At 37.2% G+C, this 122,553-nt stretch overlaps 2 protein-coding genes and 2 non-coding genes across 5 annotated transcripts; 2 read left to right on the top strand and 2 right to left on the bottom strand.

Annotated features, from left to right (window-relative positions):
• Positions 1 to 17,778: 17,778 nt before the first annotated feature.
• On the bottom strand, positions 17,779 to 76,056 carry LRRC69 (leucine rich repeat containing 69). Its single transcript, XM_036264314.1, has 9 exons — positions 75,989 to 76,056; positions 70,816 to 71,001; positions 52,184 to 52,310; positions 48,750 to 48,822; positions 37,037 to 37,232; positions 34,637 to 34,708; positions 30,550 to 30,651; positions 25,506 to 25,685; positions 17,779 to 17,894 (listed from the first exon to the last, which is right to left on the bottom strand). The coding sequence occupies exons 2-9, from the start codon at positions 70,996 to 70,998 to the stop codon at positions 17,784 to 17,786; spliced, it is 1,044 nt and encodes a 347-aa protein (XP_036120207.1). The 5' UTR covers positions 70,999 to 71,001; positions 75,989 to 76,056; the 3' UTR covers positions 17,779 to 17,783.
• On the top strand, positions 38,394 to 38,500 carry LOC118631968. The gene has a single exon (XR_004959952.1). It is a non-coding gene; the product is annotated as a U6 spliceosomal RNA (small nuclear RNA).
• Positions 76,057 to 79,604: 3,548 nt separating the features above from the next.
• Positions 79,605 to 97,923, bottom strand: OTUD6B (OTU deubiquitinase 6B). Of its 2 annotated transcripts, XM_036264443.1 has the most exons (7): positions 97,795 to 97,923; positions 97,003 to 97,154; positions 94,679 to 94,759; positions 84,946 to 85,258; positions 84,120 to 84,181; positions 81,554 to 81,660; positions 79,605 to 80,790 (listed from the first exon to the last, which is right to left on the bottom strand). In XM_036264443.1, exons 1-7 carry the CDS (start codon positions 97,874 to 97,876, stop codon positions 80,706 to 80,708), a joined length of 882 nt encoding a protein of 293 aa, XP_036120336.1. In that variant the 5' UTR covers positions 97,877 to 97,923; the 3' UTR covers positions 79,605 to 80,705. The 2 variants fall into 2 exon arrangements, with proteins under 2 accessions (XP_036120336.1, XP_036120337.1); XM_036264444.1 differs by lacking the exon at positions 81,554 to 81,660 and having other exon boundaries at positions 97,795 to 97,898.
• Positions 97,924 to 108,666: 10,743 nt separating this feature from the next.
• Positions 108,667 to 108,807, top strand: LOC118631941. Its single transcript, XR_004959928.1, has one exon. It is a non-coding gene; the product is annotated as a U4 spliceosomal RNA (small nuclear RNA).
• The last annotated feature ends 13,746 nt before the right edge of the window (positions 108,808 to 122,553 follow it).

Raw genomic sequence — 122,553 nt, 5'->3', positions numbered from 1 at the left:
CTGACTGAAGTTGTTTTTGTTTTTTTTTTAACATTTCTTCTAGTGTAGGTCTGCTGGATGAATTCTTTCAGGTTTTATATATCTAAAAAAGGTTTGATTTTGCCTTTGTTTTTCAAAGATATTACCATATCTTTCAAATACCATTGAAAGATATTTACAATTACCATTGTAAAATTTGAGTGTGACAAGGAATTTTGTTATTGCCACTGTTGTTGGTGTGTTTTTTTATTGTTTTAGTACTTTAAATATGTTGCTCCACCACCCTGGCCATTTGGCTCAGTGGTTAGAGTGTTAGCCCATGGACCAATGAGTCACAGGTTCGATCTCAACCAAGGGCACGTACCTCGGTTGCAGTTTGTCCCTGGCTCTGGTCAAAGTTGTATGGGAGGCAGCCAGTCAGTATGTCTTTCTCACATTGATGTTTCTCCCTCTCTCTCCCACCCTCCCACTCTATCTGAAGATAAATAGAAAAGTATTCTCAGGTGAGAATTTTAAAATAATAATAATAACAATAATAATAATAATAATAAAGTGTTGCTCCACTGCCTTCTGATTTGTATTGTTAACAACAAGATATTTCATTATGATATACCTTGGTGCTGCTTCCTTCCAACATAATTTGTTCTTTTTTTTTTTTGTCTTAGTGTTTGTTGAGGTTCTTATATCTGTGAGTTTACAGTTTTCATCACATTCAAAATATATCCGACAATTATTTAAATGCTTTTCTATCCTACATCCTTTGGAAACTCCAAATAAATATATTTCTATTTGGTGTCTTGATGTTGTCCCAGTTTGCAGATGCTTTGCATATTTTTTTCTTGCTTTTTTTATGGTTTATTGCGGATAGTTTATATTGCTATGTCTCAAAGTTATTCTGCAATGTATAATCTACTGTTAGTTCAGTTCAGTTTGTTTTTCATCTCAATGATTAAAAGCAAGACCTAAAAGGATTATACTGACAAGTAGGATTACTCCTACTATTGAGGCAATATCCAAGTTGCTACCTCTGTGGATCATGAAATTTTCACTCTGGATAATGGAAACATAGTATTCCTGATGCTGTACGGACTCTATATGAGTCCCTAGGATTGTTCCTACTAATCATTTTCCCAGTGTCTGTAGATTCCTTACACTTAATTTGCTGATCTTTTCTTAGCTTGACATTCTGCACGTACAGATTTCTGGGGCTCTCTCTGTGCAGCTCTTCTCTCTCTGGTACTCTGCCATGTGAAATCTAGCTGCTTTGGCCTCTCCAGACTCCAAGCTCCTTCTCTGTACTCAGAAAGACTGCCAGAGTCCTCCTCCGTTCTCCTCCACCCATGTTCTGCTGCACCATGGCCTGGAAGCTCTCCTAGCAATAAGCCGGGACCATAACTGGGCTCATTGGATTTGTTTTCAGTCTCTCCGAGATTACTGAATTTTGCTGCCTGATGCTTTGGCAGTATTTCTTCAAGTTCTTATTTGTTTCAGGCAGAAAGGTAAATCTAGTCCCTGTTATTTCATTCTGGCTGAAAAGGAAAGTTATTTATTATATAATATGGCTTTCAAACATTCTATCATTATGATCTCCTCTTCAATATTTTCCACAGTTTGCCAATTTTCCTTTTAGAATGTGATACCAAAATTTAAGAGTGCTTAGCTGTGTTCTGATCTGAAAAGTATAAGCAATGCCATACAATTAAATTCTTACTTTGTCAAAACCCACTCTGGTAAGTGATAAGTTCTCCATCCTTTATTATATAGGAATATTTTATAAAATCTGAACACTAAGTTTTATATTAAGCTTTATTGGATATATTGAATTTGGTAAATTAATTCAATGTATCAAAATCTTCCTGAATTTGATCCAGTCATTTCTAATACTGAGAACTATGTACTTCCGTTCAACATATTAGCTATTTCAGCTATTCCTCCAAAATTATGTAACCTGTATTAGTCAATTTGATACCACTGTAATTAGCTAGTTATTTATCATAGAAAAGGAGCAAAGGGAAAGCCAGATGTTATAGGCATATCATCTGTGCAGCTTCACCAGGAAGCTGCAATTTCACACTCCCCAGGCAACTACTGACCTATTCTCCACAGATCACTGGGGACAGGGGTCCAATAAAGAGGAGATAGACACATGTGCAATGAAGTTGAGGTTACATAGGGAAGGTTGCCTGTCAGTCAAGCCTGGGTACAAAGATCATTAGTCAGAATGGGAGAGGCCACTGCCAGCCCACGAAAATTTGGGAATACATAATCCCCCAAACAAAATGAATTCTCTTTCTTGCCTCTCTTGTTGCTCTTGTGACTCTTGGCTTTATTGCCTTTGCTCATGTGGCCCACAGCCATGTGGACTTCACATGCAATGGGCTGGTGGTCTAAAGCTGGGAACACAAACTAAACTAGCCTGATGCTGACTTGGACTATGCCCTAACATGGAATAGAGACTCTGGACACTGTCTCTCTATTAAATTCTAACCCTATAAAAGCCACAACTACACTTTTTCTAGGGCAAGACAAAGGGAAATAATAGGACTTTAGAAACTCAGGGATTTAATTCCACATGAATAAAAATCATTTGTTCTCACATGAGAGTCTCAGAAAATTCCACTCCCACAAGCAACAGTTGGAGACAAGGACCTCTCCCCTCTAGCAAGCTCAGGCTACCATACTAAAGGTAGATTGGGCAACGTAAACTGCAGAAATTTATTTTTGTCACAGTTCTGGAGGTTGGGGAGTCCAAGATCAAGGTTCTGGCTATTTTGTTCCTGGTAAGGGCCTTGTTCCTGGTTTGCAGATGGCTGCCTTTTTGCTGTGTCCTCACATAGCAGAGAGGGAACAAGAGAAAGTAAACTCTCTAATATCTCCTCTAAAAAGGACACAAATCCCATTACAAGGGGCCCCAATCTCATGACCTGGTTTAACCTAATTATCTCCCAAAGGGCCCATCTCCGAATACCATTATATTGGGGGTTAGGGCTGTAACATATGAATTTTATGTGGATAGAACTCATTCTACAACATTACCCCAAAGTTAATTAAGCATACTATATGTCTTATTCAAATCAACAACAACAAAAACAGACACATCTTCCAGAATCTATTCGAATTGAAATTGATTCTTTAGTAGGAATTATTTGAGAACATTCAATTTTTTTTTATTTTGTCCAAAAATGTATCAAGAGTTAATGTCAAACTAATTACTGAAATAAAATATGCTATGTCTTCAGCAGTCATATAACTTCCAATCTAGGAAGATAATGGGAAATATCTAATAACTTTATTATACTCCACCCTCTGGGTATAGAGTCCTCATCTAGAGAGATTATAATAAGAGAAAAATATTGACTTGTTATGTTACCCAGAAAAAAATGGCTAAAATAATCCATGCAGCCTATATTGCTACATAGAAATTAGTCTAAAGAAATTTCCTCAATCAAAAAGTGGTTGATTTATAAAATTACTTTTAGTAGAAATTCAAATCAAATTACTTTTAGTGTAAATTCAATACTAGCATAGATTTTGTAGTGTTAGTCTTATTAAATCTTAAGCCTTAAAGTTGATGTAGGACCTAGAGCTGGCCCCTAATGTAATGGATTCAAGAAGTGTGCAAATCACTTTTATAGCATTCCTGAGAGATGGTCACTCAGGTTTTTGTGCACAAAATAGAGGGTGATTCTAAGAACAGAATTGGTAATTACTTTTAGGGTTCTCACTTGCAACAGGAAGTGCTGTTAACAAAAGAAATTATTTTGTATATTAAATATGAGTGAACTTACAAAACTGAAAATTCACCAAACCGTTCTCAGAAATACATATGCATTAAAATATCAAAAAATAAAACCCACCTTTCTACTCATTCTATGGTAAACCTTCATGGCTTTGCATACATTGTCTCAGGGATCCAAGGGGAAAATGCATTTGCACTTTGACAAGAATTCAGAAGCCATTTATTTTACTCAATATTTTTTCTGGTTATTAAATAATCAAATTACTGTTTATTCTAAAATAAAAAACATTTTGGAAATTATAGAAAAATAAAAATATGTTCTATAATCACACTGTTGATTAAAATTTGGGTATAGTTTATTCTAGTTTTTTTTGTCTATGAGATGCTAAGACATTACTGTACACTTTTGATTTTACTGATCACTATATCATAAGCCTTTGCCATATCATGAAAAACGTAAAGAACACTATTTTTTAAAATTATTGCATACTAGTCCTTGATAAAGATGTGCCATAATTTTTACACCCATTTTCTGAGGAATAAATAGTTTGGTTCTTCCAGGGTGTTTTGGTTTTGTTTTATTTTACAGATAACACTGGGATTCACATCTTTGGGCATAAATCTTCAACCAGATTTCTGACTTTCTCCTTAGAAGTAGACTGTTAAGACCTAACTAACTAGTAAAGAATCATCATTAATGATATTATTTGTATTAGTGAATATTTTTCCACGCTCCAACGAGGCATTGTTGGGTTAACTTCTTATATCAATTCAGATAAATAATAAATTCATCTTGTAAGTAATCTCATTAGGTCATTCTTCAACCTGTCATAATGAGGTTTAGTTTTCTGGATCAATTAGAGCAGTTATGCTTAGAATTTCCTGCGACCTTGAAGTCATGGAACATATTTTTCTTTTGAGCTAATTTTTTACTTGCTGGTTTACATTCCATATCTGACAACATAATTCAAAAATAGACTACCACCAAAGTCTGGTTACATAAAGAACATAGTAATAGTCAATAATTCTCAGTGCTCAAGCATATTTCCTTTTAGGAAGTCAAATTGAATATCTAAGTATAACTCAGATAGTGGACTCAAGTGGAAAAAAGTAAGAGTGAATAATTACAAATTTTTAATTTATTGAAAAGATAAACAAATATTCAAACTATTGTAGTTTATTATTTAAAAATCACAGTATTAAGGGACTTTTTAGGTCTTCCATAAGCATTCATTTTAAGAAGTAGCATACTGGAAATAGAAGAGAGTTCTCTTTCTCCCCATTAATTAATGGCGTAACTAAAGTTTATACCAGAAGTTGCAAGGTTTGCATTGCATATAGATTTTGATGATATTTTGCACCATATTTACTATATTATCAGCAGTAAAATATACCCACACTAGAGCAGATAACCAAGTCCCAAGGAACATTACTTTTTATTCATGTCAAAAGGAGAACAACAAAAAGAAATATTTGAAGTGCTGTACTATGGAGCCAGACAACTAACCAGAATATTGGCAAGCGAAGCTGAAATTCCATGCCAACTTCTCAAGGTCTATGAGGGGAGGGTTTAGATAAGTAAGGTAGCAAGGGCAAGGCTGGCAAATGGGAGAAGCACTGATAAATGCTAGTTGTTAGTGACTATAAATGGATTTCATTAGTTTTCAAGATGATTTGAATAATGTATATATTTCAATAATTTTAAATTGAGCTTTTAATATGCTTCGTTCATTAAACACATAAAGAAAGAACACAATATATTTCTTCCTTTCTATCGTTATTTAATTAGAATAGAAGGATTTCTGCTTCTCCTGGATGGACAATCCTATCCAGGTTACAATTTTTTGAAAACTTATACTCCACTTTGAGTAACAACCAGACCTATTTTCATCTCCCTTTTTTGAACCCGAAATTCTGGTTTGCACTACAGCATGATTCGCCTCAAAAATTGGTCATGTACTCCTGTCTAGTTTGGAGATCGGCGTACTAACTCCATTCTCTCTACTCAAACTCAAAAGTTTTCTGTGTCCTTAGGTAATCCTGAAATTTATAAACCCTTGACTTAACTTTATCTTCTGGTATTTCTCCTCTGTGTTTTGAATATGACTAATATAAAGGCCACCCACATCCTGAGCCAATACAGATCAATTAGTTCTTCAGTTGGGTTATTGAAACAAGAAGTTGAAAAGAATTCTGAAGCAGTGCATCCATACTCAGCAAGTTTGCACAGATTTGTTAGTGATATCTGCCATGGGCATTGGTGGTTCTCAACCTGTGGGTTGTGATCCACATGGGGGTCAAAAGACCCTTTCACAGGGGTTGCCTAAGGCCATCAGAAAATACATATTTCCAATGCTCTTAGGAACTGAGACCCCCTCTTCTATCCATCTCCAGGCAGGTCCTCCCACATGCAGATATGCCCACATACAGATATGCCCACATACAAGTACCCAGCATGGCCCTGGCCGGTTTGGCTCAGCGGTTAGAGCATCCGCCTGCGGTCCAGAGAGACCCGGGTTCGGTTCCCGCTAAGGGCACGTACCTCGGTTGCAGTTTGTCCCCGGCCCTGGTTGGTCGTGCGGGTGGCAGCCACTCGATGTGTCCCTTTCACATCGATGTTTCCCTCTCTCTCTCTTCCTCTCTCTCCCTCCTCTATCTGTATAAAACATGGAAAAATGTCCTCGGACGAGGATTAAAAAAAACAAAACAAATACCCAGCATGATGACATCATCACGCCAACCCCATCACATACACCCCATACAAATACAGGTGTATATGACAGGGTTGGCGCCATAATGTACTTATGCGTACCAGTCACACATGTGTAGAGATCAGCTACTGTGTAGAAAGCAGCTACTCTGTTAAAAGCAGCTACTGTGTTGAAAGCAGCAGTATTGGAGGTAAAACGACACTTCATGAATTATAATTATTGGGTAAATGTAAAATCATGAACTACTGTAAAAAATATATATATATCTGTACCATGGGAACTTAATCTGGATGCTGATCAGTCTTTTTATATTCAGCTGTGATTGATGTGAATACTGCCCCTTGTGATAGTAACAGGTATGTAAAAAAAACAACACAGAGAATGGTAAATCATAGGAAATTTTAATGAACTGTATTGACTAAACTATGCCATGTATCATCTTTTGTATTATTAAAGTTATTGTTATATATTATTTTCATTAGCAAACCATCCCATGACAATGGATTGTGTAGAGAACATTAGGAAAAGAAAATATAGTGAGGATTTTTTACAGTATAGTTTTACCTCAATAATTACAGTAGGAATTGAGAAACTGCAAGGTGTTATTTGTTGTGAAGTTCTATCAGCCATTTCTTTGAAGCTGAAGAAACTAAAACGCCATTTTGATAGCAAGCATCTGAGCTTTGCCAGCAAGGATATCAACTATTTTAGAAGCAAAGCTGATGAATTCAAGAAAGCCAGACTTGACACTGGTGGCAAGTACCACAAACAAAACATAGCAGCCGTTGAAGCTTCATATTTGGTGGCACTCAGAATTGCCAGAGCTAGGTAACCTCACACCATTGCTGAGGATTTACTGTTGCCAGTGGCTAAAGACATTGTTCGAGTTATGATCGGAGATGAATTTGTTATGAAATCGAGTGCAATTTCCTTATCTAATGACACTGTCCGCAGCAGGATAAATGACACGTCTGCTGATGTTCTCAATCAGGTAATCCAGGAAATTAAATCTGCTCCACTTCCAATATTTAGCATCCAGCTTAATGAATCTAAGAATGTTGCAAACTGTTCAGTTACTGGTTTACGTGAGGTATATTAATGATGGTAACTTTAAAGATGAGGTGTTTTTTTTTTTTTTTTTTTTGCAAACCTCTTGAAACGACAACTACTGCATGTGATGTATTTGACACAGTGGTTCATTTCTGAAAGAGCATAAGATCTCTTGGGAAAAGGTTTATAGTGTTTGCACAAATGGTGTTCCAGGTATGCTAGGATGCCGATCTGGATTTCAACATTTGATACTGAATGAGTCACCAAAAGTCATCAGAACTCACTGTATAATTCATCGGCAAATATTAGCAACAAAGATGCTGCCACAAGAGTTACAAGAAGTAATAAAATGCGTCATAACTTCTGTCAATTTTGTAAAGGTGAGCACTTTAAACAGTAGACTGTTCACAACTATGCAACGAATCAAATGTGCTAAACAATGCTCTGCTATTTCACACTGAAATGAGATGGCTGTTGACAGGAAAAGTTTTAAAACGTGTTTTTGAGTTTTGTGATGAACTCAAACCATTTTCTAATCAGAAAGCAAGACCATAGTTTGAAGCACTTTTCAGCGATAAAAGTGAACTGCAGAAAATAGCTTACTTGGTTGACATCTTCATCATCTTGAATGAATTAAATTTATCACTGCAAGGACCAATTGCAACATGTCTCAATTTGTCTGAAAAGATCCGATTATTCCAAATGAAACTTCAGCTTGGGCAAAAAAAAATTGTATAAAAATAAAATTTACGTGTTGCCTACCTTATCTGCTTTCTTTGAGGAACATGACATTGAACCAGACAAAAGGATTATGATGATAATTTATGTGGAAGAACACTTGCACACGCTTGCAGACGAAATTTCATCGTACTTTCCAAATCTACCTGACACCCCATTTAAACTTGCCAAAAGCCCATTCGCAGTCAAAGTTGAAGATGTTCCTGAGACAGCACAAGAGGAGTTCATTGAACTTATTAACAGCGATGCAGTGAGAACTGATTTATCTGCAATGCCAGTTACAAAATTCTGGATCAAGTGTTTGTAGTCATATCCTGTTCTGTCTGAGACTATGTTGCACCTTCTTCTTCCATTTGCAACAGCATATGTTTGCGAAACGGTTTTCCAGGTTGTTGGTTATCAAGTTTAAATACAGAAGTAGACTTGTTGTGGAAGATGATCTTTGTTGCACTCTTACAAAGACTGCCCTGAGAATTTCTGATCTAGTGAGAAAGAAGCAATCTCAGCCTTGGCACTGACATTGGCTTTTTACGCATACTGTCGCAAAATGTAGCCATGTAGTTTACTGTTGTTATATTAAGACTGTTACCCATGCTACACCATGCTTTAAGACAAAATTTTGTTTATTTGTAATTAGAAATAAATAATTCACAATATATAATTATTGTTTTTGTGATTAATCACTATGGTTTAATTCTGTTCAATTTGTAACAATGAAAATACATCCTGCATATCAGATATTTACATTACGATTCATAATAGTAGCAAAATTACAGTTATGAAGTAGCAAGGAAAATAATTTTATGGTTGGGGGGTCACATGAGTAACTATATTAAAGGGACGTGGCATTAGGAAGGTTGAGAACCACTGCTCTAGTTTTTAATCTAAGGCCATTATGAGAGCTAGCAGAAATATTTTCTCATATTTGCATCTATAAATTGCTTTTAACAAATTGATTTTTGGTCTCATTTCAATCTATAAAAACAAGGATTTATTGTACCTAGAAACTTAAAACTAGAGCAAAGTAAGAAATAATGAATATGCTTGGTAGCAAATATTATTGTGCCTATCAATTCTTTTAGCTGTCTAAAGAGAAGGAAGTCTACTTGATGGGAAGTCTACTATCCTAAAGAAAATGTCCATCTAATTAAATATTTACTCCACCAGTCTCCAATACAATGCACATTCTTATTAGTTGAAGCCACTGTTTTTAATGGGTTGCTTTCAAAAATATACAGGATCATCAGAATGTTTTGTAATGCATCTCCATGTGTTATCCATCCCCAAGGAAGTCCCAAGAATGAGGGAGCATTATATTTTAGAAGACAACATAATTAGTATTGTAAAACCAAGGACAAAAGATTTAAGAGTTCAAGGTCTCACCCTGGCCGGTTTTGCTCAGTGGTTAGAGCATCAGCCTGCAATCCAGAGTAACCTGGGTTCGGTTCCCGCTAAGGGCACATACCTTGGTTGCAGTTTGTCCCTGGCCCTGGTTGGGTCGTGTGGGTGGCAACCACTCGATGTGTTCCTTTCACGTCGATGTTTCTCTCTCTCTCCCTCTCCCTCCCACTCTATCTGAACAAAATATTGAAAAATGTCCTCGGGTGAGGATTAAAAAAAAAAAAGAGTTCAAGGTCTCACCTGTCCTTTTGTATTTGATTCCTGAGATTAGGAATAAGGCAAATTTTATATATGATCATTCCCATATTCCAGTCAACATCTTGAGCAGATAATGATCAAAACTGATTGTAATGAAAGTGCCTATATGACATTCATCAATCTAGCAATTTCTGAATCTGATGACCAATCTCAAGTATATGATAAGTATTTTTATGTCTTACCTCCATTCTCATGGCAAAATAGAGACCAGTTGAAAGCAGAGAGCCTCTTAACTTATTCATAAGTCCAGAAAAATCAAGAACCACAAGAACATGCCTTTCATTCCTGTCAATAAACCAACAAACAGCAAGTGCTATCCAGGATATGGAGAAAAGGGAACCCTAGTTCATTGTTGGTGAGAACGCACTGGTTCAGCCACTATGGAAAACAGTATGGAGTTTCCTCAAAAGATTAAAAATGGAACAGCCATTTGACCTGGGAATATATCCTAAGAATCTCAAAACACCAATCAGAAAGAATATATGCACCCCTACATTCACAGCAGCGTTATTTACAATAACTAAGAATTAGAAACAGCCCAAGAGCCCATCAATAGATGAATGGATAAAAATATGTGCTACATTTACACAATGGAATACTATGCAGCTGTAAAAAGGAAGGATCTCTTACCCTCTACAAAATCATAGATGAATATGGAGACTATTATGCTAAGCAAAATAAGCCAGTCTCTGAGAGACAAATATCACATGATCTTGCTTATATGTGAAATATGATGAAGAAAATAAACTGACGAACAAGATAGAACCAGACACTTGTAAACATGTCAGAGGCGAAGAGTTGGGGGGATTGGAAGAGATTAACCAAAGAACCTATATGCATAAATGCATAATCCATGGACCCAGAAAATAATGTGGCAAAGGCCTGGGGTGGGGGGGGGGGGCGGGGAAGGGGGGATATCTGTAATACTGTAAAAAAAATAAATCAATATATAAATGTTTTTCCTGAAACTCAAATTGAAATATAAATGTTCTATTACAAATTTTGTTTCTGTATTAATTGGGGACCAGTGTCTACTCCATATATATTATTTAGCTTCTGTCCTGAGGCCTCTCAGAAATAAAAGATTTATAGCTTACAGAGTTGTACTTGTAAGTAAAATTTTCTTAAAGTTGTGAATAGTGTAATTTTTCTTCATTTCTAGAATGTAAGCAGAAATTAGGAATTCCAAGTAGCCTCTGTGAGAGTCAAAGTCTTTACTCTGACTCTATTTAATCTATTTCTTACATGAGAATATTATAGATGTCCTGAACCAGAATCCCATGCCCTAGTGGCCAGCAAGATAGTTAAAATAGGTAAATTCAGCATTAAAATTGGTAAATGTTAGTGTAAAGATAATTTTTGCTTCGACCGGGTAGCTCAGTTGATTAGAGCATCGTCCATATGTATAGGGCAGATAATTTTTAACAAAGGAGCTAAAAACACACAATGAAGTAAAGAATGCCTCTTCAATAAATGGTGCTGGGAAAATTGGAAAGTCACGTGCAAAGAATGAAATTGATTAGTTTGCCCTCGTGTACAAAAATTAATTCAAAATGGATCAAAGACTTAAGTATAAGATCTGAAACAATAAATTACAAGCATAGGTACTAAACTTCTGGGCCTTTGTCGTAGAGAACATTTTATGAACCTGACTCCAAAGTCAAGAGAATTAAGGCAAAAATAAAGTAATGGACTATATCAAACTAAAAAGCTTCTGCAGAGCAAAAGAAACTGACAACAAAACAAATAGGTAGCCGACTGGATGGGAGATGACATTTGCAAACAATAGCTCCAACAAAGGTTTAATATTCAAAATACCCAACACCAAATAACCCAATTGAAAAATGGGCAGAGGACCTGAACAGATACCTCTCCCAAGAAGACATACAACCAACAGATGTATGAAAAAATGTTCAACCTCACTAGCAATTAAGGAAATGCAAACCAAAACTGCAATGAGATACCACCTCACGCTGTTACAATGGCTATTATCAATAAGACAAGTAATAACAAGTGTTGAAGAGGTTGTAAAGAAAAGGAAACCCTCACTCACTGCTGGTGGGAATGTAGACTGGCACAGCCACTATGGAAAACAGTCTGGCGATTCCTCAAAATAATTAAGAATAGAGCTACTCTATAACCCAGAAACCCCTCTCCTGGGTATATATACCAAAAAAAACCTCTAAAACATATATTCACAAAGATATATTCACCCCTATGTTCATTGCAGAATTATACACGGTGGCCAAGACATGGAGACGACCAAGGTGTCCTTCTATAGAGGATTGGTAAAGATGTAGTACATATACACAACAGAAAACTACTGGGCCATAAGAAAAGACAAAATGCTGCCATTTGTGACAACATGGATGGACCTTGAGAGTATTATGCTAAGTGAAATAAGGAAGAAAAAACTAAGAACCATATGATTTCACTCTTTTGTGGAATATAAAACTGAAATTCATGGACACAAACAGCAGCGTGGTGGTTGCCAGAAGGAAGGTGGTGGGGGTGTAGGGGGTGAAGGGGACATAACAGTTGGCTACAAAAGATTATCTGACTTTGGGTGGTGGGCATGCAGTGCAATATACAGATCTTCTAACATAGAAATACACACCTGAAACCTATATGATCCTATTAGTTAATGTCACCCCAATAAATTTTTTAAAAGAACATATATGCATACCCCATGGACACGGACAGTCGGTTGGTGAAGTTCAAGGGGTGGGGAGGGAATTGGGTGGTGGTGGGTAAAGGGCGGGGAAAAGAGAGACACATGAAATTATGCCACCATTAAAATTTTTTTAATTAAAGAAAGATTTATTTCCCCATATTTTTCTTTCTGAGTTTTACTGTCTGTAAGTGGAGGTTTCAGAGTGCTTTCCCTCTGCATTATTAATTTAGATCCTTTCTGAGTAGGATCCTTATGATGTAACAACATAAAAGCTTGGACATAAGAGATCATATACCTATTTACCAGACCTTTAGCAAAACAATCCTAATTAGTCATTGAATTAAATTGACCAATTAGCTAACATAACCTAATGGACTCTCTGATGGAACTGAGACCAAGCTGTTTGTTTCAAACAGAAACAAAAACAAAATCTACAGCAAATAAAAGGTTAAAACAAATGAGTTACAAAACAGCACTGATCAAAGAAAGTCCCCATAAGATAAAGGCACAAGCAGGAGCAGTTGTAAGGGAAGTTTCATTTCAGACAGACCAGAGCTCTCAGACAGAAGCTGATTCCTCCCATGGAGGAACTTGGATTAAAGTCAGAGAGTCTTATCCCCTGCCAAAACAGTACTGCAGATGACTCCTTTCTGAGTCCCAGGTGGCTAAAAAGTCCAGAGGACAGTGATAAAGGACCCCTGGCGTGCATACCCGGTTCACTTACCCAGTCAGACTTGTAGTCCACTGACTCCCCAGAGACCTGTTTTCTTTCACCAGCTAAGCATCAGGCATCTGACACCTGGAGAAGGAGAATCCCTGAGATAAAGACCTCTTGGCAGGTGCTGGGAAGTTCCTGCAATCCCTGCCATGGGGTCAGCCTGCCACAAGTAGCTGGGACCCTAGCTAAAGTGGGGTATGTTTGGCCCCATTTTATTAATTTCCCTTAGTAACCAACAAAACAGACAGAAAGAACTGTATTACTATACACATATATCTATAAGAAACGTTACAGAGTAGCAGAAATGTACAAGCTTGGAGAAATATCCCTGCATGCCCAGAGGTGGAGTCCCTGGCTTGTTTGCCCCTCATCTAAACCAACAAGGCAACCCTGGCCGGTTTGGCTCAGCGGTTAGAGCGTCGGCCTGCGGTCCAGAGAGACCCGGGTTCGGTTCCCGCTGAGGGCATATACCTCGGTTGCAGTTTGTCCCCAGCCCTGGTTGGGTCGTGAGGGTGGCAGCCACTCGATGTGTCCCTTTCACATCGATGTCTCTCTCTCTCTTCCTCTCTTTCCCTCCCGCTCTATCTGAATAAAAAATGGAAACATGTCCTCGGGTGAGGATAAAAAAAAAAATTATAAACCAACCAGGCAGAGGCATCTCACACCTTTGCAACCAGAAAAGTTCTTTTGATCTAGAGCCTATTAGGCTCAGCCCAGGACTTTCAGATTCAGAGAATAATACACACACACACACACACACACACACACACACACACACCTTAATGCACTGATTCTAGTCTGGCGGGGCCACCAGGAGCACTGTGGCTGGGAGCAGAGTTCCACAGGGAAAATCCTTGGCAGCCACTGCAAGAAAGATCTCCAATTCCGGCCCCGGGAACCCCCAGTCCAGGTAGCCAGTGGGATTCTTACCCTTACCTCACTTACCTGAGAGTCCCACTGCTGTCCTAGAGGAGTCACCAGAATTTGAAACCAGAACCAAGTTGGGCTGCCTGTTGCTACCAGAGTCAATAAGTAGAGACAAGATTTAATCTTTGAGATACTTTTATTCAGATGCTGGCGATCCAAGAGAGCAGCAGGTATAACCCCCCTCCCCGGGCCAAAAAAGAAACAAAACAAAACCAAAAAAGCGCTCTCCCATCTGTCTCTAGCCACTGTCATATAGAGTTAGAGAGTGGGAAAGAATCTAAAACTACGAGTTCCCTGGGTCTGTTTCCTGTCATTGCCCTTGTCAAGATTAGCCCCCAGAGTTCTCTCCCTTCAGTCCCCACATGTTTGTCTCCCTTCAGGCAGGTCCTGTCCTTGATTTCCTCTCTAAATGTATCTTCTTTTGAGTAACGGGCCATCTGGTCTTCAAGGCCACTTATCTTTAGCCTCTGTTTTTCTTCTTACATGTTCTCCACCGCTTCCCAGGGTCTGTGAGATAAATCTCTTATCGACAATTAGTACCGTGAATAGCTATTAATCAACTGTGATTCTTTTCTTACTGCATACCCTTCCCCAATCAGAATAATATTGAAGTTTGTATTTAATTAACCAATGCTTCAGAGCATGGAGTGTGGCCCCACAGGGCACAGGCAGATCTGGTTCCCATGGTGACGCTTGCTGCAGAACCATGCATCTCGCAACACTGAATTTCCCGATGGCAGAGTCGTGATATTTTTTTAGCACACATTCACTTATTTGGTGCTTTCTAGCATCGTGATGGGCTTTCAGCCTTCCAAACACTCAACTGGTTCTGTTCACTATAGCTTGAGAACTCATTCCCTCCTCACACGCTTTGGATTTCTGATCAAATATTCCCTTCTCAGACTGCCCTATATAAAGAGTATTCCGATCATTCCCTATCTCTCCAGTTGCATTTTACTTCTCTTCAGAGTACATATCGCCATATTATTGGTCTATTTTTTATTGTCTCCCCCATTAGACTGTAAGTTTTTGAAGAGCAAGGGCCATCTCAGTTTTGTTCATTGCTATATCCCAAGAACAGAGAATGGTGGCCAGCAGCGAGTAGTCCCTCAATAAATACTTGTTTAATACATGAATAAATGCAAACCAACATTTTGTGAAGAGGTAAAACAGTCACCCTTGCCAGGTTGGCTCTGCCGTAGAACATTGGTTCTTGAACCAATGAGTCTCAGGTTTGATTCCAGTTAAGAGCACGTACCCCAGTTGTGGTTCATCCCCAGGCCTGGTCAGGGTCGTGTGGGAGGCAACCAGTCAATGTTTCTCTATCTATCTATCTATCTATCTATCTATCTATCTCGCTCTCTCCCCCACTCTATCTGAAAACAAATAAAAAAGTGTGCTCAGGTGAGAATTTAAAAAATGATGTAAAACAGACATGTTAAAGTTGAGGAGCTTGGAAACATGGGTTAAAAATGAAGAAAGAGATAGGCGCTACCGACTCAGGTGTGAAAAATGAAGCTAAATGAAACTGGTGGGAGTAGACAGGTTCCTTCAGGTAAAGAAAAAGTGGTGAGAAAGAAGAAAATGGGACTGAGTAGAGAATCTCATAAACCCTTGTTTTGGGGGGAAAGGTATAGAAGATAGCTCAGTTAAAGTTATGGGAAATAGGCTGTCAGATAAATAAGAAATAAACCTAAAGCAAAAGATGCTCAGTTGAGCCCAAAATTGCAAGGAAGCAGGTGGATTGGTAAGCAGTCACTGATCACCTCTGAAGAGAATAGGATGAACAGGTATAGAGTCAACATTCTCTTTTTATGTCAGCTGAGCCCCAAGGATACCTGAAATATTTGTTAAATAAATAAGCACATAGATGAATAAATGGATGCAATTTTCTTCCTGGAATCAAGATGGCACATAAATTTTGGCTGAGTCATGGGGTTAAAAGGGTAAACAAAACACTCCTTCCAATAGCATCAGGAGTGTAAAGCTATTTCCCTAGTCAAAATGAACTTACTGAGCAGTTTTTCCTCTATTAACTACAGTTTACTTCTGTAACTCATTTTTAATGAGCTCCCATGACTTTCATTTTTACTTGTGTTTTGTGTTTTAGTTTTTAAAATGTATTCTTAGTTAATGGAACTTTTAGAAAGTTACCTTGAGGCCCCCATCTGTCTCCGTAGGAACTTGACTCTTGTGTTCTTTGGAATTGAGGGCCTCTCATATGCGCTCCATTGATTTGGCTTCCCGGGTATGCCTGAGGCACCTCTGATGCATGAATAACTATTTCCTAAAGTGAACTAATAAAAGGCCTATTTGGGAAGCTAACATGGTAATATGGTAATTTATGAAATATGAAAATCCACTCAGCTTTGCACCAGAAGAACCACCAAATAGTTTATGCACACACATACTTCTAGTGGAGTTTAAATGTAAAATTGTGATTAAACTTCTTGCTTTTCTGAACACACAGCAGATTGTATCAAAATTGCCTGGAGGAGTTCTTAAAACAGACTGCTGAGACACACACCGCCCCATTTCTGATTTAGAAGTCTGGGGTGGGGCCAGATGATTTGCATTTCTAACAATTTCTCAAGTGATCTGGATGCTGTTGGACACACTTGCAAAAACTACTTATCCGTGCAGTGTATATCATATGTTTTATAACTTCTTTCCCTACTTTTCTGCTGTCCTTTGTAGAAAAAGGGCCAAATTCTTATTTCAGCTCTACTGCCCTAGCTTCAGTCAGTTTCATTTGGCAGGAGTGGAGGGGGGCATAAATGAACAAGGTGATATTAGAAGTAACCAACCCTGGGTTTCCAGCCTTTTACTAATTTTTAAGTGGGATAAAGGTTTTACCTTTGTGGATAAGATATTACTGTCTCTTAAAAAAATAAGAGCTCAGCCCTGGTTTTTTGGCTCAGCGGTTAGAGCATCAGCCCTTGGACCAAAGAGTCATGGGTTAGAGTCATGGGTTCGATTCCAGTCAAGGGCACATGGTACCTCAATTGCATTTTCGTCCCCAGGCCTTGTTGGGGTTGTGCGGGAGGCAACCAGTCGATGTGTCTCTCTCACATCAATGTTTCTCTCTTTCTCTCTCTCTGTGTCCCCTCCCTAACTCCCACTCTATCTGAAGATAAATGGAAAAATATCCTCAGGTGAGGATTTAGAAAAATAAAAATAAAATAATAAGAACTCAACTGAGTTATACAAATGTGATACCATTGTCTAATACTAAAAAGTGATTCTCTTTCCATTGCAAACTGTGTTTCCATCAAAGTCCCTTAATACTAGAAAAGGAGAGCGGTGGTCATAAGATGACAGGAAAAAATAACACTCACATGCCACACAGATCTTAATTTTTCTATTTATTATTTTGTTTTTAAGACAAAGAAGAAACAGCACACCTAGAGTCTAAACAATCTAGGTTGTAATGCTTAAACTGAGATATTTACAAGTAATTATTTTTCTTTCTTTGCTTAACATATTGACAGAGATGAGACACCACCTGATTTCATAGTTAGGGCATAATCTGTGTGCCGAGCTGACAGGGCAAATCATGTGAAGCTCTAAATGAGTTTCTCACCTGCTCTACACTTGAGCAATTCCAAACCGGTTAGGGCCACGTTGATTAAAACATTTGTAAGAACAAATTAACATTTGAAGAGGTACTAGCTGTAGATTTCTGTTTATCTTCCAGCTCTAAAAAGTAAAGATTAGAAATAAAATTAAGGCATTGCTCAATAAATAGTTTTGAATAAAGTCAATATTAGTTTTCTCAGAGGTTTCATAACATTAATTTCTAAAGGACACTATTCTATTTATGCTTGATTTGCTATTTTCCCCACACAAACTTAACTGGCTAAGAAAACATATTCAACATTAAATAATATTCAAATGATAAAAGATTATTTATGCTTTTACCAAACATATTATATTGTGTAGCCATAATGTATTTGGGATGAAGGTAAATTACAGAACAGAACACACGAACTTTACTTCTGTCCTACGGGGAAGTTAAGTAAATCAATCAGCAGACATTCATTGAACTACCCAATGACACCTTGGTTTTGTCTGTCCAGCATCCATTTCCCATGGAAATTATTCTTCCTAATACTCTTTGTTCAGTGTCTGCAATGTTCATTAAGATCTTCACCAGTTGAGTTTTAGGCAAGTTATCCAATACATGGCTTAAGTTTTTGTACTTCAGATATTGCTAATCTTACTTCCTAATATACAAAATAGGTGGTCAAAAACTCTGTTCACCAATATGACCATTAATATTGGAAACAATGGCAAGCTCAAAATCTTACCATTCTTATGCTTTACAAACAAATTATAAAGTCAATACAGCTCTCAGAATTCCAAACAGACTCACACAACCAGTAGTTTAATTGAATGATAATGCTACTTAGTTTTTCATGAACTCATTGTGTCATCATCACCACAATCCACAGTGAGAAACTTTATTGTTGATCTGCTCACTCTTCTACAAAGAAGAACCCATTTAAAGGTTCAAACACCTAAGCAAAGTTATTAATGCATCCTTGAGAGAGTAACAGCCTTTCAACCCTTGTGATAAATCAGTGAGAAGCTGAAGTCATAAATCATATCACCTTCACATCCACCTCCAACAGTGATTACAAAGTGCTCAAAGGATACATGGCATTATTTTAATGATAAAATATTTTAGATAAAAGTGAAAAATGGACCCAGACGGTGTGGTTCAGTGGTTGTGCATTGACCCATACTCCAAGAGGTCGCTGGTTCAATTCCTGTTCAGGGCACATGCCCAGGTTGTGGGCCCAATACCCAGTGGGTAGTGTGTAGGAGGCAGCCAATCGATGTTCTCTCTCATCGATGTTTCTAACTCTATCTCCCTCTCCCTATCTCTGTCTCTAAAAATCAATGAAGAAAATAAAAGTGAAAAATGGTACAGAATCTCTACAAACCTGACTTCTTTCCTAGAAGAAAGTTTAGATTTTTAATCAGCCAACATTTACTGAAATCCCCAATAGGCATTTCTTGCCTGTCCAGCATGGATTTTCCCTTCTGCTGGAACAAAAGCTCACCTTTTCTTTGGAGTACCACCCCTTCTCCAATTTCAGTGCCCATGTTATGGGAGGGAAAAGGCAACTGATCCAACTCCATAGCTCAAGATAAAGCCACATAACTTAGGTCCAGCACATGAACCAAGACAGTCCCATAAAGCCAAAGAGTATCAGCCCCAGGGATTTCCCTGGATATATTAAGAAAGAAAGGACACAGTCTAGAGGACACAGTCTAGAGAGCTCGTACCTGACCAAAAAAAAAGCAAAGACAATACATAGAGAAGAACAGATTCCTGTTCATAAATTTGGGTTCCTGGTCCAGCATGACTAAATACCCAATCAGACTCATGCCTGGGTCTTCTTCACTACTTGAGTTAGTATATGAGCTGCATTTCTTTAACTTGCAACCAGGAGTTTTAACAAATTACAAGCAACCTAAATCCTGCACCACATCAGGCAAAGTGCCAAAGATACAGAGATACATAAAAAGCAATCCCTGCCTCTAAGAATCTTTTTAACATGTATTTAGAAAGATGAGACATAAACACACACAAAAATAACTAGAAACATAAGGCTCAACCCAATGATAAGTTCTATATTAGTGCTGAGAAGAGAGACATCAACACAGGCTTCATATTTTTAGTTTTGTTGTTAATTCTTACCTGAGGATACTTTTTTTCCCATTGAGTTTAGATAGAGTGGAAGGGAGAAAGAGACAGAGAGAGAAACATTGGCATGAGAGATGCATGACCCCAACCAGGGCTGGGGATTAAACCCATAACCCAGGTAAGTACCCTTGACTGGAAATTGAACCCACAACCCTTCAGTCCATGGGCTGACCCTCTAACTGCTGAGCCAAACCAGCCAGGACAGCAGAGGCTGCATATTAAGTGAGATTTCAAAGTGTAAGAGAATGGTGAGCTGTTGAAGGATGACTAGGATATGGCAGCCTAGAGAAGACAGAAAAGACATTTAGAAAGGGTGAACCACAAGAGCCGAAATTCAAGAAGGTACATATTGTATTAGGAAAACAATAGAGTTTAAACAATAGATAGACCATAAAATATTGAATCATGGAATATTACGTATAGTATTTTAAATCTACTTTGCATGAGATCATATTGATTAATTATGTTATATTTAACGGTTGAAGAAGAGTTTATTTGTTTTTAAAAGGATGGTGTTGAATATCAAATAGCTATGTCATTTCTTTTATTTAAAAATGTTTTATTCCCACCTACCCCTTTCCCTTCAGTAACAATGAGCTTGTTCTCTATATCTATAGGCCTGTTTTTATTTTGTTTTGTTTATTAAATTATTTTGTATTTTTAGACTCCACATATACGTGAAATCATATGGTATTCATCCTTCTCTGTTTGATGTATTTAACTCCTTCTAGGCTCCATTGTTTTTATTGCTGAATAATATTCCATTGTGTGCTATATATAGATATATATAGAGAGATATGTATATATCACATCTTCTTTATCCTTTCATCTACTGATGGACATCTAGGTTGCTTCCATATCTTGGCTATTATTAGTTATGCTACACTGAACATACGGGTACATATATCTTTTCAAATTAGTGTTTTTCCTTGGGTCGATACCCAAAAGTGGAATTGCTATATTGTATAATTGATCTATTTTTAATTTTTTGAGGAATCCTATACTGTTTTCCATGGTGGCTGCACTAATTTACAATCCCATCAACAGTTCCCTCTCCTCCACATTCTCACAAACACTTGCTGTTTGTTGATTATTGATGATCACCATTATGACAGGTGTGAGGTGATATCTCATTGTGGCTTCAATCTACATTTCCCTGATTAGTGATATTGAGCAACTTTTTATATGTCTGTATGTCTTCTTTGGAGAAATGTTAATTTAGGTCCTCTTAATTCCTTCTGATCATTCACTATTGGTGTACAGAAATGCAACAGATTTCTGTATATTGATTCTCTATCTTGTAACTTTACTGAATTCTACTAGTTTTAATAGTTTTGGTGATGTCTTTAGGGATTTTTACATGTAGTACTATGTCATCTATAAATAATGAGAGTTTTACTCCTTTCATTCAGATTTGGAAGCTTTTTATTTTAATTTTTTTTCTTGTCTTATTGCTGTTGTTAGGACTGTTAATACTATGTTGAATATAAGTGGTGATAGTGGGCATCCTTGTCTTGTTCCTGATCTTATAGAAAGGGCTTTTCGTGTTGTGTATGTTATCAGCTGTGGATTTATTATATAGAGCCTTTATTATGTTGCAATATGTTCTTTGTATACCCACTCTGTTGAGAGTTTTGTCATAAAACGGTGTTGAATTTTGTCAAGTGCTTTTTCTGCATCTATTGAGTGTTATTTTTATTCTTTATTTTGCTGATGTGATGTATCACATTGATTGATTTATGGATGTTAAATCATCTTTGCATCATTTGGATGAATCTCATTTGGTCTAAGTGTATAATCCTTTTAATGTATTGCTGGATCCAGTTTGCTTGTATTTTGTTGAGAACTTTTGAATCAGGAATATTGGCCTGTAATTTTATCTTTTTGTAATGTCTTAGGCTGATTTGTGTATCAGGGTAATGCTGGCTTCATTAAAAGAATTTGAAAGCATTCTTTCTTCTTCAATATTTTTGAAATAGTTTTAAGATGAATAGATATTAATTTCCTTTAAATGTGTGGTAGAATTCACTTGGGAATTAATCTGGTCCTGGACTTTTGTATGTTGAGAGATTTTTTTTTTCTTATTGCTTCAATTTTATTGCTAGTAATTGGCCTATTTAGATTTGGAATTTTTTCAATATTGGAAGATTGTATACTTCTAGAAATTTATCCAATTATCTTAGATTGAAACTAGCAGCTCATCAGATAATTTTGAAAGGGAATCTATGAGAGCAAGAAGATCTTTCCCAAGAAAGGTGTTTTTGTTGGGGGGTGGGGGAGGCAGGAAGTGAACATAACAACTGTCCAAGGTGTTCATGTCACGGAGAGAAAAACAGAATGTTTTGGCAACTTTTGCCAACTAATATGGCATGTGTTATACTCATCAAATGTTTCTTGAATATAACAATTCATTCCAGATGGTAATGTGAACAATTCAGAGATAGGTTATATAAGTGATCAAGATTGCAGACTTACTCTCATAATAAGAACCAACATACATTTCTATTTTCATTTTTCCACTGATGACCTCTCTTTTCTCTTGGTGTTTAATGCCCAGCTTGCTTTGACTTTTAAGTTTCTCCTCAACCATTATTTCACCATGACATTAGTCCTTATTGGCAGTGGCTCTGCCAGATTTGTCCCTATGATACATTTGATGTAATATATTACATATATTAATAATATAATGGAACAGAAAATCTTGTATTTAAATCCAGATCCTGTGATTCATCAGGCATTCTTAGAAATAAAATATGTACCAAGCACTGTGTTAAGCTCTCTCTCTCTATAATCAGTACTCATTCTCGCCACTCCTATTCAATACTGGAAATCTTAGCAAGAGTAACCAGGCTAGAAAATAAACTAAAAAGCATTCAAATGGAAAAAAAAAAGTAAAATTGTCTTTATTTTCAGATGATATGTTCTTATATATGTACAAAATCCTAAAATCTCCTGAAGAAAATTGCTAGAATTAATCAACAAAGTCAGCCAAGTTACAGGATACAAAGCTAACATACAGAAAACAGTTTTGTTTTTATGCACTAAAAAAAAAAACACATTTGAGAAAAAAAAATATTTTAAATCCCATTCACCAGCACATCAAAAACAATAAGTTTCTTTGGAATAAATCTAATCAAGGAAATAAAAGATTTGTACACTAAAAACAATAAGATTTTGATGAAAGATATAGAAGACACAAACAAATGGAAACAAATCCCATGTTCATGAATCAAAAGAATTAATAGTGTCAAAATATGCATATTACCCAAAGGCCATCTCTAGATTCATGAAATTTCTATTAAAATTCTAATGACATTTTTCACAGATATAGAAAAAAAATTCTAAAATTTATATAAAGCTATAAAAAACCCCAAATAGGCACAGCAATCCTAAGAAAGAAGAACAAAGCCAACGAATCACACTTTCTGATTTTAGACTATACTAGAAAACTATAGTAATGAAAACAGTATGGTACTGGAATAAAAAGTAGACATATAGACCAATGGAACAAAATCAAAAGCCCAGAAATAAACCTCCACATATATGGTCAACTAATATTTGACAAGGGAGCCAAGAATATTCAATGGGAAAAAGATAGTCCTTCAATAAATAATGTTAATAAACTGAATAACCAATGCAAAAGAATAAAATTGCACCTCTGTCCTACACCACTTACACACACAAAAATCAAAATAGATTAAATACTAAAATTTAAGAATTGAGATCATAAAGCTCCTAGGAGAAAACAGAGGGGAAAAAACTCTGTGACATTGGTCTCAGCAGTGATTTCCTGGATATGACAGCAAAAGTACAAGCAACAAAAGCACATATAAATAAGTGGAACTGCATCAAACTAAAAAATTCTGCACATCAAAAGAAACTGAACAAAATGATAAGGCAACCTAGAGTGGGAGAAAATAGTTATAAATTATGTATCTGATAACGGTCAATATCCAAAATATATAAAGAACTCATATAACTTGATAGCCGAAACCTAACAACTTAATTTAAAAATGGGCAGAAGAATGGAATAAAATTTTTTTTTCCTGAGAAGGCATACAAATGGACAACAGGTACATAAAAAAGTACTCATCATCACTAATTATCAGGAAAATGTAAATCAAAACTACAATGTGATATCGCCTCAAGTGAGTTAGATGGCTACATCAATAAGACAACAGATAAAGTGTTGGAGAGGATGTGGAGAGAAGGGAACCATAGTGTACTGGAATGCAAACTGGTATAGTCACTATGGAAAATAGTATGCAGTTTCCTCAAAAAATTAAAAGTAAAACTAAAAATATGATCCAGCAGTCCCACTTCTGAGTATATATCCAAAGAAATTAGAATCGGTATGTCATAGAAATATCTTCACTCTCATGTTCATTGCAGCATCACTTATAGTAGCCAAGATATGAAAACAACTTGAGTGTCAACAAATGAATGGATAAAGACAATTGAATATTTATAACAAGAAATATTATTCAGCCATGAGAAATAAGGAAATTCTCCCATTCACTACAACTTAGATAGATCTTGAGGGCATTACACTAACTGAAATAAGTCAGATAGTGAAAGACAATGCTGTACAATCACTTGCATGTAGAATCTAAAATAGAAAAACTCAGCCCTGGCAAGTTTGACTCAGCGGTTAGAGCATCAGTCCACAGACCAAAGGGTCGTGGGTTAGATTCCTGGTCAAGGATATGTACCTGGATTGTGAATTCAATCCTTGTTCAGGGTCGTGCGGGAGGCAACCAACTGATGTGTCTCTCTCACACCAATGTTTTTCTATCTCTCTCTCTCCCTCCCTACCTCCCTCCCTTCCATTCTACCTAAAAATAAATGGAAAAAAATATCCTCGGTGAGGACTAACCAAATAAATAAATAAATAAATAAATAAATAAAATATACGAACTCCGAGAAATAGTAAAGTGGTGTTCACCACGGGTTGGGGTGGGGAAATGTTCAAAGGTACAAACTTCTAGTTATAAGATTAACAAGCTTGAGTATCCAATGTATAGTATGATGATTATAACTTATAATACTATACCACATTTTTGTTTTTGTTTTTCAATTTTTAGAGAATTTACTGGTGTGACATTGCTTAATAAAATTATATAGGTTTTAGGTATAAATTCTATCATACATCATCTGTATATTATATTGTGTCTTCACCACCCCAAGTCGAGTCTCCTTCCATCATCATTTATCTCTCCTCTACCTCTTCTACCTCCACCCAGCCCCCTTTCCCTCTGGTATTCACCATATTTAATCATATATCTGAATGATGCTTAGATAGTGGACCTTAAGTGATCCCACCACAGAAATGAAATAACTATGTAATGGGATGGAGGTGGTAGCTAATACTATAGTGGTAATGATTTTTCAATTTATAAATTTTTTTAATCAACATGTTCACTTTAACGTAATGTTATCAGTCAATTATATCTCCATAAAGATAGGAAAAACATTATATTATTGTAGAAATTCATTCTTATATAAAAATCTAGTTAGCATTGGTTGATTTAGATATGAACATAGAATAAGAGGAGATCTTATGTTCATATTCACACCAAAAAAGCACCATTTACCTTTGATGGAGGAACAAATTCAACACAGTCAATCCATATGGTTAAAAATGATTTTCCACATATTGCACATTTTCTTCCTTTAGAAAGTGTGTCCCTGACCTGTGGGTACCATTCTATAGCTTCCATTAGGAAAGGATTCCGATCTTCTAGCTGATTCATTATAAATCTTGATGTTATTTCCTAGATCAAAAAAAAATATGGTTCCTCAAGATAATTTTCAAAATAACTATTTTATATTACATTGATTCCCATTTCACTAATTTATATTTTGGGGTTATTCATCACAGTTCTATTAAATTAATTTTTCATAGTATATATGATGAAGTATATTGTCAACAACTGGTATTGTAAATAAGTTTAGTTTTTAACAATATAAGAAAAGAAACTGATTCCCGTTTTAATATTTCCATATCTCTTATATACAGGAATCCAAGTTATAATAAATTTATATTATTAGGTAAAGTTTAATTTAAATTGTGTACTTCTCATTACAATAAACAAGGACTGTACAAATAAATATTCAGGCTGAACTAAAAAAAATGAGTTTATCATATTTACTAATGTCTAAATGCTTACTACTAAAATTGTGGATCATGGACCAGTAGAATTTGCATCACTGGAAGCTAATTAAAAATTCATACTCTCAGATGCACTCCAGACCTACTGAATCAGAATCTGCAATTAAGAAGTTTCCCCAGATAATTCCTTTGCAGGTTCAAGTTTGAGAAGCATTAGTCTAAGTTACCTACTGCATTGAGTACCTGAATAGAGTCATATTGGTAAAGAATATTGATTTATATTAACCAAATATCTGAATCCACTCTGTATTAAACCTATCCACATAGGTATGTCAAGAAACTTCACTTAAGTTAATACTATTACAATATTAAATAATAAAAGGGGTAATGAGAAAATAATGTAAACTGACTTTCATCATGACTACCAGTATCGTCTTAAAGTAAAAAGTTTTAAATAATTATATAATACTTAAAATTAAATGTTCAATGACCATGAAAAAAAATATATATATATATATATTTTTTTTTTTTAATTTATTCCGCTAAGCTTTCCCACCCACCCCAATGTCTGTGCCAGTAGCTTGGAAGTCCTACATAAATGTTACATAAACACTGCATAAACATTAATAAGTGTGTGAAACTTTTTTTCTCACCAAAGTGCAAGATTCTCTGGTGGTATTAAAGTAGTCCACATCAGTCTCTGAAAGGAATCTTTGGGAATATCTACATATATACATAGATAATCCTTCACTCATTCACCCCAGTTAAAATATTTAAAAAATAATAAAATCTTCCAGATTGTCGTCCCCCTGTTCTTTATTACTCTATTCCTTCTACTTAACAAGCACCTGGGAAAGCTGCCTTTGTACTGCATGGGTTCCTTACATGTCTGATCCTTCAGCAGCATAACCTCCTACTCACTTAAGCTCATTCTCCTGGATGGTTACATAACTGAGGTCATCCTATTACGCTTTGTACTAATATTACCAAGACTAATAAGTTAGATGTCTATTATCAACCTTTCTTTACCTATTTACACAGAGCATAATTTTTTATTCTGAATAAAATATTGATTTTAGAGGTAAGTTTTTAGCTACAAGAATTAAAGTCAGAGTCTCACTATAAAGCTTCAGAAAACTAGTAAGAGATTCACTCCCAAAACATCAGATGGTAGAAGAATTTGCTGAAATACATGGGACCTATAAATTAGGATCTATAAATCACAGAATTCACTGTTTCCATTTATGATTTCTGGAACCAAACGTGTTTATTGCATTCAGTATGTCTCTTGAAAACTTTTATATTACCCTTTATTTATATTCTTCTCCTATTTGCTGCCAGTGCATTAGTTTGGAAGATATACAATTGAAATATAAAGTTATTACTTAGAAATGTGAGTATATATAAAGTACATATATTGGCCATGTAAATACTATATTTTAGAACACCTTTTAAAGATACATGCAGTACAGTTTTTGAGAATATACAACTTAATGGTGGCCTAATTCCAGTGTTATTTAAGAGTCAGTAAATATTTTATGGACAACAATATTCCTTTAGAATAGTTTATATGCTATTTTGTTAGTTTATTAGCGAAACACACACATATATATATATATATATATATATATATATATGTCAGAGATTATTCCTATGTTTAAAGATCATAAGTTAAAATTAGTTTCAGGTGTATTCTTTTATTTTTCCTTACATATAATGGTTTAATTTGAAATATAGGACTATCCATATATAAATTATTTTTATATAAATATAAAACTATATAAAATTTAGAAACAAATATGAATCCTTGGAAGGAATGATCAATTTGGAACTATTGTATTATCAAGTGATACTCTGTGTATGATAGACACTAAAACATAGCATCGAGAGCAAAGAGGTAGAGAACAGACTGATGCTTGCCAATGCGGGGGGACTTGGGGGGTTATGTGAAAAAATAAGGGGATTGAGAACTACTGATTGGTATTCACAAAATAGTACTGGAGATGTAAAGTACAGCATAGATAATATGGTCAATAATACTGTAATAATGATGTAAAGTGCCAGGTGGGTACTTGAAATATCTCAGGGTCCACTCTGTAACATGTATGTCTAACCAGTATGCTGTACACCTGACACTAATACAAAATGATATTGAATGCCAACTGTAATTAAAATATAAAATTTTAAAAAGAGCAAAGATTTGGAGTCAGATTCAGATAAATAAATAGGTGCAGAGCCTGCTCTGTGACTTAGCTGTGTGACTCTCTTTGGACAAGTCCTTAACTTCTCTGCTTTTGGATGCTTCACCTATAAAACAGGATGTTTTTCCAGTACTATCCCACAGAGTTTAAAGAATTAAATCAAATAACATGGGCACAACTCTTAGCCTGGCATCTACAAATACAGTATCTTCTGGCTAGTATTTTGTTATAATCTAGTTATCAACATCAAAATTTAGATCATAAATCTCTGAGGTGAAGAAAAATGTTTAAAAATCTTAACCAAGACAACCATCAATCAAAGTTCCATAGTTCTTTGACAGTCAGGTAGTTTAATCAGTAATGTTAACCAAATATCCAATAGAAATTATTTTTACTCTAAAAATAAAATGTGTAATAAATGTGTTACCTTCCTAAGAAAAATTCCTAGAGATAGTTTTAAAAATACCCAAACCATTCTTACCTTCAAGAGTCCATTGGCAAGACCACTGTCACATTGGGTTAACTGCTAATCCACCCCACTCACAACCCAGAGCCTCCTCCACACAGGGACTGCGCCTGTTTTCTTTCCCCTCACCTCAGGCGGCCTCTCTGTGAGGTGATACTATTGCATGGGGTCTGCAGCCCAGCTTAGGAGGATATCATACTCTCAATACTCACTAGCTCAGTGAACTTGGACAAGCTATTTAACCTCTCTGGGACTCTGTTTATCTATAAAGGGGGAACAATAATGGTCCCTACATTTTTAGGGTTATTGGATGATTAAATTAATTCATTTATGCTAATTGCTTAGAACAATGCCTTGCTCATAGTAAGCTTAATAGGTGTTAGTTTTTATTACTATAATTGTTATTATTATTAATCTAAAATGATTGATTTAAGGAGAACAAAAAGGTTTAAGGATTAAACAAGTGAATATAGTTTTTTAAATTATTTACAATTAAATTTCAAATAAGTTTTTTTCACACGAGAGTAGAAAATAATACTGTTTATGGAAATATGAATTGACTCTCTGGAAGTGAATTTAGAAAGAGCGACCAAACCTTCAAAGATGACAATTCTCTGACCAAGCAATCTCACTCATAAGGATAATATGAACATAACAAATTTTCTGTGAGGCTGGACATTGTAGCCTTGTCATAAAGGCCAAAACGCCAGAAAATTATTAATAATCTAAACAGCCAACAGAAGGAAATAGTTAAAAATATTATGGTATAATATACCAGAATATTATGCATTCATCATAAAAAGAGATCATAGATTATTTTTTATTGATTTGGAAAGACATTCACAATACTTTGAGGGAAAAACAAGTCTCTAAAGGTATGTAGAGTCTAAACTCATCTTTAAAAAAGAAAACTTCTAGATGCATGGAAAATACTAGCAGAATAAATGTCAGCGAGAATAGTAGTAATATCTCTGTGTACCAGATTTCTAAGTATTTTTATCAACTTTTATTGCTTTTTCCCCTAATTTCTCTAGATGAGCTTGTATTATTTGTGTAATAAACTTTTCTTCTAATCAGTATGTCACTAAAACTAATTTTAACTTTCTTTCTTACTCATCTATCTGTATTTTCTAGTTTTCTGTATTAAACAAATATACCCTATGCAACAAGGGAAAATGTGATTTATAAAAAAACAATAGATTGCTTATTTCCTGAATCCAGGAAATTTTAATCCAACACAACTCTTGAAAGTCTTAAGACAATCCTGGCATGGTCAGTTATAGACTTAAAAGGAACTTTTATGAGTCTCCCTCATAAATCTGAGAAGTTTAGATTTATGAGGGAGACTCATATTCAAATGTGAGAAGACCTGCAACCTTTAACTCATCTATCTCCGAAGGACACACAAAGAGAACCCTCTTATATGCTTTCCTATTCTTTCTTTTAATATCACTAACTTGTTTTACTAAAGTAAACATGATTTCTGGGTCATTTTCATTCATCCACTAGGAATGGGGTCAAGTGAAAGGGGACTGGCAAAGACCCCGGCAAGAACGAATCAAACACGTTCTTAGATAATACTAAAAGATACTTGGAAGGTGAAAGTGAAAACCAATGCCTCTCTTTTCTTTTCATGCAACAAAATGTTTCCATTTCTCTGAATTTAATCACTCTGGAAATCAGATAGACATGAGATTCTATAAGCACGTCAAAGAGATTATGTCTAGGATACACATTGCCAATAGATTAGGGTGACATTAATCATTTGTTGATATGGCTGGAATGCTTTAAAAGAAAACTCTTTAGAACTTAAATCAGGGCTGAATTTGGAGAACTGTGTGAATAATATAAGGCTTCACCTGTAGGCTCCAGACTTCCTCCAGCTGTGCAGCAGTAACAGGCTGCTTCAGGAACAGTGGGTTTTCCTCACAATAGAATTCCTTCAACTTCATATTCTGAAACTTTCAAAACAAAATTAAAACTTGATTTCACAACAAAATAATAACTCTATTCCTGAGGCTACATCTTCAGTGAAATTAGATTTAAGATGCTTTATTTAGGGTTTATGTTCCACATTAGTATTTTAACAGCAGGACATACTCTAGTTGCTACAAGCATAAGGATTTTCATGCTGCCACCAATGGCAATGACTTCCGAGGTCACCTGTGGCGTCCCTTATCCTACACAGCTGAGAAAACTTTTGAAAATCATAGAACTTGTTAGTAACAGAACGGGAGTTCATTAATCAAATGCTGGAAACATTGCAAATAATATATTTGTTAGAAAACCAAATATAATGAAAAATAACATTCTAATATGCACCAAAATCCAGGTCTGAGAAACTGTTTTATAATCCAATATATGTTCAGTGAAAAGGGTAAGAGAAACAGAGCCACATCAACGTGTTCTCATTATAACCTGTTGTGCACAGTGAAAATTGTTTTAAAAGAAGCAAAACATATTCTTCTCCCAGCCACTAACCCCGGGGATCTGCCTTGATTACGGCCCTCAGCTCCCATCAGTTATTGTGATAGTACTCTAACTGGTCTCAGTGAAATCTTTTGCTGCTGAATTGGTTTTTTAAAAATGAGAATCTTGTCATAATACAACCTTGCTTAAACCTTTTCAGGGCTCCCTCTTGTTCACAGGGTAAGTCCAAAACCCCAATATGTCATTTTGGTTTTCTTCAGCCTGTTTTTCCAACCATATATCTGGTAAGTCCTGCCTTCAACCTCATACACCAGCCATCCTGGGATCCATAGGGGTCTTATCTTACAGTTATTATTCATGCTATGCCCTTCTACTCACCCTACTCCTGGATCATCTCTTCAAGCCCAAAACATCACCACTCTAAGCTTCTCCAGTCTCTATCATGCCATCTATAAATTCTCTGAAAGGTCTATCTTTCCCTGCTAGGCTCAACTATCTAATCAAGCTCTAAGTTCAGTGCCTAGTACATAGCTGATGCCCAATAAATAAGTGATATATAAATTAATGTCTTCTCAAAAACCCCAGGCACACATAACATTTCCTGGGAAGTCAAGATTTGCAAAGGGCTTCCTCTCCAGGCCAGGTTAATTATTATAACTGTTCCTGCAAAGATGCATGCCTCAGGAATAATGTATAAATTCAGCCATATGTAAGTCCTCTGTTGCTTTGGACTAACCTAAATTAATCAAAAGAACTGGTTTAGCAAGAACATTGTTACTAAAAAAGGGTAAAAGAAAACTAAGATTTCACATGGACTCAAAAATAGAAGTGATAAATAATCAATGGCAATGAAGAGTATCATGTACTCTTCAGACCATCTCAAAGCTAACAGGGTTGCCCTTTAGCAAGAATTAGAATTTCTAGACAAGCTAAAGGTCAGCTATATTTTTTTCTGACATATCACCTCAGGCAAGAGAAACAAAAGAAAAAATAACCAAATGGGACTACATCAAACTACAAATTTTTACACAATATAGGAAGCCATCAACAAACAAAAGACAACCTACTGAATAGAAGAAGATATTTGCCCACAATATATCTGATAAGGAGTTAGCATCCAAAATTTATAAAGAATTCATACTGCTTGAACCAAAAAAATCAAATTAAAAAATGGGCAGACCTGCCCTGGCTGGTATGGCTCAGTTGGTTGAGTGTTGTCCATGCACCAAAAGGTTGCTCATGCACCAAAAGGTTGCTCATGCACCAAAAGGTTGCTCATTTTATTTCCAGTCAGGACACATCCATAGTCAACAAACAAGTGATGGTGAGGAAACCTTTGTGCACTGATGGTGGGAATGCAGACTGGTGCAGCCAGTAGAAAATAGTATGGAGGGTCCTCAAAGTATTAAAAATGGAACTACTTTATGATCCAGTGATTCCATTTCTAGGTATATAGCCAAAGAAACACAAACACTAATGCAAAAGAATACAGTGATACCTCGGTTCTCGAACGCCTCGGTTTTCGACCAAATCGGTATTTGACCAGGAGATTTGAGAAACTTTTGTCTCGGAATCCGAACAAATATTTGGAACTCGAACTTCCGAGATGAGCCGAGTTGAGCCGAATGGCGTTCATTCGGCCCAGCGCGCCTTGCTTGCGTCATCAGTGTGAGCGCAGAGAGAGAGTCACGCTTTGTGGAGTCACGCTTTCCTATTGGGTTTCATTGCTTCGGTTCTCGAACAATTCGGTTCTCGACCGTCCTCCTGGAACGAATTATGTTCGAGAACCGAGGTATCACTGTATATGCACCCCCTAAACTCATTGCAGCATTAGTTGTAATAGTCAAGATATGAAAGCAACCCAAGTGCCCATCAATATATGAGTGTATAAAAATGCTGAGCAATATACATAATGGAATATTACTTGGCCACACACAAAGAAACCTTATCATTTACAACAGCAGAGAAAGACCTAGAGGGTATTATGCTCAGTGAAATAAGTCAAAGACAAATACCATATAATTTCACTTATATGTGTGATCAAAAAAACAATATAAACAAACAATATAGAAACAGACTCATAGATACAGAGAACAGAGTGGTGGTTGCCAATGGGGAGGGATTTGGGGGGCTGCATGAAAAAGGTGAAGGGATTAAGAACTACTAATTGGTAGTCATGAAATAGTCACAGGATAGAAAGTATAGCATAAGGAATATAGTCAATAATACTGTAATAACCATGTACAGTGCCATGTGGGTACTTGAGATATCACAGGGTCCACTTTGCAAAATATATAATTACTCAACCACTATGCTGTACACCTGACACTAATACTATTGACAGATGAATAAATAAACAAAATGTGGCATATATATATGATGAAATGTTATTTAGTCTTGAAAGGGAAGAAAATTCTAGGCTATAACATACATAAACTTTGAAGACATTATGCTAGGTAAAATAAGCCAATATAATCACAAAAGGTCAAATACTGTATTATTCTATTTATATGAGGGACTTTGAGTAGTCGAATTTGTAAATACACAAAGTAGAATGCTCGTTGCCAAGTGCTGGGGAGGCAAGAACGGGGAGTGTTTAATGGGCATCATTTCAGTAGGAGAAGATGAAAATCTCTTGGATACAGATGGTCATGATGGTTGTATAACAACATGAATATGCTTATTGCCATATAACTGTACACTTAAACATGTTTAAAAGGATATATTTTATGTTATGTATATTTTAGCACAATAAAAAATCTGGACTTTTTCTAAAACACAGACATTATACTCATTTTTCATATCTGAGACATCTTTAGTGTAAAAAATTGCCATGGGGTAAAAAAAAAAAAAAAGACTTAAATCTCAATTTAGACTTGATCAATTAGAAAAAGTAATTAATGGGTCAACAACTATTTATTGAATACTTTCTGGATTGACGGGCTTTAATTATTACCTTTAATCATTCTAGTAGAAACATTCACTAGAATACAAAAATGCAACATGAAAAACTGCTATTTCTTTCCCAAAAGTTAGAATTTTCAAGACCAACTGCTTCTCGGTTATTTGAAATAAGGCCAAGTCAAAATTCATTTCCAAATAGAAAAAGGTACATTTGTTATTTTTCATAGTTTAAAAAGAACTAATACAAGTGTCACTCTGGATTCATTACAAGGGATAAAAATGTATGCTCTGGAAAATAATATTCTCAAAAGTGTGAGGCGACCAAAAACAGTATGTGATAACAAAAAACACTCATCATACAAATATATTAAAATATTTATGATAGCAATCAGAGTTCACGTAGTACAAACAAGTTCAGCGGGCATAGAACACAAAAGATGGAATGGAGAGAATAAGTTTCAAAATTCTAGAGTTAAAAAAAAAAACCTTTGAGTCATTTGTATAATTCAAAGTTTCAATCACTACAAGTTATACTAGCTGTCTGTATTTTTCTAATTCAAGTAGCATAAACAAAATTATTTTTCAATTATAATAGATGTTGACTCTACTTACTCTTGGTGGAAATATCCGAATGACATTTTCAGCTATGTCTAAGATTCTTAGGTTTTTAAGATCACACAATCCCTGTGTAGGAAAACAAAAGAAAGAGAGATTTAAGAATCTGTAAAATATGTAGAATTATAAATATTTCTTCTAAGTTTGAACTTGATGGTATTGACCATCTTTCTTAATTACCTGATCAGTTCTTTAGTACATCCTCCCCAAGGAGATCCTGGATTGTCAGATTCTTCATCTTTTCCATTTCCTCTGACCACTCCAGGGCAATATAACATGGTGACCAAGAGTTAGGCTGTTTGTAGGTTCAAACGTCACCTTTGACACTTACAACATAACTTTGGGTAAATTTCTTAATCTCTTTGTACTTCAATTTCTCCATTTGTAAAATGGAATTGCTAATGTCAGCCCCTATTTCAATGATTGTTGAATGAATTAAAGAAGTTACTAAGTGCTTACTAAAGGGCCCAATACCTAGTGAACAGTAAGTAGACATTACTATCATTAAAACAAAAAGAATCTTTGAGAAACAGAAAACAGGTGTAATCTTATTTGTCACTTTTGACAGTTCTACCATCATTAATTTCTTATCTTTCTTTTGCTTAGCACTGCACTAAGAGAACCCTTTCCTTGTAGAGTAAAGAAAAATCTGTTAGGGTCTCTATCTACATGCCTAATGTGACTGGATGAACATATACATTCATATACATGTGCAGACATACACACAATTTATAATGTACCAGAAAGTGATTCATAATTTTTTTCATTACAAAATAATTTAAGTATTTTTTGTTATGTCTTATCATTTACAATGCAGGCCAAAAAGAACAATGATGGACTGAATCATACTAAATGTACAAGGACATAAATGATCATAGGAATTCTTTATACAATAATTTAGGATAGGACTTATTAGAATTTAAATTTTTCAATGTCTAAACTCCTTGGAATTTATAAAATTATAGAAAGGGTACATTTAAGTCAGAAAGACATGGATTTTATTCGCTTCTCTGATCTTTGCAAATTGTGTTCAAGTCACATAATCTCTGTTCTTATTCTAAAATGGTATAACGAAAAGGAATAATAATAAGGGCTACATTTTAAAGTTGTTATAAACACTAAATAATATAATGCTTCATCATGATGATCGTGTTGCTATGGTTACAGCTTTCCTTTTTATTAAAGGAGTTATAATTTTAATAGATTCATTATGTAATTTAAAGATATTTTTACTTGTTTATAGAAATTAGGATTTGTAAAAAAATTTAAGAAAAAATATTTTGAAATATACTTATTTATAGCTTACACCTTGGTATATTTTCACATATTACGTTATGCCATGCACAGGATTTTTAAAGGGAATATTTTCCAAAAGAGAAAAATGAAATAGCAGGAATTGATTTGCTTTTTTATATCTCAATTTACTGTCTGACATGCATTCTCTCCTACCAAATTAATTTTAATTTGCATAAGTAGGAAAGGTGAACCCACTGACAGGTTCCTAGCAGGAAATAGTACTTTCAAACTGGGAAATCTGAGGGAAGTTTATGAAAGTCACTATTTTTAAAAGCTTGACAGGGTTTAGGAAAATATAAACCACAAAATGTAGCACCCTAATCCCACAAAGTTTCCAAAAGCTAGGAACAGCAGGAAGTGTTTTACCACCAAAGGCCTAAAGAGCCAACAGGAGCTGGTAATGGTCCGTATAGGAGCACCTGGCATCAGCTATGGCTTTTCCATAAAAGGTGTGCGGGAAGCTGGCAGCACCATCAGGCAGGTACTAGGGGAGCACCATAGGACATTCACTCTTCTGCTGTCCTTTCGCTTTGTGCTAGTGCCTCTCGTGGGCCATGTCCAAGAGGGAGCCAGAGGCCACAGGAGCTCAGTGATGCCGATACAGGTGACTCTCTCAGATGCAGAGTGGGTTGAAAAAAGATAAAGTGTGGAAATGAAGAAAAAAATGAACGCTCTCTTGCACATATTCAAAAACCAATATGTACTTATATCTTGTGCAGTGCATAGGGTTGCCAGATAAAATATAGAAGGCTCACTTAAATTTAAATTTCAAACAAACAATTTTTTTAGTATAAGTATGTCCCATGCAATATTTGCAACATACTTATACTAAAAAATTATTCATTGCTTATTTGAAATTCAGATTTAAGTGAGTATCCTGTATGTGTATTTACTACACCTGGCAGCCTTAGCCATGTGAAATAATCCAAGTTATAACTGCCCTTTGTCACAGGAATTTGGGAACTGACTGCATCTAATCAGAGGGAAAGCAAATGATGGTTTGTACTCACATACCCAAATCTATTCCATAATCCCTCCAAGACGGGTTGTAGTGAGAGTCCTTCCCCAACGAAAGAAAATTTGGTTTCTTGTTTTGCTTACCTCTGGCAAAACTTCAATATTGTTCCTGTTTAGAAGAAGCTTCTGGAGCCTCTTCAAGAACTTAATCTCTTCAGGTATGCAAATGAGCTGATTGTAGTTAAGCTGAAGTTCAGAAAGGTTTCTTAGAAAACAAAGTTGTCTAGGAATACTGGCTAGCTGGTTATGATTTATACTCAAATATATAAGGCTTTTTAATCTAAAAAATAAACAAAATATATGAATGAAACAAAAATAACAAAGTCTATTGTACAGACACTGCTTGTCAGAAGCCATATGTCAATTAACATTTTTCTAGCTCATCTGAGCTTTATTGTAGTCAAGTGTTCACAAGTACTGTGAATAATTTGAGCATAAAAAATCTTTGTTGTAATCAAACTTTTGAAGATAATTTATAATCAGATGGCTTACATTAAATGTATTTTATGTAACCAAACCCTAGATTTTAAAGAAAGAACATTCTATTTTCATTCTTTGTGCATAGACATTTGTTATATTGAAGAGGAAGTCAGAAAACAAGGGAGGACATATACGTGCACAAATGTACATATACACATAAACATGTGCATGGATATAGCTATAGGTGTAAATATAGATATAGTTACAGATTACATATCTTATACCAAATATTTATGAGAACCACTTAGTTCCTGTAGAAGACGCAAGATAGATAAAACGCAAATTCTGCCTTAATTGAGATATCATGATCTAGAACAGCAGTTTTCATCCTGTGGGTCGCGATCCCTTTGGGGGTTGAACGACCCTTTCACAGAGGTCTCCTAAGACATAATAGTAGCAAAATTACAGTTATGAAGTAGCAACGAAAATAATTTTATGGTTGGGATACACCACAACAAGAAGAACTGTATTAAAGGGTCGCGGCATTAGGAAGGTTGAAAACCACTGGTCTAGAAGGAAATATTACATAGAACCATAAAATGAGGACAGAAAAAGCCTTTGTACAGGGAGCAAAAGATTAAGAAAATTTGAATCTATAATTACAGACATAATACCTGAGGAGCATCACAAGCATTTTGGAAAAATTGACATTTGAACTTGGCCCTGAGTAAAAAAACTTATAAAATTAGGGCAACAGGAGGACATAGTAAGCTGAGAAAATATCAATATTTTGCAGAAAGAAACAGAAAGAAATTAGCCCTATTTGAGTACAATTACATGTTACTTAATCATCAGCACAATTCTAAGGTTGTACTTAACTGATTTTAATTCAGAAATGAGGAAAATAAGGGATCAGAGGCAGTAAATAAATATCTTATCCAAATTATCCATCCAGTACATAATAGTGTCAAGATGCAAATGAAGACACATCTACGAGCAAAGCTAATAATAAAAATATACAGTGCTCGCTTCAGCCGCACATGTGCTAAAACTGGAACTACACAGAGAAGATTATCATGGCCTTGGCACAAAGATGGCACCCGAAGTCATTAAATGTTCCCGATTTTAAAAAAGAAAAGAAAAGAAAAAATTATATAATGATCTCAAGATCCAATGTGTTATTAAAGTAATAACAGAATGAGGTGACCTTTTTAGACAGTTAAAAATGGAGGTCTGGAGGTTAGTGCTGATGAAAAGGATTTGGGGGAAGACTGTAAATGTGATAGTGGAAGCCGTGTTAATAGATGAGACTGATGGGAAGAAGAACAGCAGCAAAACGGGCGAGAGAAAGAAAAAGCCAATGGAAAGATTCTTGAGAAATGTGCACACCTGACAAAAAAAAAAAGATTAAGTACCCAGAGAAACCATGAATAGAGAAATAGAAGATGAACCAGATTAACAAGGACTCTCTAAAGGTAAACGAGTATTTCAACATTAAAGAGGTAGTCAGGACCTCAGCAGCATGGTGGCATAATTAGGGCCTCCAGATCTCTCCCCATGAAGTCACAAGTTGGACAGCTAGAATTCATGAAAGGATTTCCTGTTCAAGCACATCTGAGACATTGAGCAGAGACATCTGAAGGGGCATATCTGGGAAAACCGCTGAAACAGGACTGGGAGGGAGACGGACAGAGACAGAAGTCTCCTGCAGCCCAGCGCTCTCTGCAGCCCCAGAGGACACTGTAGCAGTAAAGGGCTGGGGTGCAGCTCCCACTGGGCAGACTAGACTGGACAGGAAGAAACAGCAATCTGTCTTGGGTGGCTGGCACATATTGAGAATTGGGCCCAGGGTTAGGGGCAGAGAAATGGTGCAAAAAAAAATAAAAAATTGCAGCACTCTAAAGCCTACAAGAATTGAACAAAGGATTCCAGAGACAGGCAATCAGCCCACCCCATATCCCTGTGGCCCACCGAGCAGTAAGTGGACAGTGAAAGGACTAACACCGAAAAGAAAAAGAAAAAATCCAGCCTAAGTGGTTTGTAATCATTGCTGCTAAGCCCATTACGTACAGCAGAACTGAGTTCCTGGAACTTGCTAACCTGTGACCCAACCATTCTGGTCCCCTTTTGGAACCTCCTAGTGGAAGCAGCTGAGTCAACTTGGAGCAACTCGCCGCAGCTTCTGACTACAGGAGAGTGGCACACAGGGCACACAGAAGATCCACCGCCTGCCCGTTCGATCCACGGAGTGGTTCCCTGGGTCTGAGATGACTGGGTAGTGGAGGGGATGCCCACCTACTGGGGAAAACAGAGGGTTTTGCATAGTTTAAGGGACACTGCCACACAGAGATCCAGACACCCCCCACCACACAGGTAAGAGAACAGAAAAACTGCTGCTTCAGCGCCATCTATTGGGAGGAAAAGAAAGCACCTCTACTTATCAACTAGAATTCTTTTAAAATGCAGCTTATATTATGCCCAAACAGAAAAGTAACCAGTCAACCACAATGAACAACCAAATAACAAAGGAATTCAGAAAGAAAATAAAAAATCTCCAGAAAATAAACTTAAAGACTTGGAAATATGTGATTTAAATGAATATTCAAGATTGCAGTTTTGAAAAACAACAAGATACAAGAAAACTCAGAAAGACAATTTAACAAACTCAGAAATAAAAGGAGTACTTTACCAAAGAGATTAAAAACTACAGGGAAAGCCTGGCTGGTTTTGCTCAGCAGTTAGAGCATCAGCCCGTGGACTGAAGAGTCCGGGGCATGTACCTGGGTTGCAGGTTCAATCCCCGACCACAGTGGGGATTGTGCGGGAGGTAATCAATTGATGTGTCTCTCTCATATCAATGTTTCTTTCTCTCTCTCACTCTCTCCCTCCCTTCCACTCTATCTAAGAAAAAAAAACTCAATGAAAAAATATCCTTGGGTGCGGATTAACAAACAAAACAAAAACTGTAGAGAAAGAACCAAACAAATACTGGAGCTGAAGAAGTCAATAAAAGAGATGAAGAATGAAATAGTGAGCTTAGAAAATAAAGCAGACCAGATGGAGGAAAGAATTAGTGATATCAAAGATAGAAACCTAGAAATGAGTCAGGCGGAAGAGGAAAAATTTGAGAGTAAAAAAATTTAAAGAACTCTATCAGAACTATCAGATTTCATCAGAAAGAGAAATATAATAATAATGCCTATACTAGAAGGAAAAGAAGAGAACAGAGATCTTATTTGAATAAATAGTTGATGAGAACTTCCCTAATCTATTGAAATAACTGGATCCTCAAATCCAAGAAGCTAAAAGAACACCTAATGATCTCAATCCAAAATAGCCTTCTCCAAGGCATGTTACAGAAAACCTATTTGAAGAAATAATAACAGAAAATTTCCCTAGCCTGGTGAACGGAAATGACACACAAGTTTAAGAAGCATAGAGAGTCCCAAGCAAGATGAACATAAAGAGAACCACAGCAAGACACATTGTAATTAAAATCACCAAGATTAAAGACAAAGAGAGAATCTTAAAGGCAGCAAGAGAGAAACAGTCAGTTACCTACAAGTAAGTTTCCATAAGGCTGTTTGCTGATTTCTCAATGGAAACACTTCAGGCCAGAAGGAAACAGCATGAAGTATTCAAAGTAATGAAAAGCAAGAAACTGTAACCAAGCCTGCTCTATCCAGAAAGACTATCATTTAAAATTGAAGGTGAAATAAAGAGCTTCCCAGACAAAAGGCTAAAGGAATTCATTACCAACAAACCAGGATTGTAAGAAATGCTAAAGGAACTTCTTTAAGAAGAAGAAACAGTGAGAGGGGAACATAAGAGCAAAGAAGAAAAATGGCAACAAATAAGTACCTATCAATAATAACCTTAAATGTTAATCAATTAAATGCTTTAATCAAAAGATATAGAGTAGCTGAATGAATAAGAAAGCATGATCCATATATATTCTGTCCACAGGAGACCTACCTCAGAACAAAAGACACACACAGGCTGAAAGTGAAGGGATGAAAAAAAATATTTTATGCAAACAAAAATGAAAAGAAAAGCTAGTGTAGCAATACTTACATCTGACGAAATGGATTTCAAAATAAACAACATAACAAGAGACAAAAATGTCACTACATAATAATAAAGTGATCGATCTAACAACAGGATATGACCCTTATAAACATATATGCTCCCAATATAGGAGCATATAAATATTATTAAAAAAAAAAAAAATCTCTTGGTGGACTTTAAAAGAGAGATCAACAGCAATACTGTTAACTGTCATCAATGGATTAATCATCCAGACAAAAAAATCAACAAGGAAACAGCAACCTTAAATGACACACAAGATCAGATTGATCCAACTGATATTTACAGAACATTTTATCCCAAAGCAGCAGAATATACATTCTTCTCAAGTGTACATGGAACATTCTCAAAGATAGACCACATGTTAGGACACAAAATGAGTCTTAACCCATTCAAGAAGTTAAAATCATATCAAGCATCTTCTCAGATCACAATGGCATGAAACTAGAAATCAGCCACAATAAAAAAGTGCCAAAATATTCAAGCACATGGAGGCTGAACAGCATGTTATTAAATAAGAAATGAGTTACCAATGACATCAAGAAAGAAATCAAAAGCTACCTGGAAACAAAAGAAAATGAACACACAACAACCCAAAATCTGTGGGACACAGCAAAAGCAGTCCTGAAAGGGAAGGTCATAGCATTACAGAGCTACTTAAAGAAGCAAGAAAAATCTCTAATAAACAATCTAACACTACAGATAAAGAAATTGGAAAAAGAATAGCAGGAAAAGCCCAGAGTGAGTAGAAGAAAGAAAATAATAAAGATCAGAGGAGAAATAAATGACACAGAAAAAAAAAAGACAAAACAAAGATCAATGAAACCAAAAGCTGATTCTTTGAAAAGATAAACCAGACTGCTGAACCCTTAACCAGACTCGTCAAGAAATAAAGAGAGAGGACTCAAATAAATAAAAAATAAATAAATAAATAAATAAATCAGAAATAAAAGAGGGGAGGTAATAACTAAAATTACAGAAATACAAATGATCGTAAGAAATTATTACAACTAACTATATGTCAAGAAAATGGACAACCTGGGCAAAATGGACAAATTCCTAGAAACATACAATCTTCCAAAACTGAAACAGGAGGAAGCAGAACACCTGAATAGACCTATAAATACTAATGAATAAAAGCAGTAATCAAAAAAAAAAAAAAAATTCCAGCAAAAAAAAAGTCCCAGACTGGATGGCTTCATGGGCAAATTTTGTCAAACATTCAAAGAAGAACTAAAACCTATCCTCCTCAAACTTTTACAAAAAATTCAAAAGAAGGTAAGACTTCCAAGCTTTAGAGGCCAACATTCTACTAATACCAAAACCAGATAAAGACACAACAAAGAAAGAAAATTATAAGCCAATATCCCTGATGAACACAGATGCTAAAATCCTTAATTAAATATTGCTGAATCAGATCTAGCAAAACATTAAAAAAATCATACACCATGATCAAGTGGGATTTATTCCAAGGATGCCAGGTTGGTACATTATTTGCAAACCAATATATGTGAGATATATAAATATATATTTATTTTATATATATATTTATTTTAAAATATATATATTTTATTTATATATATATAAAATGAAAGATAAAAATCACGTGATCATATCAACAGATGCAGAATAAGCAATCAATAAAATCCAGCACTCTTTTATGATCAGAAAACTCTCATCGAAGTGGGAATAGAAGGCTCATACTTAACATAATAAAGGCCATTTATGAAAAACCTATAGCCAACATCATAGTCAATGGACAAAAACTGAAAGCATTTCCTTAAGATTAGGACCTAGAAACAGATGCCCACTTTCACCACTCTTATTCAACATAGTACTGGAAGTTCTAGCCATAGTGATCAGACAAGAAGAAGAAATAAAAGGCATCTAACTTGGAAAGGAGGGAGTAAAACTGTCATTATTTGCAGATGACCTGATATTGTATATAAAAAACTCTAAAGACTCCACCAAAAAAACTACTAAATCTAATAAATGATATTGGAAAATTTGGAGAACACAAAATCTATATCCATAAATTTAAGGCATTTTTATACACAAATAATGAACTAGCAGAAAGAGAAACTAAAAAAACAAACTCATTTGTTATTGCAATAACAACAATAAAAATAAGGAACCTAGGAATAAATTCAACCTAGGTAAAAGACCTGTACTCGGGAAACTATAGGACATTGAAGAAAGAAATTAAGGAAGATACAAATAAGTACACGCATATATCATGTTCATGGATTGGAAGAATTAACATCATTAAAATGTCCATATTATCCAAAGTACTCTATAGATTCAATGAAATTACCATTAAACTAATGGCATATTTCACAGATCAAGAACAAACATTCTAAAAATTAGTATGGAACCAAAAAAAAACCCTGAATAGCCACAGCAATATTGAGAGATAAAAAAACACAAAGTTGGAGGAATCACAATACTGGATATCAAACTATACTACAAAGCCACTATAATCAAAGTAGCCAGGTACTGGCACAAGAATAGGCATATAGACCAATGGAACAAAACAGAGAATCCTCAAATCAATCCACCTCTTTATGATCAATTAATATTAGACAAAGGAGCCAAGAGCATATAATGGAGTAAAAACAGTTTCTTCAATAAATGGTGTTGGGGAAATTGGACAGGTACATGCAAAAAAATGAAATTATACCACCAACTTATACCGTATGTAATGACAAACTCAAAATGAACAAGAAACTTAAATTTAAGTCCCAAACCATAAAAATCCTAGAATAAAACATAGGCAGTAAAACCTCAGATATATCTTGAAGCAATATTTTTGCCAATATGTCTCCAAGGGCAAGGGAAACTCAGGAAAAGATAAATAAATGGGACTACCTCAAACTAAAAAACTTCTGCACAGCAAAAGAAAGCATCAACTAAATGAAAAGGGAACCCATTGTATGGGAGAATATATTTGCCAATGATACAAAATATATAAAGGACTCATATAACTCAACATGAGGAGGACAAACAATCCAATTCAAAAATGGGCAAAGGAGCCCAGCTGGTGTGGCTCAGTGGATTGATCATCATCCCATGGACTGAGGGCTCCCGCTTCAATTCCTGGCACATGCCCGGGGTTGCAGGCTCAATTACCAGTGGGGGGTGTACAGGAGGCAGCAGATCAATGTTTCTCTCACATCAATGTTTCTATATCTCTTTCCCTTCCTCTCTCTCTAAAAAATCAATAAAAACCTATTTTAAAATAAATGAATAAATATAAAAAACAGGATAGACACTTCTCCAAGGAGGACATACAGATGATGGCCAATAGACATATGAAAATATGCTTAACATCACTAGTCATCAGAGAGATGCAAATTAAAACTACAGTGAGGTATCACCTCACACCTGTCAGAATGGCTGCCATCAATAAATAAACAAACAACAAGTGCTTGCAGGAGTGTGGAGAAAAGGGAACCCTAGTGCACTGCTGGTGGGAATGCAGACTGGCGCAACCACTGTGAAAAACAGCATGGGGTTTCCTCAAGAAATTAAAAATGAAACTGCCTTTTGACCTAGCAATCCCACTTCTGGGAATATATCCTAAAGAATACCAAAACACCAATCAGAAAGAATATATGCACCCCTATACTTATAGCAGTATTATTTACAATAGCCAAGATCTGGAAACAGTCCAAGTGCCCATCACCAGATGAGTGGATAAAACACAATAGAATACTATGCAGCTTAAAAAAGAAAGAAAGGAACTTTTACCCTTTGTGACAGCATGGATGGACCTGGAGAGTATTACGTTAAGCGAAATAAGCCAGATTGAGAAAGACAAATACCGTAGGATCTCACTAATATGTGAAATCTAATAAACAAAATAAATGGATGAACAAAATGAAACCAGAAGCATGGATACATGGAACAAACTGACTGATGCTGAGGGGAGGGGGTTGAGGGTGACTGGATAAAAAAGGTGAAAAGATTAGGCAAAGAACATATAAGCATACTCAATGGGCACAGAAAATCGTGTGGTGGAGGCCTAGGGACGGTGAGGCAGGATGGGTGGAGATAAGAAAAAAGGTATAAAAGTGGGAACACCTGTAATCATGTGAACATTAAAAAGTTTTAATAAAATACAAAACAAACAAAAATAAGTAGACTTTTTCTTAAGGTCTACTTAAGATAAGATTAAATGGCTGAAAAGAAGGTAATTAAGGGAGGCTAAATTTCTCAGTAAAATAGGAAGCAAAGTCATTTATTTGCAGAGAGTATACAGGGTCAAAGAAGGATGACCCAGTGTTGAAAAAAAAAATGTATAGAATTCCCATGGAGAAAGGAATAGGGAATTTTCTTCACTAATAATTGTAGCAATCATTATTTTAATTGATTCTCCTCTGAATTACTATTATGGTATTTGGCTTTTTATTTTATTTTATTTTTGTTATTTTAAGGCACTAACTAAACTCAGAGTCTATTGTAAATGTGTCTGTCATTCACTTGGTTGAGTAAAAAAAGAGCAGAGGGAAGAAACAAGTACTCTCCTGTTGTTTCCACCTCCACAGAGCAGGGAGAACTATTCTTCCAAAAGAAAACTATAGGAGGTACGCTTACGGCTCTCCTTGCCTTTCTTCCTCACCAGAGGGTTACAGAAGAAATCCACTGATGGGCAACTCTGGAGAAAGAACTGAGGCCATTGACTTCGTCCCTGCTCCTCTCCCCTTCTTCCTTTCAGAGAGATCTGTCTCCAGGATGCCCATGTTCTCCGTCTCTCCCTGTGGGTGTAGATGTCTGCTGATGACAGTTGCCTAGGGCCGAAACTCTTGTCTGCCCAGATTTAACTCCAAGTCCTTGAACAAATACTCTGTAATTTTAATTAAGCCAAATAAAGAGAACTCCTCTCTCTCCCTCCTAGGTTCTGAACAAACTGAGAAATAAGACATGGTTTGCAGAAAGAAGAGAATCCGACATAAGCATAGAACTAACAGGATCTTTCTCAGGCTCCCTCTCAGCTCTCCCCTGAATTAAACACACCCATGCAGTTCTAGCCTTTCCTGCTCAGTAGCTGTTCAATTAATGGCAGAGCAAAAGGAGGATGCTGAGCATAAATGCTTGATGCTTTTCCCAAATTTACCACTAAGTCGATCTTTTGTGTCTAAAAAATAAATGAATGAGGGGGACAGAAAGAACAAAAATAACAACCAATAATAATAAAAGCTAACATCCATTAAGTACTTACTATGTTGCAGGCTCAACCCAAATGTCTTAGATTGGTTAGTGTATTAAGCTCATCAAAACAACCCTGTGAAATAGGTACTATTATTGTCCTCATTTTGCAGATGAAGGTTTCCCAAGGTCAGAAAATGGAATCATGCATGGAGAGGTAACCATTCAGCTTACATCTAAATCACAGCTAGAATACAGACAATCCAGAATTACCTGTAAAACAGTGTAGAACTATACGTTTTCTAATTCTATTTTTGCCAGTGAAAACTTTCATTCGCTTTTCTGACATAGCACCATAGATTTATATGGTTCCTTTAATATTGTATTTTGTACTCCAAACAGAGCTTACTAAATTGTGAAATTATAACATGTTACAGCAGCGGAGATTTTGAAGTTCACCTACTCAAAATTCTCCCATTAGAGATGAGAAAGCTAAGATATAGGACAATTAAATTACTTGCTCCAGGTCATAAGGCTGGTTGTACAAATATATGAACCTCGTTCACCAGATCTTCCAAGGTGTCCTTTTTTCATTATATCACCACATCAATCAATTGAATAAGTGAAAAAACAAGCAGAAACTATTGGCAATTTCATTGCTTTAGATACTCCTCTTCTTAAAAAGTTAAGTTGCTTCAAAATTTTTTCTGGTTGCTCTGACTTAAAACATTACTTTCTCGCCCTGGCCAGTTTGGCTCAGCGGTTAGAGCGTCTGCCTGCGGTCCAGAGAGACCTGGGTTCGGTTCCCGCTAAGGGCATGTACTTCGGCTGCAGTTTGTCCCCGGCCCTGGTTGGTCGTGCGGGTGGCAGCCACTCGATGTGTCCCTTTCGCATCGATGTTTCTCTCTCTCTCTCTCTCTTCTTCTCTCTCCCTCCCACTCTATCTGTACAAAAAATGGAAAAATGTCCTCGGGTGAGGATAAAAAAAAAAACATTACTTTCTCTGTAAAACTCTATCTGGGAGCCCTGGCCAGTGTGGTTCAATGGTTAGAGCCTCGGCCTGTGCACCAAAGGTCACAGGTTTTATTCCCAGTCACATGGTGCCTGGGTTGCAGATTCGATCTCCAGCCCCAGTTGGGGAATGTGCAGGAGGCAACCGATGGATGTGTGTCTCTCACATTGATGTCTCTCTCTCTCTCTCTCTCTCTCTCTCTCTCTCTCTCTCTCTCTCTCTCTCTTCCTCTCTCACTCCCTTTACTCCTCCCCCCTTCGTCCCTTCCACCCTCTCTAAAACAAAAACAAAAACAAAAAAAATCAGTGGAAAAAATATCTTCAGGTGAGGATTAACCAAAAAAAAATCTATCTGGGAAATAATACATTTGCTAAAGGTATGAACAAGTGAATTAGAATAGATGTTACAGAAAATCCTTTGTTGAGGACTCTTCATAGTTTTGTGTCCTCTTTTAAATATCTGGATGCTCTTAGCACTTTGATATGTCTGTTTCTGTTCACCAGGCAATAGTCTCCAAAGTAAACCGAGTAAGATTTCTCTCCATCTGTCAGAAGAAAAGCCCAAGACAGTGATTTGCGCGCAGAAGGATAAAGCCTTCAACTGGCTGCAGAAAGGCACTGTACTGGCAGCCTGTCTGTGCAGATGTGCAGGAAGGAGAAAAAGCATTTTGTTGTTGCTGCTGTGAATGATAATAAAATGTGAGTTGTTGGGTTTTTTAATGAAAATTATATCTTGATTTTAAATCCTTCGCTTTTATAATACCTTTTCTATAAAGCTGAAAATGAGTTACAATACTTATATGAAATAAAATTTACTATCACCAACTGTGTAGTGGAGCAATGTTCAAGAACTATAGAGTTGGGAGATCAATAACATGGTCAACTTTAGAACTTTATGTTTCAAACCACCACTTTTACACTTAACTACCAAGCTATGCTGTTTCTCGTTTCTCTGCAGTGCTTAAGGAATCATCTGCTTAGAATGAGAGGCTTGCATCAGTCCTTCAGATCCCCCTTTGCTATGTACAGATCCCACAAGGGCTTGAAGCTGGCATAAGATTTTGAGATGGCTCTGGCAGGCTGGAGGGTTAGGGGTGGGGGGTTAACTAAGTATCACTATAAAAAAAATTACCTGCAGATTTCTTCAGGGATGCATGTGAGCTGATTGTTGTTCAGATTAAGCAGGATCAAATTTTTCAAGCCATCTGTTAGAAAATAATTTTAGTCACTTTAGCTATACATTAGAAAATAATTTTTAGCCACTTCTCTATGTAACTGTTTTCCTTCTGATTTCTGGTCTTGTCCAAGGCTCTTTGGGTTGCTGGTAATAGATAATCTCTTAAAGTAGCTTAAACAAAACCAAAAAAAGGTGTATTTATCACAAAGGTTGCCTGAGGACAAAACACAGCCAAGTTACCATAACGTCAAACCAAAAGGACTGTAAAAGGCACTGGAACACAGATGTGGTGTGTGTTGTGTGTGTTTGTTTGTTTGTTTGTTTGTTTGTTTGTTTGTTTAACTCTGAATGGTAGTACCATACATATTTGTTGAGAGAATGAATGAAGTCCAAATGTTTTTCTTACTGGCGGCATTCATCCACTCAACAAAAAAAAACACCCATGGGGAACCAGTCAAACGCCCCATGCCCATGTGCATCTGTGAAGCCCACATTCAGCTCTGACAGGCCCAGCATGAGTGCACACCCAAGCCAACCAACACTGGCACACACAACACCATCCCTCTGCACATGTGCACACCTGTCTGTTTGGGGGCTCACCTCTCCTGCCCACAGTTCTGTATCCTGTGCACCACTGCACAGCACCTCTGTGAGATTATCCATGATGACAGTTTCTTGAGAGCTGAGCATGTTGGACTCCCTGGTGATGAGGATAAAGTAGATACAGAGTATGCTCAAGTGTCTGTGCATCTCTACAGCCAGAGTCTCCTTGAAGAGGGATGAGTAGATTTGCTCTGGGACATGGTACATGTACTTGTGATACTGTTATAATTAGTTAGTTATCAATAATAGGAAAGGAGCAAAGGGGGAAGCCAGATATTATAGGCCTGTTGTTTGGGCAGCTTCACTGGGAAGCTGCAATTTCACATTCCCCAGGGAACTACAGGCCCGTTCCCTGAAAAACCCTGAGGGAAAGGGTCCAACAAAGGGGAGATAGACACATGCACAGTAAAGTTGGAGTGACTAGGGAAAGTACCTGTCAGTCACACCTGGAAACAGAGATCATTGGTCAGAATGGCCACAGCCACTGCAAACCTGGCAAAATGTTGGACTATGTAATCTTCTAAACAAAGAAGTTTGCTCTCTCTCTTGTTGCTCTTGGCTCTTTGCTCTCTTGCATACACCTGTATGGCCCGCAGCCAGGCAAACCTCATACAAATGGACTAATGGGCTGCAGCAGGAAACACAAGCTAAACTAGCCTGATGCTTCACTGAACTCAGCTCCAATTGGAAAGGAAACTCGGACACTGGCTCTGATTTTAGCTCTGCTGAAGCCCCAGCTACACCTCTGCTATGACTGGATGAAGAGAAATGGAACAATGGAAACCCAGGGGTTTGATTCCACAGAAACAAAGCTTTCTACGATGTCTCATCCTCCCATGAGAGTCTCAGAGAATTCTTTTTCTTGGGATATCACATAAATCCACTCCCATGAGCAACAGGTAGGGCTAACAACCTCTCCCCACCAGTAACACTTGCAGATCTTCACCAGAGACTCAAAGGAGCAGGGAACTTGTTGCTATATTTTGTGGAGAACATCTCCTCACTGGTCACAGTTTCTGCACAGAACTCAAGACTAAGCCAATGTACTGGGGAGCTTTGTACTTGATCTTGTTCCCCCACTCTTTGTACTGGGTGTTATACTTGGCCATCTTCTAGGTCCTTGGGCCTTTGCTCTAACTACTGAGCCAAACCTGCCAGGGCTTGATTGGTTTCTTTTTTAATATGTTTTTATTGATTTCTTTTTTATCCTCACCCGAGGGCATTTTTTCATTTTTTGTTCAGATAGAACGGAGGGGGAGAGAGAGAGAGAGAAACATCGACATGAAAGGGACACATTGAGTGGCTGCCACCCGCACGACCAACCAGGGCCGGGGACACACTGCAACTAAGGTACATGCCCTTAGCAGGAACCAAACCCGGGTCTCTCTGGACCACAGGCCGATGCTCCAACCGCTGATCCAAACTGGCCAGGGCTGTTTTTATTGATTTTTTAGAGAGATAGGAAGGGAGAGATGGAAACCTCGATGTGAGAGAGAAACATCCATCGGCTGCCTCCTGCATGCACTCTACTGGGGATTGAGCCCACAACTCGGCATATGCCCTGAGTGGGGAATCAAACTGCAACCCTTCAACATGGGACAATGCTCCAACTGAGCCACACTGGCCAGGGTTGTCACAGTTTTTATTTCGAGTAAAAGGATTTCTTCAAAATACATGATCTAAGAATGTAAAGTACTTTAAAGAGATAGTAGCAGAGTCTATTTGTACTATTTGCCAAATATACCCCTAATTTAGTGCCCTATGAAATAATACTTTAATAAAGGCTGCTTGATGATAACAGTGACTATATATCGTACCCACATCTCAAAAGTTCACAGAACGTTGTAAATTCTATATCTCTAGTTTTACTACTGGGGACAAAGACACAGAGTGAGGAAGTGTTTTCCATGAGTTAATAGTGCTATAAAAATCACCTGAATTTATTTGTCATGTATTCGGTCCTTGAACTCATTCTACCTATAGTAAGTAGGTCAACTTTTATATTGAATAGAAAAAATTGTAAGTTTAAAGGAAGTACACACAAAAAAAATGCTAGTTATTGGATCCCTATCTTCTCCTTAAAGTTTTCCTCAAATTTATTTAAACCTAGCATCTTTTTTCGAATCTCCACCCAAGGACATTTTTTCCATTGATTTTTAGAGAGAGTGGAAGAGAGGGAGGAAGAGAGAGAGAGAGACATCGATGTGAGAGAGAGACACATTGATCAGTTGCCTCCCATATGCACCCCTGGAGCAGGGAATGGAACCTGCAACCCAGGTATGTGCCCTTGACCAGGAATTGAATGCTCAACCCTTCGATGCGAGGGCCAGCCCTCTAACCACGGAGCCACACCGGCCTGGGCGGCCTGGGCTACACTTAGCATCTTGATCAAAGATTGTGACTGAGTATCTGAGACAAAAATTAAAAATGTAAAGAAAAAAGAGAGCTGTGGGGAGCTTTCCTTGATTTGATTTTCAACTAATTTTTACTCTGGCACAAAGAAAGGACTCATAGATTCAAGAGCCTAAACATATACTGATTCTGAAAAAGGGAAAATTCACAAACACCAACGCTTACTTCTCATCTTAGGTCTACGTCTAAAGAAATATATAATACAATAGCTAAAAAAAAAGTCCCCAAATTTCTCAACTTCAAGAGTAGTTTGTAAATATCTCCCCCAAAAAAGCAAAATGTGCAAATTCCTTTTTCATTTAGTTCCAAATTATTAAACATGATGAGGGCATTGATTTTGATGCCATAACACTGCTTTTCTTTGACTAACTTACCACATGCTCCAGATGCAAATCTCTGAATTCTATTTCCAAATAAATGCATTTTCTTCAGGGATGTAAGGAATTTTAATTCTTTTGGAACTTCTTCTAAAAGGTTGTTCCCCAGATTTAGTACTGTCAACTGCAAACATATAGAGATTTAATGGACTCATACATTAACTACCTTCAAATGAGAAAAAAGAAAAGAAATAATTAAGCTCCTTTGCTGAGACTCATGTAATCTAAGAACACTTCATTGTGATCATAAACAATTATTTCACATATACCTAAAGTGATCTTTATAAATAAAGGTCATTTTAGTTCATTTTCAAACACTTCATGTTCATTAAAGCACAATTTAATTTCCATTTAAAGCATTTATTAAAATTGTATTACAAACCATCCCAAGAGTATTTTAAAATACAATCGATGATTCATGTATAACTTATTTGAGCAACTCAAGAATATCCTAGCATTGTGACCCATAGACTCAAAACTATTAAAAAATCAGCAAACGAGCTAATTTCCTGAAATCAGAAATACAGTCAAAGATCTGAGGTCCTCCTGTCATACTACTCTCAAATGAGCTATTTCATAAAGACCAATAAGACTTCCCTATTACATGCATGCAACCAAAGTGGGCAGAGGACTTAAACATCGCCCTGTGTGATCACAAAATACATGAGAAACTGAGACAGTCCAGTCAGCCTGGACAAGTGGAATAGAGAAACTGAGACAAACAGCTGAACAAACTAATAGAGCAATTTACAGCCGATACAGAAGGCCCCCTCCCTAGGAATAACATCTAGGCCTCCGTTGCATTTCAGCTCCAGACCCAGAAAAGCAGCAAAACCAGGTGGGTGACACCAGGATCAGCTGCAATGACTAACAACCCCCTGTCCTGACACTGACAATCAGTGAGGACCATGACCCTGAAGGAGCACACCTAGAAAACTGATGAATATTCTGCTGAAACCCTCCCCTGAGACCTCCCCTAAGATTCCCACCTGCAAGAAAGAAATAAAAGCTTCAAGACAAAGGACCCAGCACATGCTCTCCTTCCCAGGAGCATGCCCATGCCCCCCCCCCTTTTCCTTCCTCCACAGGCATGCATATTCTAGACTCTAAGGAACCCCACGAGGCTTGACACCAGGGCAGCAATGAATGGGTAATGGCAGTTCATCCCAGGCAAAACCCCTGAAACTGTCCCCAAGGCCCCCTTTCTCTGACTTCTTAGTGAGCCAAAGCAGACCAGCCCAGGCTCACTTCCCCAACCCTTTCTTGTTTCACTGTCCCCAGCTTTAATAAATTCCTCTAAAATTCACCTGGACTCATGTTTTTGAAAAATTTCCTGCATGAAGTCAAGAACCCACCAACTACCGGCCCAGCCCTAGGCAGACCCATCAAGGGCCAGGTCCACTTTCCAGTAACAGCTTCATGAAGAATGTGGAACATGCCAAGGGGCAGCATTTGAACTTAGCAAAATTATTTAAATAAATTCTTCAGGACAGCTGTATTCAGAAGCATTTGGCATTGTGTTAAACACAGAAATTTATTATAATAATTAGAAAATCAAGGTATCGTGAGAGTTTAATGGAAACAAATCCTAAAACACATTATCACTGTAGAAACAAACAAAAATTTCCAGCAAAATTAACCAATTAACATAAAGTCTTTATTCTGTGGCCAACCTTTCCCTGTTTTTCTTTTTTTCTTTATTGTTGAGAGTATTACAGATGTTCCCCCACCCTTTGTCCACGTTGTCCCAGTTCCTGCCCCATCGGCCTTCACCGCCCTATTGTCTGTGTCCATGGGCCATGCATATATGCATATAAATGCTTTGGTTAATATTTTCCTGACCCCCTCCACTGTTCCCTCTGAGATTTCATCAGTCTCTTTCAAAAGTGGCTGTGAATTTTTAAATCTTTGAAAAAAAATGAGTAAAAATCAATAAGAAAACAAATAGGTTTAAAATTTGAAAGCCAAGTTGAAGTGTCAACATATATGTGTGAAGAACCTACAGATCTCTAGTACCATTTATCTCATTTTATCAAACGGTCTTCTGCTGGGACTAAAAGATTTTAGTTAGCATTTTGTAATATGTACTATTCGCCAGGCACTTTATTATTTTGTCTCTAATCTTTAAAACAGCCCTGAGAAGTAAATGCTACTATCTTCAGTTTAAAAACAGAAAAGGAGACTTGAGAACTAGAGTGAGTTGTGTATCAGATGGTCTCCAAAGCCTATGCTTTGCCTTCTGCACAATTCTGACTAATGAGTGTGCAAACCAATAGAACTACTATATTTAAAATGAGAATTCCATCTTGACTGGTGCAGCTCAGTTGTTTGAGCATCGTCCCATGTTCACTTCCAGGTTAGGGCACATGCCTGGGATGTGTGCTCAATCCCCAGTAGGGGGCACGCAGGAGGCAGCCAATTGATATTTCTCTGTCATGATGTTTCTCTCTCTCTCTCTCTCCCTCTCCTTTCTTCTCTCTGAAATCAATAAAAACATATTTTTTTAAATTATTTTTATTAATTTATTTTTGTTACAGATGTTTCTCCTTTTCCCCCCATTGACACTCTCCTTCCAATCCCCCCACCCCACCCCCAGCTTTGTTGTCTATGTCCATTGGTTATGCATACATGCGTGTAAGTTCTGTGGTTTATCTCTTCCCTACCCACCACACCTCCTCTTCTGAGGTTTGTTAGTCTGTACCCTACTTCTATGTCTCTGGGTCTATTTTGTTCATCAGTTTGTTTTGTTCATTATATTCCACAAATAAGTGAGATCATGTAATATTTGTCTTTCTCTTCTTGGCTTGTTTTGCTTAGGATAATACTCTCAAGGTCCCTCCATGTCGTCTCAAAGAATAAGAGATCTTTCTTTCTTACTGCTGCATAATATTCCATTGTGTATAGGTACCACAGCTTTAAAAACATATTTTTAAAAATAAAATTTTTAATGAGAATTCCATATATTGCATACAAGACAATTTTATTGTATGTGTATATATGAATGTATTATGTGTATATACACTTATATATGATCATTCTTTTTTTATTAATTAGAGAGAGAGAGAAGCATCAATGTGAGAGAGAAACATCGATCAGTCACCTTCCACATGCTCTCTGACCAGGGATCAAACCCACCATTTTTTAATGGATTAGTGGATGCTCCAGCCAACAGCCACAACTACCAGGGCTATATGATCATTCTGAGTAATAGAAAATCCTTTCTATAGGCAGCAAATTATTGTAGCTAGTGAGTGTAGAAGTTAGGAATAGAGGACATAGAGTGAAGCCATGTTATTTCATTATAGATTATAGCCTGGACTTCAGATCCCTTTTCTGTAAAATCAAGGATATTGTGAGGTGCACATGAGGCAATGTGTAAGGTGGCTTTGCACATATTAAATACTATTTAAGTGTTAATATTATCATTTGTAAATCAATCACCTTTCTTTTCAAACTTTTTGTCCTCTTCTCTTCTACTATTCAAAGATTGCTACTCATTAAACCTAGATTTTATGATCCAAAGGCATCAACAGACACTGAGATGCTTATCACATATCCAAGATGTAAGAGGAAACATATCTATTTCACGGCAGGGCACAGATAGGTTATAACTTAGAGGTATAAATGCGTCAATGCAATCAAATAAATTACATCAAATTTAGGAAGAGTTGGGATAGAGAGCCACTATTTAGGGCAAGTATACAAAGATGTAGAAAAGGCTACAAGGAGGTAGAAAACATTTAGGAAATATTGGGTAAAGAAATTACTCATCAGCTGATTATTTGGGCAGCTGTTTATATATAATCTAACAGGACTGAATAAAGGGAATATAAATGATAGCACATCTCATTCTTTGCATTCTTCAGCTATGTAATGCTATGATTAGACAACAATTATCACTAGAATTAGAGTGATTGCAATGAGATATAGGTAAAAAAGTTGAATCTAAAGGAATTTTGAGGATAGAATTTGTTGACTTATTGAATTTAGTTGGAGAGAAAGTTCTAGTTGATTTCAAAGTCAGGCTACCAGAGGATTACCAGAATGATGGGTGCATTACCCAAAGTGCAGATGGGAAAAACAGACCTGGTTTGTCCATTGACATTTTCCAGTTTTAGACTTTGAATTTAAAGTGACAACATCACATTCACTTGAGATGTCTTTTGAGACCAAAGCAACAAGATGCAATTTTTACAGGCATCCCTGCATTTAAGTTAAGAAAATAATTCAGTTGTGTAAATCTAAGATGTGTATCGCCTTGACTGTTAATAGTAGTTTTTGTTGTCACCAACAAAATTAATTATGCATCAAAAATATGCCCTGCAGATTAAAGAGCACATGCCATGTTAGGCTGCATTAATATAAGTGCAGTCATCTGCCTGAGGGAGATTCTGTGTTCTCACCAGCATCTACACCATGAGACCACATTCCCTGTCTCACCGAAGGCACCATGTTTTAAGAGAGAGGTATTTACAAAAATTAGAGAATGACCAGGATGGTGAGGGGTGTGAAAAGTATGTCCTGAGGGGATTGGTTTAGGAAGAATTGAATAAATTGAATATGATAGCAATCTTCAAAATTTTGAAAGATTGTTATGTGGGAGAAAGGAGAGGAGATAAAACTATTTTTATGATTGCTGTGGGAAAAATTGGGTAGACATTTCAGAGAGCCTAAAGAGAAAAATAGATAAATAAAAAGTCCTAACAAGGAAAAAAAACTACCTATTACTGTGTCATGGGGAAGATATATAATTGTCCATTTGCATTTCATAGGATGCACTAGGTGACTCATGAACATTCATTTTTCTCTGGGTCAAGGGTCCATGAGAAACCATTTAGTAGCAATGGTGCCTTTTAATCTATGGCAACATGCCAGTTGCAAGAAAAAAAAAAAGAGTTACACCCTGAAAATACCAGCATAATGTCATTCTATATACAATGATTGAAGTAATGTAAGTTTTAAATTTACCAAGTCGTTGTCTCTTATCGGACTAAAGTCTTCCCTCAGGGACTGCCCACAACCATAGAGAGTGTTAACATGAAACACTGTTGTGCTTTTTCCGGATACTTGCTATTTCTGAAAGTCTTGTGAGTAAAACATCATTGAGAGTAGCCTTGAAAAGGCATCCTGGTGTCTCAGTTCAAACATCACCTCTTCCGAGAGACCTTCCCTAGTGACTTAGTCTAGCCCCAAGTTACTTTCCATTCCATTATCCTGTTTTCTTTCCTTTATATGTAGCACTTAGCACTAACAGAAATTATTTGTGTACTTATTTGTTGTCTGTCTCATTTCCTAACATATGAGCTCTACGAGAGAGGGAATCTTATGTGTCTTTTTTTACTGTCGTATTCAGAATAGTACCAGGCACATAGTAGACATGTAATAAATGCCTGAATCAATAAACCATTTAGATTGGGCCTTGAGGTATTTCTCAAAGGTAACTCATTCTTTGCTATGGTGTCTCTGGACCTTTCTCTATAGTGATGTAAACTAGCTGAAGCTCTGACATGGCCACAGAGTATAATCACCTGGTCCTTAAGATATCTTTATGAATTTGAAGGTCATCAATGATTTTTTTTTTAGTTGTCCTATTCTATCAAGAATAACCCCACTTCCATTTCCTTCATCTTAGTTTTAACTTTGAAATCCTTTATATTTTGAGGTTATCAGCTGAACCCTTTTCACCTTCTGCATGTCATATTCTTGGCCGTGGAGCTCCTAATTTTACATTTTCTAGCCAAAGGGCCATGTAGTTAATGTGTCACCTGAAGAAAGTGCCATTCCTTGGGTCATAAATCAATTTTATATCATCTTGGGAGCTAAGTTGAATCAGAAAACAAACTGTAACTGTCAGCTATAATTAAGCAGTAATGATTACTGCCCAAGATTGATCTTCAAAAATACATTTCATCAAATCTCTTACATCTTCCTCTTCTCAGCAGGTGGCTTTGTTCCGCATTTCATTGAAAGACAGACCCAGTCAGTCAGGAATTCCCTCAATCTTTCCATCACCAAGTTGATCCAATGGTCTCTTCTGCACACACCGTTTCGACCTTCCTTTTCACTCTCCGGATGAAAGTTCCACATGTACTTTGGATACTACCCATCTCATCTTCTAGGGTTTTGATTCTGCAATTACCCATCTCCTTATATCAGTAGTTTCTCATTCTCTACAGAATTATTTCCATCAGTGTATAATGGGTTGATAATAATATGAATATCATAATATTTTAGGGAGAAACAAACCCTCCAGCTGTCTCCTAATTTTCTAGTGTCTCTTAATAGCAAAAGTTCTTAAAATAATTGTCTTTTAGTCATTGTCTTTGCTTTCTCACATTTTCTCGACAGCACACTTCAAACAGACGTTCCTTTCCAACACTTCACTCCTGTTGTCAAGGTCACTAATGATGTTCACATTGATAATTCCAATGGTTATTTTTATGCTTTCATTTTACTTAGCTTTTCTCTAGAATTTGATCCACAGTTACCTTTTTAAATAGCTTTCTTCTCTTTTCTCTTGGCTTCTCTTTGACTATGTATCTTGGAGAGCCTGGGTCATAGAATTTTGTAATTAATTGTATCTGTGCTATCAGGAGAAACCCATAAGGGTGTGAAGGAAGCAGAGCAGAGCAGAGCAAGGAAATAATCTAGACAAAGATGTCGTCCAACCCATCATCATCTCCCACCCGGATCACTGCAGTCATGCCTTCGTGTTATCTTTGTGGTCACCTCTTGCTCCACCTGAAGACTATTCTTTTTTTTTTATCCTCCCCCGAGGACATTTTTCCATTCTTTTATTCAGATAGAGTGGGAGGGAGGGAGAGAGAGAGAGAGAGAAACATCGACGTGAAAGGGACACATCGAGTGGCTGCCACCCACACGACGCAACCAGAGCTGGGGACAAACTGCAACCGAGGTACATGCCCTCAGTGGGAACCGAACCTGGGTCTCTAGGGACCACAGGCCGACGCTCTAACTGCTAAGCCAAACCAGCCAGGGCTGAAGACTATTCTTTATACACCTGCCAGAGTCCTCCTGTTATAATTGTTCAAAACTCTACACTTGCCCTGGCCTGGTAATGCAGTTGTTTGGAGCATCATCCTCTGCAACAAAAGGTTGTGAGTTTGATTCCTGGTCAGGTGAGGGTTAAAAAGAAAAAGAAACAACTCTACAGTTATTTCTCATTGTACTTAGAATAACATCCTCACTCCTTACCCTGGTTTATAAAACAATACATAGCCCAGCCTGTGGGGCTCAGTGGTTGAGCATCGACCCATGCACCAAGAGGTCTCCAGTTCGATTCCCGGTCAGGGCACATGCCCAGGTTGTGGGCCCGATCCCCAGTGGGGGACATGCAGGAGGCAGCCAATCGATGTTCTCTCGTATCAATATTTCTAGCTCTCTTTTTCTCTCTCTTCCTCTCTCTCTAAAAATTAATAAAGAAAAAAAATTTTAAAATAAAATAATGCATAATATGACCCAGGTATACCTTTCCAAACTCATTTTTTGTTGGTTTCCCTTTACCATTTAAGGTCAGACACAGCAGCCACATTTCTCCTCAACCACACCAAGAATGTTCCTGCTTTGAGGTCCCTATTTTGGCTATTTATTTTTCTTATTGTTACTCAGATCTCAGTTTAAATATCAATTTCTAAGGTAGCTTCCTTGATCAAACAATCTCTATCTATCTACTCATTTTAAAAATTATGTACAGAGTACTTAGTGCTTTCTGCTATTGTTCATTCTGTTTTATTTGAATTTATTGGGGTGACAGTGTTTCTCAAACCATACAGATTCAAGTGTACAACTCAACAAATCATTGTCTGCACACTGCATCATGCACCCATCACCCAAAGCAAAGTCTCTATTTTTTTTAATCCTCACTTTATCCTCACCCGAGGACATTTTTCCATTTTTTGTACAGATAGAGTGGGAGGGAGAGAGAGAGATAAAATCGAAGTGAAAGGGACACATCGAGTGGCTGCCACCCGCACGACCAACCAGGGCCGGGGACAAACTGCAACCGAGGTACATACCCTTAGCGGGAACCGAACCTGGGTCTCTCCGGACCGCAGGCCGACACTCTAACCGCTGAGCCAAACCGGCCAGGGCTCAAAGCAAAGTCTCTTTGTGTCCCTATTTATCCCCACTTTGCCCACCTCTACCAAACCCCACTTCCTTTCCCTCTGTCACCACACTGTTGTCTGTGTCTGTGTGTTTTATACATTTTTTTAAAATCCCTTCACCTTTGTTCATCCAGCCTTCCAACCCCTCTCCCCTCCAAGAGCTGTAAGTCAGTTCCATGTACCCAAGCCTCTGTTTCTATTTTGTTCATCAGTTCATTTTGTTCATTAGATTCCAAATTTAAGTGAAATTATATGGTATTCGTTTGACTGGCTTATTTCACTTTGCATAATAATCTCCAGGTCCATCCATCTGTCACAAAGGGTAAAATGTCCTTCTTTTTTTTTTTACAACTATGTAGTATTCCATTGTGTAAACATACCACAGCCTTTTTTATCCACTCATCTATTAATAGGCACTTGGACTGTTTCCAGATCTTGGCTGTTGTAAATAGCACTGCAATGAACATAGGGGTGTATATATTCTTTCAAATTAGTGTTTTGGGCTTCTTCAGATATATTCCTAGAAGTAGAATCACTGGGTCAAAAAGCAGCTCCATTTTTAATTTTTGGAGGAAACTCCATATTGGTTTCCTCAGTGGCTGCACCAGTCTCATTACCACCAAGAGTGCACAAGCGTTCATTTTTCTCCACATCCTCACCAACACTTATTGATTGTTGATTTATTGATGATAGCCATTCTGACAGGTATGAGATAATAATATCTCATTGTGGTTTTAATTTGCATCTCTCTGATGATTAGTGATGTTGAGCATTTTTTCATGTCTACTGGCCATCTGTATGTCTTCTTTGGAGAAATTTCTACTAAGATTCTTTGCCCATTTTTTTAATTGAGTTGTTTGTCTTCTTGGTGTTGAGTTTTATAAGTTCTTTATAAATTTTGGAAATTAACCCTTTATCAGATATATCATTGGCAAATAAGTTTTCCCATTCAGTGGGTTTCCTTTTGATTTTGTTGGTGGTTTCTTTTGCTATGCAAAAGATTTGTAGTTTGATGTAGTCCCATTTGTTTATTTTCCCCTTTGTTTTCCTTGCCTGAGGAGACATATCAGTAAAGTATTGCTATGAGAAATGTCTGAGATTTTACTGCCTATGTTTTCTTCTAGGATTTTTATGGTCTTGTGACTTACATTTAAGTCTTTAATCTGTTTTGAGTTTATTCTTGTGTATGGTGTAAGTTGGTGGTCTAGTTTTATTTTATTCCTTATTGAATTGTTCAGCTACTCATGCATTCATTGGTTTGATTATTGCTTTGTCACTGTTACTATATGTAAGTGCTACTATTCACTTCTTTATATTCAGCACCTAGAACTAGTGGCTCATATCAGGTAGGCATACAATGCATATTTTTAAATGAATGTTGACTCACCTACTTCCTTAAAGATGGTTATGTATGCATTTTTTACTGTATTACTTTTTCCTGATTTGTTTGTGGATATATTTCTAAGCATCAAAAAATAAATAAATAAAACACTTTATAGTCAATTTTGTTTATATCTTGTGATTTTATTTGCTGTGCCATAATATCAAATTACTGTATTATCTTCATGTATCTGTGCCATATACTTAGATTCTATAAGACACAATGCCAAAAACAAACTCCCATGAGAACTTAGGCCACAGCATACAAAATGAGCATTATACAGTCTGTGCCCTCAAAAATACCTGAAAATCATTTATGGTGTGGGAAATCACAAGTGATATTTCTTGTTATTTATTTACTTTAAAAATGCATATTGCAATTGACAAAAATAAAAAATTGGCAACGATTAAAATAATAGATAGAGGCATCTTTTTGTTGGAGACTGTGTGTCTTCATGCTTTTGCACATCTTTAAGCAAAGGTACCTACTGACTTTGTTCTGGACTCATTTTCAAGGATACTTATGCAGCTGATAGCCTTGAAAATTAGAGATAGTGTCTCCCTCTGGAGCAAAGGAGGGCATGGATGGTTGCTGCTCATTTTAAGACTCAGTTTTCCCTGGCCAGTGTAGCTCAGTGGTCGGGCATCAACTCATGCACCAAGAGGTCGTCAGTTCAATTCTGGTCAGGGCACATGCCTGGGTTTCAGGCTCAATCCCCAGTGGGAGATATGCAGAAGGTGGCCAATCGATGTTCTCTCTCATCAATGTTTCTATCTCTCTCTCCCTCTCTCATCTTCTCTCTCTAAAATCAATAAAGAACAATAATTTTTTTAAAAAGACCCAGGTTCCCCCTGGCCGGTGTGGCTCCGCTGGTTGGAGTGTTGTCCTATATCGAAAGATGGTTGGTTCCATTCCTGGTCAGAGCACATACTCCAGTTGCAGGTTCGATCCTTAGTTGGTGAATGTACGGGAGGCAACTGATTGATGTTTCTCTCTCATATCAATGTCTCTTTCTCTCTCTCAAATCAATAAAACAATAAATAAATAAAAGGCTCAGGTTTCCTAAACTCGTGGATCTTTTTCTGTTACACAACCCACTGCTTATCCAGGTATCATCTGACTCTCTGCCTTACTGGTACAAAAATAACAATATTCTGGGTACTACTGTTGCTATGGGTAATAAACTGTTCTTTGCCTCTTTTCAAGGGGCCTCATGCTTTCTACCATCATCTGTGAAATGGTGGCAGGTTAACTGTTATTCTGCAAGTTGGGTCCAGTCTCAGACCTTCAACAGTCCCCAGAATTCTTGTATTCCTCACCAGAAGAACAGAGATTTTGTTGGATTCTTAGCACTGGTCAACTGCTATACATTTTTTTTACCAAATTTAAGCAAAAGAATGAAATCTTACTTCCTATGTGAAAAAGATTGCACACAGTCACTGTGGTGGGCAGATAATGGCCCCCCAAAGATGCCCACATCCTAATCCCCATAATCTGTGAATATGTTAGGTTACCTGTCAAAGGGTAATCAAGCGTGCAGATGGAATTAAAGTTGGCGGTTATTTAACCTTGACATGGGAAGATTATCCTGGATTATCTGGGTGAGCTCATTGTAATTATGAGGGCCTTAAATGTGCAAGAGAACATCAGAGTGATGTGATTTGAGAAATAGTATACCAGTTATTGCTGGCTTACAGATGAAAGGGCAAGCTAGAAGCCAGGGGATGGGGAGGCCTCTGTAAACTGGACAAAGGAAAATAGATTCTTCCCTCAAGAAACATAGCTTTGCTGACACCTTGATTTTTACGTAGGTGAAACCCATTTCTGATATCTGATCTCCAGAACTGACGATAATAAATTTGTGTTGTTTTAAGCCACTATGTTTGTGGTAATTGGTTGCAGTGGCAACAGGAAACTAATACAGTCACACATTCTGGATTAAGCTTCTTATGTAAGAATGGCTGCATGAATATAAACATGTCTCAGAGATACTGCGTGTTTGGTTCCAGACCACATAATAAAAATCGCAATTGAGTGAGTTGTAATCTTTTTGCTAGTGCAGGGTCTTGCCTTCAATTTGTAAAAAAAAAAAATACACCACCTGTGAAGTGCAATAAAGCAAAGTACAAAAAACAAGACACGTCTGTATATTTTAACTTCACCTTGACAAGAGTCGAAGGCCTCCAAGACGTATGGTCCTTCGTTTTCAGGACAATGAAATCTCAGAGGAAAGTATGTGTGGAAGCAAAACCTTTTCCATGAATTCTAAGGATGAAGAATTTCATTGTAAATAAATCTGTGTACTTTATATTAATTTAAATCATGAACACACATTCATACCAAATACCATGTGATATTTACATATAAATGTAACTTGCCTAAATTTTCTTCTTATTAATTTTTCTTGTATTATATAAACTTATTTATGTGTCAAAACTTCCATGATTCCTTTTCTTTTACCCTTTAATGAAAAAATTCTGGAGTATGGAGTTGGAAATGAACTCTGAATGGTAAATTATGTTTAGGAGTGACAGAAAAGACTATTTGTATCTCAGAAGGTACATTTTGATTTTAAATCAAAGAAAAAAAATATCATGTTTTAGGGAACAATCCTGTATAATTGGCTTATCAGAGGATCCAGGAGGATCTTTCTAACTCCTCTTTCGTGCAGTACTGCCTACGTCTCACCAATCCATCATTAGTAGGACAGGTGCATATAGGGCAGATCTTCCCTACCCTACCGTACCTTCTCAGTAGTTTTGTTACCGCAAAGGGGACCCGGTTCTTGGCGGGTCTGCCTAGGGCTGGGCCAGTAGCATGTGGGTTCTTGACTTTGTGTGGGAAAAGTTTCACAAGATGCATTCAGGTGAATTTTAGAGGATGTTTATTAAAGCTGGGGTCAGTGAAACAAGAAAGGGCTGAGGAAGTGAGCCTAGGCTGGTCTGCTTTGGCTCACTAAGAAGTCAGAGAAAAGGGGGCCTTGGGGACAGGTTCAGGGGATTTGTCTGGGATGAACTGCCACTGCCCATTGCTGCCCTGGTTGCAAGCTTCATGGGGTCCCCTAGAGCCCAGGAGATGCATGTCAGTGGGGGCACGGGCATGCTCCTGGGGAGAGCGTGTGCTGAGTCCTTTGTCTTGAGGCTTTTCTTTCTCTTTTGCAGGCAGGAATCTTAGGGGAGGTCTTAGGAGAGGGTGTCACAGAACCTTCTTCTGTGTTCTAGGTGTGCTCCTTCAGGGTCGTGGTCCTCACTGGTTGTCAGTGTCAGGACAGGGGGCTGTTAGTCACAGCAGCTGTTCCTGGTGTCACCCACCTGGTTTTGCTGTTTTTCTGGGTCTGGAGCTGAAATGTAACTGAGGCCTAGATGTTATTTCTAGGGAGGTGACCTGTATCTGCTGTAAATTGCTCTGTCAGTGTGTTCAGCTGTCTCAGTTTCCATTCCCCTTGTCCTGGTTACTGGCCTGTTTCAAAGCATCCTTCTTTTTTACTTGCATGACACTGTATACTTGCTATGGCTGATTATTATCTTCTGCTTTGTGTTATACTGATTCATATAAATATTAGGTGGAAATTCTGTAATGACAGGGTCTCTGTGATTCTCTAAGATTCATAGAATGGTGTCTGGAATATAATAGTTGCTCAGTAATCAGTTGAATGCTATTGATTAGAACATTTCTGTAAACTAATGGTTCAAACTGTGGAATACTCATTATGATTCCACTTTTTTTTTCAAAATAAAGTATTTTTAGAGCTTAGTCAGCTCCAAACTGCCCAGTTTGATTCACTTCCTTCTAATGAGTTATTTGTTGTTTTCTTATTCTAGCCATCAACTCATTCTTAATAACCCTATATTTGATTCAATGTAGTGCCTATCATACGTACATCTCAAACTTGGACCAGGCAACTTTTCCTAATGTTTAATTATGCTTTGCTTATAGCTATTAATTTCCACTAGAAAATTATATGCTATTTATTACATCTTTTAATTATTTACTTGATTTTTAAAATGATATCTGTGACTAACTTGGATTAAAAAACATTTTCTTCAAGTGTAAAATATACCCAGATCAAACGTCCACTTTTATCTGTAAGTCCTCTGAACTAAATCATGGTTTGATGATACCATTTTGAAACAAACTATTCGATTATTTGCCTATAACATGCATAAATACATTAGAGGTAGTATGTGAAATATTAATCTTAAATTTCTTAAGGACTGAATATTCCCATTTGGTATACCTACATAGTACATAATATAGTGTTAGGTTCCACACACTATTTAATAAAAATAAGTAAAGCAAGTTAATGAAAAAAGTAATAAGGCTTTCTGTTTTTATAATTTGCAGGTGTGTAGCCACGCTGCATGGGGAAAGGCAGCATTGTGGCTCACTCTGCTAATTCCTATAAATGCCTTTTTGTTTTTCAGAAATCTGTGCCATCTTTGACCACAGTTCAATACGATGCCAAATGCTTCTGAATACAGCTATCCTGAAAGAATTTATTTAAATAATTTTGCTAAATTCAAACTATTATTTAAATTTGCACTCACTTCTTTTTTAATTTATTTTATTTTTTTGATACGTACCCCTAGCAGAAACCAAACCCGGGACTCTTTGGTCCACAGGCCGATGCTCCAACCACTGAGCCAAATGGGCCAGGGCTACAGTCACTTCTTTTTTTTTTTTAATATCCTTACCTGAGGACATTTTTCCATTTTTTGTTCAGGTAGGGTGGAAGGGAGAGAGAGGAAGAGAGAGAGACAGAGAGAGAGAAACATCGACGTGAAGAGAACACGTCGAATGGCTGCCACCTGCACAACCAACCAGGGCCAGGGACAAACTGCAACCGAGGTACGCGCCCTTAGCGGGAACTGAACCCGGGTCTCCATGGACCACAGGCCGATGCTCTAACCACTGAGCCAAACCGGCCAGGGCTGCAGTCACTTCTTAGTACATAAAGTCAGATTTCTCAAAACAATTTCATTGAAGATTCCAACATTCAGCAGAGCATCTACTCTACAGTGATCCCTGCGACTTCTAAGCACTTATGCACTTAGAGCCCAAAGATAAGTCCAGTAACATAGAATTGGTACTTCCTATTCATTCAACATAAGAAGGAATCTCTTGCCCTGGCCGGTTTGGCTCAGCGGTTAGAGCGCCGGCCTGCGGTCCGGAGAGACCCGGGTTCGGTTCCCGCTAAGGGCATGTACTTCGGTTGCAGTTTGTCCCCGGCCCTGGTTGGTTGTGCGGGTGGCAGCCACTCGATGTGTCCCTTTCACGTCTATGTTTCTCTCTCTCTCTCTCTCCCTCCCACTCTATCTGTACAAAAAATGGAAAAATATCCTTGGGTGAGGATAAAAAAAAAAAGAAGGAATCTCTGATTGGTATTCATAGTTAAAAGCATTAACAAGGCATGCTTTTTAACATCCTATCAGAATCTTCTTAAAGAAAGACAAAAATGAGGCAAGGACAGAATTCCAAATGATCAAAAACAGGAAATTACACACAAACAAGCATTCGATTAAAATGTAAACCCTTATATATTTGGAAGCACTGAGCATTTAGATGTTTGAGGGCAGGAGCTAAATTTTTCTGAAAAACCAGTATGGTTCGGCATTCTATGCAAGGTAGGTCATGCTGACAGCAACCTTAGGAGTACAAATGATGAGGCCTATATTACAGGCCAAATGCATTCACCATAAATTGTAGGACATTAACTAATTGTCTTTTCATATCATTAGAAGTGATCGTAATTTTCTAGAGTCGCATTAGTCAAATTAGCAAAGAAATAAAGAAGCTGCAGGCTCTGTATTCTCTAAAGAACCTCCTCCCCTTCATTTATCATTGTTACTAGTTACACCATATGGGTAATACTAATCATAATAACAACATTAATTTAATGAAAAGTCCCTACATGCCAGGCATTGAGCTTTATATATATTAACATTTAATTTAATCCCCAAACATCAAGACAGGGACTGCGTTTTTCTTTCACACCTGTATCCTCAGAATCACCATAGACACAAAAAGATTAATTTGTTAAAAGAATGGATATGTAAACAAATGAAAGGCAGGGATAACCATATAGTGTTCAAATCTGCCATAATAAGGAAACACAGTTTTGGGTTTTGTTGGTTTTTTTGTTTTGTTTTGTTTTGTTTTTTGTGCTATAAACTGAACACCACACCCTTGTAAATTTCACAGTAAATGTATAGAACATTAGAAAAAAAAAATAGAGTTGAAAGTAACCTCAAAAAATCTCATGTTATAGATGTAGTCCCTGGTTTAGTGACCTTGAAAAGTGACTTAACCTATTCCTGAACCATAAAATGTATTAATAATATGAGGATAATAATTCATGAAAATAAACAGAGTTCCTAGCATGGTACCTGGCTCTCACTAAATGGTTGATGTTGCTTTTCTATTTGATACCATTTTATGAGTGTGGAAATGTAAAAGTATCACTTTTGTTTTAAGAACTTAAAAAATATCAAGACAATAGTAATGGTGCATTCTGTGCAAAATATGGACAAAAGCAGCATACTGAGACCAACTGGACTTCCTATGATGACAAAATAAGAATTAATCCCAAAGGCAAGTACAGTATAGACAAAAAAATAAAATAAAAGTGGTAGAGAGATAGTTTCAGTCATCATTAATAAAGGGTATGGCCTGTAGCAACACAAGAACTAACTTTTTAAGGTATTTTAGAGAAAACTGTTAGAATAAGTATTATGATCTTTTAACTATGACATATAAATCACCAAGTTATAAAGACCACAAAGACACTTTGTGGCAGAGCCCATTCATCAACACTTTAGCCAAATGTCACAACATGCCCTGCCCACTTTCTCTGCTTTATTTTTCTCTTGGGCACTAATCACTACCTCGCATCCTATTTGTTTTGCTTATTTGTTTCTTCTATCTCTTCTGACTAGAACTCCATGGAGAGAGGGATTTTCATGTTTTGTTTGTCGATGGGGCACCAGCTCCTAGTGCCTAGAAGGCAAATGGTGCTGAATCTTATGTTTGCACTCAGTAAACGAAGGCGGAATTGAGGCCCAATGAGATTGAGTGTCTTATATTTCGCTGGTAAGGAGCTAACCCAGTTAAGGTGTCCAGGACTCCTGCTTCGCATTCGGGGCTCTTTGCAGGAACCTTCTCTCTTCTCAGACCTTCACCTGCCCTTTTATTGGCAACTGTGATGATGACTGAGCAGTATTTCTCAACTGTGTAAATAATCTATGTTCATCTTTTGAGTGTTTCTAGCACACTTTATTCAAGCTGCTTCTAGAACTCCCATTGGAAAGGGGAAAAAGATTTTATTTTTTCAAAATTCCACAAACCTTGGAGATTATATGTGAGAAAAATTACTAGTTCATGAACAGCTAAACATGATGCCATTAGCCTGAATCTGCCTTACATAGAGAGCTGGCTCAGCTCTTTTAAAGAAGAAATCAATTCAACAAATCATCAAACAAGTGTTGGTGAGGGTGTGGAAAAAAAGGGACTCTAGTACACTGCTGGTGGGAATGCAGAGTGGTGAAGCCACTGTGGAAAACACCAATCAGAAAGAATATATGTACCTCCATTTTTATAACAGCACTATTTACAATAGCTAAGATCTGGAAACAGCCCAAATGTCCATCAGTAGATGAATGAATAAAAAAGTTGTGGTACAGCCCGGCTGGTGTGGCTTGGTGTTTGAGCGTTGACCCATGCACCAAGAGGTCACTGGTTCGATTCCCAGTCAGGGCATATGCCCAGGTTGTGGGCCAAATTCCCATTGGGGGACATATAGGGGGAAGTCAATCAATGTTCTCTCCATCAATGTTTCTATTTCTCTCTCCCTTTCCCTTCATCTCTTTCTCTCTAAAATCAAGAAAAATAAAAAAATAATAATTTTTTTTAAAAAAGCTGTGGTACATATACACAATGGAGTACTATGCAGCTGTAAGAAGGAAAGATCTCTTATCCTTTGAGACGACATGGAGGGACCTGGAAATTATTATCCTAAGTGAAACAAGCCAAGCAGAGAAAGACAAATATTACATGATCTCGCTTATTTGTGGAATATAATGAACATAACAGTCTGAGGAATTGGGTAGACCCAGATACATGGAAGTAGGGTACAGATTGACAACCCTCAGAAGAGGAGGTTGTGGGGGGAGGGAAGAGATAAACCACAGAACTTATATGCATGTATGCATAACCGATGGACACAGACAACAAAGACGAGGACAGGGTGGGGAGGATGAGGAGGAGGGTGTCAATGGGGAAAAAAAGGAGAAACATCTCTAACAAAAATAAATCAATAAAAAAAAAAGAAGAAGAAATCATACCCTACTTTTAACAATAAATTTAGCCCTGGCTGGTTTGGCTCAGTGTTTAGAGCATTGGCCCATGGACCAAGGATCTCATGTTCCATTCCAGTCAAGAGCACATACCTGGGTTGCAGGTTTGATCCCTGGCCCCAGTCAGGGTTGTGCAGGAGGCAACCAATTGATGTGTCTTTTTCACATTGATGTTTCTCTCTCCCTCCCTCCCTCCCTTCCACTCTCTCTAAAAATCAATGGGAAAATATCCTCAGGCGAGGATTAACAACAACAACAAATGAATTTAACTGATTTAAAACTACTTCAAGAGAAATAAATGTCCCCTGCTTCTCATTTCCTGCCAACATTCCATTTCAAAGTTCAGCCTGCTGTGGGAAACTAAAAAAGGAAGCCCCTTTTTATACCCGAAATGCCTCTTCATTCCACATGCAAAAGCTTCAGGATAGTCCCCAGGATGAACAGCATTTCAGGGATCCTCAAACCCACTTCCACATTGAGCCCTCAAGGCAGGCAAGCAAATATAGACTCCCAAGCCTTTCCAGAAGAGTCTCCAGAAAGATGAGTATGGCAGAGACCTAATCCTCTGATTCCAATGTGGGTCAAAGAGAACATGAGTAAACTGAAACATCTTCTTCCCCAACCATGTGTGATTCCCTAAGGAAGAAAGCCTGCTGATGCTCTCTAACAAGCATCCACAGCAAGTCAAGAAGCTGAATCTCCACAGATCAAAGCCTATTGTGCCCTCACCTCTTTTCCATCCTTAGTCTAGAAAGATAAACTATTCCTCACCTGGGTCAAGGTGCTTATCTCTGGGCACACATTTGGGATTAGATTATTCTGAAGGTCTAGAATCTTCAGGCCAGGCAGCTTTCCTAATGTTGAAGGCATCTTTGTCATCTTCTTCCCATTCAAGGTAACAATCTTAGTGCTTTTACCACCCTTTAATGCTCTTACTAACAACTGTTCAGCCATGGGCTTGGAAGAGAAATAGAAGAAAAAGAAGGTAAACACTAGGGATTAAGTTCCTTATTATGCATCTTTAGAACCTCTAATTGCAGAATTGCTGTCATGGAAACAAAAGCATTCTGAGACCTACCATGTTGAAGGCAGGAGGCATAAGATAGATTCCAGAGTAAGAGGTAGGGAGGGGAAATAGCTGAGGTAGGTTGGGCTGGAAATGTACAAGATGAGACTAGAATATCTTATGCCAGAGATATGGAAGTTATTGAAGACTAGTAAGATCACATCAAAAGAACATAGAAGCCAACTTATAAGGACTCCCACTGGTCTAAAATCAGAAAATCTAGAATCAGAAATAATAATTGAGAGTGAACGATGCACGAACACCTAAGGTTTCATAATGCTATTTTTTAAATAAAAAAAACCTCATTGATTATATCGGGACTTGCTAGGGAACCAATTCATAAGTCTGAAAATTAATAAAGGAAAAAATGAAGCATTTATTTTGCTTTTCGGTATACAGTGCATTTTAGTATAACCTAATAGTTTAAAAAGTTCTTATTCACAGATTAATTGAAGGTAATAAATGAGTAAGGAAACACAGATTTAGAAAAATCACCATTTTAGCAAATTCTGATAAAATAATGGGATCTATGCAATTATAATTGGATGCTAAAAGTATCAGGTGATTAGCACACAGTTGTCTGGGTCTATGTGCTATATATATATGGGTTGTTTTGTTATTAATTCCTCCACCTTCTTTCATCCAGTTCCTCAACACTGCTCCTGTCTGACAGCTGTCAGTCTGTTCCATGTATCCATGCCTCCGTTTCTATTTTGTTCAACAGTTTATTTTATTGGATTCCATATATAAGTGAGATCATATGGCATTTGTCTTTCTCTGATTGGCTTATTTCAGTTAGCATAATACGCTCCAGGTCCCAAGTGGGGTGTGGGTAGGTGGAGGTGGGCAACAGGGTAAATGGGAATGGAAAGACTTGCTTTAGGCAGCAGGTGCAGATGCAGTGTGCAGATGATGTTTTGTTGAGTTGTGCAGTTGAAACCTGTGTGGTTTGGTGTACCAATCACCCCCAAAAATTTAGTACATAAATAAATAAATAATCAAATAAATAAATGTATCGGGTGAGTGGTTAATGAAAAACTTTATAAGAAAGCAACTGTCAAAGTCCTAAAGAAGAATCATTAAATTTATAAAGGGTATTATAATGAACATCAACATCATAACAGTAAAACAAGAGGTGATTAATAATGACTTCCAGTGGCTAGTATAAAATTATTTCTCAGCGATTTAATCACTGCTCTTTGTCTTATAACTTCCAATACTATTTTCTAACTTACTCTGATAATGTTTTACTTTCCTAAGAGCATTTATGCTGTTACTATCTAAGCAAAGTGAGCATAAGGGTTTGCTTTAAAAAAATATCTCACGGCCCTGGCCGGTTTGGCTCAACGGTTAGAGCGTCGGCCTGCGGTCCTGAGAGACCCGGGTTCGGTTACCGCTAAGGGCACGTACTTCGGTTGCAGTTTGTCCCCGGCCCTGGTTGGTTGTGCGGGTGGCAGCCACTCGATGTGTTCCTTTCACATCGATGTCTCTCTCTCTCTCTCTGTTCTTCTCTCTCCCTCCCACTCTACCTGAACAAAAAAAATGGAAAAATGTCCTCGGGTGAGGATTAAAAAAAAAAATATCTCACGGACACTCATCTCCTCTAAAGTAACTCTGTGTGGCCAGTCTCTCAGCTGATACTATCCAAACAGTAGTATAGTAAAACCTTAATATAATGGACTATTTTGGGCAAGGGAGTGTCCATTAAAGCCAAAAGTGTTTTATATAATAAAGTAGGTTTTCTAAATGCTATGTTAAAACATTAACAAATTAATTTACCTGTTTTTACTTATGCAGTCATGTTTGTGTAATTAAAATTAAGCATGTAGCCTGGCCACTGTGGCTCATTAGATTGAGTGTTGCCTCATGGTCTGAGAAGTCCTACTTTGATTCCTGGTCAGGGCACGTGCCCGGGTTTTGGGCTCGATCCCCTGTAGGGGCTGTGAAGGGGCAACCAATTGATGTCTCTCTCTCACATAGATGTTTCCCCCTCCTTCCCTCTCATTCTATGTAAAATTCAATGGAAAAATATCCTTGGATGAGGATAAAAAAAAAAGTGAGAATCACAAAAGTTAAAAACATTGAGTGACTCCTTGTCAGGCACTGTCCAAGATACCTAGCATACAAATATGAATACACCATAGTCATTCCTTCCAGGGAGCTTAGAGTCTAGAGGGAAGTAAGAAATATAAACAGGTCATTCACTCTTTGAATATTTTTTCAAGTTTTACTGGGATATAAGTGATATATAAGATTGTATTAGTTTAAGGTGTACAACATAAAGATTTGATATATATAGATGTTATAAAATGATTACAATAATCAAATATTTATTAAGTAGCCATTACATGTTAGGCACCATTATAGGGCTAATGTACTGATAATGAATAAGAAAGATTAGGTCACTTCTCTCATGAAGACATTTCAATGCAATAAATGTTAATTTAAATAAGTACAGGTAGCAAAGAACTTGATTTGTTGGTTCAAGGAAGATTTCCTGCTGTTGACTAAAATAGTTATATAATAGGTTAAAAATTAACCAGTTAATAAAATAAATGTAAGAAAAAAAACATTTAATAAAACAGACAATGAAAAAAATTGTTCAGGCATAAAATACATGGGTCAATGGGGAATATAATTAATTCTAGTGCATAGGTTTAAAGAATGGAGCGATAGGAGGTGATGCCGGAGAGGGGCACGGGACCAATTATGAATCTTTCTTAAATGTCATAATGAGATTGTGCTTCATCCTGCAGGACTGAGCCACTGGGAAGCTTAGGTTAGGAAGATAGTAGTTGGATCTGCGTTTCTGGCCATTCACTTTAGCAACATGAAGAAAGGTTTAAGGGAGGAAGACAAGAGACAGGAAAAGCGATTAGGAGGTTTCTGTACTATCCTAGGTGAGAGAGAAAATGGAATGGAAAGAAAATGATAGGGTATAACATGGGTACAATTGTGCCTAGAACCTGATCTCATAAGTACATTAGATGGGATGAACCACAATTTAAGATACGAAGTATGGGAATAAGAGTTGGGGAGTACTTGGCAGGGTAAGGCTGTGGCACTGGCTCGGACTTATGAACACATAAGAAACCTAGGCAGAGAAATACAGAAAAGGAGGTGGGTTTTCTACTTCACACTTGAGTTTTGACCCGCTTCTTAAACACACTCACTACACATGCCCAGCTGAAAGGTTGCTGAGCTCTCTGCTGTACTGGTTAATCTCATGGAATGTCAGCATCCACAAGCTTTCTCAGCAACCAGAAATCAATTTGACAGAGTGTTTGGGGAAAATTTAAAAAAAAAAAATTTGAGACAGCACCATCTGTAAAATCAGCACAGAACTAGGAACCTTAAATCAAATATTAATCCAGAGCAACTGACTACTTACTTATGTAAACTTAAACAAGTCAGTCACACTGAGTAGATTTCTCTTCTCACCCATAACAAGATAAAATACCAAACTATTGCCCTGGCCTGTTTGGCTCAGCGGTTAGAGCGTCGGCCTGCGGTCCGGAGAGACCCGGGTTCGGTTCCCGCTAAGGGCATGTATCTCGGTTGCAGTTTGTCCCTGGCCCTGGTTGGTCGTGCGGGTGGCAGCCACTCGATGTGTCCCTTTCACGTCGATGTTTCTCTCTCTCTTCCTCTCTCTCCCTCCCACTTTATCTGTACAAAAAAAATGGAAAAATGTCCTTGGGTGAGGATGAAAAAAAAAAAAAAACAAACAAACTATTCCACTGAGATTGTGGGAAATATCTAACTAATGATTATAAACTACGTAACACCCTAGAATCTCAAGGACTTCAAAGTAAAATCAATTTGACTAACAGAGAGGGCCTATTCCATATTAACAATCGATAATACAAAGTCTAATTACGGACAGAATAGAAGGAGCAGAGAGAAACAGAAAGAGGACTGTACGAGAGAATGCCCAGCAAGACTGGGGCTTGGGAAATGGGCGTTCCTGGCCTGGACACGATTGGAAGTCAACAGGCAGGAAGGAGTGGTGGGAAGGAACAGAGCCAGTGCCCTGCCTAACGCCGCGGCCACCGCTCAGCCCTTGGTAAATGCTGCCAAGAGAAAATCTTGGCCCAGTGTTGACCGTTCCAATTTTTTTGAAAAGCTAGAAATACGGCTTTTAAGGGAAATCTTCCCTTTTTTTTTCTTTTTTTTTTTTATCCTCACCCGAGGATATTTTTCCATTTTTTGTACAGATGGAGTGGGAGGGAGAGAGAGGAAGGAGAGAGAGAGAGAAACATCGACGTGAAGGGACACATCGAGTGGCTGCCACCCGCACGACCAACCAGGGCCGGGGACAAACTGCAACCGAACTACGTGCCCTTAGCGGGAACCGAACCCGGGTCTCTCCAGACCACAGGCCGGCGCTCTAACCGCTGAGCCAAACTGGCCAGGGCAAATCTTTCCATTCTTAAATGCTACCAACTAACTGACCTCCCCCACCCCTTTAAATCACTAAACAGTCCAAATAAAATACACCTCTGGGCCACTTTCAGCCCTCTGGTTTGGAAGTTCTAGTGTGGAGTGAGGAAAAGATGGTCAAGGGTAACAACCTGAAGGAGTCAGAGGAAGAGACAGCCCAGAACAGAGACTAAGGAGTAGGAACCAGCAAGGAGTAGTGTTATGAAAAGTAAGAGAATTTCAAGGGGTAAGCAGTCTACTGTTAATTGCAGCAGAAACTCCCAGTAAGACAAGGACAAGTAAGTGGTCACTGGTACTACTTTTAGAAGCAGTTTTGTTGGATTGGGGGAGGCTAAAATACAGTTGTTGGTTGAAGAATATATATATTTCAAAACCACAAGGTTAAGTGAATAGAATGTCTGGATAATCCCCCTTCCCCCATCGTTGTTCCCCCCACACCTGCTACTGGCTCTTGGTTGGTAGAGGCCAGAAATGCTGCTGAACATCTTATAATCACACGACAGCCCCCACAACAAAGAATTATCCAGCTCAAAATGTCAGTGGTGTCACTGCGGAGAAACACTCTGATGTGGGTGTATAAAGCCTTTCTGATTTCAGAAGGAAAATGCCTGTTTCAAAAACAGCAATGTAAAACAAGGTCATTATTTTTCCTCATCAAACTTATGCATTCAGGGTTCTCATTAATCCTCGTGTTGATACTTTGTTAATATTATAAACATAAATAGGAGTTTCCTTCTATCAAGACCAGGGTGATATAGATAAGAAAAATCAGGAGATTCTGTGTCATCCCTGTTCAGAGAATGGATATATTCAGCAAACTTGTAGAAAGCAGTGATTGTTTCAGTCATTCTGATTACACTGAAATAAGACAAATATAAACTTCATGGCAAGTATATTAACAAGGTTTTAAAATATATTTTTAGTCTGTACACTTATTTTAGAGGACCTTTATATCTTATAGATTCATTAAAATCAGATTGTCCTCATTGACACATGAAGATAAATTAACCATAACACACTATCAGAAGAAAAAAAGACAGTGCTCTGGAGTTCCATTCCCCAATAGACCAAAGACTTCAGAATTCATCCAAGAACAAGGTAAATCGGAAAGCAGCCCTTTTATGAACAAGCACTACTGTCAGTATCTCTATTCCTATTCGTCCATAGTATATGACAATTCCTCAGTCATATACTATCCTCTCAACTGATCTTAAGACTGGCAACAAACATTGATTAAGCACTTAATATACAGGCCAGAAATGTATTTAGACTAGGGGAAAATAATAGCAATAATAAAAAAAAACAATAACCTAAATGCACGCTTGTAATTAGCTGTTAGTCACTAGAAACACGCCTGAACTGGGGAACCTAACCCAGCCCAGGTGGCAGGACCCGGTAGCCTGCCAAGGTAGGTGCTATTTCGGCTGAAGGCAGGACAGTAGGCTAGATGAAGCAGGTTGGGTGAAACATTCAGCTTTGAGGCCTTCAAGTAGGAGGGAAAAACAAGGGGTGAAGGACAAGAACTTTGTTTGCTTCCTAAATCTTACCTTGAACAAATAATTATAAATGCCATGAATTCTATTTTTCTACAAGATGGAGAGAGGCTACTTTTTTTTACAGTACCTGAAAATGCTATTTACTTTTTTAAAAATGAATTTATTAATTTATTTTTGTTACAGATGTTTCTCCTTTTTTACCCCATTGATACCCTCCTCCCCATCCCCCCCACCCCATCCCCGGCTTTGGTGTCCATGTCCATCGGTTATGCGTACATGCGTATAAGTTCTGTGGTTTATCTCTTCCCTCCCCCCACTACTCCCTCTTCTGAGGGTTGTCAGTCTGTACACTACTTCCATGTATCTGGGTCTACCCAATTCCTCAGACTGTTATGTCCATTATATTCCACAAATAAGTGAGATCATGTAGTGAGAGAGGCTATTTCAAACAAGACTTAAAAAGTAGAAGAATCGATTATGTTCAACACACTAGACAGGAAGAAAAAACTTATATGTTCAATAAAAGTAAAAACAGTATGAAATTGCTAATTATCAGAAAAACAACTGATGTGCTCCTTTAGCTAGTTCATGACAACCTGTACACCAAGACACATTAACAAACGTGTGCCAGCTTCATCTGCACAAACGTCCTTCTTACTGCTTCACATTCTCACTCACTAATTATTCCTCTTTTCTTCTTTAACATCCACCAGTCTGAGAATATTTCAATTCACATACCCGAAATCAACCTTCATTATTCTAAAAGAAACCAAATTCCAACCTGATTTCTAAGAGCCATGCCTTAAATGGCTATTATTTTACTACCCCCTCATTCTGTTTGGGGCATATTTATTCCAAATCTTTTAAATGCAAGAATATGTTATTATATTATTTTCAATTGCATGTGAGGACATTATAAAGGCTGGATAAAATTCTAAGAGTTTCCTCGCCCTGGCCAATTTGGTTCAGTGGTTAGAGCATCAGCCTGTGGTCCAGAGACCCGGGTACAGTTCCCACTAAGGGCACGTACCTTGGTTGCAGTTTGTCCCTGGCCCCGGTTGGGGTCATGTGGGTGGCAACCACTGGATGTGTCTCTCTCACATGGATGCTTCTCTCTCTCTCTCTCTCTCTCTCTCTCTCTCTCTCTCTCTCTTTCCTCTCTCTCCTTCCCACTCTATCTGAACAAAATATGAAAAAATGTCCTTGGGTGAGGATAAAAACAAAAAAGAGTTATCTCTATTTCTATATTCTAAAATTGTTCATGAATAACAATTTAAACAAATGTTTAATTAATCTTTTATTTTTCTTTTGGCAAACAGATATGAACAAAACTCTATTGCTCACTATAGTGATACACACTCTTTTTTGCTTTACACAATTTGTAAACATATTTAAGTGGATAAAATTCTTAGCTTAGCACATATTCCAGAACTCTGACACACTTTCTGAGTTAAAACAAAAGAAGCTTATGAAACTTCCATTAGACTATCATTATACAGCTAACTACATTAGTTTATCTGCTTTTAAATTAACATCTGCCATTTTTTAAAGACTTCAATTTTACTTTAGAGCTAAAATGATTTTTAGCTGAAGTTTTATGGAAGAACAGAAGCTAATCATACAAATATTGTTCATAACCATATCAACCATTTAAAAATTTTAAATAAAAATAAAAAAATAAACCTATAATCAAGAAAATGCTTCTTGTCTTGTTAGAAAAACAAGTATCAAGTTATTTTCCAATGCTCTAAATATAGATGAAATTTATAATAACAAGGTTTCATGATACCTTCTTTTATTTCTTAATGCTTATCTTTTCATTTTAAAGTAACAGATTATTTCAAAATAAAAGCAAGGTATCAATATTTTATAATTTCATTATTTTATAAATTTCAGACCCCAAAGAAAACTCAGATCATGAATTGCACAACAGGCAGCCTTCAGAACATATTTTGTTTGAATGGCTTTTGATCTCTTGAAACGGAGTATCTTCATGTAGTACCTACTTGCTCTAGTTGGCCAGCTTCCCACCCCATCAAGATAGTGACACCCCATTTTTTATATGTAAACCCGATATTGCAAAAAATTACTTGCATTCATAAAGCAGAAATTCAAATATTATAAACTTCATGCTAAATGTTACTAGTTATTTTTAACAAGGAAAAAATAGATCCAACCAAAAAGTTCTCATTTTCATAATACTTCTTTACTTATCAAATTATCAGACTCATCTGTATATATGAGTACTATCTTCTTAGAAGCAATACTGTTATGTGTAACCTGAAATCTGAGCTAAACAATTCACACCAAAAAGTATTATATACTGATTTTTACTATACAGTCTTGGCTCCTAAAGGGTGGCTTTTCAACCCAGCCGGTGTGGTTCAGTGGTTGAGCATCGACCCATGCACCAAGAGGTCGCCAGTTCGATTCCTGGTCAGGGCACGTGCCCAGGTTGTGGGCCAAACCCCCAGTGGGGGGGCACACAGGAGGCAGCTAATCGATGTTCTCTCTCGTCGATGTTTCTCTCTCTCTCCCTCTCCCTTCCTCTTTCTCAAATCAAAAAGAAGAAAAAAAAATTTTTTTTTAAAAGAGTGGCTTTCAACTTTATCCATATATGTAATACAAAAATTCTCAGATACTTGAGTTAAGGAAAGATGACATTAAAAGGCTAGCAAAATAACAAGTAAAAAAAGGCTTTCTTTGAATCCTAGAGAATGAAGCAAAAAGAAAAAGATCTTATAAGACAAAGTGGAAAGGAGGAAGGATGTGCAGTATATTTATTTGGCCTTGGACACTTTCACACTGCTTCTCCTTCAACTTGCACAAGGCAACAAGTGAGAGGTCACGAACTGCTTCTTAGTGGGAAAAGCTGCAGGGAACGCAAAGCAGCTGAGCAGTGAAGGAGAAAACACAAGTATAAATATGTGTAGTTATGAAAATAATCAAGAAGTTGAAGAAACAGCAAGTAGTACCAAATTAATGACATTTTAAATTACACACAAATAAAAGGCTAATCTGTAATTCTTTGGAAGTTTAAATCTGATAGAGAACACCTATTTACTTTTGAGTTTGTCTCATTTCTTAAAGTGTAACAACTGATTCCCATCTGAAAAAAGTTTTTAATTCTTAATCATTAAAACAAGCTTCTTAGCTGTAGTTTGATAGGTTATAAAAAGTTTCAAACATTAATCCCTCCAAGACCAAGGTTACTGCAGTGAAGTTTATTTATAAGCATTAATTAAATTTGCTACCCCCATCCCCACATTACTGCAATGACAAAGGGACTGAGTAATTTCATTTCTTCAAGAAAAATTACATTAAAATGGTTACTGAAAACTTTTATTAAAACATTAAGATTTATTTCAACAGAATGTTCAGGATCCTATATTAATAAAAATACAAGCAAACAGGGTTGCATCTTGGTCTATGAATGATGTTGTCCACAATGGACTTACAAGTGTTTTTAAAATACCACTAAGGGGACACCGGTTAAAGTTTGTCTCTGACACTTTTTTTGTTAAAAACTTTTAGCAGCTTTGCCATAAAAGTGATTGAAAGTAGTTGTGTTTTTCAGTAACATTTAGAACATTCCACCACTTGGTATAAATACTCATTAGCACACTGTACTAAAATATAACAGTGCAACACTTTGTACACTAGCTGCAAGGTTCAGGAGCTCTGTTCACCAACCACGTAACAGAATTGTAATGTTCTCCTAGGCCATATGCATGTCTCATATATCTGAAATAAAAACAAAGAAATGAGTAGTTCTGATGAAGGTAATTCCTCGTATATAAATGTTTACTATGCATATAACACCAAGCACTCTGAATGAATCACTCCACAGAGGTATCATACAATAAACTATGTAAGTGTATTACTTTCAAGTTCAACACCATGTGAAAAGCATAAGCAGTCAGTAAGATCTCTAACCCTGTCTGCTGAGTATAAGTCAAGTAAAACACAATCACTGGAGGGGGAAAAAAGATTGAAATGTTGAGTGCTCAAATAAGCTTAAAAATTTTACCTAAATCTATTAATGATCATCTTAGTACATTTAGCTAATAAACACTAAAGCCGATAGCAAACTCCATGCTGTGTTTCAGAGGAGATTTCTCAATTACGTAAAATACTTCTACAATATAAAGAAAAAAATCTCTAAGGAATAAACAATCAGGCAACATGAATATATTTCAGCTTTTTCACTCATTGAAACTTTTGGCATTATTATGCCAAACCAGGACAATATTCAAACTAATCCTATAACTTTCTACCTTTAGAAATGACTTTATTTTTAACTCATATGCAAAAAAATAAAAATAAAAATAAATGAATCACTATAGATTTAAACAATTATCTAATTCTCATATTTTGACGATGCTTTTTAATTCTAATTCTGCTAAAGATAGTTTTTTTGATTAATCAATAACAACCTAAAATCTTTTAATAACCTTTTTTGTCTTAATTATGAAAAATATAACAGTAGACATTTCTAGGTACTTACACAAGTATTAATGGTTTTTTTGGATATTCTTCGCCAACTACAATAGGAGGAGAATCTGCCTGTATTATCTCTATTGGTGTTTGTAAAATATGAGACAGGGCTCTTAGCTATAGGAAAGAAAATGTATTAGTAAAAAAAAAAATTAAACTGTAAATCTTATTGAAATCATAAACTACTGAGGTATTCATGAATAGGGCGATCAGTCAGAGCAGGGATTCTCTCTGTTCCTCACTATACACTGAGAACCTGGCACACAGTAGGCACTTAATACATATTTGTTACATTAACAAACAAATATAATATTTATTAAATCGAATGCAGAAGTTTCAAGCCCTGGCTACATAATAGCACCTTAGAAATATCAATGTCATAGCAAATAAAGTGAGGGAATGGGCTCTCTACTTCTGAAAATAATAAAAAATTTCCATAATAAAAAGTTTTTAAAAAAATCACTGTTAAAGCACCAGGCTGGATCAATTACAGTTTTGGAGGGAAAGAGGGAACAATGCAGAAGAGGAGGTTTATTTTTCTTAAAGCTTTTCAGATGATTCTAATGTACAACTAGTGCTGATGGCCACTGCTCTGTCATTTTCAAGGTGCTAATAGAATGAGGTGTATATATGAATTGTACTATTGTTTCATGGAGTTTACATCTAATTAATACACAAGTTTAAGTAATTTTATAGCATAAAAATAAAACTGGAGCTTAAAGCTGGATGAACAATAGTTATTAATACATTTAATCTTCATACAACCTTCTGGGATAGAACTACTGTTATACTTATTTTATTTTTGTTATTCTTATTCTGAAGGCCTAGAATCTGATGCAGAGAAAGGTTAAGAGGCTGCCTGAAGTCATGCACAAGACAATGAAATGACCTGCAAACTGAGGAAGTTCACAAACAAATTAATCATTTAACAGTCTTTAATATAGGGCCCTGAACTATGTAGTTTGACCCATTATAAGATCATTCAGTCTAAAACATGGTTCTTTTAGAAAGTTTTAAACAAAATAAGAAATTCCCTCAGGAATATGAAAAAGGTTCTATGTTTTCACAGTGGCAAATTTAATCTCATACTCTATCTCATAAAATGTTCCTTTAAGGCACTTTTTTCTCATACCAAAAATAACATTTTTTAAAAGCTAGCTTGGAATGAAGGGTGCAAAGCAAGCTCTGAAAAGATTAATATCCCTTCTCAGTCTTCAGAAATCATATAAAGATTTTCTCAATCATAATTTAACTTTACCCCATTGAAAAAAAAACAGCAAATCTTACTTCAAATGGATTCAGAGATGAAGAATTTATGAGAAATATCTTTTGAAAGACTTTTTAAAGTTTTTTTCTGAATTTATAGAGTCATTTAGGTCTTTAATTCTCCTATTAACTTGGGATCCTTATAAGAAAGTTCAAGCATCTTTAACTACTCCTTATGTAATCACAAAGCTACTATGAAAACGTCCTGAGTTTTAGAGACCCACGAGAGCCTCACAAAATGAATGGACAGTTGCTCTTCCATCCCCGCCGGGGCTCAGAAGAGGTACAAATATACCACTATTCAGAAAAATATTTTGAAGAAGCATTCATATACCTTTAAACAACATACTTCTTAAAGTGAAATACTCAGAGCCACAAATTATTCAATATGACTAATCACTCCACAATGTTAATAATACTGCCAGATTCATCCACCTGGCTTTTTAGCTTACAAGCTTCTATGCATACACTCCCTGCCTTACTTAGTGTCCACAAATGATCTACCGAGTATACACAGGGTTTTTCTTATCCCCATGAAATAATTAGGAAACTCAAGAACAGGAGGTTGTAACTCCTGCAAAGTCACGAAACTGAGAAGAAAAAGGAAAAGCCAGGACCCAAACAAACCCAAAACTTTCCCTCTTATCTCCTGACTTTCTAATAACACAGGCTGCCTCATCATCACTTGGACCAATTAGGTATTTTATTTTATTTTAATAAACTCAAAGTTAACAAAGTAAGGTAAATAATTGGAGCTAAAAAAACAAGTGTCTTAAACGTATTTTCTTACACATACAGTCAGTCAATGATTATCAACTAGAAATTCAGGGCACATTTGTAACAGCTATGTGTGGTAGGACTTGTCCTGTAATTTCACATAAAAATATTGTTTTCTATTTGTTATGTAATAGATGTTACTTTTCCAATACTTACTTTCATCAATTGAGCCACTCGGGTAAATATTACTGTACCTGAGTAAAATCATAACTTTTGTAAGTCTAAAAAATCAAATGTATTGCCAGTAGCTGCATCACAAATGAAAACACTTAGGCAGATGCGACACTACCCTCAACAACCACAGATCAAATACTGGGCTATTTAAGATGAAATAGTTCTTCACTTCCTGAAGGTACGTACTTAAACACCTAAAAAGGTTAACCCTCTACAATTCAGTGTTTTGTCAGTAGAGAAAAGGCAAGTATACAAAGAAAAGGAATCTACAAAGAGAAACTGGAATCATCTGAAAACTACAGATGTGATTCAGAAATAATTTAACAATCCACAATCACTATGAATTATTATAAACTTACCTCAAGCTGACCTCCCCATGCAGCTGTGTTTATGATATCATCACAGTACTTTCCAAACTCTTCTGTAGAGAATAACAGAATATAGCTCTTAATAATTTTCATAACTCCTGTTATAAAATCCCTTTTATAGCTCCCATAATTCCTGATAAAACTGTGCAAGATACGAACTTCCTTCTTACCTGTACTCTCGAGTTTAATCCACTCACTAGATCCAAACATGCTACAATTTTCCACCACCTTTCATCCAAGAGCAAAGCATTTCTGCTTCCCTCCCTCAGTCCGAGACCCAAGGACCTTAACTACATACCAAAGCTTACTTCCCTCTCTTTATCCCAAGCAATGACTCCCCAAAATTGTCAACTTATTCACTATCTTGATATGTATTTTAAAGCCTAAACATGCATCTAAAAAAATACACCAGAGGAATAAAAATGTAGCCCCTATAAAATCAGCTCCACTGTAAGACCTTAAGAAATGTGAAAAGAGAATTAAGGTAAAAGTAAAAATGCGTTGGAACTCCTCTCTCAGAGATAGCATCAAATGGTGCCTCCACTTATTATGTTGGAAACATTTACCTTATTTGCATCACTATCTTATATAAAACAATATATTTTAACTACAAAATACATAAAATAATTAAGTACATAATAAAGCAATATGGACTACAATATATTAAAATTATAGAAAATAATTCTACCTAAAGTTTGAGATATTTCTCCCCATAAGGATTATACCAGTTTTTCTTATTGTCTCAGGAAGCACTTTATTTAACAATGACAACAACCACAACTGCAACACCTGGGCATGGTAAAGAAAAATAAGTTACCTGGAGTATACATATTTCCTGTGTTAGGGTTTGTTAAAAATGGCAGAAAGTCTTCCATGTGGCTTTGCATATAGTTGGCAGCTTGACTTCTTAAGGCAGCTACAGTCAGAGGGCATGCCTGGTCTTTCAGCTGATCTTCAATGGCTCTGTACATGCAGTGGCCGTCAGATGGGATCTGTTTGATTTCCAACTGTCTGGCTGCCAATATTTGTGCAAGTTTTTCACTTTCCACATGTCTAGCTCCATATATGTTCTCAATTTCAGCTTCAGCTATCCTTTCTTTCTGCTCCTTTTCCAATGCAGCTTTTTTGTCCTAAGAAGAAGACAATGTAGGAAAGTTAATTCATAATAATTAGGACAAATTTACATTTATTAAGGAGATAGAAATATAAGATTCTCAAAACATTTTTGCCATTTTTCTTCCTTCTCCACAAGCACTATCATATTGATGGTCTCATCATTTACAGGATCTTCAACACTCTGAGCTCCTTTAAGGGCAAACTACCTTTCTCATCTACATGTATCCGGCAGCTAGCTCTGTAATAGGACTAAAGCCCTCAAATTTTTCCTTGAAAAATTTAAAACTTTTGAAAACTACATGCTATATATTTCTAAAAATTTTACTTACTAATTTCAATGCCCTGTCTTAAGACTGGCTTGTCCATCTTCTCAGACCACAATGGTATGAAACTAGAAATCAATTGCAAGAAGAACATACAAAGACATTTTAACACATGGAAGCTAAATAGAATGTTATCAAACAATGAATGGGTCACCGAGGAAATCAAGGAAGAAATCAAAAACTTCCTGGAAACCAATGAAAATGAGGACACAACAATACAAAATCTATGGGATGCAGCAAAAGCAGTTCTGAGAGGGAAGTTCATAGCACTACAGGCCTACCTCAAAAAAGAAGAAAAATCTCTAATAGACTACCTAACCTCACAACTTAAAGAACTAGAGAGTAAACAAAAAGAAAACCCCAGAGCAAGTAGAAGAAAGGAAATAGTAAGGATCAGAGCAGAAATAAACGACATAGAGACCAAAAAAACAATCCAGAGGATCAATAAAACAAAGAGCTGGTTTTTCGAAAAGATAAACAAGATTGATGGACCCTTAGCTAGACTCACCAAGAAACAAAGAGACAGAACCCAAATACATAAAATCAGAAATGAAACAGGTGAGATAACAACTGACCCTACAGAAATACAAAAGATCGTTAACAACTACTATGAAAAATTATACGGCAACAAATTCGAAAATCTAAGCGAAATGGACAAATTTCTAGAAACACACAGTCTCCCAAAACTGGATCAGATAGAGATTGAAAACTTGAACAGACCAATAACAACAGAAGAAATTGAAGATGTAATCAAGACTCTTCCAGCAAAAAAGCCCAGGCCCGGATGGCTTCACAGGGGAGTTTTACCGAACATTCAAAGAAGAACTAATACCCATTCTCCTCAAACTATTTCAAAAAATTCAAGAAGAAGGAAGACTTCCAAACTCATTTTATGAAGCCAGCATAACTCTAATTCCAAAACCAGAAAAAGACACAACAAAGAAAGAAAACTACAGGCCAATATCCCTGATGAACATAGATGCCAAAATCCTGAACAAAATACTAGCAAATCGAATCCAGCAATACACCAGAAAAATTATCCACCATGACCAGGTGGGATTCATCCCAGGGATGCAAGGCTGGTACAATATTCGCAAATCCATAAATGTGATATACCACATAAATAAATTGAAGAATAAAAACCACATGATCATATCAATAGATGCTGAAAAAGCCTTTGACAAAATCCAGCATCCATTTCTGATAAAAACGCTCAGCAGTGTGGGAATTCAGGGATCATACCTAGACATAATAAAGGCCATATATGAAAGACCTACAGCCAACATCATACTCAATGGGCAAAAACTAAAAGCATTTCCCTTAAGAAAGGAACAAGGCAAGGATGCCCACTTTTGCCACTCCTATTTAACATAGTACTGGAAGTCTTAGCCACAGCAATCAGACAGGAAGAAAAAATAAAAGGGATCCAAATTGGAAAGGAGGAAGTGAAATTGTCATTATTTGCAGATGACATGATACTGTACATAGAAAACCCCAAAGACTCCACCAAAAGCTTACTAGACTTAATAAATGAATTTGGCAAAGTAGCAGGATACAAAATTAACGTCAAGAAATCGATGGCATTCTTATACACCAATGATGAACTCACAGAAAGAGAAACTAAGCAAACAATCCCATTTACCATTGCGGCAAAAAAATTAAGATACCTAGGAATAAACTTAACCAAAGAGATAAAGGACCTATTCGCAGAAAACTACAGGTCTTTGAAAAAAGAAATAGAGCAAGATGTAAAAAAGTGGAAGAACATACCCTGTTCATGGATTGGGAGAATTAACATCATTAAAATGTCCATATTACCCAAAGCAATCTATAGATTCAACGCAATCCCCATCAAAATACCAACGGCATATTTCAAAGAATTAGAACAATTACTTCAAAAGTTCATATGGAACCAAAAAAGGCCTCGAATATCCACAGCAATCTTGAAAAGGAAGAACAAAGTTGGAGGGATCACAATACCAGATTTCAGGTTATACTACAAAGCCACCATAATCAAAACAGCCTGGTACTGGCACAAGAACAGGTATATAGACCAGTGGAACACAATAGAGAACCCAGAAATGGACCCTAGGCAATATGCTCAATTAATATTTGACAAAGGTGGCAAGAGCATACAGTGGAGTAAGGACAGCCTCTTTAATAAATGGTGCTGGGAAAATTGGACAGCTACTTGCCGAAAAATGAAACTAGACCATCAACTTACACCCTACACCAAAATAAACTCAAAATGGATAAAAGACTTAAATGTAATTCATGAATCAATAAAAATCCTAGAGGAGACTGTGGGCAACAAAATCTCAGACATCATACGCAGCAGAATTTTTACTGACACATCACCTAAGGCAATAGAAACAAAGGAGAAAATGAACACATGGGACTACATCAAACTCAAAAGCTTCTGCACAGCGAAAGATACAATCATCAAAACGGAAAGGCTGCCCACTGTATGGGAGAACATAATTGCCAATGATATATCAGATAAGGGGTTAATTTCCAATACATATAGAGTGCTCATACAACTCCACAAAAGGAAGACAAAGAATCCAATTAAAAAATGGGCAGAGGAACTAAATAGACACCTCTCCAAACAGGACATACAAATGGCTAAGAGACATATGAAGAAATGTTCATCATCACTAATCATCAGAGAGATGCAAATCAAAACAACAATGAGGTATTACCTCACACCTGTCAGAATGGCCGCCATCAACAAATCATCAAACAACAAGTGTTGGCGAGGGTGTGGAGAAAAGGGGACTCTAGTACACTGTTGGTGGGAATGCAGACTGGTGCAGCCACTATGGAAAACAACATGGTGTCACCTCAAAAAATTAAAAATTGATCTCCCATTTGACCCAGTGATCCCACTTCTAGGAATATACCCTACGAAGCATAAAACACCAATCAGAAAGAATGTATGTACCCCCATCTTTGTAGCAGCACTATTTACAATCGCTAAGATCTGGAAACAGCCCAAGTGCCCATCAGTAGACGAATGGATCAAAAAGCTGTGGTACATATACACAATGGAGTACTACGCAGCGGTAAGAAAGAAAGATCTCTTATCCTTTGAGACTATATGGAGGGACCTGGAAAGTATCATCCTAAGTGAAACAAGCCAAACAGAGAAAGACAAATTTCATATGATCTCACTGATTTGTGGAATATAATGAACATAACAGTTTGAGGACAATCCCCTAAGGAGTGGGGAGGTGGGAGAGAGATGAACCACAGAACTTATATGCATGTATACATGAACAGTAGACATGGACAACAATCTGGGGAAGGGGCAGGGAGGGAAGGGGGAGGGGGGAATCAGTGGGGGAAAAAAGGAGAATCATTTGTAACAAAAATTAATCAATAAAAAAAAAAAAGACTGGCTTGTCCTAGGCCTTGAAGCACACCTTATCATATTTAAGTCCAGGCTAATGCCGAGCTTTGTAACTTAGCACTCCACCAGTGAGACATTAACATGCTAAAGGTTAGAAAGGTACAGGTATTCTATTTACATGTATCTAGCTTTAAAAAAATGTGTGTGTGTGTGTGTGTGTGTTATGTGCATGTGTAAACAAGAGACAAACATTTTATTCACATAACAAATAAAAATATTCTTCAACTAAAAAACTGAAATACGACAGATGAAGTTCCCCTTAAGGACCACGGCCAATCCCAGTGCCTGCTCTAGAGGCATGTTGTATATCCTTCTAGATTTTTTTTTCCTATTCATTTTATTTATTTATTTATTTATTTTTATCAATTGATTTTAGAGAGAGGAGGGAAGGGGGAGAGGGGAAGAAGGGGAGGGAAAGGGAAAGGGAGGGAGGGAGAGAGAGATCGATTTATTGTTCCACTTATTTATGCATTCATTGGTTGTTTCTTGTATGTGCCCTAACCAGGGATTAAACCTGCAACCTTGGCCTATCGGGAGGCCAGGGCCTCCTCTGAGTTTTAATGAATACAGATGTACTCGTAGAAAATGTGTTAAAAAAAACTTTTTAACAATTTTATACATCACATTCTGTAATTTGCTTTCCTTATTCAAATGCCATAAGAAATCTTCCCATAAAGCATATGCAAAGATGGGGTGGGAGGAGGAATGAGAGATCTGTGATATGAAGGATGGACAGGCAGTAGAGTGAGAAGGTTGGGGGAAAAGAGAAAAAAATTCTTGACACTCAGAATAGCAAGGATGAAAAGCCAAAAGCAATTATGTCTCATAGATGAACACAGTCCATATAGCTAGCATACCAGAGAAGAGTGTCAAGAGATGAGGTTGGGGGAAAAAAGATAGGTACATACAAATGGTCCCTGACTTACGATGGTTTTGATTTAAAATTTGTTGACCTTACAACAGTGTGAAAGCATACACATTCAGTGGAAACCTTACTCAAATTCTGAATTTGATCTTTTCTCCAGTTAGCAATATGTAGTATGAGACTCTCATGATAATGGACAGCGACAGCGAGCCATAGCCCCAGTCAGGAAGTGACCATGAGGTAAACAACCATATTCTGTATAGTCACTGTGTTAGATGATTTTGCCCAACTATAGGCAAATGTAAGTGTTCTGAGAATGTTTAAGGTACATTAGGCCAAGCTAACATTTGGTAGGTTAAGCATGTTAAATTTCAATATTTGCAATTTATGAAGGGTTTATCAGGACTTCACCCCATCATAAGTCGAGGAGGATCTGCAGTTTATACATTAAATCTATGCACACAGTTAAAAAAAAAAAAACAAAACACCAGAGGGACAAACACAAAATATTTATAATACATCTCTCTGGATGGTACAATTACAAAATAAATTTGATTTGTGTGTGTGTGTGTGTGTGTGTGTGTGTGTATGTTGCATTATTCTGCATCTTTCTAATTCTCTACTGTATGTTTTACTTGTATACACGGGGGGGGGGGGAGTTTTTCAATTTAAGAGAATAAAAATAAACTAAATTCTACAAATCTTGATATTGGTAGCAAATTACAGGGTAAACCTAGGGAAAGGCAAAGAATTTCATGTTCCTATCTCTAACTCCTCCTCGGGGCACAAGAAGTGAATGGAAAGGCAAATATCAGTTTAACTTAATGCTACATGCTGTACTTACTACATGCCTGTTAAATGCCATGCTAGACAAATCTGAAGTGAGTTATAAGTTACCTAATTCAAAAATTATCTCCCTAATAAAACATAAACCTATTTAAGGTTCCAACCATTCCAAAAATAACATGAACAAATTTATCTCACTACAACTATGGATTACAGTAGCATAAAATCTTAAAACACAAGATAATATATGACTTTATAAAACACTAAAAAACATTTTCAAAGAGAAAGGTGAGAATAAGGACCTTAGATCTATTCCCAAACCCCTCATTTTCCTCTTGGGAGGAAACTGCATGCAGAAAGATTTCTAAAGACAATACAATTGGGTACAGCAGAGAAGGAGCCAAGGACAACACAGAGAGCTCCTTCCATCTAGGCAACTGAATCAGAATAAAAAATTATAGCAGATGGGATCTGGACTTAATGATGTTATGTACTAGTTACTGCAAAACTGTTGTGAGCCTCTGAAATACTAATCCAATCATTTGGGTTGTTTTCCCCCTAATGCTCTGCTCCAATATTACAAAGCAATTGTTTCCTTTCCAGAGTACTAGCTGAGATATCCATTGGATTCTTTTCCCAGCAGCATATTGTAGACCAAAAAGGGGTTTTATGGAAAGTAACCTCACAAGATGATCAAATCATAAATTTCTAACTGTGTAGGTCATGGTGGATAGTCATGCCCGAGGCATAAAACTGCTTTAGTAAAAGACGTATTTTTGCCTTAAGCACACATTGGCCATGGTTTCTATGTATCTAGGTTAAGACACCCTTAAAATGCCTCCTTTCAGACCCCTCCTTCTAAAGTAGTGACCACACTCAAGAGAGCACATAATCTTAACCATCCCAAAATGAATCCCTGCCTTGATTTCTCTCCACTTCATGTAACCTTTAAGTTCCCATCCTTAATCCCTAATATATAATAAAATCTGCAAACTGAGATATTGCTCCCAGGCACATGTCTTCAGTTTAGCTCATATAAACTTTTTTTTAAAATATGTTTTTATTAATTTCTTATAGAGAGAGGAATGGAGAGAGATAGAAACATTGATGTGAGAGAACATCAATCAGCTGCCTCCTGCACCCGCCCCCCCCCCCACTACCGGAAATCAAGCCCACAACCTGGGCACGTGCCCTGACCAGGAATCGAACCTGGACTTCTTATTCCATGGGACTACATGCAATTCACTGAACCATACCAGCCGGCCACAAACTCTTTTAAAAAATTCTCTACAGATCTCATTCCAGCTCTCAAATTTCTTAGTTTTGGAACCTAGTTCTTTTGAGTTCTACATTGGACTTTTTCCATCATACCAAATTAAAGCACTGAAGTTCTTTGAATTAAATACTCCTACGTTTCTCTAGTTTAAAAATAAGAGATTTGCTATACAACATTTCAATAATAAATATTCATAGTTTTGTCATAATTTTCTGCCAGAGAGCTGTATCTCTCCCAAAGATAATACCATTAGTTAATTAGTTTTTCAATCATTGTTGCCTTCAGCTAAAAAAAAAAGGAGGTTCAAAATTCCAGAATCCCATTAATATAAGAAAGCAAAAAAACTTTGGGCATTACTTCTAGGGTACTTTCTCTGTCAAGTGTTAACAGAGCTGAATATAAAAGATATGAACATTTTTGAGAGGGTACAGCTAAAAAAAGATATGCATTTCTGCAGTACTTTAGGAGAAAAATTATAAAATGTTTGAGAAAGGTAAAGAAGTTTAATTTGCCGTTTGTTCTGTTGCCTGGGGGTCTAGGAAGGATGACCAAGTTATGATAAAGACAGGAAGGAATTGTATCCTTATGTTTTCCAGAACAAAACAGGCTACCCTAAGATGTATCTATTACTAAGTAGAGACAATTTTAACATTATTGCCAAGCAAAAATTCTTCCCTTCAAACAGTGTGGCTCAGTGGCTGAGCATCGACCCATGCACTAGGAGGTCGCCGGTTCGATTCCCAGTCAGGACACATGCCCAGGTTGTGGGCCTGATCCCCAGTGGGGGCCATGCAGGAGGCGGCCAATCAATGTCCTCTCTCATCGATATTTCTATCTCTCTCTTCTTCCCACTTCCTCTCTCTCTAAAATCAACAGAGAAAAAAAAATTTTTTTTAATTCTGCCCTTCATTTTTGATCTATAGATCATGATTATAAGGCTATCACACATACACACACACAAACACAAAACATAAGCTGAACTAGGTAACTTTCAAGATACCATGAAATCTAAATTTCACAATTTTTTGAAATTCACAATCATAAAGTTTACTCAAGAATAAAACTGTACCTAAGTGTGAAAAATGTTTAACAATTTGAACTTTATCAACTTTCAAACCAAAAAAAAAAAAAAGACAGTGATCTTGGGTTGAATTTTTTAGAAGTATATTATGCAATAGTTAACACAGTGAACAATACTATCATTTGTTCATTCAGTAGTTCTCCAGGCCTTGTATTAGAACTCTGGAAACAGTAAATTACTTAATATTCACAGTAACTCTATGAAGAAGGTATTCTTTCCCCCCATTTATACATGTGAAACTAAGGCTTAAGAATCTTAAGAATCAAAGTCGCACTGTACGTGGGATTAAAACCCCATCTGTCTGACACCAAAGTCCATGCTATATTAAATAAGATGCAAAGCTAGCTTAAAAATAAACATTTAAATCCCAGAAAACATTAGGTGTTAGTAAAACAACATTTGGGACTAAAAAGGTTGGATTTAAACTTCCTTTTTGAAGTGAAAAGGCCTCACCTTATCTAATTTCGTTACCATAATTTTGATACCATTAACTCATTAATTCCAATAAATCAGTTTCCATATAGTTCTTTGATAATACAAAATTTCATTCCCACGCTTCTGTCTATGCTATTTCTCCTACTTTGTATATCCTATCTAAATAATTAAATGTCCCTTAATTTCAACTCATTATTTAAAACTACACAGTGAACTTTCCCTTCTGCAAACAAAAAAGGCAAGCCTGACACAATTAACAGAAAATAACCACATGGGATGTCCTGATCATAAAAAAAAAATCCTAAATAAGCAAGTTGTGGTAGGAAGTTACATCCTAAAGCCTATCTGATAGATTAATCTCTGCACTGAAAAAGCACTGTCCACTGCTCTTGTGCATCTAGAATAACACATTTAAAATATCAGAATGATTTCTTCTCCAGGTCTTCAAAGATAAACACCCTGGTATGGGACCAGATGACCCCAACATTCCTCATTCTTATCTTTTACCCACATACCTCTGTAAACTATGCCTGTTAAATGTTAACTGTCCACCAATGTAAAAGAAACATGGATCTCTCCATTTTACCTTTTATTCAATCCTAGAGATATTCTGCTTCACTCTCTCCTGCTTCCAGTGGATTTCACATAACCTTTCTTATGTCTTGTCCTTTGACACAAATGTACAAAGTAAACCAAAACTGCTACTCCCTAGACCATTATTTCAATCCTTTCAGATTCTGCTTCTGGGACTAACCCCAAAACCTTGGCTCAAAATAAACTACCTTTAGGTTTGGAATTTCTTTTAACACTTATCTGAATTTCCACCAATTTTATACACTTATGTATCTTGCTTAACTTGTCGGTTCAAATCCTGGTTTTAGCACTAACCACTATAGTTTATAAGCAAAGTTGTGCACCACAACCACCTAGGCCCACAGTGTGAAGATTTTGCATCAAGTCTGTATATATTTGTAATAGATATTTATAAAAATATATATTCGCATACTTATAAAAAATATTCCTTGTACACCCCCTCTTCCTAGCTCCAACTAACTAAAAACTGATTAGGTTGTTTTGCATTGCCGTAGGCCTATTTCTTCTCTATCAAATGAAAAGAAGAAATCTTACTTCACAGGATTATTATCAGGACAAGAAACTCCCTCACTTTTTTTTTTTCTACTGTCTTCCTATATAACAACTAAGATAGTACTGAAGCACATAGCACTAACTTAAATACTTGGTAACAACTTTCATACCCGTCTCTTTTGTGCCCTTGATATCCGAGGCGGCTGGGTCTCAAGAACCAAGTTTGAAATGTTAACAGCGTCAAAATCTCTCTGAAGAAAACAGACAGAAAGCATTAACTAGTTAATAAAAAAATATTTTTAAGTTAGTATTCAAAGTATCAGATTAATACATTATTAAAAATCACATATATGTGTAATTCCACAATTAAAATTTGAGTAACAGCACTAGATAAACATTAGACAGCATAGTTTTGTCTCCTTTCTCTATTTATAAGGGATAATTTATCAGATTCTCAAGAAGTTTCCTTAAAGTTCTTCAAAGGTAATGCTCATCCCTGCATGTTATTCTTCCTTCTTAGCATGTCCACTCCATTAATCTAAATACTTCTTTTAAGGGCCAACTCATTCAGCATTCCACCCTTCCCCTCTCTAAATGTTGACAGTATTCATAGGATATACAAGGTGCTGTGCTGGATCAGTTCATTACTACCTTCATAACCTCAACAGCAGCAGCAGAGGTCTTTCTCCAGCATAATGAATGAGAACCGGAAGGGCACTGCTTCTTGACCCTAGTTAATAAGTTGAGCTTTTACTATCCTTTCCCATCTGATAACTATAGGTAGAATTAAACTTTTAAATATCATTAAGACATTACAATGACTCTTAAGCATTAAATGGGAATCATGTATTTGCTGAGGAAAAGATTCTAGATTTACAACCATCAGGATTAGTAGCTAGTATTTTATTACTGCAAGTAAGTTAAGCTAGTTTTTATATGACACACAAAAGAAGCGTATCAATGCCTCTAATAACTCTCCAAGGCTATGGTCCAAATGATCAAATATCAAAATCAGATTAAGATTTTAGAGTGGTTATCACCTTTAGTGAAATTAGTACTCTTATATTTTTCATTGGAATCTGTTAAGATTTATAAATTGCCATACTGACAATAGGTAAGATACGAGAAACAACTGGGAAAAAAAAAGAGAAACGATAACATAAGAAATCAGGCAGCTTTCAGAAAGAAAACAGGTGTATAAGTTAATGAAAAAAAAAACAGTTCAAAGTAGAATGGCAGTTTGTATTCGAAGAGTTGGATAATATGTAATTTAAGAATTAAAACATTTTTGTCCTGGGAAACCCAGGAAAGATATCTCAAAATTGAAAGGCCTGAGACAGCAAACAAAACTATCTTACCAAAAAGATCGGGAGACAATTAGGAATACCATTTGTGACAACACAATTAAACACCTGGACTACCAAGCCTTGTGACTTGGAAATAAAATATCTTAAAGGCCCAGAAGGCCAGGATCTTGATGATTGGCTAATAAAGTTAAAGAAAATGAGACTATGTTTAATATAATAACCTTTATAAATCAATATAGACAAGCTGTTTTCCCTATCAACAGCAGACCAAACATGAAATTTAATTATGGTAGAAGAATTTTTGCATAGACATAAGAACTTTCTAACTACTAAAATGGAGCGAGGTTATGCAGTCTGATCCTTGATATCCAAAACCAAGCAATAAACTACCACACTATAAAAAATTATAACAGAATTCAACATTCACATGCTGGAGTAAGACAGCTCTGGCTTTGGCACTTAATAGATGCTATGAATTCAGGACAATGTTCTTCATCTTTTGGAGTCTGTTTCACACTTTAAAATGGGATTACCTACACTTACTTCATAGGCAATACCTCATAATGTGTTACTATGAGAACTATGAGAAACTGCATGTAATACGTTAAACATAGTACATGGCACACAACTTGTATTAGCCACAACAATAAAATGAAGATAAGTTAAAATGATGACAGTATGCTTCAGTTTACCCAAGAAACCTCAGTAAATTTTCATTCATTACAACTTGTTCATAAAGCACTTTTATACTTTAAAAATGATTTCACAGTGTCCTATTTGACTCATACAAATAGCAGAGGTATTTTACTCAAATAGCAGAGGTATTTTTATCATCGTATGTGGAGAAATTTATGCTCAGGAAGTTTCAGCAAGTTTATCCAGGTTACCATCATATTTAATGGCAATCTGGGGGCAAAACGTCTGTACTTCCAACTCTCACTTGGTGAAGCTTCCTCTAGTCCACTTTATCAATCTGTTCATCTTCTGGGTACATAGTTAAAAATGTACATTATTTGCTGATCTCCCTTACAAAAACACACTACCATGTAAACCTGGTCACAAGATAACGAAAGTAATGCATGAGCATGATTGACTTCATTTCCCTCCAAATGTATTACTTCACACAGTAAACAGTTTAACAGAAGTGGACAACTGCTTTCAAATGCTGTGGGCAAAGAGAAACATACTTGACTCTCCTTAGAAGCAAGCTTCAATTGCTCCAGTTCCTCTCTATGTTTCTGCTCCATCTCTGCTTCCAACTTAGCAACATCTTCAGTGAGTTGCTTCCTCCTCTTTTTGTCATTCTTGGGAACAGCATTCTTCATACCTTGAATTTTGGCTGAAAATCCACCAAAAACTTTTAAGTCAAAAACCCAGACAGGGTTTAAGAGGAAAGGAATAATAGGAACAATAAGGAGAGGGTACAGAAAAAGTTCATTATGTAAACAAGAATAATTTCATAACAATCAGACAATTACAGAAAAGAACCCACTTGAAACTGAGTCGCCTCTGCCCCCAAAGTCTCATTAACATAACCGTGAGTTTGTTGTGGTGGAGACGAAAGAAAAAAAATAAATAACTGAAGTTTCTAAATCTTTCCAGTACCCCTCTGAGTCCTCAAAATTGAAGTAAGGTATTTCAAAAAGCCTCCATTATGGCCAAGTGCAGGTGCCCGGGCAGGACTGGGAAAGGGGGACCGGGGAGGGAGGCGGAACAGTCGGGCTCTTCCACGGCGGCTCGGAGCGCTCTCAGACCCCAGCATTCGGGGGCGGCAGGGGCCGGGGCCGGGGCCGGGACCGCGTCGGACCCGAAAAGGGGAAGCCACTGACGATTTGGGGGACTAAAGGACCTCGGGGCAGGGGAGGCCAAAGGGAAGAGGCCACTGGCTACTTGGGAGAAGTCTAGGACAATGCAGATTCGAAGCCCAACACTCCCCAGAACGGGCCGTCTGGCGATTCCGGTCCCCACTCCGCCCTTACCTTGCAGCTCCTTCTTCTCTTTGCGATGCTTTCTCACCAGCTGCTCCTCTTCGTCAAACCCTTCTGCCAAGACTACCTCCATGACCACCAGGTCACCCAGCACTCGGAACAATCCTGCACCAGCAGCAGGCTGGCACCTCCCACCCCTCAACCCTCACCCTGGGCGCCATTGGCCAGGTTGGGACGCAGCCCCGCCTTCAAGGCGGTCCCGGATTTAGACCTAGTCTCTGGAAGGACGAGAAAGGCGAATGGATGTCTGCGAGCATGCGCACTGCCGTGACCCCGCCCCCGACAGAAGCCGGAAGGCGTGCAGGGGCGGGGCCTGGCTGGCTGGCGCGTGCAGCCTGGTGATGAACTAGCTGGCTGGCTGGAGCCCCCTGGCAATGAAGCTGCGGTCTGGGCTATGGGTCCTGATGAGAGGCGCGCGAAGATGACATCGGGAGAACCATTTTGGAAGTTCCTGTTGTGTTCCATTTCTTTTTCAATCCTTACTTTTGGTCCCATTGCTGAGAAGAGCTCTCCAAAAGATAAGAAATAAAAAATCAAACATCAATAAAACCGTTAATAACTATCAATAGGAATCCTTGGGTTGAATCAAACAATAGTTAATAAGTTGTTTATTGTATTAAAGGTGTTTAAAATAATATGAACAAGGCACTTTAAAATGGAGTTTGAACTGCCATCCCAGAGGAGCTGCCTTGCAGATCTTCCTCCTCAAACCTTCCGAATGTTAACCTTTGGACTGAGCCTAAAGTGGCATTGTATCCAAACAGTTGGGCAGAGATGACAGTAAAACCAGGCTAAAGATTAGACACAATATTTAGAATTAGCATCACTATGTTAGCTAATCTGTACCTGTAGAAACTCTTTCCTTCTATTCATGTAATTGTTTCCCTTCCTTTTCTCTTAAATACCCCTGCCTTTATTGCCTGTGGATCCTGACAGTAACGATATCTACTAAAAAGGGTGCCTGATGGCTAAATGGATACAAATATTAAAAATAGAACTTCGCCCTGGCCGGTGTTGCTCAGTGTTTGGAGTAACCTCTGTGCACCAAAGAGTCACAGGTTTGAATTCCCAGTCACAGCACATACCTGGGATGTGGGTTCAACCCCAGTCAAGGTATGTATGTGAGGCAGTCAATCAGTGTTTCTCTCTCTCTCTCCCTCCTTCTCTGTAGAATCAGTGAAAAAGTATATCCTCGGGTGAGGATTAAGAAAACAAACATTTTAAAAATAGCTTAACAATCATTTCTACACAGGGGCTTCTCTCCACTTTTCTTTCCCGGAACTTCAGGGGAGAACCTACACTATATTGCCTGCCTCCTGCACAGAACTGCTTTCCTGCACTGTGTTCCTGCCATCTGAGCCAGCCTTATAAAGGAGTTCCTGGAATCCTATTTCAACCAATAGGACAGAGACTTTCCCCATCCAATCAGAGCTGCGCAGGTATATTCTCATTAACATCTTTACTCACCAAGTAGAGCATCTCCATTCTGACCAGTCAGGACAGTGCTTAATTGAACAAACTGTGACGCTTTTGAGCCCTCATTTGCATAAGAATGGTCCTATCAGGGTCCAGAGGAACTACTGTCTATGTCAGTCAGCTGTCCTCCAGTTCTAGGAGTGTACTTTCTCTTTTCACTGAAGATTGCATTTCGCAGCTGGAGCTGAAGCACTGAAGGCATCTTACCAGTGCAGAGTGAAGCAGACCAGGACAGGGCACAGCAGAGCAGAGTAAACTGGAGCAGGTGGAGAAGACCAAAACAAAGCAGAATTGTGGTAGCTGGAGAGGGGCCTCACTGCAGGGCTTTCTTGCCACACGGCCTCCTTGCCTCAGGGCCTCTCCACAACCCTGCTGCTTCATAATTGAGCTTTTTGCACTGAATAGTGTTCTTCTTCACCACACCCCAAATTAGGAATTCCTGTTGGCACTGAATTGGTGCCAGGGACCATAGGTTAACATGTTGAAGTAGTGGACCATTGGGGATGGGGAAGTACTGTAACCATGAGATGGAAGTTGAGGCTGAATTTCCCTGAAAAGAGAAGTACACGTAAATAGATGGCAGTTGGGTCTTATGAACTTCATAGAGAAAAAATACTTTGGATTATTTCTATCCTATGAAATATCATGATCTCAGTTTTGCCTTCTTTCTCATTTTTCTGTATTTTACATCTAGCATAACATTTACATAAGCCAATGAAAAATATCAACAGCTATCTTATACATATTTGGTAATCATAAAAGAGTTGGACTATGTAGAAAAACCCAGAGAACATGTATAACTATTATTGTGACTAATATGTTATAGAAGAAATGTTTGAACCTAAAGAGAATTTTTATGAGTTTATTTGAGCCAAATTGATGACAATTACTGGGAAGCAAAATCTCAATGGATTGAGAAAATGTTCCTGAGAATGCCAGTTTTGCAGCTTATTTTATATACTAGAAAAAAAGGAAGAGACATAAAGAAAGTTACATGAAACCTACAGGTGGTAGATTAAGGGGGAAAGAGAAAGCAAAACAGGGAAATGTCTGGGATTAAATAAAAAGCAAAATGATAGATACTGGATAATAAACATTTGTAGTACATTGAGATGGTATGCAGACAACAATAACAATGAGTGCTTCTGTGGTCTCATATTTTGGTGCTGGCAATTGTGCTTTGAGGGGTCTGGAAAAGGAGATTACACTGATATTTCAAAGGTATGTTATCTTAGATGCAAAAACACAATAGGCAGGCTCACTTAGGGTAAATATTGACCTTTGTCAAAGAAGCTACAGGCCTTGGACGTGACTATCTACCATGACCTGCTTTTAGTTATTAATATTTATGTTAAACCCATCCTGCGTGGTTGCTTTCTGTCTCCGTGTTTGTAAGGTCTGCCATTCAGGCCTGCTCTGAGCTGGTCAGTCTTAGTATGTGGCCCCTTTGTTGTCCACAAATATCACTAGCAGACAAGTAAAGACGATCAAACAATGGATTCTAAGTTCAATATCAACCCGTAAGTATACAGGCCTTGTCAATATCTTGGAATAGCTATCTCACTCTGATGTCAGTGGCTTCTCATCTTAGAGGAAACTTTGATGTCTATTATAGGCAGATGTGAGTTTCAGGGATAGGGGTATATGTTCCTTTGTGGTTAGATGCCAGACAAGGTCACTTCCTATGAAGTTGGAGAATGTCTTATCGATGTTCTTTCCCCGAGGAAAACTAAATCTATTTTGCATAAAGGAATGTAAAAACTGAAAAGGAAAAAAAAAAAAGGAACTGCCAGGAAGTTGGGAAATACCAGTGGCTGTCTTGGGATTCCCATAGCCCTGGCCAGTTCATTTAATTTACAACTATAGTTTACCCATATACTACCATCACTTATTTTTACAGTATTTCCCATTTCATTAACATGAAAAAAGAAACCTGATTAGTTTAAGATTTCTCTTTTTTAAGGAGGAAAAAAAGGTTTTGAGGTGTTCCAGGGGCCTTTCTGGAACACCACAAAGTTATTCCTTTATATGTTGAGATTTTTAATGCTTAAAACTTTTAATTTCTGAAAAATAAGAGGTAATCAATTAGCATTCTTTAGCTTGGAAAATTTATGAAGATATTTTATAACCACTGGAAACATATTTTGTAGACATAAAAGTCAATTATTAACATGGATTTATTTTATAAAATCCAGGTAAAATATAAATATTATATTTAATATCAGTAATTCAAAAGACCCCAAATAGTAACAGCAATCTTAAGAAAGAAGGACAAAGTTGGAGGTATCATGTTACCTGATTCAAACTATACTGCAAGTCTATAATCAAAACAACGTGGTCCTGGCATAAAATCAGACACATAGATCAATGGAACAGAATAAAGAGCCTAGAATTAAACCTATGTCGATGTGGTCAATTAATCTATGACAAAAGAGGCAAGAACATACAATGTAGTAAAAACAGTCTATTCAATAAATAGTGTTGGAAATATAGGACAGATATATAAAACACACACACACACACACACACACACAAAAAAAAACTAGACCACCTTCTTACACCATATACAAGAATAAACTCAAAATGCATTAAAGACTTCATTGTAAGACCTGAAACCATAAAATTCTCAGAAGAAAATGTAGGCAGTAAAATCTATTACATTTCTCTTAGCAATAGATTTTTCAGACAAATCTCCTCAGGCAAGGGAAATAAAAGAAAAAAATAAACAAATGGGTCCAGCCAGTGTGGCTCAGCAGTAGAGCGTTGACCCATGCACCAGGAGGTCACTGAATTCAATTCCCAGCCAGGACATGTGCCCAGATTGTGGGCCTGATCCCCAGTGGGGGGCATACAGGAAGCGGCCAGTCGATGTTCTCTCTCATCGATGTTTCTATCTCTCTCTCCTCACTTCCTCTCTCTCTAAAATCAATAAAGGAAAAAAAAAATTTTTTTAATTAAAAAATAAATAAACAAATGGAACATCATCAAACTGAAGAATTTTTGCCCAGCAAAGTAAACCATCAAGAAAATGAATAGAGGAGAGGGGCAAGATGGCTGCTGGATTTACAGCTAAAATACTGCATGGTCAACTTGAAGAAACAAGAGAAGTGTAGCTGATTGGACATATTTTGTCTAAGAAGCACTGAACAAGTAATGTAGAGACTGGTCAAAAAAGGGGGAATCACAGAAAGGAGGTGCTGCCCTGGAGCTGGTGCTTGGCTGAGAGACCCAAGAGATATTGACTGCACAGCTCCCTCCCCTTGGGAGTGTGGGCTCACATCCCCAAGCAGGGATCCCAAACCTGGAGCAGCAGAGACTGGAAGGAGAGCCAGCAGCAGAGCATCAGTCAGGGGGACCCCGGAGAACTCAGGCTGCCCAGTGAAAGAGCATGCCTACTGTTGGCAGCTCACCTTGAACTCTGACTGCTGAAAGGGGTGCGCTGTGGTGTTTGGCTCTAAGAAAAAGGAAGGGGCCTGAAGGCTACACCCACTTCGAGGGATCCTCTGCTTTCCTGAAAGGCATTGTGCAGAAAGCCTCAAATAGTGACTGAACTGTGTGGCTTAGGAAAGGGGAGAGGGTTATCCCACCTCCAGTGTGGGGTTGGAAACCCTCCCTACCCCACCCCATAGAGTTGGCAGCAGGGCCAATTGGGGATTTTTGACTCACTGAAGAGAGTTGGGAGTGAGAGTGGAACTGGGATTCTCAACCCTAACTGCTGAGACCAGCCATGCACAGAGAGTAGAGTCCTGAGTGGAGCTGACTTTGCAACCCCTTCTGATTGGACCTATGGCACAAAGGCACCGGGTCCTCACAGAGCAGGGTTTCTTTTGTTTGTTTCTTTGTTTTTTCTTTTGCTTTTGGATGACATCCCATCTCAAAGCATCCTCTGGAAAGGCATATATTGGGGAGACAGATGAGTGAGAATTGGGCTTTGTGACTGTATTGTGGAGAGGCTGATTCCAGTGCCCTCTGAGTTCAGCCAGCCAGTGTTGGGAAGAAAGGATGGAGCACATCTCCCCTCTTGCAGGCTGGGAACACCACCCCAAATAGGAAAGGGTTTAAATCAGCTTTCTGAATCCCCAGATACCCCTGCTGGATGCAGTTCATTGGGGGTCAGGGAAACAGCTCAGAGCAGGATATTCCAAAAGTAAGACCCTCAAAGGCTATTGTCTGGGACCAGGAAGAAATGCTTAGCCCCTTCCTGTGGGCTGTGCAGAAAACATTCTCAACTAGAATCTCTTTTGATCAATTCACTGAACCCAGAGCAGCTGAAACTTCTGCAGAAAAGGAAGCAGACTGTATCCAACCTGAACCTGCACCAGGCCACCTTAAGGAGAACTAGAGTTGGAGAATATGATAGAGACTAGGAGTTTGGCTTTGAAGCAGAGATTAATTTCCCCTCATTGAGTGCCTGACTGCATAATATCTAAGCAGGGGGCCCACATGCCATAGCTACACAAACCTGGCTCCATGATAAATACTCTCTTCAGAAGAAACTGGAGGAAGACCAGAAAACCTTGGGAGAAGCAGAGTACCTAACAGGTGGTGGAGTTCCTCAGAGAGTCTCAGACTGGCCACAGCTACAACAGGACACCAAGAGCCAAACTTGGATAGCACCTGACATTGGCTGACACAAAAGTACTTCCCAGGAGGCCTGAAATCAACATACAAAACAATGAGCCTCAGACACATAATCTGCCTAGACAAACTTCACTTAGCTGGCTTTCTTTGTTGTTCTTTTCTCAACATTTTCTTCTGTATTGTTGTTATTGTTAATGTTTTTGCTCTTTTCACTCAAGTTTCTCTCATATCTCTTATAGGCCATCTTTCTTTTATTACTCTATCTTTTCTTTTCCATTTTTTCTTTTGCTTTACCTCTTTCTCTTTTTATCTTTGCGTAACCTTTTTTTTCTTTCTTTTTCTGTCTTTTTTTTTTTTTTTAATCCTCACCCGAGGACATTTTTGCATTTATCTTCAACCAGGACCAAGGACAAACTGCAACTGAGGTACATGCCCTTAGCGGGAACCAAACCTGGGACTCTCTGGTTCGCACAGCAACGCTCAAACCACTGAGCCAAACCGGTCAGGACTGTCTTTACTTTTTATACCATTTTCCTTTTCCTACTCTCTTCTTTTTATTTTTTTTTTATCTCCCTTTCAGAATCTTCTTTCTGCCCCTTTTCTCTTCCAATGTCCTCTTTATTTTTTGTTTTACTATTAGTAATGTTACTGTTTTCTCTCTCTTTTTTTTTGTTTTGTTTGTTTATTATTCTTGTTCTCTTTTCTTATTCCTAATTCTCTTTTCTTTTGTGGTTGTTTTTGTGGTTGTTGTCAGGATCTTTTGTATGTTCCTGTTTGTTTCCTTTTTGTTTGGTTTTGATTTGTTTTGCCCTGTCAGCACCTGTACAGCAGCTCACATGAAGTGGTTGTGTCTGGACCTTCCAGTTAGCCAGCCTGAGAGAAGAGCCCACCCATGAATAGGACAGCAACAAACAAAATCCAATTACAAAAGGAGAGCCCAACCAACCAACAAAAGGATCGCTCCTAGAGCATACAAGGAGTACAAGGAGACTGCACTACTAGGTCCCACAGGACATTTACTATAAAAGCCCACCCCACAAAAACTGGGAGTCATAGCAAGTATATCTAATACATAGATAACTTGGATATAAGCAAGTTATCAGATAAGAGTATAGTGTAATGGTTATAAAGATGTTCAAGGAACTTAGTAGGAATGACAAGGAACTTACTGAGAGTTACGAGGAACAAATGGGAACTACATCAGCATTACAAACTCACAGCCAACATTATACTCAGTAAGCAAACAATAAAAGTGTTTCCCTTAAGATCAGTAACAAACATGGATGTCCTCTTTCACTACTCTTATTCAACATAGTACTGCAAATACTAACCACAGCAATAAGACAAGAAGAAAATATAGATGGCCTGAAAATTTGAAAGGAGGAAGTAAAACTGTCATTTTTCGCAGATGGCATTACATTATACATAGAAGACCCTATGCAATCCACCGGGAAACTACTAGAGTTAATAAATGAATTTGGCAATGTAGCAGTATACAAAATTGACACCCAGAAATCAATGGCATTTTTATAAACCAATAATGATCTCTCTGAAAGAGAAACTAAAAAAAATAAAATAAAATACATTTTACTATTACAACAACAACCAAATAAGATATATTGGAATAAACTTAACCAAGGAGATAAAGGACCTGTACTCAGAAAACTATAGGACATTGAATAAAGAAACAGAGGAAGATACAAACAAGTGGAAGCATATTACATGTTCATGGATTGGAAGAATTAACATCATTAAAATGTCCATACCCATAACAATGTATAGATTCAACACAATTCCTATTAAAATTAATGGCATATTTCACAGATCTGGAACAAATAATCCAAAAATATATAGGGAACCAAGAAAGATTCCAAATAGCTGCAGCAATCTTGAGAAAGAACAACAAAGAAGAATCACAATACCAGATTTCAAATTATATTATAAAGGTATTGTAATCAAAACAGCCTGGTACTTGTACAAGAACAGACATATAGAACAGTGAAACAGAACAGAGAACCAAGAAATTGACCCAGGCCATTATGCTCAATTAATATTTAACAAAGGCAAGTGCATACAATGGATTAAAAACAGTCTCTTCAATAAATGGTGTTGGGAAAATTGGATGGGTACATGCAAAAAAAAAGGAACTAAACCATCAACTTACACCATACACAATAATAAACTCAAAATGGATAAAAAGACTTCATTGTAACTTATTAAACCATAAAAGTATTAGAATAAAATATAGGCAGAAAAATCTTAGACATCTCATGTAGCAATATTTTCACAGATACATCTCCTAGGGCAGTGGTTCTCAATCTTCCTAATGCCACAACACTTTAATACAGTTCCTCACGTTGTATGTGGGCATATTTGCATGTGGGCGGACCTGCCTGGAGATAGATTGAGGAGCAGTGTCTCAGTTCCTAAGACCATCGGAAATATGTGTTTTCCAGTGGTTTTAGGCAACCACTGTGAAAGAGTCGTTCAACCCCCAAATGGGTCACGACCCACAGGTTGAGAACCGCTGTCCTAAAGCAAGAGAAACAGAGAAAAAATAATGGGGCTATAGCAAACTAAAAAACTTCTTAACAGCAAAAGAAACAATCCTCAAAATGCAAAGGGAACCCACTGTGTGGGAGAACATATTTGCCAATGATATATCAGAAAAGGGGTTAATTTCCAAAATATATAAAGAACTCATACAATTCAACAAAAGAAAGACAAACAGTCCAATTAAAAAATGAGCAAAGGCTAAGACTTCCAGTACTATGTTAAATAAGGGTGGCGAAAGTGGGCATCCTTGTCTTGTTCCTGTTCTTAAGGGAAATGCTTTTAGTTTTTGCCCGTTGAGTATGATGTTGGCTGTAGGTCTTTCATATATGGCCTTTATTATGTCGAGATATGATCCCTCTTTTCCCAGATTGCTGAGCCTTTTTATCAGAAATGGGTGCTGGATTTTGTCGAATGTTTTTTCAGCGTCTATTGATATGATCATATGATTTTTATCTTTCATTTTGTTTATATGGTGTATCACATTTATTGATTTGCGAATATTGTACCAGCCTTGTATCCCTGGGATGAATCCCACTTGGTCATGGTGAATAATTTTTTTGATGTATTGCTGGATTCGATTTGCTAGTATTTTGTTCAGGATTTTGGCATCTATGTTCAAACTCAAAAGCTTCTGCACAGCAAAAGAAACAACCACAAAAATGGAAAGGCAACCCACTCTATAGGAGAACATAATTGCCAACAATACATCAGATAAGGGGTTAGTTTCCAAAATATATAGAGTGCTCATACAACTCAACAAAAGGAAGACAAAGAACCCAATTAAAAAATGGACAGAGGAACTAAATAGACACCTCTCCAATCAGGACATACAAATGACATATGAAGAAATGCTCAACATCACTAATCACCAGAGGGATGCAAATTAAAACAACAATGAGGTATCACTTCACATCCGTCAGAATGGCTGCCATCAACAAATCATCAAACAACAAGTGTTGGCGAGGGTGTGGAGAAAAGGGGACTCTAGTACACTGCTGGTGGGAATGCAGACTGGTGCAGCCACTGTGGAAAACAATATGGTGTTACCTCGAAAAATTAAAAATTGAACTTCCATTTGACCCAGTGATCCCACTTCTAGGAATATACCCTAAGAAGCCTGAAACACCAATCAGAAAGAATATATGTACCCCCTTGTTTGTAGTAGCACTATTTACAATAACTAAGATCTGGAAACAGCCCAAATGTCCATCAATAGACAAATGGATAAAAAAGCAGTGGTACATATACACAATGGAGTACTATGCAGCTGTAAGAAAGAAAGATCTCTTATCCTTTGAGATGACATGGAGGGACCTGTATTATCCTAAGCAAAACAAGCCAATCAGAGAAAGAAAGGCAAATATCATATGATCTCACTGATTTATGGAATATAATGAACATAACAGTCTGAGGAATGGGGTAGTCCCAGAGACATGGAAGTGGGGTATAGATTGACTATCCCCAGAAGAGGAGGTGGGGGGGGAGAGATAAACCTCAGAACTTATATACATGTGTGCATGAACAAAGGACATGGACAACAAAGCTGGGGACAGGGCAGGGAGGGTGGAGGAGAGAGGAATCAGTGGGGGGAAAGGAAAAATATCTGTAACAAAAATTAATTAATTAATTAAAAAAAAAAAAAGAGCAAAGGACCTAAATAGACAGTTCTCCAAGGAGGACATACAGATGGCCAAGAGATATATGAAAAAGTGCTCTAAGTCACTAATCATCAGAGAGATGAAAATTCAAGTGACAATGAGGTACCACTTCACACCTGCCAGATTGGCTATCAACAAATGAGTGCTGGTGAGGATGTGGAGAAAAGGGAACCCTAATACACTGCTGGTGGGAATATAGACTGGTGCAGCCACTATGGAAAACAGTATGGAGTTTCCTCAAAAAATTAAAAATGGAACTGCCATTTGACCCAATGATCCCACTTCTGGGAATATATCCTAAGAATGCTGAAACACTGATGAGAAAGAATATATGCACACCTATGTTCATAGTAGCACTGTTCACAATAACTAAGATCTGGAAACAATCCAAATGCCCATCAGTAGATGAGTGAATAAAAAAGCTGTAGTACATTTACACAATGGAATACTATGCAGCTATAAAAAAAAAGAATATCTATTACCCTTTGAGACAGCATGGAGAGACCTGGAGAGTATTATGCTAATCAAAATAAGCCAGTCAGAGAAAGACAAGTATCACATGATCTCACTTATATGTGAAATCTGGTGAACAAGCTTTGCGCAGTGGCAGTATCGTAGCCAATGAGGTTTATCCGAGGCGCGATTATTGCTAAAAAAAAAAAATAGTGAACAAAATAAACTGATGAATAAATTAGAAAGCGGGGCATGGAAATATTGATCAGACTGACAAATCTCAGTAGATAGGGGTTGGGAGGGGGGCAGAAAGAGACTAACCAAAGAACTTACACACATATATGCATAGCCCACGGACACAGACGATCGGGTGGTAAAGGCCTGGGGCAGGGTGGAAACCAGCAAGAGGGAAGTAATGGGGGTCGGGGGGAATAGGGTACATCTGTTGTACAACAATAAAGGTAAATTTTTTTTTTAAAAAAAGGTGCTTAGACCATTTTACTAATTTTGTGCTTCTTGCCCCCTGCTTCTGATAAATATATAACAAGAATGTATAGGCAGGGGATTCTATTTCATTAGGCAGGAACTAAGAGCATGAAATTAATATGAAATATAAGCGATAAAAATGTTTTTACCTTGATTTATTTGTAATTTCTAAAAGTTATTTTTTGGTACTTTTATCTTTATTTTAACTTTTACTATAAATATTTTCAAACATAACAAATTTTGAGAGAATTATACAATGAATCTAATCACTTAGCTCCAACAAATACCACCACTCTATCTTGAACCATTTTTTTCGTTACCAAATCCTAGAGAAGATATCAACATGATACAGTGTTATTTTTTTTATTTTTATGCCAAAAAAAAAGCATCAAAAAAAGTATTCCTTTAAAAAACATTTGGTTTGGCAATGTCAATTTAAATAAATAACCACCAGGAGGAGCTCACCTAGTGTATCTAATTAGCCATGAAGATAGAATGCTTAGCTGCCATCAAATCAATAAAGGAAAAAACTCAGTCCTCTCAATCTAACCAATTTACTCTAGCCAACACCCACACTCACAAAACTTACCCAAAAAAAAACCACTTAGAGCCCTGGCTGGTTCGGTTTGGCTCAGCGGTTAGAGCGTCGGCCTGCGGTCCAGAGAGACCCGGGTTTGGTTCCCACTAAGGGCATGTACCTCGGTTGCAGTTTGTCCCCCGCCCTGGTTGGTCATGTGGGTGGCAGCGACTCGATGTGTCCCTTTCACGTCGATGTTTCTCTCTCTCTCTCTCTCTCTCTCTTCCTCTCTCTCCCTCCCACTCTATCTGAACAAAAAAATGGGGAAAAAATGTACTTGGGTGAGCATAAAAAAAAAAAACAACACTTAGAAATGTCTACCAATCTTAAAGCTATTAAGATAAATCACATAATTTTATTCTCCAGCTTTTGAAAACTACCCATCCAAAACAACTTATAAATCAGTTTCATTTTTTCTAAATCACTGTGGGCTTAAAATTATTTAAGGCCATAGACGGAAACAAAAATTGATATTTACTAATGTATTGTTTTCTAAAGTATGTTACTTTTTAAAGTACATGTTTTTATTATACATTTCATATACTGGGCTAATTTTTATATACAATAAAAATCATCCTTCAGTAAAATTCAGAAAAGTGTAACACGTAATTAGAAAAAGCTTTCTCACTTTTTTCAAGAAGACAGATTTAGAGCCTTTATATACTTGGAGGTGGGTGAAAGTGGAAAGGAGGTAGAGATACAGAACTGCTACACAATTCCAGATGCCAACAGACAAAGTGGGAGCATATGAACAAAACTTAGATTCATAAATCAATTAGTCCAAAGAAGTGCTCACAAGCAAGTCTTAACATCTTATCTCCTGCCAACTAATACCACAAGCAGACCTGACAGGACCAAAATGGCACAAAGCCCAAGTGGCACAAGTCCCTAATGGCACAAAGCCCAAGTGGCACACAGCCCAACTGGCAGGGATAACCTGCCAACTGATACCACAGAGGCTCCTAACTAGACTCAAGTGTAACAAAGCCCAACTGTCACAAAGCCCAAGTGGCCCAAAGCCCAAGCATCAGAAATAGAGGAGCCCTAGTGTATATGCCAGGTCAACTTACTGTACAGTCTTGGAGTCTGTCTGCTCCCCAGAAACCCATTTTCTTTTGCCAGCCAAGTATTTCAGGTGGCTTACACCTTGAGAAGGGATGCAGGGTAATTTCCTGAGAAAAGTTCTCAGCAGCTGCTGGGAAGTCCTTACAGTCTTGCGCCTAGGTTCAGCCTGCCACAGGCAGCCAGGACCCCAGCCTGGGCCCTCTGGGACTTACAAAGTCCACCCTGTCCTTTCATGGTTGCCAAAAACTATAACCAAAAACTCAGGTTTGGCTGCCTGCTGCCATGAAAGCCAAACTCATGAGACAGGTGCTTATGCAAAAGGAAAGTCGTTTGTTCAGGTGCCATGACCTGGGAAAATTGTGGGCTCTCATCTCAAAGACTATCCCTCCTTCCTACTCAAGCTCACAGTTTTTATAGGGATAGGGAGGGGAGGCCTTTTTCTTCTATCCAATTATCTTGCTAGTATTCAGTGTGCTTGGGTCCTGTCCACTCACTTTTCTAGGTTTTGGCATGCTCAGGCCCTATTCATTTATTTTTCTAGCTTTTTGTGTGCTCAGTGTAAGAACCTCCCCCTGTACCTTCTTGACCAATGGGGGAGATTCCTTGATGCTCCCTAACTGACTATGGTATCAGGGTCAGTTGTGGGGGGACTGCAAGATCCATTGTCAGGAAGCCTGGAGATGCCACAGCCTTCAGCCTGCCTCCAGATGCAGGACATGGTGCTTACACATCTGACATGGTGCCTGCACATCCAGGGGAGACCGTTGGAGTCTATGGGGCACCCCTGGATTCTGGCATGCCTGGATTCTAGCTCACCCACATCCTCTGCACAGCCCCTGCATAGTCCACCCATCCAAAGTTGCCAGCTGTCCCGCACTCACCCTGCCACTAACTACCTGTGTTCCAGCTGACTACAGAAACATAACTAAGTACTGGTTGTCTTTTATACATTTTCATTAAAATTTTGTTCATTTTGTTTATTTTAAAACAATTCACATCACACCTTCAGTTAAATAAGTTAGAATAAATTCAGGTTTATCCTAGATACAAGGTCTTTAATATGGATTTTCAAAAGGGAAAAGGAAGTGTCTTCCCAGTGATACTGCAACAGAGTTGATGATGACATAAAAAGTATAAAATAATCTGAAGATCAAAAATTGTTTTTTAAAAGTAATAAATTGGGGTTGAATTTGTGGGGAGAAAGTAAGGTCTAAAGAAAAGAGAAGTTTAATCAAAGTTGTTGCAGTTAATGTTAAAGAATCCAAATGAATTACCTAAATGCTTTAAGTCTTAGAAAAATAAATAAAAGGATCAGTTAATATTCACAGTTCTTTTGTTTGTTTTTTGTTTATCCTCAGCTGAGGATATTTTTTTCCATTGAATTTTAGAGAGAGTGGAAGGAAAGGAGCGGGAGAGAGAGGGAGACAGACAGACAGAAACATCAGTGTGAGAGAGACACATCAATTGGTTGCCTCCAGGGCTGACAATTGAACCTGCAACTCAGATACATGCTCTTGAATGGGAACTGAACCCATGACCCTTTAGTGCTTGGGCCAACACTCTATCCACTGAGTCACACCAGCCAGGGCTTGACAGTTCTTTACATCACTACTTGCCTTTAGTTTATCAGGGGATGTATAAAAAGCTTCATGGACATAAATCCTGAAAATATCAGCAAGGCAAACAGGCTACTGGTAGGTAAACATCTTTATCAGGATGCTTGAGAAAAAGTCTCAAGCAAGTGTTAAGCTATGTTTTAAAAAATCTTTATTTTTCTTCAGAGTCCTGGTCCAAACCCACAAAAGTTTTTACAACAATCTATACAAAAATAAAATGATCAAATAATGAAATTCTTCATGTAAGTCATTTGAAATAAAAGCCATATCAATTGCAAACGTTAGCTTCCAATAAATGTTTTTATTTTTCCCTTAAAAGTGTCTATCTGAGAGAACAAGATCCTTCTAAAACTGTAGGGTAAAAAAGACTAAGTAATATACTTTTTGTTTATCCATCATACCTGCTAACCAGATTTAAAAATTTTTAAATTAGCCTTACACAGTGCTTCTGGTCTCACTGTTACAACTGGAATAAGAGGAGAATGTCCTTGAAAACAGCATCCTTTAAAATATATATATCTATCTTTTTATTAGGATAAAAAGTATACATCCAAATAAAAACCTAGGATGACAATTTATTTTTCCATCTTAGCCACAAACCACTCCATAAACAGATTCAAGAAAGGATGACAAAAATGCATCCCTAAACAATAAAAAGCTACTATGAAGAGACTACCATAGCATCCAACAAGATCATTCTTGTGCCACAGTGAAAGAGAATAGGATATGGATAGTTAATTAGTAGAACTTAATGGCATGTATAGAACGAGCAGAAGGAACCCACAGGAAATGGTTCCTTTTTCAAAAACGTTTACCTATACGAAATGGAATAAAAACAAGAATGGTGAGGAACAGCATAGTTTGAATTATTTGAGGAGATTTTTCTAATCTCAGTATTAGTATTCACAATGAACATCAGTCTGTACTACTCCCATTTCAAATGAGACTTAACAAAAGTGCCTAAATTGACTGAAACAGGAAAGGTGACCATCATGCATCCACTAGGTGGTGCTGCAAGTACTAATCACAAGTAGGACTAGCCAGGAAGTAACAGTGGTCCTGGGGACATACTGCAAGGATTACCACTCTGCTGTATAGCTAGACTTTTGAGTAATAATTGTTCAGTGTCTTACTGAATTCTCAGAGCAGCCATGGAAAATAGTGTTCCTCTCAAAAAAGCCTCCAGTTCCATTTAGTCAGTTGCCAGTACCAACAGGAGGCTAATCTTCCCAGTTTATCACTACAGTAAGTTTCAGGCTATGATGTCCAGGACTACTCTTTTAACTTTTTAATTTTATTACTTTTAAGATCTATGATTTGATGGTTAGTGTAATATGAAAAGAGATAAAAAAGAAAAGTCTTAAAAGCAGAGAACTGTCTTTCTAAAATCTCATCACAAAAGAGTGAGAGATGAAGTATATTTTTAATAAAATGTTATAGGAAACTAGATATTATATAAACAATATATGTAATTTTACATATTGACAAATTGTTATAATTTATAAAACCTATAACTGTACTTGTACGTGGCAATAATTACTATCGTCCAACATGAAATATTTTTTATACTTCTTTAAGAATGTTGCTAAAAAAACATAAACTGTAAATTAAAAATTTTAAGAAGATAAAGTATATTAATCAGATTACTCCTGGGCATAAATGTCTACAAAATAATGAAACCATACTACAAATGCTAAATATGAGCAGAGTGGAAATCATTTCAAGACTAACAAATAAGTTTACTCAAGGTCTAATGTCTACCTTGAATGGTGTTATAAACTCATCAATAACTCATATATGAATCCTAAATTTAAAAAGATGTCTAAGGAAATAATATCTCTAAAAGCCACTAAATGCTAAGTATATTATGTGTTATCTCTTTGCTTAATATTAGTTTATTGGCAACCAGTGGGGTTGTTTACCTATCATTGTTTAAATATGAACAAATCTGAGGAAATAAATGTATTTGTTCTCTAAAAATTTAGTTGTTCAAGAGAATGTACATACACATACACAGAAAATAAAAATGTCATATATAGAAATGTTTTGTGGCTTGATTACTTTTAATAAAATATATACAAGTTCCCAACTAGATAAAATATCCACATATTGGTAAATATATCTGCTCAAATATATCTTTTGAATAATAAACATCTGATATCAGACATCCTAATACTTTATGAATGAAGCTATAATACTGAGACTTTACATAAAAATTATAAGAGTATTAAGGTCCTTCTAATAAAAATAAACCATTGCTCTTATAAGCAATAGCTATAAAATAGTACTTTGCTTTAAAATTCCTGGGCTTTCAATGATTAATTAAGGAAAATTTTATAGTCTTGAAATACAAGTAAATAATAATATATTAAACAAAATAAATGACAAGGTAGATACAAACTAAAAGGGAAAAATAAATAAAAAATAAAGAACACCTGAACTAACTGATAAATCAGGTTATCATTCTCCTTGGCCACTCTGCTCCTTAAACCATTTTAACGTTCACACAAACCATCACTGCCCTGAAAGAAAAGCTGAAATATTAAACAAATATGAAGAGACTCTAGCTGTAAAGTGAGTTCTTCATCTATAAAAGTTCACCATCAACAGACTGGTGAACCTCAGATGGAAGGGGGTGGGGGAGCAGGAAGAGGTTAACCAAGGAACTTACATGCATATATGAATTATCCATTGACACCAGACAAGAGGGTAGTGAAAACCTGGGACCAGCATGGGAACCAGGAGGAGGGGGGCAATAAGGGGGGAAAGGGGGAACATCTGTAAGACTCTCAACAATAAAAATTTCATTTTAAAAAAGTTCACTATCAATCTTGATTCATTGATGCATGTCAGAAGCATAGAGAGAGAGCCTTTAAGTAAAGCTCTTTAACCTACTCTCAAAATAACTAAAGGGAAAGTAAAATGCAACCTAGTACTCAGTACAAAAAATTAGAACTTCTTGCCCTGACCGAGTTCTCAGTGGTTAGAGCATCAGCCCGCAGACCAAAGAGTTGTGGGTTCAATTCCTGTCAAGGACATGTACCTCAGTTGCAATTTGTCCTGGCCCTGGTCGGGGTCGTGCAGGAGGCAACCAGTCGATGTGTCCTTCTCATGTCGATGTTTCTCTCTCTCTCCTTCCCTCCCACTCTATCTGAAGATAAATGGAAAAATATCCTTGGGTGAGGATTAAAAAAAAAAAAATTAAAACTTCCTTCCTCAAATTAAAGTGGTTTTTATAAAATAAATGATATACAGGAGAAAGGAAACAACTTTATAAAGACAAGAAAAATAAATATAAGAGCATTGTGGATTTGTTCCTTATACCCTAGTATAAACTTCACCTTTCTAATTGCTCTCACATTAATAATAGCTAAAGACAATTCCAGTTCTTTATAAACTTCACACTCTGAGGTTCTTTCCTTGCCATTCTCGACTTTAATTTGCTTTTTTAAGTTTACTCTAACAAGAATACAGCACTATTCGACCCTCTCCCACCCTAAATGAATGTCCATAAACATAACCCAATATTATTCACCATTAACTGTCTCATCTCCTCTTTAGATAGTTTATCTAAAATTTTCTTGACACCAAGAAGATAAGTAATTTTTCCATCATTGGTCCTTGTCTTTTATTGTGCCATGATGGAGATATTTTTTTACCCCTAAAACAAAACAACTGTTAGATGTAAAGCAAAAAATAAGTACAAATAACATAATAAACATGAAATGTAACCTCCCCTCCCCCAAAATGTATAACTACCTTCTAATTTATAGTAATTCACTTATCTAATTCATTAAAAGCACTTTATTGAACATTTTCCAAAAATTTAATTTTTATTTTCATTAGTGTCAAGGTAATGTATTTGCACTATGAAACCTATAAATGACAGGGAAAAAAATGTCCAAAATAAGCATTTTTTAAAGCACCAAAAATTACTTGGATCAAAATCTGAGATAATGCAGGAACCCAGAGAAGTGAATGGATCACTGGAGTACTATACTCAATGATGCCCTGAGAGCACTTGACAACCTTGACATATCTAGAGTTCAGTTTTGGTGTTCTTATGAGGCAAGGAGAAGAGAGGTAAATCTGAATCTGTCAAGGTAGAATGTCAAATAACAGACCCTCATGGTATTAAAATATAACACCTGCAATGGAGAGAATAAACCAAAAATCAAAATGTGTCGATGCTCCCATCACAACCCACAGGGGACAGCAGAGAAGGCTTCCTTGGTACTAAGAAAGGAAGTAGTAAAGACTCAAGGGAGAAACAGCTAACTAGTATTGGCCATGGAACAGTACATTTACTGAGGTTCACATTACCTAAGTAATTCAGAGAACCTCAATACACAAACTCAGTGACACCCTGACTGGTAGTATCTTCAAGTACCTAATATCAATAATTTCAAGTCCTGCCTGGAAAAGAGAAATTTTATTCTATGCCTCGAAGAATCCCCACTATGATGTTTCTAGAACAGTGAGCATTATCAAGCAAAAAAATAACAAAGTACCTAAGGAAACAAGGCACTATAAGCAAGAATCTGCTGATATTTATTATTTTTTTTCTTCTTCTCACTTTGGGCTTTGTTTGTTATTTTTGTCAATTTCCTTTAAGTACCAAGTTAGATTGTTTATTTAAGATTTTTTTTGTTTCCAGAGGTAGGCCCGTAGTGCTATGAATTTCCCTCTTAGGACTGCTTTTGCTGTGTCCCATAGATTTTTGGATTGTTGTTTTCTCCTTTTCATTTCAAGGTTTCTTTTGATTTTCTCCTTGATCTCTTTGTAACCCATTCATTGTTTAGTAACATTGTTTAGCCTCTTGAGACTAAATAACATGTTATTTTCTTGTGGTTGATTTCAAGTTTCATACCATTATGTTCAGAGAAGATGCTTGATATAATTTCAATCTTAAATTTGTTGAGAATCATTTTATTACTGAACCCAGGTTTGGATGCCTGCTGAAATGAAAGCCAAATTCATGAGAACAGTTGATGAAAAAAGAAAAAGGTTTACTTGAGTGCTGTCATCTCAAGAAGATGGGGGACTTTTCCAAGTCCTCAAAAACCCATCTTAAGATTTCAGTGCAGACAGAGGTTTTTATGAAGATGGGGAGGAAAAGCAGAACAAAGGGATGATGGGGAGGTGAATGCAAAGTGCTGTTTCTTTTGAGAAGGGGGAGCATGGGAAAAAGAGGGGGCCTCCTTCTCTCATTTTGGCACTATCTTAAAACAGGAACATGTAAATTTATTGTAGATACCTATAGATTTTCACAGATGGTGCCGAGCAGGCCTTCTCCCCTAGATATTTTTAAGCTGTTAAAAAGGCTAGGTGAGGAGTGAGGATGCAGGGCTTTATTTACAAACTCTAAAAAGACAGAGTTGCCCTGGCCGGTTTGGCTCAGCCGTTAGAGCGTCTGCCTATGGTCCAGAGAGACCCGGGTTCGGTTCCCGCTAAGGGCACATACCTCGGTTGCAGTTGGTCCCCAGTCCTGGTTGATTCGTGTGGGTGGCAGCCACTTGATGTGTCCCTTTCACATCGATGTTTCTCTCTCTCTCTCTCTCTCCCTCCCACTCTATCTGAACAAAAAATGGAAAAATAAACTCAGGTGAGGATAAAAAAATTTTTTAAAGAAAGCTGTTATTAGTCTAAGTTCTCCCAGCTGACACTCTAATGGTTCAAAGAAAGTTTTTTGCTGCAGTTTTCCTGACATTTCATTCATTGCAACTGAGGTAGAGCTTCACTAGATCAGTTTGGGATTCAATACCAAATAGGTTGCTCCAGTATTAACAAGAAAGTCTATGGGTTTATTCCTCACTGTCAACTGTACCAGGGCTCCTGTGGGGAGATAACGATGGGCCTCTTTTTATCTATTCCTTTTTTCCCTATATCCATTGCCAGATACTCAAGGCTTTCCTGCCTTGGTGATCTCCTGTACCTGGCCTATCATTTCTACCCAATTTTGTCATTCTAACTGCCCATTATGTTTCCCCCTTATGGATCTTGGCTCTAAATCCTTTCAGGGAAAAGGAGTGCCATTCTTTCCTGTAACTGCTTCCTGCTGAAGAGGGGTGTCATTTTCCTTCAGAGCCAAGAGATCCTTACTCTGTCAGAGAGGTTAATGAGGTCTGGATATGGAAGAAGGTGGTGATGGTGCCTAGAGGTGGTAATCACTGAATGCTAGTAGGACTTGTAACCTGGTAGAGATGAACTGTGTTAGAAATCTCAGTATTATTTGAGTAAAAGCTAGAAAAATTCAGGATCTAGTTCTGTTGATTAGTGAAGAATAAAACTTTGAAAATAATTAACTAAACTATAATGTAATGTTTATAACTGTGCATTATATAGTCTATTGAAATATAATTTCTCTCCCCCAAAAATTATTCTTATGTTTATTAAAGGGCTATTAAGACAAGTCTATTTGCTGTATTAGGTCTAGTTTCAGTTTGGCTTGATTATTTGCATTAATACAACAGGAATAGCAATTGATTATATAGGCTTTCTTAAATCTGCTTTGCTAGAATTTTACAAGGAATTTCTAGATTGAACATCAATGAGCATCTCCAGGCACAGAAGCCAAGCCCCTCTGTTGTCATCAGGTTTGCCTGTAAAGCCTATCAGTTTGGGTGAGTTCCTCAAGTTCTTGAAGTCTCTAAAATGTCTTGAGGATCTTCCTTTGCCACCTCCCAGGAAAGCAACCTTTGCTCCTTGCACAGAAAGACTGCCATGAACCATATGAATAAGCAAGGTACCAGACCATTTCTTCAAGGGGGTTTATCGGTTTCAAAGTCAATCTTCATTCCTTAAAGCTTTCTGGTGACATCCAGAGTCCAGTCGTGTCTCTCTTAAACATGATATTTCAGTAAAGTCTTAGTTAATAAAACCACAATTAGAAACTGGCTTTATATGTCCTCTTATAAAGAAATCAGATTCTTGTTGAATTTATGCAAGTAACATATTGCCACATAACTATTTTAATAATACAGAGAATCTTTGCTTTCTAGACAGATATAGTAAAAATGTTTTCCCTATTAACAGATTGAAAAGGAATCAAACTAAATCTGTATTAGTTTGCTTTTGATATTTAGCTTTACTTATCTAATTAAATGTATTATTTAGTTTACTTATATAATTTTTTTCAATATCTTTCTTCAAAAACCCTCTTGCCCATTCAGAAATAAGCATTTTTAAAACAACTTATTTTCTTTGTATTCAAAAAATATTTTTCAATTTAATATCTTCTATTACCTAACCCATATAATTTTTCTAACTTCATTAGAATTCTTAACTCTTAGGAATCTTGATTTTCTTTAGTGACAACTAAAAGAAAGTAATTGACATTCTTTAGATTGATACTTTTGTGCACACATTTCACAACTTCTAGAAACGGGTTACTTTTCATTGACAAACACATTCACATTTTAAGAGCCATACTTAAAATAAAATATAAGATGTAGTCAGTAATAGGTCCAAATCCATCCTCTAACTTCTCTGCAATAAGTAGCCAAAGGTAAGCAAACTCAGATCAATTAATATTTCACTATCCTGTTATTTCCAAATACCCAGATATTTAATAATTTTCACTATTTAGCCCAAAAGAACTCCAAAATTTTAAGTTACCGAAGATTTTGGAAAACTATGTTTAAGTATATATAACTATTATGAAAAGCTTTATCAAAATGCTTTATTTTAGTTACATCTATTTATTCATTCATGAGATTTTAAAGTTAATTATTATCCAAGCCATTTTCCTGACAAATTTTGTAGTAGAAATAAAAAACCCAGGCATAATAAACCTACATTTTATGTTAATAATTTCTAAAAGACATCAATTAAACTTAGATCACCCATTTGGATTCTTGGTAATTACTACATTCCTTTAATGGGCTTAAAAGTGAGCTGTTTAATTATCTAATATACTTGGAAACCTTTAAGGAGGCTGGAAAATAGGCAGGGAAAGATACAAGACCTCTGCTTGTAGTTAAGAGTGCCACGTTTTTTCTTTACATTGATGAGGGATAGTGGTTTCCTGCAGTTTCCACAGCCTGCCTGAGCAAGAGGGTGGTATTAATTCCCCTATTGTTTCTGAGACCACAGCAGCTCCTGGAGGTGCTGAGACTACAGCACCTCCAGAAGCATGATTTGTAGCATTTAAAAGATTTATTTCCTCTTTTTTTTTTTCTCCCTCAGTTTTACGGTCTGAGAGGAGAGTGAAATCTTTTCCCCTCTCTGAACCATCAATTTAGATTTTTTCTAAGTAGAAGTCTGGTGATGTAACAACATAAAAGTTCACACGTACGAGACCCTATCCTATTCATCAGACCTTTGGCAAAATATTTCTAAACAGTCATTGACTTACAGCTATACCTTGACTAATCAGCTAAAACATAACCTAATGGACTCTCTGATGGAACTGAGACTGAGCTGCCCATTTCAAAGCAAACAAAAACAACTAAAGCAAAGACAAAGTTCAAACAAACAAGTACTCTCAAAATAAATCCTCTAAAATGGGGATGAGGAACGTTTGGCCTGTGGGCCATATAAGGCCCATGTGATAATTTGGTCTGGCTCTGCCAAGGCAACTGCAGGTGGGACTCAAAATTCAATAAATCTAGGAGCTTTTCTCATAGCAACACAAATTTAGATTAAGTGAATTATAATAACATAAATTTTGAGGGACAAGCAAGGAACATCCATTACAGGATAGACAGGGCCCATATGAATACATGACCAGACAGATACAAATGCTTCTCATTCGCTGCCTGCGGCCCATCTGCCTGTATTGCATGACTCAGAGGACAGTCAGAGCCAGGCAGGCTGGGAGTGTACATGTTGCAAAAGTGTTAACACACTGTAGTGAAACTAGGGTGATCTGGTGATGATGAGAGATGCAATGAGATGATTCCTCAAGACGTTGATGACTGCCTTTGATAATTGATGATGATGTTGTCAACACAGATGGTAATGCCAATCCAATCTTTATCCACACGTCCATGATCAACAACCCTCGCAAAAACTGAATTGAAGATGAAGATTAAAGAAATTACAGTACACATAAAAGACCTCAAGAATCAATGATATGAATGTTGGGTATGTTCCAAATCCAAGATGCAGGATTAGAACAACAATCAAAGCAAAATAATTGCAGTGCTGGCAACACACACACTGGATAGTTATTAAAACTTAAGTGGTGTGACATCCTACAAATGGTGACTACAAAGAAAAGAAAAGTTGATGCAGAGTGTCAATCTTTCCAAGAGAAATGGACAAATGATTATATTTTTGTTGAAGTCAAAGGCAAACTTGTGTGCCTAGTTTGTGGCAATGCATTAGCGGTAATGGAAAAAGCCAATCTGGAGCATCATTACAGCTCAAAACATGCTAAACTCGGTGAATTGGGAGGCCAGATGTGTCTGGATAAAATGAGTGCTCTTCAGCAGAGTTTGGAGTCTCTAGGCCTTATTGTGACAGAGACAATATTATTTAGATAAATTATGTAGTGAGCAAGCTAATTGCAAAGACTCTGAGGCCTCATGTAGAGGGAGAGTTTGTGAAAGAGTGCATGGTTGCTGTAGAGTTGTTAGCACCAGACAAAGTAAAAGTGTTTCAGAGTGTTGGTTTGTCTTTGAGAACCATCTCTGATCGGATTACTGACACCACAAGATATTGAAAAAACACTGAAGGATTCTACAGATTTCCAGTTTTTCTTTCTGGCTTGTGACGAGACAATGGACATAACAGATGCTGCCCAAATGGCTGATTTTGTTCATGGGGTAAGTGCAGAGTTTGACACACTAGAGGAACTGCTGTCACTGGAAGCCTAATGTATGGCACTACAAGAGGTGAGGACTTATTTGAGAGACTTGTTTTATCAATGAAAAAACTTGAGCTAACATTTGAAAAGTTAAGTGGCCTCACTACTGATGGAGCTCCAGCCATGGCTGGCTTGCAAAACCAATTAATTGCATTTTTCAAGAAAGAACTGGATCGTCTCAGTCTTGATCCAAGTGATTTAATTATATGCCACTGCATCATACACCTAGAAAGTCTCTGTGCACAGTCATTGGGGCTCAACAATGTGATGTCATTCGTAGTGTCATGCATACATTTTGTCAACAGCAGCGGGTTTAACAGCCGTCAATTTAAGGAGTTACTGAATGATCTTGACTCCGAGTATGGTGATCTTGTTTATCACTGTGAAGTATGGTGGCTGAGTCATAAGAATATGCTCATGAGGTTTTACAAACTTCAGGATAAAGTAAAGCAGTTGAAAGGAAATGAAAGG

This window comes from Molossus molossus, unplaced genomic scaffold (assembly GCF_014108415.1).
Source record: "Molossus molossus isolate mMolMol1 unplaced genomic scaffold, mMolMol1.p scaffold_m16_p_16, whole genome shotgun sequence".
Lineage (NCBI taxonomy): Eukaryota > Metazoa > Chordata > Mammalia > Chiroptera > Molossidae > Molossus > Molossus molossus.
Note: the sequence above shows the minus strand (reverse complement) of the source record. Positions and strands in the feature narration are given on the sequence as shown.

Bases quoted from the DNA above. Each gene is read 5' to 3' on its own strand.
- LRRC69 (XM_036264314.1), bottom strand. From the start codon at position 70,998: ATGGCTGAACAGTTGTTAGTAAGAGCATTAAAGGGTGGTAAAAGCACT. The intron at 52,311-70,815 runs GTGAGGAATAGT...ATATGTTTGCAG, and splicing joins AGATAAGCACCTTGACCCAG to TTGACAGTACTAAATCTGGG. The intron at 25,686-30,549 runs GTGAAGCCTTAT...TTTTTGATCTAG, and splicing joins AGGAAGTCTGGAGCCTACAG to GAAATAACATCAAGATTTAT.
- OTUD6B (XM_036264443.1), bottom strand. From the start codon at position 97,876: ATGGAGGTAGTCTTGGCAGAAGGGTTTGACGAAGAGGAGCAGCTGGTG. The intron at 85,259-94,678 runs GTATGAAAGTTG...TCTTCTTCTTAG, and splicing joins CAAGGGCACAAAAGAGACGG to GACAAAAAAGCTGCATTGGA. The intron at 81,661-84,119 runs GTAAGTTTATAA...TCTTTCCTATAG, and splicing joins CATGGGGAGGTCAGCTTGAG to CTAAGAGCCCTGTCTCATAT.